A 136770-nucleotide genomic window follows, 5' to 3' on the forward strand; every position below is an offset into this window, starting at 1 on the left:
GTGAGACTCTTGATTTCACTCTCTACTTGGTCAAATATCTTTCTCAATACAAAGCCTGGATCCTGTCCTTACCTGAGTCTCGATACTGAGTGGATTTTGTGTTTTGGTGCAGCTGTGCTGTGGGAAGAAAACACTTGATGAAGTCTCCAAGAAATACAGAGAAAAATGACTTAAGAAAAAAATAAGGAGGGGGGCTCCTGGGTGGCTCAGTCGGTTAAGGGTGTGACTTTTGATTTCTGCTCAGGTCATGATATCATGATGAGATCCAGCCAGCCATGGGCCCTGTGCTGACAGCAGGGAGCGTGCTTGGGATTGTCCCTCTGCCTCCTTTCTCTGCCCCTCCCCCACTCATGCCTACGCGAGCATGCACGCTCTCTCTCAAAATAAAGACACATTTTGGGGGGGGTACCTGGGTCGCTCAGCTGGTTGAGCCTCCGACTTCAGCTCAGGTCATGATCTCACAGTTGGTGAGTTCCAGCCCCACGTCAGGCTCTGTGCTGACAGCTGGGAGCCTGGGGCCTGCTTTGGATGCTCTGTCTCCCTCTCTCTGCCCTTCCCCAGCTCGCACTCTCTCTCATTGTCTTTCTTTTTTTTTTTTTTAATTTTTTTTTCAACATTTATTTATTTTTGGGACAGAGAGAGACAGAGCATGAACGGGGGAGGGCCAGAGAGAGAGGGAGACACAGAATCGGAAACAGGCTCCAGGCTCCGAGCCATCAGCCCAGAGCCTGACGCGGGGCTCGAACTCACGGGCCGCGAGATCGTGACCTGGCTGAAGTCGGACGCTTAACCGACTGCGCCACCCAGGCGCCCCATCTCTCTTTGTCTTTCAAAAGTCAATAAACATTAAAAAATTTTAAAAACAAATAACAATTTTGAAAAAAAATCAATGAAAGAGTCTTGCTCTTAAACACAATGGCAATAATTTTTGAATTATGAAGATAAAAAAATTCTGTGTATATACTGACAAACGTGTGGCAGAATTTTATGTATTTATTTAATTTACTTATTTTTAAAAATGGAACGCTTCCCGAATTTGCTCACCATCCTTGCTGCAGGGGCCATGCTAATTTTAGTATATGTGGTTGCCGAAGCGAGCACATGTCACAGAATTTTAAACAGGACTTGTTCTATCATGTGCTAGTGTGGGTGGTCCAAGAAGCTCCAAGATGGGATTAGATGTGGAAAGGATTTGCTGGGGGAACTAAGTGCGAGGGAAAGGTCATGGAGCCAGGGGAGGTGGGTCAGCCTTCGGGCTGTGATGCTGTTGTGACTTTCTCCGTTGGAGGGAGGGAAGAGAAGGGCTGGATAAGAAGCGTCTCAGACTACAGCGCTGGGTTAAGAAAGTTTCTGGCAGACCAATGGGAAGTTTTTCAGCTAAACTTGTCCATCAGCCGAGAGTCCTTCCTAGGGCCTTCATTAACATCTCTGCTAGGCTCAGTCATTCATTGGCCCGGAGGAGCCCAGGTGGCGTGGCCTCAGCATAGACAGGAAATGGTGGAGGGGGGCGGGGTTCACAGCAGCAGCTGGAGCTGTCAGTCAATTGCATTTTCTCTCCAGCCCGAAGGATACACTTTCATGGTCACCGCATGCAATCAGCCAAAATCCTAAACCTGAGAACCATAGATGGTAAATATTGACTCCTTTACAGTTTAGACACATGTAAGCAGGACTTGGTAACTGACAGCGGAAGTAGTCTAGAGACTGGTACCCCAACCAAGCTCTATAAGGAAAGGCTACAATTTGGAATTTCCAAAGAAAATAGTTGAAAGGAAATTTCTCTCTTCCTGGAAGGCTACTATTCTCTCTTCAGTTATCTCTATCCTGCGTTAATATCAGGTATGTGACATATATATCCAGCAAAGGACTCATATCAAAAAAATATGTAGTCAATAAGAAAAAGACCACTGATGGAAGAACATGCAACACCCTTGAATAAGCCCTCCACAAATGAGGAACTCCAAAGACCTAACGATTATGTGAAAAAGTCCTTAGCTTCACTGTAAATCAAAGAGGTGAAAACTGAAACCACAACCAAAGCAGCTAAAAATCACAAGACGGGTAATATTACATTATTAGCAAAGTTATGGAAGACTGGGAACTCTCCCACACAGCTGTTGAGAGTGTGCCTTAGTACCACAAGTAGCTTTGCAACCTCTACTTAAGTTGAAGGTACACACATATTGTATAGTTTAATAATTTCATGCCTAGATATATACTCAACAAAAATACATACCAGAATACATATATACAAGAGTACTTATAGCATCATTTTTCATAATAGGTCCTTATTAAAAATAACTCAAATATCTATCAACAGTAGAATGGACAAATCATGGAATATACATGCAATGGAATACTGTAAACTCCATTAAAAATTAAGAATAAATCAAAAGTTGGGGCACCTGGGTGGCTCAGTCAGTTAAGCACCAAACTTCAGCTCAGGTCATGATCTCACGGTCTGTGGGTTGGAGTGCCACAGAGGGCTCTGTGCTGACAGCTCAAAGCCTGGAGTCTGCTTCAGATTCTGTGTCTCCCTCTCTCTCTGTCCCTCCCTTTCTTGCACTCTGTCTCTCTCTCCCAAAAATGAATAAACACTAAAAAAAAAAAAAGAGTAACTCAAAAGTTAAATGCATTATCATGCATAAATCTGACAAACATAATGTTGAACCAAAAAAGCCAGACACCAAAGAGTAATATTAATGTTCTTTTCTATATAAAGTCTAAAAATAGTAAAAACTAATATATAAGGATTAGAGATGCACATATAGATGGTAAGATGACACAGAAAACAAAGTGAATATTGTAAAACTAAGAAGACAGGAGTTTTAGGGGGAAGGGGGATTTACCATCAGGAGGGAATTGTAACAAGGTTTCTAGGGGATGCTGGTAATGTTTTCTTTCTTTTTTCTTTTTTTTAAAAAACTTTTTAATGTTTATTTAATTTTGAGAGAGAGAGAGTGCGAGTGGGGAAAGAGCAGGGAGACACAGAATCTGAAGCAGGCTCTAGTCTCTCAGCTGTTAGCACAGAACCTGATGTGGGGCTCAAACTCACAGACTGCGAGATCATGATCTGAGCTGAAGTTGGACGCTTAACCAACTGAGCCACCCAGGTGCCCCACTTTCTTTTTTCTTATTTCTTCTGGTTTTTTTTTTTTAAATTATTTATTTTGAGAGAGAGAGAGAGGGAACGCAACTGGAGGAGGGGCAGAGAGAGAGGGAGACAGAGAATCCCAAGCAGGCTCTGCACTGTCAGAGGCCATGTGGGGTTCAGTCTCACAAACCATGAGATCATGACCTGAGCCACAATCATTTGGGCAGCCTGGGTGGCTCAGTCGGTTAACTATCCAACTTCAGCTCAGGTCATGATCTCACAATTCGGTTCATGCTTGGGTTCAAGCCCTGCATTGGTCTTTGTACTGACAGCTCAGAGCCTGGAGCCTGCTTCAGATTCTGTGTCTTCTTCTCTCTCTGCCCCTCTCCTGCTTGCTCTCTCTCTCTTTGTCTCTCAAAAATAAATAAGCATTAAAAGAAAACCTTAAAAAAAAAAAAAGAGTTGGATGGCTAACCAACTGAGCTACCCAGGTGCCCCTGGTCCTTTTTTTTTTTTTTTAATTTTTTTTTTTTTTTTTGAGAGAGAGAGAGAGAGAGAGAGAGAGACACTGAGTGGGGGAGGGGGCAGAGGGAAAGAGAGAGAATCTTAAGCAGGCTACACGCTCAACTCAGAGCCTGACTTGGGGCTTGATCCTATGACCCTAGGATCATGACCTGAGCCAATATCAAGAATTGGGCCCTCAACCGACTGAGCCACTCAGGTACCCCTCTTCTAATCTTTTATTCCAACATAGTATTTATTTTTTCCAAAAAGATTCTTATTTTTTCCCATAGAAGCTCAACTGTTACATTTCCAAAGCAACACATACAATTGTAAACAATCATTCATGGACTAAAACACCCAGACAGTGACAACAACTCTTAACCTAATGCTGTCTGCATATTCCTGAATTTTATTGAGTAATCGATCTTGATCACTATTAATAATAAAATCTTACTATTATGCTTAGATTTACAGTCTGTTTTTAATGGTGTATATATATAATGTATATATATCATATATATGTGTGTACATGATGTATATATCATATATACCTATCTCTCTATATATATATCATAAGCTTTACCATTTTAACCATTTCTCAGTGTATAATTCAATGGCATTAAATACATTCACACTGTTGTGTAAACATTACCACTATCTATACCTGAAGCTTTTTCATCAATCCCAACAAAAACTTTTTACCCATTAAACAATAATTTTCCCTTTCCCCTCCCCCCAGGCCCTGGTAACCTCTAACCTGCCTTCTGTCTCTGTGTGTTTGCCTCTTCCAGGTAACGCCATATAACCTCACACGATCACACAATATTTACTTTTCTGTGTCAGCTTACTTTCCTAAGCATGCTTTCAAATCCCATCCATGTAGCATAAATCAACATTTCAATCCTTTTCATGGCAGAATAATATTCCATTGTATGTATATACCACATTGTGTTTATACACTCATCTGTTGCTGGACATTTGGGTTTCTACCTTTTGGGTGTGGTGAGAAATGTTGCTATGAACGTTGGTATACAAATGTCTTTTTGATTCCCTGTTTTCAATTATTATGGATATATATACATAGGAGTAGGATATGCTTGGTCATATGGAAGTTCTGTGTTTAATCTTTTGAGAAACCACCAAACCGTTTTCCACAGAGGCTGCATCATTTTACGTTCCCACCAGCAATGCATGATAGTTTTTCCACATCCTTGCCAACACTTAGTTTACTTTTTTTTTTAATTGTAGCAATCCTAATGGGTATGAAATTGTATCTCATTTTGGTTTTAATTTGCATTCCCTAATAAGTAATGATGTCAGGCATCTTTTTATGTGCTTATTTGACTGCTTGCCTGTCTTCTTTGGAGAATTGTCGATTCAAGTCATTTTCCCATTTTTGAATTGGGTTGTTTGTTTTTTGTTGTTGAATTGTAGGACTTCTTTTTATATTAATAAAATAACATATTAGTATTATTGTAGTATATCAATATTATATTAATTAATAATTACATTATAATATAACTATTAATATATAACATAATTATATTAACATTAATTACTATGCTCATATTCATAAATATAATTATTAATATATACTATATTATATTACATATAAGGTATGTTAATACCTTATCAGATATATAATATAAAAATATTCTCATTCTTTAGGTTCTTTTGTTTTCTTGACAGTATCTTTTGAAGCACAAAAGTACTTAATTTTGATAATGTCCAACTTAAGTTTCTTTTACTCTCTGTGTCTTTGATGTCACATTCATGAAGTCATCACCAAATCCCATGTCATAAATACTTTCTCCAAAGTTTTCTTCTACAAGTTTTAGGTTTTTAGCTTTTATGTTTAGGTCTTTGATCCACTTTGAGTTTATTATTTTTAGATGGTGTGAAGTAAGGTTCCAGTTTCATTCTTTTGTGTATGGATATCCAGTTTTCCTAGCACCATCTGTTGAAAAGACTGTCCTTCCCCCATTGAACAGTCTCAGCATACTTGTGGAAAGTCAACTGACCAGGAGCATGTGGGTAGCTCAGTTGGTTAAGCATCTGACTCTTGATTTCGGCTCAGGTCATGATCTCACGGTTGTGAGATGGAGCCCCACGTCAGGTTCTGCTCTGGGTGTGGAGCCTGCTTAAGAATCTCTCTCTTCCTCTACTTATGCCCCTCCCCAATGTTCTCTATCTCTCTCTAAAGAAATACAATTATAATCAACTGACCACATACAAAACTTTATTTCTGGGCTCTCTATTTTATTCTGTTGATCTATATATTTATCCCCATGCCAGTGCCACACTGTTTTAATTACTTAAGCTTTATATTGAATTTCAAAGTCAAGAAGTGTTTGTCCATCGACTTTCTAAAGATTACATTGGCTATTTGGGGCCATTGTAAATCATATGAATTTGAGTACCGGCTTTTCTATTTCTGTGAAATAGGCTGTTGGGATTTTGATAGGGATTGTGTTGAATCTGTATGTCATTTTGTGTGACATGAGCATCTTAACAATGTTAAGTTTTCCTATTGATGAATATGGGATATCTTTCCATTTATTTAGATTTTCTTTAAATCATTTCAGCAATGTTTTATCATTTTCGTCATATAAGTCTTTCACGTTCTTGTTTCGATTTATTCCTAAGTATTTGATTCTTTTAGGTGCTATTTTAAACACAATTGCTTTCCCAATTTCCCTTTCAGACTGTTCATTGCTGGCATATAGAAACAGAACCGATTTTTGTGTGTTGATCTTATATCCTGCAACTTTGCTGAGTTCATTTTTTAGCTACAATACCTTTCATGTGAATTCTTTGGGATTTTCTGTACATAGGATCATGTCTTCTGCAAAGAGATAATTTTATCTCTTTCTTTCCAATTTGGGTTGCTTTTATTTATTTATTTTTTTCTTGTCTAATAGCTCTGGCTAGAACTTGCAGTACAATGTTGAATAGCAGCAATAAAGGCAAACACGCTTGTCTTGTTCCTGATCTTTGGGCAGGGGGGAGTATTCAGTCTTTCACTGTTGAATATGTTATCAGTTGTGGGCTTTTCATAAATATTCTTTATCATGTTGAGTAACTTTCCTTCTATTCCTAGTGTCTGAGAAGTTTTATCAATATAAGTTTTTATAAATAAAAGGTTGTATTCTGTGAAATGCTTTTTTTCTGTATCAATTGAGATGATCATGCTCTATTAATGTGTTGATGCATTTTCTTGTGTTGAACCACCCCTCCATTTGGGGTAGAAATTCCACTTGGTCATGATGAATAATCCTTTTAACTCTCCTGGATTTTATTTGCTAATATTTTCTGGAGAATTTTGCAACTATATTCATAAAGATTTTTCTTTAATGTTTATGTATTTATTTTGAAAGAGAGGACAGAGTATGAGCAGGAGAGGGGCAGAGAGAGAGGGAGACACAGAATCTGAAGCAGGCTCCAGTCTCTGAGCTGTCAGCATAGATGCAGGGCTTGAACTCACGGACCATGAGATCATGTCCTGAACCAAAGTCGGAAGCTTAACTGACTGAGCCACCCAGGAGCCCCTCAATTTCTTTACTTGTTGTAGTCTGTTGAGATTTTCTATCTCTTTTTGAGTCAGCTTAAGTAATTTGTGTATTTCAGAAAATTTGTCCATTTCTTTGAGTTAACTAATTTGCTGGCATATAATTGCTTATATTTTCTGTTATATTCCTCTTGATCTCTGTAAAGCTGATAGTAATGTCTCCACCTTAATTTCTGATTTCATTTTTTTATGTCTTCTCTCTTTTTTTTCTGTCAGTCTAACCAATGGTTTGTCAATTTTGTTGATCTTCTCCGGGAACCATATTTATTTCCATTGATTTTCTCTATTATTTTTCTATTCTCTATTTTCTTTGTCTCCACTCTAATCTTTATTATTTCCTATTTTCAACTTTAGTTTGCTAAATTTAGGTTACTGATTTGAGATCTTTATTCTTTTTTAATGTAGACATTTATACATTTATAGCTATCAACTTCCCTCTGAGCATTGACCCATTAGTTGTTTGAGATTTGTGTTGTTTAATTTCCACATATTTGTGAATTTTTCAATTTTCTTTCTGTTATTTATTTCTGACTTCATCTTGCTATGTTCAGAAAAGATGCTTTGAATAATGTCTTTCTTTTAAATTAATTGAGAATTGTTTTCTGGCCTAACATATGGCCTATCCATGGAGAAATCTCAGGTGTGCTTGAAAAGAATGGGTATTCTGCTGTTGTTTGGGTGGAATGTTGTGTATAGACTGTTAGGCCTAGGTGGTTTCTTGTATTGTTCAAGTCTTCTAATTCCTTACTTATTACCCAGCTGATTGATCTATCCATTACTGAAAGTGGGATGCTGAAGTCTCCAACTATTATTGTAGAATATTATTGTGGAACTGTCTAGTTCTCCCTTAGACTTTGTTAATTTTTGCTTTATGTATTTTGAGGATATGTTATAGATGTGTATAAATGTTTATAATTCTTACATCTTACTGTATTGAACCTCTTACTGGTATGTAATATCCTTTTTCTTTTGTAACATTTTTTGATTAAAAGTCTATTTTGTCTGATATTAGTATAGCCAGCTCAGTTCTCTTTCGGTTACTATAAGCATGGAATATTGTTTTCCCTTCTTTCACTTTGAACACATGTCTTTGAAAAAAAAAATTTTTTTTTCAACGTTTATTTATTTTTGCGACAGAGAGAGACAGAGCATGAATGGGGGAGGGGCAGAGAGAGAGGGAGACACAGAATCGGAAACAGGCTCCAGGCTCTGAGCCATCAGCCCAGAGTCTGACGCGGGGCTCGAACTCTCGGACCGCGAGATCGTGACCTGGCTGAGGTCGGACGCTTAACCGACTGCGCCACCCAGGCGTCCCTGAACACATGTCTTTGGATCTAAAATGAGTCTCTTGTAGACAACAGGTAACTAAGTCATGTTTAAAAAAAAATCATTCTGCCAAGCTCTGTCTTTTGGTTGCAGAGTTTAATTCATTTACATTTAAAGAAAATTACTATGAGGAGGGATTTAGTTCTGCCATTTTGCTATACGTTTTCTATATGTCTTGTAATTTTTTTCCATTTCCCCCATTAGTGCCTTCTTTTGTGTTTAGTTGGTATTTGATTGAAATATTTTGATTCCTTTCTCATTTCATTATGTGCATAATCTAAAGATCTTCTTTGTAATTTCCAGGGGGACTATATTTAACATTCTAAAGTCATACCAACCTCATTTGAATTTATACAAACTAACTTCAGTAACATACAAAGACTCTGCTCCCATACAGTTCAATCCCCCCTTCCTGTTAATGATGACACAGATTACATCTTTATACATTGTGTGTTCAGTAACATAAATTAATATTTGTCTTTATGCCTTTGTCTTTTTTTTAAAATGCTTATTTATTTTTGAGAGAGACGGAGTACTAGCGGAGGAGAGGCAGTGAGAAGTGGCCAGAGGATCTGAAGCAGGCTCTGTGCTGACAGCAGCGAGCCCACTGTGGGGCTTGAACTCAAGAACTCTGAGATCATGACCTGAACCGGAGTCAAATGCTCAACTGATTGAGCCACCCAGGCACCTCTATGCCTTGTCTTTTAAATCACATAGAGAATTAAAAAATGGACTTACAAACCAAAAATTACAATACTACTAGCTTTTATAATTGCCCATCTGTTTACCTTTCTCAGAGATCTTTATTTCTTCTTTGAGGTACTGCCCAGTGTCCTTTCATTTTAACCTGGACTCCTCTTAGTATTTCTTGAAGGGTAGGTCTAGTGGTTCCAAACACCTTCAGCTTTTGTTTATCTGGGAATGTCTTATGTCTCCCTCATTTTTGAAGAACAGTTTTGCTGGATATAGAATTATCAGTTGATAGGGATTTTTTTTCTGGCACTTTGAACAGATCAACCTTCTCATCTCCAAGATTTCTGATGAACAGTCAGCTGGTAGTCTTAATGGGAGTCTCTTGTATGTGAAAAATCACATCTGCCTTGCTGCTTGCAGGATTCTCTCTTTGTCCTTGGCTGTCGACAGTTTGAGTATAATGTGTCTTGGTACGCATTTCTTTGAATTTATCCTACTTGCAATTTGTTGAGCTTTGTTAGATTTGTAGATTTGATTCTTGCAAAAAATTGGGGGAATTTTTGGACATTATTTCTTCAAGTCATGTCTCTGCCCCCTTCTCTTGCTATTTTCCTTCTGGAACTTCTACAATCTGTACACTAGTCAGCTTCATGGTATCCCACAGTTCTGTTAAGCCCTCTTCATTTTTCTTTTTTCTTTTTTCCTTTATGTTACTCAGACTGAATAATCTCATTTAGCCTATCTTCAATCTCATTGATTATTTCTCCTTTCCGATAAAAAACAAGCAAACAAACAAACAAAACGAAAAAAACTGCTGTTAAGGCCCTTTAGTGATTTTTAAATTTTCAGTTACTGCACTTTCAGCTCTAGAATTTCTATTTGATTCATTTTTTTTAGGTCTTAATCTTTTTATTGATATTTTGCATTTGATGAGATATTATTCCCCTACTTCCCTTTAGCTCTTTAGACATGGTTTCTTTTGGTTCATTCAACCTTATTTAAAATAACTAATTCAAAGTCTTTGTCTAATAAACCCAATGTTTGAAAGTCCTTAGGGACACTTTCTATTGATGACTTTTCTCTGTGTATGGGCATTCATTTGTGTTTCCTTGTATGTCTCATAATTTTTTGTTGCTGTGGGAAACACAATGTGTTAAATAATATGACAAGTCTAAGATCTCTTGCCCTTTCAGGACTTGTTGCTGATTATGGTTGTAGTTATTTGTATGCTTAGAGGCTTTTCTGAATGAATTCAGTAAAGTCTGTATTCTTTGTTTTGGTGGCTACTTATGTCTTTGCTCATTAGCTTAGAGGTTAGCTAATGGTGAGACAGAGAGTCCCCTGAATACCTGGAACCAGTAAATCTCCCATTTTTTAAGATTTTTAAAAATGTTTTTATTTATTTTTGAGAGAGAGAGAGAGAGAGAGAGAGAGAGAGTGAGCAGGAGGGGCACAGGAGAGTAGGGGACAGAGGATCTGAAGCGGGCTCTGCACTGACAACAGAGAGCCCACTGTGGGGCTTGAACCCATGAACCGTGAAATCATGACCTGAGCTGAAGTCAGACACTCAACCCGCTGAGCCACCCAGGCCCCCTAAATCTCCCAGGTTTTGCCAAGGGGCTCTGTGTAGGTGTTGAGGTATTCCTTCAACATTCAACCAGGCAGTTGACAACTCTGTCTTAGGCTTGACATCCAGTTTGAGCAATGCCTCAAGATAAGCTGGATGTGCTTAGGGCTTTCTTGGGTCTTTTCCAAGCATGTGGGTAGCCTTAGTTGTGTGCATGGCCCATAGCAGGCATATGGCCTTTTAGTTTTTCAGGAATCTGTTGGAGCTTTTCAAAGCCCCCTCTAGTTATATAATTCCTGAACGTTTCCTTTTAAACTTTCTGACAAGCTTAATGTTTGCTTCAATTTTTTGCCCGCCTCAGGCAGTTGCAAAATTAAACAATTGCCAATGGTTATTTTCAACCAGTGCCCCTTAGGAAAGGCTGTTCACACAGACTGAACTGTGAATCAGGTCAAATAAAGATAACCTTGAGAGCAGTCTTCCAGGGAACCCCCCGGTAGTTCAAATATGACAATTCTCTGAGAATGAGGCTTTAAAGGGTCTTTAAAGGGACTATATGCTCCTTCCAGTGGTGGCCAGGCTACTGATTTGCACCATGATAGCAGGCTGTTGATTTTTAAGGCTACTGCAGAGCTGAGAAGAAGGAAATGAGAATAAAGCAAGTTAGAATGTTATAAAGCTCAGGTTTGTTTCTTTTTAACTGAGATTGGGCTGTTTGTTTATTTTTGAACACACACTCTCCAGATTGCTCCAAGATTTTGGCTATTTCCCAGAGTTCTGAAATAGTTAATTCAGACCATTTTTTCCCAGCATTCACCTTGCTTTCACGGAGGAGAGGATTTTCAATGCTCCTTCCTCTGCCTTAATTCTGGTTATTTGGTTTCTGACTCTTGATCAATTTATTATGTGTTGACTCAGGTCTGAAATTCTCCCTGGAGACCCCTAGCGTTAGTTTTGTTACTGGTAGTTTGCAGTTGGATTTATGGGTCTGATATACCTGGCTTGATTATTTAAAAGGGGTTCTCTAAGAGTTTCTCCTTTGAGCTTTCTGTAAACAAGGTTCCTCTCACAGACCTTGGTGGACTGAGCTGGTGACACAGCAGGGACCGTTTATGCAAATAAGGGCCCTTGGGGAGCTGGCACTGGTGATGTCTCTCTGACCTCCTATACTTGTCTGTAATCTCTGTTGCTGCACTGTATCCTTTGCCTTTGTTTTCCAGAGAGAGAGAGAGAGAGAGAGAGAGAGGAGCGTGAGTGGGGAGGGGCAGAGAGACACAGAACCGGAAGCAGGCTCCAGGCTCTGAGCTGTCAGCACAGAGTATGACGCGTTGCTTGAACCCACAGACCGTGAGATCATGACCTAAGCTGAAGTCGGATGCTTAAACGACTGAGCCACCCAGGCGCCCCTCCTGTGCCTTTAAATACAAGCCTATGTGAAGATACTCTGTGGAGTCTGGTGAATCCGTCCAAATAACCAAACTAAGAAAATCTCTGCAATAGTATAGCCATACAATGCAGCTGTAGAAATGAATGTGAAAGATATCTGTGGAGTGATATAGAAAGATCCCCAGAATATAATGTTAAATGAAAATGCAAGGTGCAGAGTGCACTTTACTACACTATTTCTTATGTAAGAAAGGGGAGAGATACAAGAGTATGCAATTGTGTAAGGAAACACAGAGAAGATACACATAAAAACTATGGAAGCAGTGGAAGCAAGATATCTCAACATAACTGTCCATACTGTTTTGATTGTTGAGCCTTATGACTATATTACCCATTCAAAAAAATCAGATTTTCAAAGTAAATGAAGAAAAATGAAAAGAAAAATTGAGTCATATGGCCCAAGGGAAATAATAAAGTATCACAGAAGTTCATAATAAGTACCAAGATATAAAGATGGAAGAATAGGGGCACCCGGTGGCTCAGTCGGTTAAGCATTGGACTCTTGGTTTCAGCTCAGGTCAGGATCTCGCTGTTCATGAGTTTGAGCCCTGCGACAGGCTGATAATGTAGGGCCTGCCTGGGATTCTCTCTCTCTCCCTCTCTCTGTCCCTCCCCCGTGTGTGCTCTCTCAATAAATAAATAAAGCTTTTAAATTTTTTTTTAAAAGATGCAAGAATAATAGACATGTCAAAGCATAAGCATAAACAAAAGTAAATAGGTACAAAGATGCAAAGGTGAAGTCCCATTTGGACAGTATATAAAAGCCTGGACCTCTACCCACTAGATGCCAATAGAACTCGCTCCCCCAGTCCCCCACCCCCGCCAACCCTTCAAAGTTGTGACAATCGAAAGTCTCCAAAAATTGTCAAATGCCCAGGAGAGAGTCAGCAAAAGCACCTCCAGTTGAGAATCACTGCTTTTTTTTTTTTTTATGAAATTTATTGACAAATTGGTTTCCATACAACACCCAGTGGTCATCCCAAAAGGTGTCCTCCTAAATACCCATCACCCACCCTCTCCTCCCTCCCACCCCCCATCAACCCTCAGTTTGTTCTCAGTTTTTAACAGTCTCTTATGCTTTGGCTCTCTCCCACTCTAACCTCTTTTTTTTTTTTTTCCTTCCCCTCCCCCATGGGTTCCTGTTAAGTTTCTCAGGATCCACATAAGAGTGAAACCATATGGTATCTGTCTTTCTCTGTATGGCTTATTTCACTTAGCATCACACTCTCCAGTTCCATCCATGTTGCTACAAAAGGCCATATTTCATTTTTTCTCATTGCCACGTAATATTCCATTGTGTATATAAACCACAATTTCTTTATCCATTCATCAGTTGATGGACATTTAGGCTCTTTCCATAATTTGGCTATTGTTGAGAGTGCTGCTATGAACATTGGGGTACAAGTGGCCCTATGCATCAGTACTCCTGTATCCCTTGGGTAAATTCCTAGCAGTGCTATTGCTGGGTCATAGGGTAGGTCTATTTTTAATTTTCTGAGGAACCTCCACACTGCTTTCCAGAGCGGCTGCACCAATTTGCATTCCCACCAACAGTGCAAGAGGGTTCCCGTTTCTCCACATCCTCTCCAGCATCTATAGTCTCCTGATTTGTTCATTTTGGCTACTCTGACTGGCGTGAGGTGATACCTGAGTGTGGTTTTGATTTGTATTTCCCTGATAAGGAGCGACGCTGAACATCTTTTTGTGTGCCTGTTGGCCATCCGGATGTCTTCTTTAGAGAAGTGTCTATTCATGTTTTCTACCCATTTCTTCACTGGGTTATTTGTTTTTTGGGTGTGGAGTTTGGTGAGCTCTTTATAGATTTTGGATACTAGCCCTTTGTCCGATATGTCATTTGCGAATATCTTTTCCCATTCCGTTGGTTGCCTTTTAGTTTTGTGGGTTGTTTCCTTTGCTGTGCAGAAGCTTTTTATCTTCATAAGGTCCCAGTAATTCACTTTTGCTTTTAATTCCCTTGCCTTTGGGGATGTGTCGAGTAAGAGATTGCTACGGCTGAGGTCAGAGAGGTCTTTTCCTGCTTTCTCCTCTAAGGTTTTGATGGTTTCCTGTCTCACATTCAGGTCCTTTATCCATTTTGAGTTTATTTTTGTGAATGGTGTGAGAAAGTGGTCTAGTTTCAACCTTCTGCATGTTGCTGTCCAGTTCTCCCAACACCATTTGTTAAAGAGGCTGTCTTTTTTCCATTGGATGTTCTTTCCTGCTTTGTCAAAGATGAGTTGGCCATACATTTGTGGGTCTAGTTCTGGGGTTTCTATTCTATTCCATTGGTCTATGTGTCTGTTTTTGTGCCAATACCATGCTGTCTTGATGATGACAGCTTTGTAGTAGAGGCTAAAGTCTGGGATTGTGATTCCTCCTGCTTTGGTCTTCTTCTTCAAAATTCCTTTGGCTATTCGGGGCCTTTTGTGGTTCCATATGAATTTTAGGATTGCTTGTTCTAGTTTCGAGAAGAATGCTGGTGCAATTTTGATTGGGATTGCATTGAATGGAGAATCACTGCTTTTAGCTGGTCTGAGTAGTGAGTGGATTTTCTGAGCATCTCAAGTTTTTTGTTTGTTTTTAGGGGCACGTGGGTGGTTCGGTCTGTTAAGCATGGGTCTCTTAATCTCAGCTCAGGTCCTGATCTCAGGGTCATGAATTCAAGCCCCGCCTTGGGGCTTGGTGCTGGTCGTGAAGCCTACTTGAAAAAAAATTTTTTTTTTTGTTAAAATTTTTAGTGAATGTATTCCTGGAAAATGGTCTATTTCCCAGAACTATTCTTTCCCTGAAGTGTCAGAAATTTCATGTAATAATATTCTCCAGTTTTTAAGTAATTGACATAAGCATGACTCAGCTAGTGTGTTATTTAGCAACTTTTGAGTGACATGAAAGATTTCTCAGAATCATTTGGTGCCATTTTATTACTTTGAGTCTTTGTGTGGTGGCCAATTTCTATTTGTTTAATGACAAACTGAGGGGAGGAACACCTCTAATACGAATTTGAAGTAACTCAGTTACTGACTCCTTTTATCTCTTTAACATTTCCTTGGGAGTCTGGAATCCTTCAAGAAATTGTCCTGTGGGTGGTAAGGACAATTATTAGCTCTACATCTGGGACACCCCACTAGCTCAGTAGCACACAGTTCCAACAGAAGGAGCTGTTTCTCCCTCAGCTCTACCCAGGACCTTCTGGAAGTGATGCAGGTGGCCACCATTATTTTCAAATATGATCGTTTCATTGCTGAAGAAAGCAGGTCAAACCTGTAATCGGGACACGGGTCTGTCGACAGATTACAGCACAACCATCTGTGTGAGCTTGGTGTCGAAGTTTCCTTCTTCCGCCCTGTCCCGTTCCGGAAGTTTATTTTTAACGTGATTAATTTCATTGGGAAGGTCAATTTGCCAGGGGAATCACCTTGGTTTACCCCACCTCTGAACTCAGGTGGAAGGGTTTCCTCCTTGGATGGGACCTAGCAGGAGCGTGAAAACTGTTTTCTGGCAGAGATGGAAATTTTCTCTGAGTTCTGAAAGTCTGAAGATGGGATGCGCTCAAGTAAATCTTCAGCCAGCAAGAGAATTTTTAACCACCCTCTCGCCTCCCCCAGTGCCTCCGGAGTACGCGCAACCCCATTCGCAACGCACGCGAGCGCTTGCTTGCAGACTCGGAGCTCCGCTCCCAGGCCGGGGAACTCTCCCCAGCACGGGCTAAATAGCAAACAGATGCCCGGCAAGCCAAAGATCTCACCGACTGGGGCACCGCCTGGGACACGGGTCCCGCCCCGGCAGTTTCCGAGTGGAAAGGCTGGCCGCACTACTATGGCTTGAAACGGACCGGTTTGGAAATCAGAACGTCCCCTTTCCCAGGGACGACCCCTCTCCACCCCGCAGCCCCGGAGGAACTCCCCTTGCCTTTCGGTCGGCCCCTCCTCCGGCCCCACCTCGCCAGCTCGGAAAGGCTCGGGGACTCCTGCCCTTGTCTCCATCTTCGCACTCTCTTCCTGGGCTGCGTGAGTCCTGAGCTTATTCAGGAGGCGAATGTAGGCCCAACGGTTTGGCTCCGGGAGTTAGTTCTGATGGCGTGGATGTCCTTCTGAGGGTCATTTCAGAGTGCGTCTCCAAAAGTCCCGATCCTTAAGCCCCTCACCCAACCCCTAGCCCTGGCTTCCCCAGCTGATGGCCAGCAGGTGTGCTGTCCGCAGACCGTCCGGCAGTCAAGGAGCAGCGTGGGCCCTGCACTTGTCTCTTTTCCGACAACACCTGAGACCGCACTGGGGCGCATCGAACAAATCCCATAAATCCAAACATCCTCGTCGGAAGTGTCTAAGTTCGAGTGTGGTCCGACCGTCCCCTTAGCGCGTCGTCTCTGGAAGCCTCTTGTGCGAGGTCTTTTCCTTTGGACCCAAAGGGGCGCGCGCTGCGGTGCGCGGGATCCGCCTCTTCCCCAGGCTCCGGCGGGGCGGGGGTGGGTGGGCAGGGACCTGGATCTGATTAGCTGGGAGGGGGAAGCCGTGGTCCCAACCGTTCGCTCCTGTCTCCCCAGCTCCTCGCGGAGGAGGAGGCGGGACGGTACAGAGCAGAAGAGCGAAGGGGGTCCCATCACTGAGCACCCGGGCCACGATTTGAGCCGCCGAGGTCTCCCGGCTGTCGCCCTGCCCTCGCCCCGGCCCCAGCCATGGGGCCCCCTTCCAGCTCTGGCTTCTACGTGAGCCGCGCGGTAGCCCTGATGCTGGCCGCGCTGGCCGCCGCGCTCCTGCTGGCGCTGGCGGTGCTCGCCGCCCTGTACGGCCGCTGCGCGCGCGTCCAGCCGTCCGACCTCCATCACAGCGGGGTCCCGGACGCCGAGTCCTCGCCGCGCGGCACGCAGGAGGAGCAGCTGCCCACCTGGCCGCCCCGCCCCACTCGTGAACCGGCGGGTACGGCCACCCCGGGCCACTGGCGACCCCCGGGCCCCTGGGACCAGCTGCGCCTGCCGCCCTGGCTCATGCCTCTGCACTATGAGCTGGAGCTGTGGCCCCGGCTGCGTCCGAACGAGTTCCAGTCTCCGACGTTGAGCTTCACCGGCCGCGTGAACATCACCGTGCGCTGCACCGCGGCCACCGCGCGGCTGCTGCTGCACAGCCTCTTCCTGGACTGCGAGAGCGCCGAGGTGCGGGGTCCTCTGTCCTCTGGCCCCCGAGACGGCGCGGTGGGTCGCGTGCCCGTGGACGACGTGTGGTTCGCTTTCGACATGCAGTATATGGTGCTGGAGCTCGGCGCGACCCTGCAGCCCGGGAGCCGGTATGAGCTGCAGCTCAGTTTCTCGGGCCTGGTGTACCGGGACCTCAGGGAGGGGCTCTTCTTCAGCATCTACACGGACCAGGGGGAGCGCAGGTAAGGACAGGCCGGCCCCGGTCCCCCGCTCTAGCTGGGAGTCCCGCTGCTACCTGCGTCCCAGGGCGCGTCTCCTGCGCTTCCCCGCAAAGCCCCCACCCCTCGCGACGCTTGCTTGCAGAGCCAAAAGGCGAGCGCCTCCACCCCCCGCTGCCCTGCAGAGACCCTGCTTGTCATAAAGCCTCTCGGACCGTGGTCCTGCCTCTGGCCAGTTTTCAGCCCCGTCCCTGCCCGTCCAGTTTGTTTCTGTCCTTGCTTTTCTAAGGTCGCTACTACCCTAGAGGTTGATCGAAGGCTTCAGAAAGCCCCGCTTCTGCTCTAACCCCGGAGGGCTTGCTTCACCACAGGGGGCAAATCCCTTGCTATTCAGTTTGGTCCGCGGGCCGGCGGTCGCTGTAATATCTGGGAGCTCGTCCGAAATGCAGATCTCCCCCCGCCCCACCTCGATCAAAGGGATCAGACTCTGCGTTTTAACGAGACCACCGGGGGATTTCTGGGGGGTAGAGGTGGAGAAGCCTGGGGCTGCCGCACCCACGCGCTCGCCGAAGTTCCCTCCCCCAGCGCCCCTCCGCGCTCAGCTCCCTGCTCTGCCTTTCCCCTGGGCGCTCCGTAGATGCTACTCTTGCAACAGGCAGACTCACGTCCGTGCTCTTCTCATTTTTTATTTCTTTTGCTGAGGGTTCTCCCAAATTTAAGAATCGCCTTTAATTCATCCCCTCCCACCCCCTGCCTGGGGAAGGCGTCTTGTTTTGGGGGTGAGCAGCAGCACCCCCACCCCTCCCAAGCTTTTTGAACGGCTCTCGGGACGCTGCTTCCGCTGGGGGTGGGGGTGGGGGTGGGGGGAGTACTAACAGCGGTGACAAGAGACCTCCCCTCTGAGTTTGCAAGCTCACGCAGCTTACATGTGTTCTCTTTACACTCATTTGGGATAATGTCTTCCACACGGAATGTTTCCAGCGCAAGAATTGCCTCTTTCCACGCCCTGAACTCTTTTCACGCTACTGAACTCAGGAGAGCTCTGGGGAAATCGTTTCTGCGGAAGACACCAGAAAGGTCTTTCTCCAGGCTGGCGAGCTTCTTCACTCACGCACTGGTGGGGCATTTGCGGTTTACACAACTGCATGTACTTTGCCTTTTATTATTAGAGAAAATGTTCTCAGATGTTCTCTGGGGGAGAGGAACCTAGTAAATTACCCCCTAAATCATCTCCTGCCCTGTTTTCAAAACGCCAGGGGTTTTAAAATAAGTTTAATAAGCTGCCTTAGCGGATGTGTAATCTGTAACTTTTGTTTTTAAGGACTGTATGCTTGGTTTGTTTGTTTGTTTGTTTTCTTTCAAAAATGCACCAGTGCTTGAAAAAGAGTTTTGGAAACTTTCTCATTGGGATGATGTGTCACGGGACTTACCGACACCAGAAACCTTTTAAAGTGACTGTGTATTTCAGAATGCAAGATTTTTAGAGGAAACACACACACACACACACACACACACACACACACACACGACCACTGCACATACACCTGACAGTATTTTCTGCTGTCAGCCAGTAAATCTTCATCTGCTAACCCATCTCTTCCTTTTTCCTAATAAGGCCACGGCCTGGATGAACTGCCCTAGAAATATGGGAAATGAAAGGCCCCTTTCCATTTTTCCATCGTGTGGCCAACTCGAGTGGTAACTAGAAACCATATTTTGAGAACATGAAAATTCAAACAAGCAGAAATCCTAATCAAGTCCCACAGATGTTCATAGACCGATGTAGAGTTCCAAAACTGTGGCATCTTGAAGGGGCTGTTGCTCAGGAGTTGTTCTCCTGGGTCTCTGCTTTGCAAACCGCAAGGAAAGCAAACGGCCAGTGGAGCTGGAAGCCAAGGTCGCAAAGAACTTGGACAAAATGATGACTTATGGTGAAGCAGATTTTGGAAGCCCGGCAGACCCGAGTCTGAGCTGTGTGCCTTGAGTCGGTCTATTCACCTCTCTGAGCTCATTGCCTCATTCACGGAATGGAGCTGAGTGTCAGCTTTTAGGGCGTTGTGAGAATTAACGAGAGAGAGGTCGGTGCCTGGCACACAGTCCATGCAGTGGCAGCTACTGTCGTTAGCTCACAGTGTAACTGTTAGGGGCAGCTTCTTGTCACCTAAGCGAGAAACCTGCCACGTTCTAGGTAGATCTGAGTCGAAGAAGAGGGCCCCCACCTGGGGCACAAACTGCCTAATCCCAGCTGCCAGTGGTTGAACATGTTTGCCTCTCGTTTGGTGACCCCTTATCACAGTCTGGACAGGCTGAAGCCTTTAAATAATTTTACTACTCAACACTAAGGGAAGAGAAAAAGAAAACCCTTCCAGAAAGTGCAAAGAGTATCGCTGTCTCACACTTCTAAGGCTTGGGTGAAGATTTTCTGGCTTAAGAGGTTGCTGGGGAAGCTTCTCTGCCTTTCTGCACGTGGCAGGTGCCATCCCATGTCTGCATGTAGGAGCCATCCACTGAGTGCCTTAGATGTGTGCTTCTGTGTGTGAGTGTGTGGTGCTCTCCTCATTCCATGTGCCAAAAGTTGAGAGCAAACTCCAAATGTTAATGTTCCTTGAAGCAGTGTTTCCCAGACTTGATTCTCTGGCATATTGCTACCCAAGGTTTTGCCCTATTCACACACCTCTGGCCATATTTTTTTGCTTAAAAAAATTGCTCAATTTAAACAAAAATAATAAGTAGATTCATTAAAAGGCAATGCTACGTTATTATCATAAGTCAGAAACCATTTGGAATTTATAGTCATGCAACCACCAATGCAATGAAAAACAATGTCACTGAGTTCTCCCTGCTTTTATTGTCTGCTGAAGAATCCGATGCCTCTGAATCCATGGGCTGCTCTCTCTTTCTTAAAAAGGGAAATTGGAACTAGGTGTTCAAGAGAAATAACACCAAACCAAGGTTTTTCTTTTGATCTTACCAGAATGATTCATAAAATTTGAAAAAGACTGACGTTCTCATGTGTGAGTCAGATCTCTATGATAGTGTGTGAGGGCTACCCCAAATCCTTGCCCATCTACATGTGAGGAAATCCTGAATTAGAGTAGTGGTTCACAAACTTTTAAAGTATATTAGAGGGGCGCCCAGGTGGCTCAGTTGGTTGAGCATCGGACTTTGGCTCAGGTCATGATCTCGAAGTTCGTGAGTTGGAGCCCCGCGTTGGGCTCTGTGCTGACAGCTCAGAGCCTGGAGCCTGCTTCAGATTCTGTGTTTCCCTGTCTCTCTGCCCCATCCCCCTCTTGTACTCTGTCTCTCTCTCAAAATAAACAAACATTAAAAAAATTATAAGAATAAAACATATTTAAAAAATAAATAAAGTATATTAGAGTCACCAGAGGAGTTTATGAAACAGAGTCCTGGGGCACACCTTCAGAAATTCCAGATCCGTACGCATGTTCAGAGCAACATTAGTCAAAACGGCCACCAGGTGGAAGCAATGCATGCCCATCAATGGATGGATGGATGAACAAAAGGCGGTATATACGTAAAAGGGAGTATTCTTCCACCTTAAAGAGGAAGGAGATTCTGACCTATGCTACAGCATAGATGAACCTTGAGGGCATTGTATAAGTGCCTAGAGTAGTTAAATTCAGAGACAGAAAGTAGAATGTAGGTTGCTAGGAGCTGGCAGGGGCAGGGAGAAGTTGTTACATGGGGACATTTTGGTTGTTTCCAGGTTTGCCTATTACAAACAAAGCTTCCATGAGCAATTTTGTATACGTTTTTGGACAAACACAAGTTTTCATCTTTCTGGAATCAACACCCAGATTCCATGATTGGTGGGTCATACGGTTGTTTCACATTTAGTTTTCAAGAAACTGCTAACTTGCTTCCCAAAGTGTACCATTTACATTCCCACCAACAATGTATGAATGATAGTTTCTCTGCCGCTTAGCCACCATTTGCTTTTAGCACTGTTTTTATTTTTTATTTTAGCTGTCATGATGAGTATGTAGTGATACCTCATTGTGGTTCTAATTTGCATTTTTCCAACGGCTCATGATGTTCAGCTTTTTCTCATGCTTACTTGGCATCTGTATATCTCCTTTGATGAAATGTCTCCTCATGTCTTTTGCCCATTTTCTAATTGAATTGTTTGTTTGTTTACTTTTGAGTTCTGAGAGTTCTTTATACATTCTAGATCTGAGTCTGTTGTGAGATATGTGGTTTACAAATGGGTTCTCCTGGTCTGTAGCTTGTTTTTTTCATCTTAATAAGGTCTTCCAGGAACACCTGGCTGACTCAGAAAAGGATGCAACTCTTTGTTTATTCTTGAGAGAGAGAGCACTCGAGCAGAGGAGGAGCAGACAGAGGGGAACACAGGATCCGAAGTAGGCTCTGTGCTGACAGCAGAGAACTCATGAACTGTGAGATCATGACCTGGGCCCAAGTCAAACACTTAGTCAACTGAGCCACCTACGTGCCCCTAAAAAAGGATGCAACTCTTAATCTCGGGGCCGTGAGCCCCATGTTGGATGTAGAGATTACTTAAATAAATAAAACTTTAATAGTAATGATAATCATCTCCAGGGAGCAAAAGTTTTTCATTAAATGAAGTCCGATTTATCAATTATTTCTTTATTATTATTTTTTTCCGATTTATCAATTGTTTAAATAGACCAGGCTTTTGTATCATGGCTAAGGATGCTTTCTTAAAAAGGCTTTTGTTTTAGAGCAATTTTAGGTTTACAACAAAATTGGAGGTATGGAGATTTCCCATGTAGCCCCTGCACCTACACCTACATGGCCTCCCCCATTATCAATACCACCCGCCAGAATGATATATTTTTTTTAACCAAAGGTGAAGCTATATTGGCATACCATAATCACCCAGAGTCCATAGTTTACCATAGGGTTCACTCTTGCTGTTATGCATTCTATCTGTTTGGACAAGTGTATAATGACATATATCATTATAATATCATACAGAGTACTTTAACTGACGTAAAAATTCTCTGTTATCTGCCTGTTCATCCCTTGCCCCCATCACTGATCTTTCTTGTTTTCGTCGTATTGCCTTTTCTAGAATGTCTTATATTTGGAATCATATTATGCAATATGCATTTGAGATTCCTTCATGTCTCTTCATGTCTTGATAGTTCATTTCTTTTCAGCACTGAATAGTATTCTATTGTCTGGGTATACCATTGTTTATTTATGTATTCACCTACTGAAAACTATCTTCGTTGCTTCAGGTTTTGGTGATTCTGAAAAAGTTGCTATCTTTGTGCAGATTCTTGTGTAGACAAAAACTTTCGGGTAATTTTCTTTAGTTAAATACCAACGAGCATAATTGCTGAGTCATATGATAAGACTGTGCTTAGTTGTACAAGAAGCCACGAAACCGTCTTTCAAAGTGGCTGCGCCATTTTATATTCCCACCAACAATGGATGAGAGTGCTTGTTACTCCATATCCTCACCAGCATTTGGTGGTGTCAGCGTTCTGGATTTTGGCCATTCTAATAAGTCGATAGTGGTATCTTGTTGTTGTTTTAATTTGCATTTCCCTGATGACATATGATGTGGAGCACCTTTTAATGTGCTTATTTGTCATGTGTATAATTTCTTCGGTGAGTTGTTTGTTGGGGTTTGGGCCCATTTTTAAATTGAGTTGTTTTCTTATTGTGTGTTTTAAGAGTTCTTTGCATATTTTAGGTAACCATCCTTTATCAGATATGTCTTTTGCAAATATATTCTCCTAGTCTGTGGCTTGTCTTCTCGTTCTCTTTATATGTCTTTTGCAGAGCAGAAGTTTTTAATTAAAAATTTTTATTATGTTTATTTATTTATTTTGAGAGAGAGAGAGAGAGAGAGAGAGAGAGAGAGAGAGAGAGAGAGAGAGAACCCAAGTGGGGGAGGGCTGAGAGAAGGAAAGACAGAATCCCAGGCAGACACGGCACCACCAGTGCAGAGCCCGATGCAGGGCTCAAACCCATAAACCGTGAGATCATGACCTGAGCAGAGATCAAGAGCTTACCTGACTGTGTTACCTGGGCACCCCAGAAGTCTTTAATTTTAAAGAAATCCCCCTTATCAATTATTTCTGTCATGGATCATGTCTTTGGTGTAGTATCTAAAAAGACATCAGTACACTCTCCTGTGTTACCTTGTAGGAGTTTTGTGTTTTTGCATTTACATTTTAAAGTGGCCCATTGTGAGTTAATTTGACCCTTTATGAGCTTAATTTTTGTGAAGGGTGTAAGGTTTTGTGTCTACATTCAATTTTTTTGCATGTGAATGTCTAGTATTCCAGAAACATTTGTTGAAGAGACCGTCACTGCTCCATTGCATTGCCTTTGCTCCTTTGTCAAAGATCAGTTGGCTGTATTTGGGTTTATTTCTGGGCTATTCTGTTCATTGATCCATTTGTCTGTTCTTTCAGCAATATCACACTCTTGATTACCGTAGCTTTCTGGTAAGTCTTAAAGTCAGATAGTGTCAATCTACCAACATTGTTCTTCTCCTTCAATATTGTGTTGGCTATTCCGGGTCTTTTACCTCTCCATATAAATTTTAGAATTGGCTTATTGATATTCACAAGTTTAGCTTGCTAGGATTTTCGTTGTGATTGCATTGAATCTATAGACTAATTTGGTAAGAACTGACATCTTGATAATATGAGTCATCCTATCTATGAACATGGAAACTTTCCCCATTTATTTAGTTCTTTTTAAAATTTCATTCTTCAAAGCTTTCTATTTTTCCTTGTATAGATCTTGCATATATTTTGTTAGATACCTAAGTATTTCATTTTTTGGGGGGAGTACTAATATAAATGGCATTCTGGTTTTAATTTCAAATTTCACTTAATTGTTGGCAGGTAGGAAAGCAATTGGCTTTTGTGTATTAGTCTTGTATACTGCAACCTTGCTATAATTGCTTATGAGTTTCAGGAGTTTCTTTGTCAATTCTTTTGGATTTTCTACGTAGACAGTCATGTCATCTATGACTGGAGACTGTTTTGTTTCTTCCCTCCCAATCTATCTACCATTTATTTCCTTTTCCTGACTTACTGCATTAGTAAGGACTTCCAGCACAATGTTGAAGAATGGTGAGAGGGCACATCCTTGCCTTGTACTTGACCTGAATGGGAAAGCCTTCAGTTCTCACCAGTAAGTGTGAAGTTAGCTGTAGATTTTTTTGCAATCTTTAATTCAGGATGAGTAAGTTCCCTTCTATTCCTATTTTACTGAGAGTGTTTTTTTTTTTAAACCATGAATAGATGTTGGATTTTGGCAAATGCTTGTCCTGCATCTATTAATCAGATCATGTGATTTTTTTCTTATTTACTCTCTTGATATGATGGATTACATTAATTATTTTTCAAATGTTGAACCAGTCTTGTATACCTGAGATAAATCCCACTTGGTTGTGGTATACAATTCTTTTTATACATTGTTGGATTCAATTTGCTAATATTTTGTTGAGAATTTTTGCATCTGTGTTCATGAGAGATGTTGGTCAATAATTTTCATTTTTTGTAATGTGTTTGTTTTGATAGTAGGGTAATGCTGTCCTCACAGGATGTGTTAGGAAGTATTTGCTTCTATCCTCTGAAAGAAATTGTAGAGAATTGTTATCATTTCTTCCTTAAATATTTGGTAGAATTCACCAGTGAACCCATCTGGGCCTGGTGCTTTCTTTTTTGGAAGGTTATTTATTCTTGATTCAATTTTTAAAATAGATATAAGCTTATTCAGATTGTGTCTTCCTATGTGTTTTGGAAGATTATGTCTTTTAGGGAGTTGGTCCATTTCATCTAGGTTACCAAATCTATGAACATAGAGCTGTTCATAGTACTTATTATCCTTTTAATGTTCATGGGATCTGTACTGATGTCTCCCTTTTCATTTCTGATCTTGTTTTTTTTTTTTAATGTTTACTTATTTTTGAGAGAGAGAGAGAGAGACAGAGTGTGAGCAGGGGAGGAGCAGAGAGGGGGGGAGACACAAAATCCAAAGCAAACTCCAGGCTCTGAGGTGTCAGCACAACACAGGGCTCAAACCATGAACCATGAGATCATGGCCTGAGCCAAAGTTGGATGTTTAATGGACTGAGCTACCCAGGCACCACTCTGATTTTGGTATTAATATAGTTGAATTAATATTTATCACATGCATTATTGTTTTTTTTAATTGCCATTGCTCTTTGCTCCTATTTTTGTCTTCTACTCCTATTCTCCCTTTCTTTACTATGTTCAATCTGCCAATCCATGAACATAGTATGTATGTACATTGTTTAGATCTTTGATTTATTTCATAAGCATTTTATTGTTTTCACCATACAAGTCCTATACTCTACCCATGGGTAGAGTGCTTTGGGTTTCCTAATCCAAGGTCAAATTGGGCAATTGAAACTGTATCTAACCCCTAAGCACTTAATTTTATTTGAACAATTGTAAATGGTATTGTATTTTTAATTTGAGTCTTCATATGATTGTTGCTACTCTCTGGAAATACTGAATTTTGTATGTTTGTTTTGATATCCTATGACTTCCTCATCTCACTTACTAGGTCTAGGAATTTTTTTTGTAGATTCCTTGGGCTATTATACACAAAGATTTGAGAAGTATTCATGTATCAGTCTGTGTATGAATTCTTTGTGTGAATTCCTTTTTTTTTTCCAGTAAATAACTAGTGGAGTGGATGACTGGAAAATACAGTAGGTAGGTGTTTAATTTCTTAAAAAATTATAAAATTATTTTCCAAATATTTTTATTATTTTACATTTTCATCAATACTATAGGAGAATTCTAGTTGTTTATCTTCATCAACACTTGGTATTGCCAGCAGGCTTTCTCATTTTAGCCATTCTAATAGGTGACTCTCACTGCAGTTTTAATTTGTATTTCCCTAATGACTAATAATGCGCATCATTTCCTGCACTTGTCATCCATGTATCTTAGCAAAATGTCTGTTAAAATCTTTTGTCCATTTTTGTTGTTTTGTTATTGTTGAATTTTTAAAGGGTCTTTTCTCAAACATATAATTTGCAAATATTTTCTCAGTCTGTGGTTTGTGTTTTTATTTTCTTAATAGCATCTTTGAAAGCAAAAGCTTTCTATCTTGATGAAGTCCAATTTATCATTTTTTTCTTTTATGTATCAGCCTTTTAGCATTGTATCTAAAAAAGCATTGTCTACACAAAGTTCACAAAAAATTTCTCCTATGCCTTTTATTACAAGTTGCATAGTTTTAGGTTTTGTAGTTACACCTATGATCCATTTTGAGGTAATTTTTAAAAAATGTTTATTTTTGAGAGAGAGAAAGAGCACAAGTGGAGGCCAGGAAGAGAGAGGGGAACAGAGGGTCTGAAGTGGACTCTGTGCTGACAGCAAGAGGGCCAATGCAGGGCTTGAACCCACGAGCCATGAGATCATGACCTGAGCCAGAGTTGGACACTTAACTGACTGAGCACTCAGGCACCCCTGAGTTAATTTTGGTATATGATATGAGATATGGATTGAAGGTCATTTTTAAATTTTTTGCATACAGATATTGAATGGTTTTGATACGATTTGCCGAAGAGTCTACTGTTTCTTCTTTGAATTGTCTTTATACCTTGTAAAACATCAATTGTCCATATACAGGAGGGTGTATTTTTGAATTTCCTCTTCTACTTCATTGGTTTATTTGTATATCTTTATGCCAATTCCACAGTGTCTTGATTGCTAAAGCTTTATAATAAATCTCGAAACCTGATAATATTTATCACCAACTTTGTTTTCTTTTTAAAAGTTGTTTAGGCTATTCTAGATCTTTTGTGTTTTCATATGAATTTTAGAATTAGCTTGTCATTTTCTACCAACAAAAACATCTGCTGAAATCTTGGTTAAGATTGTGCTGAATCTATAAAGCAATGGGGGAGAATTCAACTTTTAAAATATTGAGTCTTCTAACCCATGAATATGATATATCTCCCTATTTATTTGTGGTCCTCTTTAATGTCCCTTGGCAAGGTTTTATAGCTTTAACTGTACATATCTCGCACATGCCTTATCAAATTTTCCCTATTTTATATTTTAAACGTATTATACATGGTATTTAAAAAAATTCCAATTTCCAATTGTTTGTTGTTAGTTAATTTTTGTGTATTGAGTTTCTATGCTGTCACCTTACTAAACTCACTTCTTAGCTTTAGCAGCTTTTTTGTTAATTCCTGTTTTGACTTTGTTAAATTAACATGTTACATAGCCTTGGGGTGTTAGATAGTGAGCCAAGGTTCAACAAAAGACCGCAAAGGAATTGAAATGGAGAAGTTTATTATTCCTAGGCTCTGGAGGAAGTACATGGCACACCTTGAGGGGTCACATGGGGAGATCAAGGCAAGGTATAGGTAGAACACCAGGAGCTGGGGCGCCTGCCTTTATTAGGGTTCATGGCCAGAGTGCTTTGGGGTTCTTAGTCCATGGCCAGATTGTGTAATTCAACTGAAAAAGAGTGAGGTTTTGTTAAGCTTTGCAGGGATGGCCCTGCAGGTGGGGAAGGCTTTATCACAAGGTGTATCAGGAGTCACATCAGGAGCTTGTATTTACCTGTGACTCTGCAGGCTGTTGTCTAGAGCATGTACTTGTATGAGGCTAATGTCAGGTTAAGGCCCCTAAAGGCTGCTTGGCCAAACAATATGGATGCCAAAGCAGCAATACCATGGAGTAGCTTAGCTAAACTGAGAATTCCATTAAATTTTCTGTATCAGTGATTATATAGTCTTGAATAAAGAGAGTTTTACTTTTTGGTTACTTTAAGTGCCTTTTATGTCTTTCCCCTGCTTTACTTCCATGGTTAGAGCCTCAATACAATGTTGGATAAAAGTAGTTAAGTACAGATATCCTTGTTTTGTTCCTTATCATAAGCTGAAAGCATTCAGTCTTGCACTGCTAAGTATGATTTTTTCCTGTAGTTTTTCTTCTTTCTCTTCTTCTTCCACCTCCTCTTCCCCTTCTCCTTCTCCTCCTCCTCTTCCTCTTCCTCTTCCTTCTTCATTGTCTTCTCTTTATAGATTCCCTGTATCAGATTGAGGAAGTTCCCTTCTGTTTCTAGTTTTCTGAGAGTTTTTATTGGATTGGGTGCCAGAATTTCTCAAATGCTTTATCTGCATCTATTGAGATGATCATATGGTTCTTCTTTTTTTAACCTGTTAATATGGCAAATTACATTACTTGATTTTCTAATGATAAATTAACATTGCATTTGCAAGATATATACTACTTGGTTTTAATGTATTATCCTTTTTATATTTTGTTGCATTTGATTTACTAAAATTTTGGTTTTAATTTTTGCATCCCTGTTCCTGGGGTTTCTTTTTCTTTGTCTTGTTTTGGTATCAGAGTAACACTGCCTTCAAAGAATACATTTAGAAGTTTCTTTGATTTGGGGGGAAGAATTTATATGGAATTGGCATTGATTATTGCTTAAATTTTTGGTTGAATTTCACTAATGAAGCCACCTGGGCCTCGAGGGTTTTTTTGTTTGTTTGTTTTTGTGGGATGGTTTTAAACTACAAATTAAATTTTTTTAATGAATAGAGGGCTATTCAGGTTATCTATTTCCTCATGAGCAAGCTTTGGTTGTTTGGGTCTTTCAAGGAATTTGCCCATTTAGTCAAAGTTGTCAAATTTAAGTATAATTAATGTTCAAAATATTCCTTTATTATTTTAATATCTGTAGAATCTGTAGTGATGTCACTTCTCTCACCCCTGACATTGGTCATTTGTGTCTTCTCTCTTTTGGGAGCTGAAGCCCTGGTTGTGAAATCACCTCTGCCACTTACTAGTTGTCTAACCAGTGGCATACACTCCGGGGTGTTCAGCTTTTTGTAAGTAAAAGGATGGGGTTCTCCAATGTCTCTTCCACTTCTGACAGACAATAAGTTTGATCAGTGTGCCTTGAGATTTATCTACTTTGTTAATCTGTTTCAATGATTTTCTCTACTGTTTTTTTGTTTTTCACTGCAATGCTTTATGTATTATTCTTTATTATTTCCTTTCTTCTTCTTACTTTGGGCTTCCTTTTCTTTTTCTATTTTCTTAAGGTGGGTGCAAGGTAAGTGATTTAAGGTATTTTTTTCTTCTCTAACATAAATATTTAGTGCTATAAAATTTCCAGTAACTACTGCATTAGTGGCATGCCACCAATATTGTCATGTTGCTTTTAAAATTTTCATCCAGTTCCACATACTTTGTAATTTCCCTTTTGATTTCTTCTTTGAATCATGGGTTATGTAGAACTGTGCTATTTTGTTTCCAAATATTTGGGCATTTTCTCATTTTTTATTGTGTGCCTGACATTTCAAAGTTTATGTTGCTCAATGCCACATTTTGTTACATTGCTTTAATGAATGCTGGTCTTTTTTGGATAGGTGTACAAGTTATTTGGTGACCTTGATCCTTGTTTGATCCCCCATGTCTTGTGTTTAAGTTCTTTGAGAATGGATCTAAAGTCATCTAAAGTCACTAAAGGGGCACATAGGTGGATCAGTTGGTTAAGCATCTGACGCTTGATTTTGGCTCAGGTCATGATCTCATGGCTTGTGGGTTCAAGCCCCGTGTTGGGGTCCATGCTGGCAGTTGGAGCCTGCTTGGGATTCTCTCTCTCCCTCTCTCTCTGCTCCTCCCCGACTTTCACTACCCCCCCAAGATAAATAAATAAATTAAAAAAAAAATTAAAGTTGCTTTTACTCCAAGGCTACTTTAGTTCACTGCTCAGGCATTACCTTCCTGGTCTCTGTTGAAATCCATTTATTCTAGCAATTTCTGTACTCTGGCTTGTGGGAATTGGAACAATTCCTAGCATTGTGTGAGCTCCAGGAATTGTTCACCTTTCCTCTCCATGGTAGCTGTTCTTTCTTTGCTTGACCTCTTAAAGTACAGGTTAATATTTGACCAAAGGCTCGGGGTGAGGAGGGGTTATGTGGATTCTGTGCAGATTTCTGGATTTCTGCCCTGAAGATTCTAGCTATCTAGGTCTCCCTGAGCATCAGTCATAGTCTCCTCAATTCAACGAGACCACTGCACTCTGTTTTTGTTCCCTTTCCTTGTGCTGCAGTTGAGAAATTACATCCAGGTAGGCGAGGTGATTATAGAGTTCACATCTTTTGTTTCTCTTCTCTTGGAAATCACAGTCCAGTGCTTCCTGTTACCTAATGTCTGGAAACAGTTGTTTCATATATTTCATAAGAGTTTTTAGTTGTTTTCAGCAGAAGGCTAATTCTAGCCTGTGGTACTACAGAAGTCTCATCATCTCTAGATTTGGTAATGTTATTAAGTATAAAGTTAATCCTCAGTTCTTCCTCATGATATCTTGGTCTGCTCATAGTTTCTATTACATGATGTTCTACAAAGCACCTAAAAGGATCCCAGGAGAGGGAGCTAGCTGGAAAGGACCCCAGGCTGGGAAGCTGGAGCCTTCGTTCCGGTACTACCCCCAACCCCTGCCACTTCCTAGTTGTCTAACCAGTTATATAAATTCCCGGGGTGCCAGCTTCCACATCTATAAATTGAGATGGGACTCTCCAAGGTCTCTTCCACTTTGGAAATTCAGTGAAAGAAAGAATTTGTAATCCCATTGTTGTTCAAAGTGTCCTTTAAGAATACTTGTTGCATTTCCAATCATGCCATGTCCTGTATAAAATATAAGGTAGAACAGGGAGGTATTCAGGGGAATGAGAGTAGGAAAATTAAGAGATGAGGGCGGCTCACTAGTGTGAAATGGCTGGAGAAAATTAGGATTTTTATCTGGGACCCGTTAAGGGGAGAACCGCGTGTTTAAAATCCATCAGCATGTGCAGGTGTAGAAAGAATGAACAGAGAACTGGAAAAGACGTCCTTCCAGTTGCTGTTTATGCTAGGAAATCTGGCACCAGCCTCAGAGAATGACACACGAGAGAGAAATTTGAGCAATATTAGGAAAGAATTTAGAAGTATCCAAACAAGGTCAGTGAACTCAAATACCGAGCACATGATCTCACTGGTGTCACAGATAAAAGAGGTCATTTCATTATCCTATAGAGGTATTGAGCCCGCATGTCTCACGGGGCCCAGCTGTCTTCTCTGGGAGATGGTTTTGCTCATCAAAGATTCAGATCCTGTATCTTTTGCAAACAAGTGTAACCAGCCTATCGAAAAGGCACACCTCCCAGTTCAGTAAAAATTCGACTGTGTTTCTCCCACTGTGCTTTTACAATTTAGTCTCAGAGATCATCTTTCCTGTTCCTGCTTAAATACTCTAACAGCCCCATAATTTACTGCTCATTCTTAGGTGACAGATGAGCTACATTCCCTAAGTCACAAACACTGTCCAGATGCAAAAAATTTGAGCATCCAGTCCTGTGTCAAAGCTTTTAAAAGCTTTGAACTGAGTTAGCTATTAAATCTCCCTTTCTCTCCCTCCACCCTCACTCCCCCAAGCTTGGGTGGGCTTTCAGGTTAGAAGCCTGCAGTCAGTCAGGGGTAGTGGTGCTTCCTTCCCTTTCTCCACCTCAGGGTTCTAGCCGCCCCCCCCCCCCCCCCGCCCTTTATCTTGAGAGCTGCTTCTACACCCCGACCAGGTCCGGTGGGTCTGGGGGAGACATGGAGAGGTGACACGTAGGGCAGTTCTCACCTGAGCCAGCACTCTTGCTGTTTGGCCTGACTCTGGCCTAGCACATACCTTTTTTCCATTGAGATGTCATTTTCTCACTGTTTCCCTTTCTACTACAATGTTCTTTGCCCTGCAGAATGCTGCCTCTAGTTCTCCATTCTGGTGGTCATTAGTGACTCCTTCCTCAGCCCTTAGACATGGAGGAGTGCATCTCCAAGCTCTTCTAGTTTCATGCAGGTGGGCCCTGTTGGACAGAACCCAAGTCAGTCCCCGTCCTGGCTCAGTCCGCGTCTCAGGGCCCACAGCTGTTCCAAGGAACACTCCTAATCCCTGGCCTGGGGCTCACGTGGGTCCCAAGGCAAGAGTATTCTTCTGGTTCCGCCTCCAACGCCTTTCCTTTTGCCTTTTACATTCCCACTGGTGGGAGTTCAACTCCGACCAGGGTCAATTTAGGCTTTCCCAGCAGTAAGCTGGGTACCAGGCTCTGAGTCTCTCTGCTTCTGCTCTCTGAGGGATCTTCTCCCTCATGGCTCACCCCAGTTCGGGGGTTTCCCTCCTCCCAGCACGCTGAGATCAAGAAGCTTGGCTAACCTGCACCACCTCCTCCCCCCCACCTAGAAATCTCTCCTCTCATCTCTGGCCTCTGTTGCCTGACCTTCCTTCCATATGTTTTTGGTGGAGCCCAGAGGCCCCAGAAGGGCCCCAGGTTCTCAAGGCCATCTACTCCGAAAACTTTCATAAGGTGGTTTGGCACCTCTCTCTGGGATTTCACGTCTATTGTGTTTTGTTGCCTGGTGGAAACTTCAACTTTAAGATCCTATGATACAAGTAATAAACAAACATGATTCATGGGCCAATCCTTGAACCACAGTCCAGTGGTGTAATATCCGTCTTTACTAAAACATTTTTATTTCTGAGGGTGTTGTTGTGTAAAAACAACTTGGGGAGAGAGGCTTTCCGGTCTTATTTAACCCTTGACCAGTTATGTCATGTAGCACTTGTTAGCTAGAGCTGTAGGCAGAGTTCATACAATGATTTGGAATGAATGAGTGGATATTTTTTATATGGCAGTAGATGGATCCCAAAGGATATCATGTGGTCTTGACCCCTAAGCCCTCTTCTAGCACAAGAAAGTGGTGAGCCCATGATTCCCTGGCCACACAAGAGGGCAGGAGAGTGGCTTTGCAATACTGAGCCGCTACGGGACAAATTGTCCCAAATTAACTCCCTCACCAACTGACCGCGCTAAACCCAGACTTGTCAGGCACCATAATAGCATGTTTCGGCGAGGTTTGAAGGGAACAGAGGGTGGATGGTTCTATTTTCTGAGGTCAAGATATCTTTACAGGGTTGCTTGAATCCAAAGCAGAGAGAGAGAGAGAGAGAGAGAGAGAGAGAGAGAGAGAGAAAGAGAGAGAGAGAGAGAGAGAAGGGAAATAAATACCAGTGTTGAGTTCCCAGATGTGGCATAACCAGATCGTGTGTGTTGCTGGCTGGCCCTGACCTTTGTAGTTAGGACTGTGAGCCAGAAGGGCTGTGTGTTGTAGGGACTTTTTTCCCTTTTTGTTTGTTTGTATAAAACCAGGGAGGGAAATAGTTGAGTAAAATCCAAGAGTTTCTTCTATTTCACCTCTCAAGAGGCCTGAATCATGGAATAGGGAGGCACTTGCTTGCTATTTGCTTCAAGTGGTGACTCTCTGCGCTGATGTCTCTTAGCCTTTTTGAACCTGTAGCCCCCTTTGAGAAGGTTAAAACTCCCACTTCCTTGAAGAGTCTGATTTTCTCTCCTGACCTTGTAGACTCCTTGAGAGGCCTATGCTTTGTGAGGTCATGGTAGTGGAGATGTTACCAAGCTTTATGTTTTATAGTTTCTATTACAAAAACAATAGGCATGTGGTGGCTTTCCAGATGGATAAGCACGTTTTATAAAATTGGCTGTGCTTTTTCACTCTACATTATACTTTTTCAGGCTAATTTATTACCATTAGTACAAAATGACCTACAATTCCAGGGAGCTCACAGGCCTCATGGAGGCCAGGCATGAACTTCCAAGGGGGCTGTTTCTCCCAACCCTAGATGACTCAGTCATGGTCACCTCAGGGGCTCCTTTTTCAATTCTGTTGGATGTCTTTATCCCTGTTAGAATCCATTTTGGGGGGCACCTTGGTAGCTTAGTTTGTTAGGTGTCCCAGCTCTTGGTTTCTGCTCAGGTCATGATCTCATGGTTCGTGAGATCAAGCACCGTAGCAGGCTCTGCACTGACAGCGTGGATTCTCTCTCTCTGACCCTACACCACTCATATTCTCTCTCTCTCTCTCTCTCTCTCTCTCTCTCTCAAAATAATATTAAAATTTTTTTAATGTTTATTTTTGAGAGCGAGCTCAAGTGAGAGAAGGGCAGAGAGAGAGGGAAACACAGAATCTGAAGCAGGCTCCAGGCTCTGAGCTGTCAGCACAGAGCCCCATGGGGAGCCCGAATTCATGAACCACAAGATCATAACCTGAGCTGAAGTCAGACGCTTAACCGACTGAGCCACCCAGGCGCCCCGTCTCCTTGAATTCTATAGTTCATCTACGTGGAGAGCAGTTTGTGAGGTTGCAAGGAATATAGCAGAATTCAGAGGTGGTTTGTTGATACATTCAGCTACTAATAATGTGAAAGCTCAAACAGCAATAAAAGGTTGGTAGTGCCATTGCTTTCTGGATGGGGAAACTGAGGCTTGGCAGGAATGTGGGACCTGTCCAGGATTACTCAGCTAGCAGGAGATGGAACAGAGTCCTGCAGACAAAGTGGCTGGTATCAGAGTTCACAGGCCACCTTCCAGTCCATGCAAGCAAGAGCAACGTACAGTGGGAAGCTGCAAGTAGGGAAGGCTTGTTGAAAATTACACTTTTGTCACGGTGAGGTGATGAACACATCCAGTTAGCTGACTGTGGCTGGCTTTTGAACGTGCTGATGGTTGCCTGTGAATTTTCATGTGAGTAGAGGCCTTATCGTGGTAGAGGAGGGATCCCAGGGGTGGGTGGTGGTGACGGAGGGACCATACTCTCTTGTGGCACCCTGTTGAATTGCCCTGTTACTTATCTAAGAGCTGGGCCTGAAGTAAGAGTAAATGCATCAGGGACACTAAGTCTCAGGGTCTTAGGAGAAAAAAAAGAATTAGCATCCACAGTTGTCCTCCCAAAACAGGTTCCCAGGTCTCTAAGTCTGTCTGTCTTTCTTTCAGAAAGATAGAGAGTGAGCTAGGAGGGGAGGGGCAGGGAGAGAGGGGGACAGAGGATCTGAAGAGGGCTCCATGCTGACAGCAGAGAGCCCAATGTGGGTCTCGAACTAGTGCACTGTGAGATCATGACCTAAGCCAAAGGCAGATGCTTAATTGAATGAGCCGCTCAGGAACCCCCCCACCCCAGGTGACTGAGTCTTAGTGATTCCACAGGTTTATTCTGAGGAGAGTTGTTAGCTAGGCCCCATGTCCTGTCAGACTTAGGCCCCATTGACACAGAATGAACCTGACCATCTCCTCATTTGCTCAGGACACTCTTGACCCTAAACTATTCCCCATAAATCACCAGTGCACTGTGAGATAATGCCACTTTTAAAAAAATTTTCCATGGAGATGGGGGAAGGAGCAGAAGTGATTTGATAAATCTACCCACCTGGAAACAAAAATTGTCTTTTGCACTTGACACGCACCTGTATTGTTTACCCCCAAGAGGGTGCAAAATGAAACATTTTCTAAGTTTTCAACCCGGAAGAACAGGTGAGAAAAAGATAAAAATGTGGACATTCTTGGGGTGCCTGGGTGGCTCAGTCACTTAAGCATCTGACTTCAGCTCAGGTCATGATCCCACGGTTCGTGAATTTGAGCCCCACATCAGGCTCTGCACTCACAGTGTGGAGCCTGCCTGGGATTCTCTCTCCTTCTCTCTCTCTCTCTCTGCCCTTCCCCAATTCGAGCTTTCTCTCTCTCTCTTAAAATAAATAAATAAACTTTAAGAAAATGTTTAAAAAAATGCATTCTTCAGCAGACACTGCTTACACTTTGGTGGAAGATGAAAGCAATAGTCCGTTCCCCAAAAAGAAATCCTAGTTTAAAAAAATACTTGGTTCTCAAAAGCCTGCCATTGCATATTTGCTATATTTGTTCCTATTTTGTTTGCAGAAGGTTTTAAAGGCATATGATGTAATGAAGTAAATAGTATTTTGTGGTTGAAAATTAAATAGGTCTTTTGTATTTTAGGTCTTACAAGAATTGCAAGGTGCGGTGAGCCTTGGGAGCGTGTGTGTTTTAACTGGAAGGCAGTGCGGAAGATGAGGGGAAATGTTCTAGCTCCTTCCTGAATATAATTACAAGCCATCATCCCTCAATATTTTTGTGTGTGTGTCCACTAACCTGAAATAAAAATAAATAGGATTTTTTCCCCCCCAAATGTGTTACAGGGCCCTGTTAGCATCTCAGATGGAGCCAACATTTGCCAGGAGCGTTTTTCCTTGTTTTGATGAGCCAGCTCTAAAGGCAACCTTTAATATTACAATTATTCATCATCCAAGCTATGGGGCCCTTTCCAATATGCCAAAGCTAGGTAAGTAAGATTTCCTGTCATGGTATGTGTGAATATGTTAATTACAATAGTGTGCATATATATGGACCTACAGATATATGTGTATACTCGCACATACATATGTATTTAACTCTTTAATAGCTTTTATAGCAATGGCTTTTCTAGGCCGTGTGTTGGTAGCGTATTATAATTAGGGAGAGCAGTCACATGGGGTACGTATCAGCACCCACATTTTAGAGATGGCAAGTCCTGATTCTTTTTGCACAGGAATCTGGGGACGCCATTTCGTTCTACTTTGGTAGCCTGTCTGCCCACTAGTTTGGGCTTCAACATTGATCGTTAGTGATAAGCTCGCGGACTTAGGCTGAATCTGGTACACAGATGTGTTTCATTTGGCTCGCGTGATTTTTTTTTTCCTTCTGATTGAACTTTTAAAAATCCAGAGATTTCTCATAAACATCAAGATTTTTACTCCCTTGTAAACTTAGAAGATCTAACAACGCAGGGCCTGCAGCTCCTTTGTGACAGCAATAGTTACAGCTCACGAGAGACTGTCCCCTGCAGACGCCTCCCCCCCAGACTTGCCATGGTCCCCACCACTGCCCTGTTAATGTTTGCCAGGCTAATTCACATCAAATACCTGCCCTCGGCTTTTGAAGGCCCAGCTTGCCTCTACTGAAGATCTCACTGAAACCTAGCAATGGCAAAATTATCCTTCCATGACCTGTCATAGGCTCTAGATTAAGCATCATGAGAGGTGGCCTGTCAATGAAACAGTAGAAGTAGATGGAAAAGATGAGAGATGGGTGGTGGGCGTCACTTGAGGTGCCCATGGATTAGGTCCTCAGTCAAGACCGTGTTATTCAAGATACTGATTCGGAGCAAAGAGGCTGTCCTTAGACCTTCCTAACGCGGTTTGTTTTTAAATGTCTATTTATTTATTTTGAGAGAGAGAGAGATAGAGAGCACAAGTGGGGCAAGGGCAGAGAGAGAAAGAAGAGAATCCCAAGCAGGCTCCACCCTATCAACGCAGAGCCAGATGTAGTGCTCGATCTCACTAACCATGAGATTGTGACTTGAGATGAAATCAAGAGTCAGATGCTTAACCTACTGAGCCACCCAGGTGCCCATTGTTTGTTTTTAATTGAAGTACAGTTGATGTACAAGATTACATTGGTTGCAGGTGTATACCATAGTGATTCAACAATTATGTAATATTATGCAATGCTTACCATACAAAGTTAGGACTTTTATTTTTTTTAATCTTTATTTATTTTTGAGAGAGAGAGAGAGAGAGAGAGAGAGAAACACACATTCGGGGGGGGGGGGGGAGACACAGAATCTAAAGCAGGCTCCAGGCTCTGAGCTGTCAGCACAGAGCCCGACGCAGGGCTTGAACTCACAGACCGCGAGATCATGACCTGAGCCCAAGTCGGATGCTCAACCGACTGAGCCACCCAGGCGCCCTTAAAGTTAGGACTGTTAATGACAGACTTCTCTATGCTGTACATTTTTCCCCATGGAATTGGTTTTATAACCTAGAAGTTTGTAGATCTTAATCTCCTTTACCCATTTTGCTCATCTCCCTAGCCCCCTCCATTGGCAACCACCATTTTATTCTCTGTATTCCTGAGTCTGTGCTTTTTTGTTGTTGTTGTTCATGTGTTTTGCCTTTTAAATTTCACATGTCAGTGAAATTGTATGGTGTTTGTCTTTTCCTGACTTATTTCACTTTATTAAGTGGTTTTGACAGGCTTAGGGGTGCAGAAATCCACACTGCTAGACTATGGGTGACAGTCAACTCCACACATTGTTTCAAAGGTAGCTATTACTGCTTAGGTTTAACAGTGATTTGGACTAAAACCAATTTCCGTAGGTCAGTCTGAAAAAAGAGACGTGAATGGAAGCGTGTGGACCATTACCACCTTTTCCACCACTCCCCACATGCCAACTTATTTAGTCGCGTTGGCCATATGTGACTATGACCACGTCAGCAGAACTGAAAGGGGCCAAGAGGTGAGTGAGGAAGATTCTGCAGGTAAGGGTGCCTTCATACTGGCCACAGGTGGTTCATCCATTCTCTCTGCATCCAGGGGTTATGCCTACATTTCCCATCGTCACCTCCTGGTGGCCCCTCTGACTTTTTCCAAGCCCTGTTGAAACCCTTAGGGTGGCTTTGCAGATGGGACGCCACCATTCTCCCTTTTGGCTCTGTGGAAAGGCTGCACTCAAGGTAGGTTCTGGGCCCCCTCTTCCCGGGCTGTTGGCACCTTTCAGAAGACCGGGGAGCTGCCAAACTAGCACCTCGAAGCTCAGGTTTACCTGTTGTGTAGCCGATGCCATTCATGAAGCGGGGGTGATAATCCAAGTGTCCGGCAGTCTGGGCCCCAACTGACCAGAAGGGACACCAGCTGGGAACAACTGTAATGGCAGACGGAGTGCCTGCAGGACGGATGCCTGTAGGTAGGTATCGCCCCATCGAGAAGGAGCCCCGCTGGATTCCTCAACTCTGAGACACCTGGCGCCTCCCCACGGTTGTACGATGTGGGCGCTCTGTCCTGAAATACCCAGTTTTCACCCAGTTACAGCCTCATCACATAATAATCCTCTCGGAATGGGGCGCCTGTGTGGCTCAGTCGGGTACACGTCTGACTCTTGATCTCAGCCCAGGTCGCGATCTCACGGTTCGCGTGTTTGAGCCCCACGCTGGGATCCGTGCTGGCAGCGTGGAGCCTGCTTGGGATCCCCTCTCTTCCCCCCCCCCACTGCCTCTCTCTGCCCCCCCTTCAACATAAATAAATAAATAAACTTCAAAAAATAATAATTCTTTAGGAAAATGTCAGGGCTGCTGTGACAAGTGCTTTACATGCTGGTTCACTGCCTCTTCTGCAGTGTGGAGGGAAGGCCGATTCCGTAGGCCAGGATCTTGCTTGCCAGATGGACTCCACAGTCCCATCTGAGACTCTCTCCTGGGCCCGCCCCAGATCTTCCAGGCTTGTCCCACTGACTTGTGGAGATAACAAAGCTGTGCATGAGCCAAGTCTGTCGCCAGGGGGAGAATCACCCAGAGCTGCTCCTCTGGAGGATGCATTAATAACACCGTGTTAGACGGAGACCACAGCTTCTCTTCCTCAACTGTTGGCTCGAGCCTGAAGAATCACTGGTAGACCATTGATATCCACAGATGGAACACAGGCCACGTCAAGCACAGCCAGAAATTTTGGGCACGATTCAGTGTTTTAATCTTTCTTAATGTTTATTTATTTTTGAGAGAGAGAGAGAGAGAGAGAGAGAGACAGACAGACAGACAGACAGACAGACAGTGTGAGCAGGGGAGGAGTAGAGAGAGACAGAGACACAGAATCTGAAACAGGCTCCAGGCTCTGAGCTGTCAGCACAGAGCCCGACACAAGGCTCGAACTCACAAACTGTGAGATCATGACCTGAGCCCAAGTCGGATGCCTAACCAACGGAACCACCCAGGCGCCCCCTTGGGCACTATTTACAAGCGCGTGCTTTGTGCCTGGCATGAAGGAGCTGAGCCCCGGAGCTCACGAGCGACCCGAGGTGGTGTGTCAGTATCCACATCTCAAGTGGCTTGCCCATCTCAATGCTGCCATACTGCAACCACGTCTCACAAAAGGGACAGGTCTGTTTCTTGGTGAAGGACAGCCCTGAAAAGAAAACCAGCTGCCGTTGGAAGCAGAGAGGAAATGGAACATGCCTGAGAAGGTCATGTTCTTAGCCAGAAAATTGAAATTTGGGATGAATTTATCAGTGGAATGCTGCATTTGGCGATGGCTCAGCTCTGCAAAGGGAAGGAGTCCACCATAGTCTACAGGGGAGTCAGAATGTACTCTTGGAATAGTGTCCAGAGTATATGAAGAGTTGCTTATTAAGTAAGAGATAAAGATTTAGTAAAATTGAAAATGCGGTTAATCCTTGTTGACATCAAGATAAACGTGGAAATGTAACTAAGGATGGAAATCATATATATATGTATATTATAAATATTGTTTATTTATTTTTGAGAGAGACAGAGAGAGAGAGAGAGAGAGAGGAGGATGAGTGGGGGAGGGACAGAGAGAGAGGGAAACACAGAATCTGAAGCAGGCTCCAGGCTCTGAGCTGTCAGCACACAGCCCCACTCAGGGCTTGAACCCATGAACCATGAGATCATGACCTGAGCTGAAGTCAGATGCCCAACAGACTGAGCCACCTGAAAATCACATACTTTGAACAGAGCTTAACACGCACAGGCATGTGTGAAGGTACTCCTCTCTCAGGCGGTAAGGTCTGCTGTGTTCATGGAGAACCACAAGAATACACTGGTGGACTAGCCGTGGTGTTGAAAGAGCTTTGTGGCCGCATCTCCAAAGTGTTCCTCACTATTTTGTGCTCCTGGCGGCCCTGCTGGGGGCTCCCTGCCCCTTCCCACACAGCTTGAAGTCTCCATCCTTTGCCTCCCCTTTGGCTTATAAAATGGTAGTTTATGAGAGGGGCTTTGGAAACGTTGAGTTAAATATACAAAGGCTTGATTATTTTCCCATAGGTTACAGTGGAAATGCACACATCTTGAATGTGGGGAGTGGGGACTATTCTTTCCACTCGGTAGCTTAGGCTTTGGTTCAGCAATCTTCCCCTTGCCTCTGGAGTTAGAAATGAGGGGGGCGGGGGGAAGGTGGGTAGGTGTAGCACAGGGGCAGGGCTGAATCCTGGGGCCTCCTTCCGAGATAAGGAGGCCTCTGCAGCATGGGGGAGGCCGAGGAGAACGAGGTAGGAGGCCTCAAAAACAGGTGGTTGCATTTTGTGAAAGGGTAACATTCCTGAAGACCTCACGTAATGCAATGTTCACATAATTCAAGACAAGTTTTCCAGCAGAAATAAAAGTGAAGTTAAGGTGGATGTGTTCTTGGGCTGCAGCCATCTGCAAATATCGTCGCTCTGCTTCTCATTTTCCTAGCATTCTCTCTAATGTTTTGCAGAGAACCCTTTCTCAAAGCGACTTGTGTTCACATCAGGACAATTGCCCTCACGCCCTCATTGCTAACTTTTGTAACAAGGTTACTGCATTTCACACACGTTCTGCGGCATGAATGTTAGCGACTCCATTAAAAAGTGCTCCGATGGTGGTGGTGTGGGATAGAAAGTGACTTCATATTAAACTAATAACGAACGGTATAACAAGAGCAAATTAGCCACCGAGTCGCGCAAATAAATTCCCGAGTCCCCAAACAACAGCACAGTTACATTAACCTAACAAAACGTGGCAAGGCTTTCTCTTTACCTGCTACAGAGGAAGGGGTTATAAACAGAATAGAATTCCCTTGTTCAACAACTGTAAAATCATAAGACTTGTGATGCACTTCTTTAAATTAGGGGAATTAACCTTATTGAAAAACTTTGAAAACAAGATCACACACTGTTAATGATCTTAGCATTGAAAACATTAACAAACCGTTTTAAATTTGCACAACTCAGGTGTGTTTCCTAATGTACCGTATTGTGTGAGCCCTGCTAACTGCACAGTTCTGTTTTGGAACATTGGAAACATGTCCTAAAAAGGGAAGCAAGGGTCTGAGATACCCTCTTACTCTAAGATAGAGTCTACATTTTCTGTGGGGGTAGATACCATCCCAGAGATTATTTCTGAATTCCAAAAGTTACACATGTTATTGTGAAAAACAAAACAAAACAAAACAAAACAAAACAAAACAAAACAAAACACGACTGAATAACACCCTTTCCAGAGAATCACAGCTCACATCTTAGTGACTAGCCTTCTGGACTTTCTCCAGAGCATGTACACATTTACAGCTGACCTTGAAGAACACAAATTTGAACTGAGTGGGTCCATGTACACACAGATTTAAAAAAATTTTTTTTTTTTTTAGCACTTATTTATTTTTGACAGAGCGCAAGCGGGGGAGGGGCAGAGAGAAAGACACACAGAGAATCCGAATCAGGCTCCAGGCTCCGAGTTGTCAGCACAGAGCCCAACATGGGCCTTGAACTCACGAACTGTGAGATCATAACCTTAGCCGAAGCTGGATGCTTAACCAACTGAGCCACCCAGGCACCCCAACTTCCTCATGATTTTTTAAAATAACATTTGCTTTTTCTTTTTACTACCTTACTTTATTGTAAGTTTACAATATATGATACATATATAAAATATGCATTAATCTACTGTTTACGTTATCGGTAAAGGCTTCCCGTCAACAGTAGGCTGTTAGCAGTTAGGTTTTTGGGGAGTCACAAGTTACAGTTATATGCAGATTTTTGACTGCACGGGGTCAGCACCCTTAACCTCCATGCTGTTCAGGATTCGTCAACTGTCAATATTTTGTCACGTAGCTTCTTCTGGAAAGGTAAGTCTTTGACTCGAGAGCATCAGAAAATTGGCCCATGCAGGCTGCCTCTTTCCAAAGTTCACTACCGCTTTCCCTAATCACTGCTTAATTTTTTTTGATTTAGATACGCATCTGGGCCCGGAAAGATGCCATCGCAAATGGAAACGCAGCCTTTGCTTTGAACATCACAGGTCCTATCTTCTCTTTTCTGGAAGATTTGTTTAATATTAGTTACCCTCTTCCTAAAACAGGTGAGCCATCTTCTGTTCCAATGCCATTGGTTTCCTATTGTTGGGGCCCTGGGTTAAGGTCAAGGGTACACAGAAGAGCCTCCTTGGACCCATTGTTACCACTTAGCCACTGTCAGAGGCAGCCCTGCGGGCGTCCCATCCGTAAGTTTGACACCTTCCCAAACACAGAGAGGCCTATCGGCTATTTCTCCATACACTGCCCAGTGCCCGCAGGTGTTCTCAGCATTTAGATTCCTCCTGGGTGTTCGATGCCAGGCTCTCCCCCTACAGAGGCTGCTGTCCCTCCTGCATTCTGTCCTTTCCTCTCCTAGTGCATGTGTGTGACCACATAGTTCTGGATCCTTTTAGCAGGCCTACGTGAGTTACTCCATGTCCCATGAATAAGGTTGTTGGTGGTTTATGGGGGGTAGCGTTTGTATGTCTGTTTGTTTTTTAATATTCTTTAGCTGTGAGTCATTGGATTAGGACGTGGGGGTCCTTTCTGTTGTACAAACTTGGAATCACGTGTGAACCCTATACAGTCCTTGAGGAAATATAGAGACATTTTGTTGCTCCTAGATCTGTACAGTATGCCCTTAAGATTGTGTTGAGCCCCTCCGCTCAGAAAGCTGTCCGGCGTTTTCTCTGTCTCTGGTATCGTGTCAATGTATCTTGTTCCTCTGACCTGTTCTGCGAAGTCTTGGAAAAGGTGTGCTCTGCCTTTTTCACCATCAGCTTGGCTGATGGTGGAAGAGGGTAGGAAATAATCGTCCGGGAGCTCAAGCCTCCTGAACACCAGCGAGCCAGGGGTCTAGGCAGCTTGAGCCTTCTGGCTGGGGAGGAACAGGGAGCAAACCAGGCTTGGCCCATTCAGGGATCCCGGAAGTGATACCTCTCCTTCTGGGAGTTGGAGGCATCAGAAGCCTGGGCTTGGAGATATCTGTGACTGGAGGATCTCACGGTGACACTTGTCTAGGCAAGAAAAGTTCCATTTGTCTTTATTTACATAAACAACGGTCCAGAGTCACCCTCCGTTCCCTGTTCCGTAAAGCACCTCCTCCCTCCAATTAGTCTCCTCGTTATTGTCCCCACCCCTTCCCTGCTGGCCCCCTCAAGCCCGTCTTCCAACACTGAGGCACGGGGGATCTTTCCACAGCAAAACCTGACAACCGTGTTACTGTAATATTACATATTACTGTCCTCTTAAAACCTCTCTGTGGCTTCCTGTTGCCCTGAGGATAAAGTCCAAACCCTGTGCCCTGTCTTTACAACAGTGCATCTCTGGCCAAACTCTCAGGCCTTTTGGCAACTCCTCCGAGTTGGAAGGATGCCCTAGCATCCGCTCTGTCCCCTCTCTACCTTCCTCTTCTCCTCTCCCTCATGCTCTTGCACATGGACTTTGTACATCCTGCAATGCAGTCTCTCCAGCTTGTTAATTTGTATGTTTCTCAACCCAGTGCCTCCTCCTCCAGGAAGCTTTCCCTGATTCTCTTTTCCTCATGCTTCCACAGCATCCTATGCACCCCTCCATTTGAGAGCTTGACTTAACTACAACTTAATTGTTTCTCTTATTAGATCAAGAGTAACTTGGGTTCAGGATCCGGCTTGTCTTTTTCTTTGTTTTTTTTAAAAAAAATTTTTTTTTTCAACGTTTATTTATTTTTGGGACAGAGAGAGACAGAGCATGAACGGGGGAGGGGCAGAGAGAGAGGGAGACACAGAATCAGAAACAGGCTCCAGGCTCCGAGCCATCTGCCCAGAGCCTGATGCGGGGCTCGAACTCCCGGACCGCGAGATCGTGACCTGGCTGAAGTCGGACGCTTAACCGACTGCGCCACCCAGGCGCCCCTGTCTTTTTCTTTGTGCACACAGAGCCTATTGAGACTTCTTCTTCTAGAATGGTAGACAGTAACTTTTTTTTCTTTTTTAATGTTTATTTGGGGGGGGGGGGGAGGAGAGAGAGAGAGAGAGAGAGAGAGAGAGAGAGAGAGAGAATCCAAAGCAGGCTCCAGGCTCTGAGCTGTCAGCACGGAGCCCAACGCGGGGCTCAAATCCACAAACCATGAGATCATGACCTGAGCCCAAGTTGGATGCTTAAGCGACTGAGCCACCTAGGCGCCTCTGCGTTGTTAGAAGATTTGAAAGAAGAAGTGGCATGATGCTTTTAAGAATAAATGTGGACATTTAAAGATTTATAGACTTTTAGAATGGCAACTTCTCTTCTAAGTTTTAATTGTGCTTTTATCTTTAAAAAAATTTTTTTTAACGTTTATTCATTTTTGAGACAGAGAGAGACAGAGCACGCATGGGGGAAGGTCAGAGAGAGAGGGAGACACAAAATCTGAAACAGGCTCCAGGCTCCGAGCTGTCAGCACAGAGCCTGACGCGGGGCTCGAACTCACAGACTGCGAGATCATGACCTGAGCCGAAGTCGGACGCCCAACCGACTGAGACACCCAGGCGCCCCTGTGCTTTTAACTTTAAATAACAGAGTCCAAACTATATATACTACACATCCACACGATTTGTATTTTTGGTAGCAATGAAACTCAGGTACAATATAAATCATAAAACAGTGAAATAATGACCATAATCAGTGAGAATCTATGGAGCCAATACTGGTTACCTGTTACTTTTCTAGGTGCTTTTTTTTTAAAAGATTTTTTTTGGAATGTTTTTATTTATTTTTAAGGAGAGAGAGAGAGACAGAGCATGAGTGGGAGAGGAACAGAGAGAGAGAGGGAGACACAGAATTCGAAGCAGGCTCTAGGCTCTAGCTGTCAGCACAGAGCCCGATGTGGGGCTCGAACCCACAAAGTGTGAGATCATGACCTGAGCCGAAGTCGGACGCTTAACTGACTGAGCCACCCTGGCGCCCCTCTAGGTGCTTTTTGAATGCAAAAGAAGTAAGTGGCTGGGGCTCTCTGTTTAAGTAGCTGAGTTGGGGTGATACTTTCAATACGTAGAAACAAAAGCAACAGATCACCAAGTAAGGGATAATGTACTGGCTAAGTAAAAGTCTTAAAAGAAAGAGGGTTAAGAAGTGGTAATGGGAGTAGCCTACATATATAAAGAACACCTACAAATAAATAAGAAAATACAGTAGAAAAAAAATAAAAGATACCTGGATAGATGTTATAAAGAAAAAGGAACACATGTAGCTAATACACTTATGAAGAGATATTGAACCTCATTAGTAACTGAGAAATGAATGTCCAAGGCCATGGTGAGGCCCCATTTTATACCTACTCACTTATCAAAAAGGAGGCATGTGACAAATGCCAAATGTTAGAAAATGGAAGGGAGTATCAATTGCTACAACACCTTTGAAACATATTTATCATCTTGCAATGTTGATCATTAGAATACCTTAAGACCCAGGGGCGCCTGGGTGGCTCAGTCGGTTAAGTGTCCGACTTCAGCTCAGGTGATGATCTTGTGGTTTTTGAGTTCGAGCTCTGCATCAGGCTCTGTGCTGACAGCTCAGTGTCTGGAGCCTGCTTTGGATTCTTTGTCTCCCTCTCTCTGCGCCTCCCCTGCTCACACTCTTTCTCCTCTGTCTCATAAATAAATGTTAAAAAATATTTTTTAATTAAAAAAGAATATCTTAAAACCCAATAATTCCATTTCTAAATAGATCTCCAAGAGGAATTTGATCACTTATGTACCAGAAGACAAGTGCAAGAATGTTCATAGCTACAGTTCTTATAATAGCCCCAGACTGACGGCAACCAAAATGGTCATCGACAGGCAAATGGATAGATAAATTACAGTTCATTCACACAATGAAAAGCTCTATAGCATTGAAAGTGAAACACTTTTTCTTTCTTTCTTTTTTTTTTTTTTATTTTTGAGACAGAGAGAGACAGAGCATGAATGGGTAGGGGCAGAGAGAGAGGGAGACACAGAACCAGAAGCAGGCTCCAGGCTCTGAGCCATCAGCACAGAGCCCGACGCGGGGCTCGAACTCACGGACCGCGAGATCGTGACCCGAGCTGAAGTCGGACGCTTAACCGACTGAGCCACCCAGGCGCCCCGAAACACTTTTTCTAAAGTTAAAAAAAAATGAACTTGCCGATAGTAATTTAACTTCTGGAAGAATACACTGAAGGGTGAGTTGAGAGGCAGCCCAAAGAAAGATGTAAGTCAGCGGTTCTCAAACTTTAGCATGCATTGGAACCACCTGAAAGGCTTGTTAAAACACAGATTGTTGCTGTGTCCCAAGAATTTCTGATTCAGTAGGTCTGCAGTTGGTCCCAGAATTTCCATTTCTAGTAAGTTCCCAGGTGGTGCTGATGATGTTGGTCTGGGGTGGGGGGGGGATCACAGTAGGAGTTATTACTAATATTCTCCATTAGGGGTTGGCAAACTATCAAATATGGCCCACTGCCTTTTTCTCTATGACCCACGAATTAAGAGCGGTCTTTACATTTTTAAATGAGTTTAAAAAATCAAAAGACGACTATTTTGTTGACACATGACAGTTATATGAAATTCCAATTCCAAGGTCTGTAAGTAAAGAGCCAAAGTTGGGTGCGTAACCAACTGAACCGCCAAGGTGCCCCTGCTTGTTTATTTTTAATGGAAATGGAACCATAGTTTGAGACTGTTGACTTTTTTTTTTTTTTTTTTTTTTGGTTTGTTTTAAAAGGTTGTTACTGTATGTAGCAACATGGTCCAGGTAACTATTCTTTTGTATCGTCATTTTTATTTTATTTTGAGAGAGAGAGAGAGAGAGAGAGAGAGAGAGAGTGTGTGTGTGTGTGTGTGTGTGCGCGTGCGCGCCCGTGCGCACATGCACCCGAGTAGGGGAGAGGGACCAAGGGAGAGGGAGAGAGAGAATCTTAAGCAGGCTCCATGCTCAGCACAGAGCCCAAGGTAGGGCTCGAACTCAGGAACTCTGAGATCCTGACCTGAGCCTAGGAGTCAGACACTTAACCTACTGAGCCACCCAGGTGCCCCTCTATTGTCATTTTAAACACAGAATGCTTACACATTGATTTGACAAAATAACTTATTTAATCCTCTGTGGTTGAACATTTGGACTAATTCTACACCTCCCCTCCCCCACCCATTTTGGGCCACTTTAGAAACACTAAAGAGGGGCGCCTGGGTGGCTCAGTTGGTTGAGCATCTGACTTCGGCTCAGGTCATGATCTCACGGTATGTGAGTTCGAGCCCTGGATTGGGCTCTGTGCTGACAGCTCAGAGCCTGGAGCCTGCTTCGGATTCTGTGTCTTCCTGTCTCTCTGCCCCTCCCCCACTCATGCTCTGTCTCTGTCTCAGAAATAGACATTAAAAAAAAATTAAAAAAAAAAACACTAAAGAAAACATAAGGAGTGTGTACAAATATCCATGCTGTTTGCCCTAGTGTAAATTCCAAAAGTTAAATGACTTAGCCAAAGCGTAGGAACATTTTTAAAAATTATAAAGCATTTTGCTGGATTGTCCTGGAAAGATTGTAGCAGTTCACACCCTTATCAACAGGCATTATGCCAGTTCTCCTTTACCTAATTATTACTAATACAGTACTAATTATTAATCTTCTCACACCTTTGAAAGATTAAGTTATATCATTGTTTTAATTTTTGTTTCTGATAATTAATGAAGGTGAATGTTTCAAGTAAGATTTTTGACTATTTTAATTGTTTCTTTAGTGAACTGTTCACATTTTTTTTTTAAGTTTTAATTTGCTAGGGTTTTTTTTTTTTTTTAAATACTGAAAAAAAAACCATTGTCTAGTTGTTTGTGCTATATGCTGCAAATATTTTTTCCAGTTTGTGGCTTGCCTTTCATATTTGTTTATGGCGTCTTTTGGTGAACTAAAATATTTCATTGTAACTAGACTATTTTTTTAGAGCAGTTGCAGGTTTATCGGAAAATTACACACAAAGCGTAGGGTTTTCCCATTTACCTCCTCTCCTCCCCCCGCCCCCAGTTTATCCTACTGTAAATATCTTCCATTAGAGTGGCACATTTGTTACAATTGATGAACCAATATTGATACGATATCATTAATTAAAGCCTGTAGTTTACATTAGGTTTCACTCTTGGTGCTGGACATTCTATGAGTTTTGACAAATGTGTATTGACACGTGTCCAAAATTACAGTATCCTACAGAATAGTTTCACTGTCATAAAAATCCCCTGTGCTCTACATATGCATCCCCGCCTTCTTCCCAGAGTCCTGATAACCACACATCTTTTTCCCGTCTCTCTGGTTTTACCTTTTCTGTAAGTAAAACCTTGGATTGCGAGTAACTTGTTCCAGAGTTCCAGAGGATGAGCAAACATTTCTAATAAATTTTAACTTGATCAACGAGCAGTGTTCTGTAATATGAGTAGTATGTGATGCTGAGCGTCACATGGTCACTACTGAGCCAATGGTTCCTGAAATTCACTTGGATACATGAGTGCTTTGGATTACCAATGTGTTTCTGGAATGAATTATGCTCGCAAACCAAGGTTTTGCCGTGGTTGGAATGGTACCATTGTTTAGCTTTTCCCAGCTAGCGTCTTTTGCTTAGCAATCTGCGTGTAAATTTCCTCTGTGATCTCTCATAGTTGGATAGCTCATTTCTTTTTACTGCTGAATGATGCTCTATGGTTCGCCTTTTGAACTCCATTTTTGTTGCTTCTGATTTTTCCCAGTTACCAATAAATCTGCTGTAAACATTCATTTGCTATTTTTTGTGGACTTAAGTCTTCAACTCACGTGGGTGAAGAACTTTGGAGCTCAATTGCTAGACTATATGGTCAGCGTTTATTTAGTTTTATAAGAAACCACCGAACTGTCTTCCAAAGCGTCTATGCCATTTTGCCTTCCCACCAGCAATGAGGGAGAGTTCCTGCTGTTCCGTATCTTCTCCAGCATTTGTTGGTGTGTTTTGGATTTAAACCATCCTAATAGTTGTGTCACAGTATCCCGTTGTTTTAATTTGCATTTTCTGATGACCTATGATGTTGGGCATCTTTTAATATGCCTATTTCCTTTTTGCCTATCTTATGTCATAAAGTGTCTCTTCAGATGGGTTGTTTGCCAAGTTTGAAAAGTTTATTTTTTGTAGTTATGTTTTAAGAGTTCTCTGTGCAGATTCTTTATCAAAAGTGTGTGATTTTCAGATAATCAAAGCGATTTGTTTTCTGGATTCTGTCTTCGGTATTAGTCTTCTCTCCCCTCAGATTAAAAATACTCACTTGCATTTTCTTTGAGTAATTTTATGATTTCATTTTGACATACTTATATCTGGAAATCTCAAACTTTTTGGAAGAGATGATTTCATTTTTCCCTCCATTTAAATCCACTTAGATATAATTGCCTTGCCTACTTTTGACAACAGTGCAATGGAAAACTGGGGACTATTGATATTTGATGAGTCATTATTGTTGATGCAACCAAATGATCAAGTAACAGACAAAAAGGCTGTGATCTCCTTCATTCTCTCCCACGAGATTGGACATCAGGCATGTGGTAAAATGTTCTTTCTTATTTCACGTGAAGATATTCTCCAGCTGCTCTACCAAGGATAGCAAAAACCAAACCAAAACAAAACAAAAAACTGTATGGTACACCAGATTACTTTCTTTCTTTCATTCATTCATTCATTCATTCATTCATTCATTCATTTAATGTTTATTTATTTTGAGAGGGAGGGAGAGAGAGAAAGCAGGGGAGGGGCAGAGAGAGAGAGGGAGACAGAGAATCCCAAGCAGGCTCCATGCTGTCAGCTCAGAGCCAGATGCAGGGCTGGAACCAATGAACCCTGAGATCATGACCTGAGCTGAAATCAAGAGTTGGATGCTCAACGTACTGAGCCACCAGGTGCCCCTATGGTACACCAGATTTTAAAAAATCGTTCAAAAAGTGGGACAGTGAAGGAAGGATCTGTGTAATCAGATCTTGTGTGGATTTGAACTATTGGTGACGGATCATAGAGATGAGACCTTACAGGCCATTCAGAGGTCAAGTATTCATATCCAAAGGTAGACTTTGCTCCACAGAGCCCTGTTCAAGGAAAGTAAGTCAACCAGAGGGATGATAATTTGTTTTCATTCCATCTTAAAATAAGGGATATTCAAAAAGGTCACTGAAAGATATCCACATTTCTTTCATCAGTATATCATTATAGACTTTGTTTTGTTTTTTTGAAGAGAGGTTAAAGGGGTGTCAGCAATGTTAATGTCAGTGGGATGAGTAGTTATCAATCCTCAAGCTGCATACCCAAAATCAGTGTAAACAAGGAGTTATTTCTTTAGATCTGTGCCTTCACACCGTGATTTTAGAAGCTTTGCTGTGTGTTTAATGGAGGTTCTCACACCTGCTTTTTGACCTTGACTCCATTCATACCAGTTTGTCAAGAAAGAAATGCTCTAAGCTATGAAATTGTTATCTTCTTGCTATGTGGATCTATAAGAAGTTTTGGGAAAGAGTGATTTACTAGGATAGAATAACCCCTTGTTGTGTAGTCAAAACAAACCTTGACAAGTTTTGATCAGTCCCCCCAAAATGTCATTTTTTTATGATTCTCAAGCGACACATTGTTTTGGAAGACAGGCTGATGACTATTAGTATATCACAGCTGTTATAAGAACTTGACTAAATACTAGGGTATGGATTAGTTGGTTTTAGAAATTATTCTGTTTTTCTTTCCTGATTCTATGCATCGTCCATTTGGCACTTTCTTTCTGTTAAGGTCAAATAGACAATAATTACAGCTGGACCACTTTGTAGAACATATGAGTGATTTGTCTATGGCACAGCTCAAAACATGTTCTTGAAACATAATAACTGCTTCCAGAAAAATCCTGATGTAGTCTATTTGTAGGATGCTATAATTAGTAGGTGTTAAGTGAACATTCCAAACTTCTGCTTTATTTAACTTAATGTAACTTTTGGGGAAGTGGACAGTTTAGGAAATGAGACTCTAGCTTACCTCATCTTTGAACATGACAGTTTTTTTTTTAATGTTTATTTACTTTTGAGAGAGAGTGAGTGTGAGCGAGGGAGGGGCTGAGAGAGAGGGAGACACAGAATCCGAGGCAGGTTCCAGGCTCTGAGCTGTCATCACAGAGCCTGACATGGGGCTCGAACTCGGGAAACCGTGAGATCACGACCTGAGCCGCAGTCGAACACTTAACCGACTGAGCCATCTAGGTGCCCCTGAACTTGACAGTTTTAAAACAAATTGCTTTCAGTCATTTGGATGTGAAATAATTATTTCAGAGAAATGCACGACTGCTATCTCTTCATGTTAAAGCAACAACCTGCTTTTTGGAGTCCTATTTTCAAGTTTGATTATTGAAGGCAAATAAAGTTTAATTGTGTCTTTGACCTTACATTTATTTAACATGCAATTACAGTAAATATTACTTAAGTTAAATTTAAGAAAGCTCTTTTTTCTCCCATCTCCAAAAGTGGTTTGGAAATCTGGTTACCATGAATTGGTGGAATGATATCTGGCTCAAAGAAGGTTTTGCATCTTATTTTGAATTTGGAGTCATTAACTACTTCAATCCTAAATTCCGAAGAGTAAGTGTGTCTGTTAAATTTACTTATATTTTTTTCTCCTAATTATAAAAGTAATGCATTTCATTGTTTCGAGTGTGTGAAATACAGAAAAATATAGGGAATGTTAAATTATCTGTAATACCAGAGATGATCAGTGTTCTCTTTTTCTTGATTTCTTTTTCCAGGATTTTACTCATTATAAATATTCATAAAAGTGGGAATTACTTTTTTTACACAGAAACATGTAATGCCTTCTGTACTACCTATTGTATCAAGAGAGTTTCCACAAATCATTATATCATTTTTGAAAGCAGGAATTTTTTTAATATGAAATTTATTGTCAAATTGGTTTCCATACAGCACCCAGTGCTCATCCCAACAGGTGCCCTCCTCAATGCCCATCACCCACTTTCCCCTCCCTCCCACCCCCATCAACCTTCAGTGAAAACAGGATGTTTAAGGGTTGCCTAATATTTTATTATGTCACCTTATGAGATATATACATATTTTATTCCCCTACTCTCAGATTTTAGGTCATTTTCACTTATTCCTACCTAGACTAAATTCTAAAGCCGCTGTAATTAGTAGTCTCTGACTTTAATGGTAAGTAATATCATTAAATAAAATAGAATAATATGGATAATATAATATTTTATAGTATTTATAAAATATATATGTAATATATAATATGTAATGTTACAATATTTATAATATTATATTGTGAAATTATATATCAGCTATGTTGCTGATAGCATATGGAATAGTATGGATAATATATTTTATGGTATTTATAAAATATAATATATATAATATATAATATGTAATGTTATATTTATAATATGTTATTATATTATTAAATTATATATCAGCTATGTTGCTGATAGCATATATGTTATAGTTGATAGTATTTTGCCATTTTCAATGAATAGTAGTATGAAAATATAACTTCATGAATATGCAAATCTGGTGATTTCAACTATAAGTTGTACTTCTGGTCGTTTAGGTAGATTAATTAGGTACTGCTTTTAGAATGTCATGATAAAGCTGAATTGATTTTACTTGGCTTTGATCTTTAAATGTTTAGATGTAATATCATCCTTTGCCATGTCCCTCATTTTTTTATAGCAGCCTGGGGTCCTTGCTTCCCCTCTGTCCCTGCCTCCCTTTACCTTTGTTTCTTTCTTTTCATTTTTTAAAATGTTTATTTACTTTTGAGAGAGAGTGCGTGGGGGGGGGGGGAGGGGAGGAGCAAAGAGAGAGGGGGACAGAGGATCCCAACGGGGCTCTATGGGGACAGCAGCAAACGTGATGTGGGGCTCAAACTCATGAACCCATAAGATCATGACCTGAGCCAAAGTCTGCTGCTCAACCAACTGAACCACCCAGGCACCCCTGCCTTTACCTTTCAGATGCTCAGGTTGCTTATCCTGCTGCTCTTTGTTGGCCTGTCCCTCATCCCTTCCCCCCAGTGTTTCCAAGCTTGGTTCTTGGCCTCTTTCCTTCTTTCCCCATCCTCACTCAGTATACTGATATTTGAAAGGCTGATTAATCTCCACTGGCCAGGTCATTATTACAGGCTAAATGTACTCACTTCGAAGGAGATTCTAAGCTTATGTTTTTCCTATTACATTGGCAATAAAATTTCTCTGTTTTTAATGAGAGGATGGAGACGGTAGGTAGATGATATTCTGGTTTTTTTTGCTGATAATTTGGCAGAATAAAACATTGGCAAACCTAACTCGGCCCCATGGAAACTTTATTTAACCCCCCCCTTTTTTTTTTAACCTATTCATGAATTCAGTTTGTGGGAAGCACTGATGTAGCAGCCTCTTTTTTTTTTTTTAAGTTTATTTATTTATTTTGAGAGGGAGAGAGTGAGCGTGGGGGAGGGGCAGGCGGAGATGGAGAGAGAGAATCCCAAGCAGGCTTCACGCCATCAGCACAGAGCCCAACGCGGGGTTCCATCCCACGAACCGTGAGACAATGACCCGAGACGAAATCAAGAGTTGGATGCCCAACTGACTGAGCCGCCCAGGCACCCCACAATACCCTGGTTCCATGCAACCCACCGTATACTTTGTGGACTTCCTATAAATCGCCCACCACCCCGCAGTCCAGCTGCCCTGGGAGGTACCCCTGCCCTCCTTCCCCTGGGTTGGACATCATTACGTAGATAAGGAAACTAAAGTACTGGATGGTCAAGTGACTTGCCCAAGTCATTTGCATGATTGAGGCAGAAGTGTGATTATAACCCAGTTGTCTGGGTCTGGTCTGATGACGAAGGTGATGACAATAATAATGGCAATAATACTGCCTTTCCTATACACCAAGTGCTTAGGACTTACGTCCCAGGTAGTGTGAGTTTCGTACATGCCTCATCTTACTCAGTTCTCAAAACGATCATAGGAGTCTAGTTGTCATTTTGTCCATTTTCCGGTAGAGGAAAGTGGCTTAGGAGCATTAAGTAAGTTGTTCAAGGTCTCATGGCTACTAGATGTCAGAGATGAGGTTCGGTCCCAGGTTTCTCTGACTCCGAGCCCATGCCTTCACCCCACTGTGCTCTGCAGAGAAAATTCACAGGAGTGTTCTTGTCCTCTAAGAGCTAATGGGATGTGTGTGTGTGTGTGAGAGAGAGAGAGTTCATTATATGACTCTTTCCATTTAGATAAACTTTATATATGTAAACATCAGTTGTCTTCAAAAGTCCTTTCAATATACTCTATACTTACAAAATTGTTTATATCTCTCTTTGAGAAGCTAGAATCTATGCATGGTTTATGTCATCCATAACCGTTTGTGAAAGCATTTGGTTGTATCCCAAATTAACCCTGCTTGGATTGAATAAGAAAAGAAGTTCCATTCCTGCGAAACAATTAGATTCATCCTTTATTTTCTTATCTGAATGGAATATATCATTGCCATCGATCAATTACCCCTTAATGCAATTGAAATGGCTAAGGTATTATCATATCTGGGAAAATTTGATGAAAATATATTACTGGTGTTCTTGAAGCAAATATAAGATTAGCCTCTTTTTGTAGCATTTAGTTACTTGTTTTAATCGTTGCTTAAAAAAATTTGTTTTATACCTAAAAAAATTTTTTTAGTGTTTATTTATTTTTGAGAGAGACAGAGACAGAGTGTGAGTGGGGGAGGGACAGAGAGAAAGGGAGACAGAATCCGGAGCAGGCTCCAGGCTCTGAGCAAGCTGTCAGCACAGAGCCCGACACAGGGCCTGAACCAACAAACTGCGAGATCATGACCTGAGCCAAAGTCAGGCACTAAACCAACTGAGCCACCTAGGTGCCTCAGAAAAATTTTTGAATGTTTACTTATTTTTGAAGGAGAGAGTGAGCATGAGTGGGGGAGGGACAGAGAGAGAGGGAAACATAGACTCTGAAGCAGGCTCTAGGCTCCGAGCTGTCAGCACAGAGCCTGATCGCAGGGCTCGAACTCAAGAGCTGTGAGACCATGACCTGAGCTGAAGTCAGACACTCAACCAACTGAGCCACCCAGGCGCCCCATAAGCCTTGCTTTCTTAATACCTCTTTTCTGAATCTACATTTCTCAGTGTTTGTGAAGCTGACTGAATATAACTCTGGGCAAAAGAGCGTGAGATCCTGGCGCTTGAGGAATCTCCCGTGAGCTTTGTGTTTTAAAAGCTTAAAGCCTTATTTCAGTGATCTTTGAGAGATCAAGAACTTTGGCTTCCTTTTAATCTGGTCATTACATTGACATTGGGGAAGAGAATCACAGAACCATATGCCGAATCAGATTCCCGTTTTTTTTCTTTCTTGGTCTCATTTCAGCTGAAAGTCATTAAAACATGTTATGAATGGGTCATGGTCCCAGATTCAGAAAACATCAGGCACCAGTTGGTTTCTTGGTCCCTGAAGCCCCAGCTCTGATGCTGCCGCCCACTGACTTTTCTGTCTCTCTTTCTCTGGCTTAAGGAAGCAACAGACTTGGCGGAGGGAAAGGAACATAGGAGCCTTGCAGACAGTCACGTCTTAACTCTGTTTTTACAATCATTGTAAGCTGCCCACCTCTAAGCTTTAGTTCCTCATTGGTAAAGTAAGTTTCATGCAGTCACACAACAAATTATTGAGGATCTATGAGGCAGCATCATGACAACTACCGTTTATAGAGTGTCGTATCCATTATCTGACTCAGTCCTCAGCGAACTCTACAGAAATCATAGTAGTGACAATTTTGATAAGTAATTGTGAGTGAGTAACCCTCACTGAGCATGTTCTGTTCGCCAGGCACTGTGCTACGAACTTTATGTAAATTGATTTAGTCCTGATAATAATCCCATGAGGACAGTTTTCTTCCCTCCATTTCTAGATGGAGAAACCAGAGTTTCAGAGAGATAAAGTTGGTTGCCTTTTATGAGTAACACAGTTCCAAAGAGGGTAAGGTAGGATTCACACCCAGGCAGCTCAATTCCAAATCCTGTTTTTCTTTTTTTTCAGTTTATTTATGTATTTTGAGAGACACAGAGAGAGAATGAATGGGAAGGGGCAAAGAGAGGTGGGGGAGAGAGAGAATCCCAAGAAACTCTGTGCTGCCAGCACAGAGCCCGACTCAGGGCTCGAACCCACCAACCATGAGATCATGACCTGAGCTGAAATCAAGAGTTGGATGCTTAACCGACTGAGCTATCCAGGTGCCCCCAAAGCCTGTGCTTTTAACCACAGTGATAGTCCATGCAAATTGATTGTAATAAATACTGTTGTGTTTCTTAGGATAAAAATAGATTTAATAGGAGTAGATCTTTTTCTCTATAATCTCACAGCTACCGGAAGAAAGTAATGGTGAGTATACAGACTCCCTGTCTCTAGTCACTGTATGTAGTGGCTAGATAACAAATTTCTAAAAGTCTAACATCACTTTTTGTGAAGTGTTTTTCTCCAGCAGACTGGAACAGGCTGGAACAAGCATTAATTTATGGGAGGCCCAGAGGAGAATCGACCTCAAGGATATTGAGGAAGAGGTGTTTGCCCCATTCATCACAGCTAACTTGTATGATTATAATGACACCTAGAAGATGATATAAGATCTTACACCAGGCAGGCAGAAGAGATAATCCATTCAGGGGGCAAGGGTGGGGTTCACAAAATCTGGAAAAGTCTATGTATAAAGGTGTTGTTAAAACATTGTTCATAACAACAGAAAGCTGGAAGCAACTTCAATGCCTAACTAATAGGAAAATGATGAAGTCAGTTATGGTTCATTCATTGACTCAACAATGGGCCATTCTGCAACTCTGCATTTATTTATTTGTTTTTATTTATTTTTTTTAGTGTTTAGTTTTGAGAGAGAGAGAGAGACAGAGCATGAGCAGGGGAGGGCAGAGAGAAAGGGAGACACAGAATCTGAAGCAGGCTCCAGGCTCCGAGCTGTCAGCACAGAGCTCGATGTGGGGCTGAAACCCACAAACCCTGAAATCATGACCTGAGCCAAAGTTGGACGCTTAACCGACTGAGCCACCCAGGTGCCCCTGAATTCACACATGTTTGATTGTGATCAGATCCACAAGGCATCCTTATTCACATTAAAGTTTGAGATGCACTGGTCTAGATGACAGGCTTTCTCATTTCTAGAAGAGCAGAGTTTGATAACCACAGAATCAATGGTGTTAGTAAATGAAAAAGGAGAGAGTTGGTTAGAACATTGGCTAATGGAAGCAGGCAGAAATTGAAGGAGTCAGCTTGGGGACCCCAGAGATAGCCGCTGGGGAGTTGAGGCTTCTTGTGGATTATTAGGGGGCTCGCCCAGCTCTGTGGGGTCTGAGCCAGCTGTCTCTGTCTCTTCTTAACCACTATCCTTTCTTCAGCTTTGCCGTCCCACGCACCTCTCTGGCTGTACCTTGGTTTTCCTTTTATCTTTCCTTCCAAAAAGAAATGCCCTTTGTCGTGTGTCTGAGAGAAGTCTATTTTTTTAAATAAAATTATTTAAGTTTATTTATTTTAAGAGAAAGAGAGTGTAGAGGAAGGGCAGAGAGAGAGGCAGAGAGAGAGTCCCAGGCAGGCTCCATGTTATTAGCACGGAGCGTGATGTGGGGCTCGAACAAACGAACTGCAAGATCATGACCTGAGCTGAAACCAAGAGTCGGACACTTAACTGACTGAACCACTCAGGCGCCCCTATTTTTTTTTTTTTTTGCAGAGTTCTGTTATTATCATTAAAATATAATAAGTTGTCATCTCATAATGCATGATCTGTAAGCTGTACTCTCCAGTCTGTGGATTTATTTCCAATTACAAATTCTGACATCATCATTGGATTTGTAAATCTGGCCTGGTTTTGGTTTGCAAATGTTCATATAAGAGAGGTTGATCCATTTTAAGGGGTTACTAATAAAATAACCAATAAAATTCTAGAGGATTAAAACCACCTAAAGATGCTATTCTCTGGTAGGTCCTGTCTGTATGGCCAGGGATCTGCTTTGGGGGAATGTAGATAAGCTCTCTTGGAAAACACATCAACTTTGTAATGGGTTTGGTGTTTGTTTGTTTGTTTGTTTTCATTGAAATAAAAAGGGCTATTAAAGGGGAAGGAAAGTAGCTTAGAATTTTGTTATTCAAGGATTCCTAACTTATTTGGCATACGACAGCCCATAGAGCACATCGGAATGATTTTTGTCCCCTCTTCTGTGTCAGTTTTTGAAAGTATTTTTTGTAAGCATTTTGAAAGCATTTGGATTTTGTGTTTCTGTGAAACCTGAGAAGTTAATGCTGCTCACTCTTTTCCTTTTAGAATGAGGTCTTTTTTTCTAACATTTTACATCATGTCCTCAGTGAAGATCACGCCCTGGTGTCTAGAGCTGTGTCCTTGAAGGTGGAAAATTTCACAGAAACCAGTGAAATAAATGAACTCTTTGACTTATTTACTTACAACAAGGTAAAATTAGTTACATATTTTCTTTTGTTTTGCACTCCCGCATGAGGGTGCATAAAGTGGATTCTAAGAATAATAGATTAATAATAGGATACTAGAAAACTTTTGATACAGAAAACTGTGATTTTATTGAGTGGGTGCATTTCAGAAGAGGTGTATAAATCAATTCTCATCTAGCAAACATTAATCAAGCCTATTTTAGGTACTCAGTACCATCCATCATTATAAAAACACTGAGACAACTTGCTGCTTTTAAGGAGAACCCTTCTGTTTGGTGGAAATTTATTCTTACCATGTAAATATCTCAGCTTAAAACATGTTGTGTATCCTGAATTCTTTTTTTTTTAAATTTTTTTAATCTTTATTTATTTTTGAGAGAGAGAGAGAGAAAGAGGGAATGAACAGGGGAGGGGCAGAGAGGGAGGGAGACACAGGATCCAAAGCAGGCTCCAGGCTCCAAGCTGTCAGCACAGAGCCCGCCATGAGGCTCGAACTCACAAACCGTAGATCATGACCTGAACCGATGTCGGGTGCTTAACCAACTGAGCCACCCAGATGCCCCCTGAATTCCTTATATGTAGGACATTTGTTCACTTTTTACCTAGTAATTAGTGACAGTCTACTATTTTATCAGCAATTTGGGCATAACCCAAACATTCAACTCAAGTCCACAAAGCAATGAGGAGAAAAGCCCAGAATATTGCTCATCAGAATGGAATGTGTTGGTATTTATATGTTGAATTTGTTCAAATGATGGACTGTTTCTTATGTCTTAGGGAGCATCTTTGGCCCGAATGCTTTCTAGCTTTCTGAATGAGAATGTATTTATCAGTGCACTCAAGGTGAGTTTGCAAAATTGTTGTTACTTGGCAGGAAGTAGACCTACATGGTTTTGGCATGTTATTTATTTTAACCTTGGCTTTTCCATTCTTCTATTTTTTACAGTCATATTTGAAGACATTTTCTTACTCAAATGCTGAGCAAGATGATTTATGGAGGCATTTTCAAATGGTAATTGTCCTACTTCCTGACTTGTGTTGAATGAATGAATGAATGAATGAATGAATGAATACACTAAGGATTCATTCACATATAGAGTTCAATAGGGTTCTGAATTTGGCCCCGAAGATCACCCACTGGGAATCACTGCATAGATGAGGAACAGAATAGCCAGGTAGTTTCTTTTAGGCAGAAGATTTTGATGGTAAATATCTGCTCTTGTGATGATTTTCTAAAACAGGTCATAGACGACCAGAGTAAAATTCTTTTGCCAGCGCCAGTAAAAAGCATAATGGACCGTTGGACACACCAGAGTGGTTTTCCAGTCATCACCTTAAATGTATCTACTGGTGCCATGAAACAGGAACCATTTTATCTTGGAAAGGTTCAAAATCAGACTCTCCTAACCCACAAGTAGGTACATTTGCTTCTCTGTACTCACCTTCCTTGGGGATAGAGCTCTCTGATCAAATGGAACGCAGCCTGCGGGTGAGGAAGCATGTAATTCCAGCTGGGTACACACTCTTCTGCAGAGAGGCTCTGGGATGGCAACTTCATGGTCCATGCAGGGTGTTGTTCCTGGGGTGCTGGGTTGAGGCAGAGCCCCTGATGTCCTGAGCAAGGCCAGACACCTGCACTGAAGGGTTCAAGGCAGTGCCCCTCCCCTGGCATTTAGGATGACACCAGCAGCCAGTGCTTTGGGGGTTATGTATTTTATTCATCCTTCAGACAGAAGGAATGCATTTACTCAGGATTCTGGGTGAGAGACAAGAAAGTAGAACCATGCATGGCCTCATGTTAGTTGAGAGAAAAGGGGATCCTGCAGCACAGCTGTCTTCTTTTCCCTAGAAACAGAATCGAACGGTCACTGCATCCTTGAGAAATCATTCTGTGCGTGTCCGCACGTACACGTACGTGTGTATTTATCGCCATGCCTATAATATTAGAATGAGGGCCTTTAGATCCCCTGATACCTGGGTTTAAATATCAACTTCCCCGAAATTCAAACCTTAGGTAAGTCTAATTTGAAAAATCTCTTGAGTTTCGGTTGCCTTAGCTATAAAGTAAATGTGACAGCGTATATCCCAGGGGACTGTTGTTAAAATGAAATGAAAAAATGAGTATAAGGCAGCCTAGCGCCCATCTCTTCCCCTATTTCCCTTCCCTTCCCTCTCTTAACTTGTTGGAGAATGTTCCAGGGTGTTTGATAAAGTTCTGATATTCACTTCTCACTGTGGTGAGTTAGGGGTACACACGAGGGAGTAATTTTCAAACAGCATCACTGTGGTATGCAGGCCATCGTCTTCTTCCTCTAAAACCCCAGGAGAAAGAAAGAGGAGAACTGAAGTTCCCTCACCACGCTGCTATTCTGTGACTTGCTTTTTTTTTTTTAAGCTCTTATTTTAATTCCACTTCGTTAACGTCCCGTGTTGTATTAGTTGCGAACCTACAATACAGTGATTTCAACACTCCCATCCATCACCCTGTGCTCATCAAGGCTCCGTGACTTTTGAGAAGATGTGTGCCTTAGCAATTAGATCAACACACCCTCGTTCAAAGTCTTTTGAGAAACCAGGCTTGTGAGCGTTTGAGCCAGATGGCAAGTCTTGCCCAAACTCCGAGGAGTGTGACTCTTCAGATGACTAATGTCCTCCTCGTGGTCATCAGCTTCCTCCAGGTCACGTCTACCAATGTGGGAAGAATGTCGGCATTCAGTAAATATGAATAATCTGGCTGATCCGTGCTGAACACTTTTCAGATGGGGAGAAAGCTTGAGGCAGAAAAGCATTTTGAAATGTTTGTCAAGCTTTTTCTTCTTAAATTACTCTTGGCCTCTCTTGGCACGGATGGATTTGGGTCTGTCTACAGCATTTGGACAACCCCCCAGTGAGGCCAAGTAGCTGTAATTTAATATAAACAGGCCTTGAGAGTTTCAGATGCAAAAAAAAGAAAGTTTCAGATACAAGATAGTCTTAGTAGCTACTTTAAGTTGTAAGAAAAAGTAAAGAAGAAATAAAAGAGTAAACAGATGGTCAAAGCAAAACTGGCTTATAAAAACAACATTGAATGGGATCACCTGGGTAGCCTCGTCGTTTAAGCGTCCAGCTTCGGCTCAGGTCATGATCTCACAGTTCAGGGGTTCCAACCCCGAGTCGGGCTCTGTGCTGACAGCTGGGAGCCTGGAGCCTGCTTGGGATTCTATGTCTCCTCTCTCTGCCCCTCCCCTGCTCGTGTGCTCGCGTTGTCTCTCTCTCTCTCTCTCTCTCTCTCTCTCTCTCTCTCTCTCTCTCTCACAGAAATAAATGAGCATTGAAACAAAAAATAAATAAATTAATCTAATTAAATAAAAACCACATTGAATAATCCTAAGAGCAAACCCTTGCAGATCCAGAGAAAGTGACCAAAGAATTCGGGTTCTGTCTTTTATTTTATCACCTCATTTAATATTGGCTCAGAGTTTATATCTTATCTGTGAGAATAAACTGAATTTTTTTTTTTTTCCAAATAAGCGACACATGGATTGTACCTATTCTCTGGATAAAAAATGGAATCACACAGTCTCTAGTTTGGCTAGATAAAAGCAGCAGTAAGTAACACATTTTTAAAATATTTTCACATACATGCATGAATATATATTACCCACACACACATATATCAAGGAAGGAAATAAAATTTTGAAGCATATAGCTTTTGAAAAGCTGTCTTGCTTTAAAGTAAAATGTTATATCATTCTGGTTGAACACAGAGCCATAAAGAAAAGTTTTAAATCAAAGCCATTACTTCTGAAAAAATATATATGGTAAGATCAGTATATATTTTAGAATTCCTTTCTCTTTTTTTTGTTGGATTTACTGGGTTTACTATTTAGGATTAAGAGGATATAGTATAAACAATTACTGGAATATTTTTTAGATGGACCATTTCATACTTTTCCCATATTCCTTTGTAGAAATATTCCCTGAAATGCAAGTTTCAGATTCTGATCACGACTGGGTGATTCTAAATTTGAATATGACTGGATATTACAGAGTTAACTATGATAAAGTAGGTTGGAAAAAGCTAAAACAACAGCTTGAAAAAGATCCTAAGGTAAGATTATTTTATGCCTGTTATTAAATAACATTAATATTGCACTCTGGAGTCTTTTTTTTTTTTTTTTAAGTTATCTATTTTGAGAGACAGAGAGAAAGCATGGGAAGGGCAGAGAGACAGGGAGAGAGAGAGAATCTCTCTGCAGTGACAGTACAGAGCCTGACCTGGGGCTCAAACTCACAAACCATGAGATCGTGACCTGAGCTGAAATCAAGAGTCAGAGGCTTAACCGACTGAGCCCCTCGGACGCCCCTAGAGTTAAGCGTTCATAAACCTGTCTGGTGGGAGGAACTCTACCCTTGCTGCCACCTCTCACACCATGCCATACAGGACTTTTTCTCCCTCATTCTTAGAAAGGGGAGGTTTGGGTTGAACGTATTATTTTTGAACATTAATATCATTTTTCTACAACAATTTTACGTTTCTAGGTGAAAATCAGAATACGTTTTCCTATTAACTATTAGTTTTGTGATCTTAGACAAGTTACTTAAATGCTCCGTTTCCATATCTTCACTTTAAAATAGGAATAACAGGGGTACCTGGCTGGCTCCAGAGACTCCTTAAAAAAAAAATTGAAAAAAATAAAATGGGAACAATATATTTCTGTTATTTATCACAAGGATTAGAGACAACGTAGGTGAACATACGTTTAAAAATTTTAAGCCCTTAATGGGTACTCAGTATATGCTAGAAAGTGTTAATTCTTAAAAAATTATATTCCTGGGGTGCCTGGATGGCCCAGCCGGTTAAGCATCTGACTCTTGGTTTCAACTCAGGTCATGATCTCATGGTTCATGAGATTCATGGGCTCTGCGCTGACAGCACGGAGCCTGCTTGGGATTCTCTCTCTCTTTCTCTCTCTCTCTGCCCCTCCCCTGCTTTCTCTCTCTCTCTCTCTCTCTCTCTCTCTCAAAACAAATAAACTTAAAAAAATGTGTGTATACATATACACACACACACACACACACACACACACACATATATATATATATATATATATATATGTATACACACATATATATATATATTCCTACTCTCCCTCAGGGAAGTTAATTCACAAAATATCAATAGAATCTAACACCACTTTATCACAAAATATAAGTCATTATGGAATATATAAATATTAAAATGTTGGCTAGGTCTAATCAGTCAGATTTTAATTGGTTCCATGAAACCAAATCTCCATTGGTGCAGATGGATGCTGCCATAGGGGTCTTCGGAGTTGGCTCTGCTGTGAAACCATGGGCGGTTTGTTGAGATGGCCTTGTTCAAGCTAGAGTGTTGACTGGAAGATATCTTTGGTGTCTCTGTCTTCGAAAGTTCTCTGAGACACAGAGCGGAAGACAAAGTACAGTATATTGGTGGGGGTTCTGCATCAGGTAGACTGTGTTCATCGATCACCAGATGTGCAACCTTGGGCTTTCTTATCTGGCGAGTCATGCCTCAGTTTTCCCATCTGTATTATGACGTTTGAATAGACCAACCTTAAAGTGTTGGGAAGATCAGATAAGGTGATACATGCATTATGTTTAACAGAGGCCAGACACAAGCCAGGCCTTCAGAACATAGTAAGTTTTAAAAATTATTATAGGGCTTTTGAATAAGACCACACAATCCACTCGTAAGAAAATTCTACTTTTTTAAAATTTGTTTTAACATTTATTTATTTTTGAGAGAGAGAAAGAATGATTGCGAGCGGGGTGGACGAGCAGAGAGAGAGGGAGACACAGAATCCGAAGCAGGCTCCAGGTTCCGAGCTGTCAGCACAGAGCTGGATGTTGGGCTCGAACTCACAACCACGAGATCATGATCTGAGCCGACGTTGGAGGCTTAACCAACTGAGCCACCCAGGCGCCCCATAAAATTTTATTTTTAAATCGTTTTCAAGGGTGCCTAGCTAGCTCCATGGGCTATGTGTCTGATTCTTGATTTCAGCTCAGGTCATGATCTCTCAGGCGTGGGATCGAGCCCCATGTCGGGTTCCATGATGGATGTGGAACCTGCTTAAGATTCTCATTCTCTCTCCCTCTCTCCCTCCCTCCGCCCCTCCCCCCGCTAATTCTCTCTCCCCCCCCCCACTCAAAAAAAAAATCTTCCAGAGTAGCTACATCCTTATTGATTTCTAAGGGCACTGTAAGCTACAGAGACAAGGTTATCCCAGTCTAGCAATGATTTCTTGAAACCATTGTAGGCTTACTTTTTGAAAAACTGAGGTCAGTTATTTCTACTCTGTAATTGGGGAGCAAATGAAACAGCATGTCTGCCATTAATATTAATTTAGAAAACCCAAGTGTTGTTACTGCCAGGAAAGAAATGAGAGTGCTACCAGGGAAAGATTGAAGTCTGGCTTGCTAAGAAGTTCAAAGAGATGTTGTAAAGATTGATTTTTCTGGGACCAAACTTGTGAAAATGTGCGAGGTGTGGAAGGAATTCTATAGGAGGCTTTGGGCCCCCTCAGGCCACTCAAGCTGTGACAGAGTCCTGTGGCCGGGCAATGCCACGGAGCTCAAACAGAAGCCTAAGCAGTTAGGTTGGCAGTCGACCCCTGCCTTTTCTGTGATTCAAAGGGCTCTGTTGGTGGATTGGGTCAAATTAGGAAAATCTTGAGAAGACAGAATCCTGCTTACCAGATACTGTATTCGATACTGTATTATCAACATGATGCTAAATAATATTTGCATAAGGCTTCCTGTGCCTAAATCTTCCTGACAACAACTTGGACATTATAATACAATTTAATGTACACTTTCTGTTTTGGAGAGCCTTTTAAACATGGCCTCCTGTTTAATTTTCTAACATGCCGTTTTTCGGGGAGTATTTTGGCAAAACGCTCGACCAGCTGAAAGCCTGATGATTGATGTCCAGAGGGATCATTTAGCAAAAACAGATGCATAATAAATAAATCATGGGGACTATCCTTAGTAATTAGCATTTCTCGGCACACGAGCCAATTCACGTGAAAGTGCTTTGTAAGCAGCGCTGATTCTGAAATGCTGTTACTATTTTTGAAATTATTTTGGTACTAAAAACATGTTCTCATCTCTTTCTGCACATATTTGGGTCTCATTTGCAGGCCATCCCTGTTATTCACAGACTGCAGATGATTGATGATGCCTTTTCCTTGTCGAAGTGAGTATATTCTCTTCACTCATGGTTTTGTTTTGTTTTAACATTTATTTATTGTTGAGAGATGGAGAGAGAGACAGAGCACAAGCAGGGGAGGGGCAGAGAGAGAGGGAGACACAGAATCCGAAGCAGACTCCAGGCTCTGAGCTGTCAGCACAGAGCCCGACACAGGGCTCAAACTCGTGAACCACGGGATCATGACCTGAGCTGAAGTCGGACGCTTAACCCACTGAGCCACTCAGGCGCCCCTCTTTACTTATGGTTTTAAAAGTGTACCTTGAGAACTTTATAAAAATAAACAAATAACCAGATCAGTATGAAATGAAATTGGTTCTTCACTGTATACAGGGCCTAACTTACTAGGATTAGGATCAAATTCCATGGATACAGTGGAATTTTATAACATAAAAGTTGCTGGGGTATGCAACAGCGTGGATGTACTTTGAGGCCATCGTGCTAATGAAATAAGCCAGTCACAAAGGCAAGCAGCTTGTGATTCCATTTATAGGAGCTACTTAAAGTAGTTAGAAGCATAGAGACAGAAAAGGGGAGGGTAGTTTCCCCGGGGGCCACGGGTTGGAAGAATGAGGAGTTGGTGTTTAATGGGGAAGGAGTTTCATTTCTACGAGATGAAGTGCAATTTGACATTAAAAAAAAATTTTTTTTTAGTGTTTGAGAGAGGGAGTGAGAGAGAAAGAAAGATAATGAGGGAGGGGCAGAGAGAAAGGAAAACACAGCATCTGAAGCAGGCTCCAGGCTATGAGCTGTCGGCACAGACCTGGACATGGGGCTCGAACTCACAAGCCATGAGATCATGACCTGAGCCGAAGTTGGATGCCTAATTGACTGGACTACCCAGGCGCCCATAATTCAACATTTTATAATGAACACCTTAAAGGAGAAATTTTAGAAGGATGCAGTAGAGAAGATGTAAATTGAAAAGGTCACAGAATTTAAATATTTATCATAAATATTTATAGGATTATCACAAAAAGTGTAAGGACCATTATTTTTTAAATTTCCAGTAAGAATAAAATCTCAGGTAAAAATACAAGTGATTCGGGCTTAGCACTTGTAAAGGCCATTAAATATTAAAATGGATAAATGTAGGAAGAGTGTAGATGCATGGGTATTTTTCTGTGATACTGTAAATTAAGGAAATAGCTAACATACCCCCCCCCAAAAAAAGAATTGCCTGAAATAAATACACAATCAACTGAGATTTTGAAATGAGTTTTGTTACCCTAGGCTGATGGCCGTAGGTATAATTTTAATGAGATATGGCCTATATTTTAGTATCCTACAGAATTACATTTTATCTTTATCGCACTTATTCAATATAAGATGTGCTAAGTATTTCAACAGGTAGATTAATATGTGCTCAGAATTTAAATTTTCAGACAATACAATTGAGGAGTATACATGATAAGTTATCCAGTGTGTTCTCTCTTTCTTTGGCCTGTCCTATTTCTTAAATGGATATCTATTTATTTTGTCCTTCATGCCTTTACCACTTTCCCCTCTGACCTATGGCACATGCCCTTGCCCGCTGCCTCGCTGACACCTCTCTCTGGGACATCCGTGACTTTGAGACTTTTGACCACATCCTCTGGGAAACTTCTCTTTTGTCTTCCCGAGACTGGGATATGCCAACCCGGTTCTCCTCCTATAGCTCACGTTTCTCCTGCTGCCGTGAGCATCCTTAAGATCAATCACAGTTATGGGACACCTGGGTGGCTCAGTCGGTTAAGCATCCGACTCTTGATTTTGGCTCAGGTCATGATCTCAGGTTTGTGAGTTTGAGCCCCGCATCAGGCTCTGTGCTGACAGCACGAAGCCTGCTTGGGATTCTCTCTCTCCTTCTCTCTCTGCCCCTCCCCCGCTCTCTCCCTCTCTTCTCTCCCTCTCTTCCTCTCTCTCTTTCTCTCTCAATCAATAAACTTAAAAAAAAAAAAAAAAGAACAATCATGGTTCTTTTCTCTCACCTTTCTCTTCTGGTTTCCATGATCGTTTTTATTCTGTGCACGTACAGTGCCCAGCAGATACAAGGTGATCAGGAAAGCCTTGTGAAAGGATCACGACTCCGCCTGTCCCCTCCTGTCTTCTGTTTATCCTGTGGTCATTTACACTCAGGATTTCAGCTGCTGCACTTTATTTCTGTCTCTGAGTTGCTCCTGTTATCAATTTCTCTCTGTCTGTCGAAGTACCACTCTACTTCCCATGGCCCAAACTTGAAGAATCAGAGATATCCCAGACTCCTCTCTCTCTCTCCATCTGCCATCTAGCCACCCTGTCTTATCTGTTTGTTCCTGAGGATGTCTTCTGGATTCTCCCCTGACTTACCAGCTCCTCTGCTTCCATGCTAAGCCAAGTACACGTCTTCTTTCACTTAGCCGGTTACGTGAGCCTTAGCCTTCATTCAGTTCCTTTCAATACCATTCTGTCTCCTTCGGCACCGTAGCAATGAAGTTTGTCGGCAACAACTTCCTGATGTTACCCCAATTGTTGAAACACCTTCTCGCCACACGTAAATTCTTGGTCCTGACATTCGAGGTTCCCCGCAGCTTTCATCCACCTGGTCTACTAGCCCTCCCCCTCTTGACTCCCCACAAAAGAAATTCTGTGCCTCAGTTGTGTGGTCTGCCCATCACACCAATTCCTGCTTTATCTTCTTTGTCATATGCTACCTTCCTCTTTCTCTCCCACCATTTCCATCCTATCCATCCTTCATTGCCCGTCTCAAGTTCCTCCTCCAGGAAGCCTTCCCTGACTTTTCCATCACATGCCTGTGTTTTCCTCCTCTACTTGATTCTGGGACTCATTAACAGCTTCTTCTGCAAAAGTCTCAGCTAGCTCTTGACTGAAATAGTAAGTTCCCCACTGGTAGACAGTTGTGTCCTACATACCAGTTTGTGTTCCCACAAGTAGCTGGCAGAGCATTAGAGAATGACTTCTAATTAATACTTGCTGAATGAAAATTATACTCTCGTAAGAACGCATACTAAATGCACAAGTATTCTTTTGCCCGATGAGCTGTCCAACATTTGGCCTGGATTTTCCCATAGCCTCCTAGAATTTGGGCACTTGAATGTACCAAATTGCAGTGGAGGGCCTGTCGGCATGGGTTGGCTTCCATTTATCAGTGAGATGGACCCTCGACCCTCTAACTTCTTCATTTCACGTACCTTGTTGAAATCAGGCATCGAAGCATGGAACAAATATGGAAAGTGTGCACATTATTTAGCAAGTGGAGGTTTTTTTGAGCGTGTATCTTTTTGAACCAAACAGAAACAATTATGTTGAGATTGAAACAGCCCTTGATTTAACCAAGTACCTTGCTGAAGAAGATGAAATCATAGTATGGTATGCAGTCTTGGTGAACCTGGTTACCAAGGATCTTGTTTTTGATGTGAACAACTATGATATGTACCCATTATTAAAGGTAATTTCCTTCTTTGTTATGGGGTTTGGACAAAAATCCTCTCTTCCTCTTTCTGTATCTAGACAGCATCTGTGAAACACATCTTTCCGGAAGTAATAGTCTATTCGTTCCATATATACATTGGTTTTCTTAGGGACGGCTGGTTATTCTTAGAAGAAAACACTTTAGTCATAGACCTGATCTAGGAGTTGAGTGTGAGAGAACTTTGGAAAGGCCTTTAATTCTTGGTGAAGTAAAAGGTGCCCTAAGAATCCAGGAATGGATGGATATGGTATGCCTTTTCTCTTATAACAACTATTTTCCCAAAAGATTGTTAGTCAAGCAGAAAGGCTTTTTCTTTAATGTTTATTTTTGAGAGAGAGAGAGCACATGCATGTGAGTGGGGGAGGGGCAGAGGCAGAGGGGGACAGAGGATCCAAAGTAGGCTCCCCACTGACAGCAGAGAGCCCAATGCAGGGCTCAAACTCGCCAACCAAACTCACGAACCATGAGGTCATGGCCTAAGCCAAGGTTAGAAGCTCCACTGACTGAGCCATCCATGCACCCCTAAACAGAAAGACTTTAAAAACCCCATACTCATAATTAAAATACTCTGATTTACAGGACTAGCACTTAACCAGAGAGGTATGTTCCAGAAAAAAAAAAAAAGTGCAGGTTTTGAAGCTGCTTTTGATGTTGGCAAGCGAGAGAGGGAAATTGGAATTAATGAGGCAATGACACACCATCATAACTGAAACAATATAAAAGGAGGAAAGTTCCATTATTAGATCTTAAACAGTGATCAGAAGAAAGATGGCCCAGGGAAGACCAAAGCAACAGTTGGGGAGCAACCATTTGGAGAGGTAGGGACCAGAAACAAACCAGAAAGTTGCCACGTGATAATGCCAAGTGAGCTTCTGGGGGAGGCTGAGGGCAAGATCACAAATACCTCAGGGGCCCAGGCTTTGCTTCTTCTGCTGTCCAAAGTGCTGGTGGAAAGGTCCTTGAATGTGGGCGTGGTGACCAAGGAAAGAAGTCACTTAACTGTTCATGGCATCAAAGTGGCTTGTTGATAATATCTGATGCCTGGTTCTGGGTAAAGAAGTAAAAACTAGTATTTGTTTTTAAAAAATTTCAGTGAATAACATCTACTTTGTTCTTAGGGATGTCTTATAAATGGGTAACTTTTTTTTAATGTTTATTTTATTTTTTGAGAGAGAGAGAGAGAGAGAAACTGAGCATGAGCAGGGGAGGGGCAGAGAGAGAGGGAGACACAGAATCCGAAGCAGGCTCCAGGCTCTGAGCTGTCAGCACAGAGCCCAACATGGGGCTCAAACTCACATGTGAGATAATGACCTGAGCCAAAGTCGGATACTTAACTGACTGAGCCACCCAGGCTCCCCTCAATGGATAACTTTTATAATCTTATTATTCATTAGCTGATAGAGCAGTTGAAGAAACTTTATTTCAGACTCAGGGCTTAAAATGGTCCAAAGCATAAATCCGTTTTTATTTTCTTGGAGGTGTGAATACTAAGCATGGAGATGTTAAGGTAGAAAGTTTAGCAGTTTAATATTTTTTACATTTCTTTCTCTGTGTTCCAGGTGATATTAAGTGGTAATAATACCTAATATTTATTGAGTTCCTACGTGCCAGGCAATGCATTCACATACGTAATATTGTTTTGTCGTCCCAAAACTGTGCTATTGGTATTCTTGTCCATTCCATTTTCCCAATCAGGAAACTGATGTAGAGAGGTTACAAAATAAACCAGTTATACGTTTAGTAACAAATAAAGATAACTTCTGAAGACATATCTGTCACTTCTCTACTAATATCTTTTCGGACAAAGAGAAATATGATGCAAATCCAGTGTTGCAAGCCAAAATTAACAGTAGGTTTTTCCTTATTGTTTATAGAAGTATCTGTTAAAGAGACTTATCTCAATATGGAATATGTATTCAACTGTAATTCGTGAAAACGTGGCAGCATTACAAGATGACTATTTAGCCCTGTAAGTATTTTTGGAGCAGTGATAATTCAATAACAAGATTTGTATGAATAGATAGGCTCCCAGATTCATATTAAGAAGATCTGGACACCTGTGATTTCACTGAGAGATTGTGTATGCAATTTGAGAACAGTAGCTCTGGGACTGGTGAGCTACATGTAGCCTAATAGGAAATAATAGTTTGGGATCTTAATTTATTTGCAAAGCACACGCGTGTAGACACAGAAATTTATAGCTCTAGACTCTCAACTCTGAGGCTGCTGAAATATCCGAGCCATTTACTTGTGAGCATGCGTAAGTATTGCAAATGGTTTTCCTATCATTGGTGTGGTGAGAGGAGTAAGCAGGTTGTCCTGATGGTCTGAGAAGGAGGAGTGAAAGACAAAATAGGGCTGCGGTACCCCCGGCCTCCCTGTGACCCAAGGTTTGTAGGGGAGTTAGGGGCTTCTAGATTTAGAGAGGGAATTTGTTATCTACAGTGGTACAGGAATTATGTTTACAGCTCTGGTCAACATCAAGCTGAAATCAATGAGGCCAAGCAAGTAATACAAAATACATAAAATGTGGTTACTCACTCTCAGGAGTATCCTTCTGAGAGGGGAGACATTTCAGTGCTAGGGCATGTGACATGGGGTTGACCAAACACGTAAAGGGAAGATGGCGAGGACTAGCTGGGATAGTTAAGTGGGCAGGCCAGTTGGGTGAATGAAGAGGAAGGCAAAAGTGTGTTCACACAGGCAGCACAGACCTTAACCCGCCATAACCCTGGCTCTCCTCAACTAGACAGAAGTGACCATCCAGGGCCAGTTGTCTTCAGAGTGACTTTGGGGAGTTGGTGTACTTGTAGGGAATTCTGTCTTTTGGCAGCCTACTTGGGATGGGTAGGGAGATGGTGTGAGTGTGTAAACGAATGCTCAGAACCATCACTCCGAGGTCCTCCAGCCTTGGACATTCTTCTTGTCAGAAAGTCAGGCCAGGCTGGGTTGAAACAGGAGGGTGAAGCAAGCAGATTTGGCTCTTGCATTTTCTGGAAATTTATGGCCACTTGGTGTTCCGTTACCTCTGACTCCAAGTCAGAGAGTAGGGAGTATAGAGAAACGTACCTCAAAGGAATCGCTTATCTGGATTTATGATTACCCTTCAGCATATTATTTTGAACTGTTTTTGTTTTGAACCGTAATGTGTGGTCCTGCTCAGCTATCAAAACAAAACAAAACAAAACAAAACTCTCTGGTCTTTTTCTGGACGCGAGCATAATAGCCAAACAGAGTAGAGGACGAAACAGAAATTCAAGCAAGGGAAAGCATATTGTCCAAAGGGAGAAAGAAACCATTCCCTCTCCTTTCCGTGTAGAGAGAAAAAATACTTTATTTTTAAGGTATTAGATCAAATACTACAAAACCTTCTTTTTTTTTCTATCCATAAGGCAAATTATTGTAAAAGGGAGGAAAAAATAAATTGATAACAGATGTGGAGTGTGTACTCCCACGTATGTTTGCGGGAGGTGAGAGATGGCAATAATTTATTCCCAACTTTCAAAAAATACCAATCTTGGGAGTTTATTTGGTGCCTGAAAGCCTCTCAGCAAATATTTCTCTGAGCCCTAAATAAGTTTGCCATCCACAAAAGCTATTTTTTTTTTTTAACAAACCTGGTATTATTGGAAGGATATTTTAAAATACCCATCCTTTTATGAAACACACATAGTTGGAGGCAGGGAGAAAAAATGAATATAGTAAACGGAGCAAAATAAAATGTTTTTCTTTGTGCTCTCTTTTAAGCGTGGCCCTGGAAAAACTTTTTGAGACTGCGTGTTGGTTGGGACTGGAAGACTGTCTTCAGCTGTCAAGAGAACTCTTCAAAAACTGGACAAACCATCCAGAGAATGAGTAAGAGTAGTATCAGATTGCCCTTGTTTTCGTCCTGTTTCAACACCAATAATGCCTCTCCCTTTTTGATGTTTTCTTTCTGGGAATGATTGTTTTATTTTTGTTTGGGTAGTCTGTGTCTCCTATTTTCTTCAAGTATCTTTTGTTTTTGTTTTTGTTTTTTTTCCCCCTGTCGATTTGCCTTAGGGTTATGAGTTCGAGCCCCACGTTGGGTGTGGAGATTACTAAAAAAAAAAAAAAAAGATATGAGCCCAAGCTCAATTATCAGCATATGTTGATTGAACTATTATAATTTCCTTCTTTCTTAAACCTCTTTAGTTTCTAAGCTAATCTGATGATTTCTTCTCAGTTAACTTTCTAGATCCCTGCTTTTGATCTTTATATCTGAGATCTCCATGTTTTTTTCTAGGTACATCCTTCTAAATATACAACAGCATAGATTCCACATATGGATGAAATCATATGATATTTGTCTTTCTCTGACTTATTTTGCTTAGCGTAATACCCTCTAGCTCCATCCACATTGTTGCAAAGGGCTAGATTTCATTCTTTCTGATCGCTCAGTAATATTCCATTGTATATATATACCACAACGTCTCTATCCATTCATCAGTCGATGGGCACTGACTTCTCTCCATAATTTGGCTATTGTTGATAGTGCTGCTATACACATTGGGGTGCATATGCCCCTTCAGGTCAGCATTTTTGTGTCCTTTGGATACATTGGCTATTGTTGATAAAGGAACAAAACAGATGAATGTAGGAGAAGGGAAGGAAAAATAAAGTAAGAAAAAACAGGGAGGCAAGCTATAAGAGACTCCTTTTTTATGTTTATTTATTTTTGAGAGAGCAAGTGAGTGGGGGAGGGTCAGAGAGAGAGAAAGACAGAGGATCTGAAGCGGGCTCCACGCTGACAGCAGCGAGCCCAATGTGGGGCTTGAACTTACGAACCATGAGATCATGACCTGAACTGAAGTCAGACACCCAACCTACTGAGCCACCCAGGCGCTCCTAAGAGACTCTTAGCAACAGAGAACAAACTGAGGGCTGCTGGAGGAGAGGTGGGTGGAAGATGGGCCAGACGGATGATGGGCATTAAGGAGGACACTTGTTGGGATGAGCACGGGGTGTCGTATGGAAGTGATGAGTCACTGAATTCTACTCCTGAAACCAATACTACACTACATATTAACTAACTTGAATTAAAAAATTTTTTTAACGTTTATTTATTTTTGAAACAGAGAGAGACAGAGCATAAATGGGGGAGGGTCAGAGAGAGAGGGAGACACAGAATCTGAAACAGGCTCCAGGCTCTGAGCTGTCAGCACAGAGCCCAACGTGGGGCTCGAACTCACAGACTGCAAGACCATGACCTGAGCCGAAGTTGAACACTCAACTGACTGAGCCACCCAGGCACCCTGCTAACTAACTTGAATTTAAAGTGAAACATACGTGTGTGTGTGTGTGTGTGTGTGTGTGTGTGTGTGTGTGTGTGTGTATTTAACAACCTAAATAAACATATAAATTGACTACTATGAGAAATAGCATTGCACCTTCTACCTTACAGAATACCTTATCCGATTAAAAGTGTAGTTTTATGTTATGGCATTGCCTTCGGAAGTGATGAAGAATGGGACTTTTTGTTAAATATGTACTCTAATAAAACAAAGGAAGAAGAAAGGATTCAACTCACTTATGCGATGAGCTGCAGTAAAGACCCATGGATACTTCACAGGTAATCTGGCCAAAGTTCTCGGCAGAGAGGGCGGGGTGGGTGGCTGGGTGGCCACTGGGTGGCTCAGTCAGTTAAGCATCTCACTTCGGCTCAGGTCATGATCTCGTGGCTCATGAGCTCGAGGCCTGCATCGGGCTTTCTGTTGTCAGCATGGAGCCTGCTTCGGATCCTCTGTCCTCTTCTCTCGGCCCCTCCCCTGTTCTCTCTCTGTCTCAAAAATAAATAAACATTAAAAATATTTAAAAAATAAAAAGGTCCTAGCAGAAGAATGCAATTCATAAACCAAGGGGAGAGAAATAGACCACGTGCTCATATAGGAGTTAAAATAATACCTATTTGTGCGCTGACTCAGAACCCTAAGGGATCTTATGTCCATTTGTTGAAATCCACTCTTTATATTGGATAATGTTTGCATATTTCTTTTCTGCACATGCATTTTTGCAGATATCTGGAGTATGCCGTCACGGCAGCTCCGTTCACTTTTAACGAAACAAATATAATGGAAGTTGTGGCGGAATCTGAAGTAGGCCGGTACATTGTGAAGGACTTTTTAATCAACAATTGGCAAGCTGTGAGTGAAAGGTAAGGAGCTAACAGGCAACCTCTCTTTCATACAGGTCACTGGTTTGGGGCTAGAAGCTCAGCTTTAGCCCGTCGAGGTCCCAAAAGTCCTTTGCCTGGATCAGGAAAGTGACGATTTTGCTTGCATTCAGTCTCATTTGTGGAAGAGAAGGTCGCTTATCCCCAGTGTTGGCTTTCTATGTGAAAATGGATTTGCATGGGATACTTACCTACCTCAGTTTCCCCACTGTGCCCACTAAGAAGATTGTCATCAGACACACACAGTAGAGCAGGTCATGTGCTTTGGTTTGAGTGCACACCACCCATTTATTTATTTTGTGAAGCAGACCGCTACATTTCAAGAAACACCAACGTTCATCGCTTCCTCACGTCTTATTTGTTATAATATTCCCTTTACATATCTGGGTTCCATATTCTTGAATTTTTCATATTTCTCACCTTTTGAGATGAAATCTGCTTGCTTCATAGCCCCCTCTTGGGTGAAGTAAATGCTGACGGGCAAAAATAAGACAGCATGCTGGGGTACCTGGGTGGCTCAGTCGGTTGAGTATCTGACTTTGGCTCAGGTCATGATCTCATGGTTTGTGGGTTTGAGCCCCACATGGGGATCTGTGCTGACAATTTGGAGCCTGCTTCAGATTCTCCCCCTCTCTCTCTCTGCCCCTCCCCTGCTCACTCTCTGTCTCTCTCTTTCAAAAATAAATAAACGTCAAAAAATTAAAAAAAGAAATCAGCATGCCCTTGACGGCTGGTCTTTCTAGAATATTACTTAATCATATCTGATTAATCACATCACTGAAAGCCTAGAATAATGTCTTACAAGTGCTCACATACTCTAGAGTTAGCAAATACAAAGTGGCCAACAGTTCAGGTCCAAACACCTGTAAAGGTGGAAGATGCTTTTTTGCAAATAAATTTATCCTTGTGGGACAGAAAGTATATTTAGAATATAAATGTTTAAAGAATGTGAATATAGCTCTCTTAAGGAACAAAATCATGGAATGTTTTTTTTTTTGTAAACACTTATTGAATTCCTTTACAACACCAAAATATTGTGCTTTTAAATTGGAAATTTGCAACACACAGGGGCGGCTGGGTGGCCCAGTCGGTTGAGTATCCGACTTTGGGTTCGTGGGTTCAAGCCTCACGTTGGGCTCTGTGCTGACAGTGTGGAGCCTACTTCAGATCTTCTGTCTCCCTCTCTCTCTGCACCCCCCCCCCCAAATAAATAAACATTAAAAAACAGAAATTTACAACATGGAGGTAGAGACTTATTTGCACAGTACCATTTTTCTGGTCATCAGTGGAACACATTTAGCATAGTCACATACTAAGAAAATTGACCTTACATCCAGTTTTATATTTTCTAAGTTCATTGCTTTGGAGGGTCTTTGGAATTCCTTAAATTTTCTCATATTCCTAAGACTTTGGCAGTAAAGGGTATCCTTCCCTTCTTGCTTCAGTCATTAAAAATAATACCCCCCTTCCTAGGCCCTACTGGGAATTTGGGAGTTGAGATATAAATCAGAATTATTGACATTGGTCCCCTTGTTCCCTGAGATTTCAGAGATCCCAGCCTCACAGGGGTGTCTCTTCGTTTCTCTTCTCTCTCCCTGGAGTTTGTAACAACAGTGCTGTCTCCACTTGGCTTTGCCTGGCCTGGGAGGTCACCTGTCCTCTTGCTGCTGTGGGGCACTCGCTTCGGCTACAGCCCTTGACTGTTTTCTTTCCACGCTTCCTACCAAACAGTCTAGTAGCAGTTTGGGCATGAAAATGTTGAGAGAGCAGCTCCTTTAAGAAATATGTTTTGATTCACCAGAGGTCCCAACTTGTCATCACCACCGGCTGTTGATTCCTCTGATCCTTCCCATGCACTTTTGGGTCCCGAGGAAGACAGAGGTTCACAGTTATGAACCAGGCTTAGTATTTAGCCATGCCTGGCACCTAGTATGTCCTTTCAAGTGCTGAGGATTGAATTTATTATCATTGTGGCTCATAGTGACATGGTGCCTGGTGTTCAGGCAGGTGATCCCAGCCACAAGGTTGGAAATCGCCTATAGTAGCTAAGAAACCTAAAGACCTCAAGCCCACCCACCCATCCCCCCTTCAAAATCAAAATCTTCCCGGCGCCTGAGTGGTTCAGTCGGTTAAGTGTCTGACTTTGGCTCAGGTCATGATGTCATGGTTCATGAGTTCGAGCCCTGTGTCGTGCTCTCTGCTGTCAGCACGGAGCCTAGAGCCCACTTCAGATCCTCTGTCCCCCTCTCTCCCTGCTCCTTGCCCCCTGTCAAAAATAAACATTAAAAAAAATAAAAATGAAAATAAATAAGTAAAATCAGAATCTGCCAAAACAGGGCAGAAATCTGCACCTTTCACTAGCTCCCCGGGCAACTCTGGTATAGTTTAACCTGGAACCATTTGGCACCTGAGTAAAATATTATCTGAGGCTGCATTGCTCAATATGATAGCCACTAGCTAACATATAGATATTTGAATTTACATTTGAACTGATAAGTAATGAAGTAAAATTTGAAATTCGGTTCCGCAGTTGCACTGGCCCTGTTCTAAGAGTGTGATATGGCCAAGCAGCCGTCACGTTGGACAGCTCCGATGTAGAACATTGTCATCACCACAGAGAGTTCAGCTGGATAGCACTGCTCCTGGGGGTAATGAGCCCCTCAATTCATTTTTTCCTCTCTTCTTCTTCATGCAGGGCACATGTGCCAACCAAGCCCCCAAAATGCCTTTGACTAACCCATGGGGAAGACTCCTCTCAATTTAAGTGACTTGAAGTGTATTTTAACTTTTATTCCTCAGAAGAACCCTTTTTCTGTGGTTAGAGAATGAGAACATGTTGGTAACACTCTCTGAAAAGTCCACCGTGTAGCAATTTATTTAAGTGATGTGCATAACAATATTAAATGGAGAGAATGCCTCCCCTTTCTTTTTAACTCTAAATGGGTCTTATTAACCTCAAGGAGCTCCTAGAATTATAAATGTATAAACTTTTTTTTTAAGTTTATTTATCTTTTGAGGGAGAGAGAGAGAGAGAGAGAGAGCGTGCATGCATGAGTGGGGTAAGGGCAGAAAGAGGGAGAGAGAATCCCAAGCAGGCTCCACACTGTCAGCACAGAGCCCCATGCGGCACTCGAACTCATGGCCGTTAAGATCATGACCTGAGCTGAGATCAAGAGTCGGACGCTTAACTAACTGAGCCACCCAGGTGCCCGTAAATGTATGAACTTTTAATCCATGGCTTGAATATTTTTATCTCTTATCGACAAAATGTCATGCCCATAAAAAAGATACCTATTTACAGCAAATTCATCTCAGCCCCCTCCTCTCATAGAGTCTGCTACACAATGTCTTTCAGACTCAAATAAGTTTGCTTTCTACATCAAGTACATTTATTTTTATTTATTTTTTATTTATTTCAAATTAATTGTAATGTTCATCAGTCTTGCTGGATTTTGCCAATAATTTGGTTTCAATAAACAGTGATAACATTTATGGATTTGTAGAAGGAAGTAAAGTTCAAATTAATAATTAAACTATCATATACACTAAACATGAAACAAGAATGCTTAGTCAATTCTTTGTACATCAGAGCAATTAATCATCATGTATTTCAACAGTTACATTTCAAGGGCGTCTGGGTCGCTCAGTCGGTTAAGCGGCCGACTTCAGCTCGGGTCATGATCGCACGGTTTGTGCGTTCAAGCCCCGCATCGGGCTCTGTGCTGACAGCTCTGAGCCTGGAGCCTGCTTCGGATTCTGTGTCTCCCTCTCTCTCTCTGCCCTTCCCCTGCTCACACTCTGGCTCTCTCTCTCTCTCTCTCTCAAAAATAAATAAACGTTTAAAAAAATATTAAGAGTTATATTTGACAAGAAGACTAGCATGTTACCTGTCTCCATACAATGATAAAGACAGCATGAAAGGATAAATAAAAAAATGCCTCTGACAAATTAAATTTTACCTTAATTATGTGAGAAAGACTTATTCTGAGTTTGCTGAAACGTGACTGATGACGAGCAAGTTAGCTTTGAAATTAGTGTTTCTCCAGTACGTTCCACTGAGCATTGTTCATGGAAGACGTTGCTCAGACTTCTGTGAGCAAGAAAGACCGTCAGTTTGGGAACTGACTGTTTGAATCTCTGCTTTTTGCAAATTCACAGTCTATGCTAGCATCATAAAGACCCCAAGAAGCCCCACGGAAGGAAATCTAGAGTTTTCCACACCCCTTTTCCTGCATCTTATAGCCATAACTGTATATGTGATGTTCATAGAGTGTCATTTTGCCAGGAGAGAAGTTCTGGGAGAGAAACAGATAACAACAAACTGAGTGCTCTGACCCTCTCCTCTGGAGCTGTAACTAAAGCAACAACTGTTTATTGTTTACTTGTTAACATTTCAGCCTTGGTTTCCTCTTACATAGAATGAAAGGTATTCTCTTTGATCGATTCCAAGGTTCCTTCTCGTAGTAAAAAAGTTCTAGTTTCTCCATGCCAGGGCACAGTTAGTTTAAGCTCTTGTCAGGAATACGAGGTGACGAGGACATGGTATCTGACAAATGCTGGAGAGGAGAGCTGGGGAAGGTTTGGGGGAACCCAAAGAGAAGAATGGCATTTGTGTGGGATTTGAACAAGCAGTTGGGAAAAATTACCTTTTTCACGGAGGAGAGGACACCAGAAAATGCCTCAGGGCAGGACTGAGTGTCTGACTTGGGACCTGTCACAGTAAGTGGGCCAGGAAGCCTCCTCTGAAACTATATTTTGGAATATTTGTTCGAAGGAAAAGAGCTTTGGTTTGGTCCTGCCCCTCCCTCCCATGTTTAGGGCACTGGTCTGGTTGCTGCAGGGTATTTGAGTTCATTGTTGGGCCGGAGATGATCTTTTGAGTCCTGATGGCAATGAGGGAGCCTCCACTGACCACAAAGACATCTTGCAGGCTGCAGAAAAATGCTCTCGGGCCATTAGCTACAGATAGATCTTATGGAAGAACTTGTGGATATAGACATGAGGCAGTAGTGTTTGTAGGCATTATTCCTGGAGGCGGTAGAAACCCTCTCTGTGCCCTGGCATCCTGGTCAAGTGCTTCTGGCTTTCTTACAACAATGTAGACCCTGCAGCCTGTGGGAAAACCCTAGCTTTGCGTGAATACAGAATGCAGGGTGTGATCAGTTTCAAATTCAACTGATCCCAAAGGAAATCTTACTCCGTTCTTCACCTAGCGCCCGATTTCTTCTTCAAATACTGTTGTTACATGGGCTGAAGTCCTCAGCGTGAAAGCTGGTACACGTTCCTACTCTGTCTCTGTTGTGTTTCATCATGGGGAGTACGGAGCTGAAGAGAGAAATGGAGAACAAGCAAATGGAGAGAAGTTAGGCGTTATGGAGTGGGGCACCCGAGCTCTGAACAGCCTATTCCCACTGCCAGTCTTTGGATCAGGCTGGATGCCTTGGTGCCCCCATGCTTGTCCAGTGGCCACGCTTGCCTCAGGAAATCAGACATGGCAGGGGAAGGTTGAGGAGGGAGAATTCGAAAGGAGAGAGACAGGAGGTGATCCAGACGAGAGGGGCCCAAATCCCTGTGCACACCCTACCACAGAATGTTACCAATTTTTTTATTTTTCAGTTTATTTATTTTTGAGGGGGGGGGGGCAGACAGAGAGAGAGGAAGGGAGAGAGAATCCCAAGCAGGCTCAGTGCTGTCAGCGCAGAGCCCCTAACATGGGGCTCAAACACACAAACTGTGAGATGGTGACCTGAGCTGAAATCAAGGGTCAGATGCTCAGCTCAACAGACAGAGCCACCCAGGCTCCCTTGAATGTTACCAGTTTTTTAAAACGGTAACTAAACTGACACACATAGGCTCTGGTCGTTCAGTTCATGAGCACGTTCCGTTCATGAGCACGTATCGGACCACTGGCAGGATAAACTATTTGTAATGTATATAGTTTTGCTCAGTAAGGTTTCAGAGATGGCTCTCTCAACAAGAGGGACAGATCATCTGTGGCAGAAAGACCTCCTCTTGGAATTTGCAAGAATAGTAAGGGATAAAACGTGCCGGGTACTCTGATGGTTGCTTCAATACACAGCATCTCATTTCATCTCTAGAACAATGCTTCGAACTATATGTTAGTCCCCATCTTTTATAAGTTATAAACTGCTCAAGATAATTTCAAACCCAGCCCTGCCTCTCAGGGTAGTCTTCTTCCTCTGGTAGAAAATCACACTGGTAGGGCCCTAGGTAGCTTTCCACATTTTTTTTTTTTAAGTTTGGAACTCAGTTTGTTTTGGCTTTTTTTGTTTGTTTGCTTTGTTGTTGTTTTTGCAAATATTGCCAAATTTCTTGAGTTGTTTTACAAGCTTTTAATACTTGGCCAATAAAAATGGAGAACTAAGGGGGCACCTGAGTGGCTTAGTCGGTTGAGCATCTGACTTCGGCTCAGGCCGTGATCTCATAGTTGGTGAGTTCAAGACCCGCGTCGGGCTCTGTGCTGACAGGTAGGAGCCCAGAGCCTGCTTCGGATTCTGTGTCTCCCTCTCTCTCTGCCCCTTCCTGACTGGTGCTCTGCCTCTCGTTCTCTCTCAAAAATAAATAAACATTTAAAAAATTAAAAAAAAAAAAGGAAAACTAAGAAGTGTGTCCTCTTTTCCTATAGAAACAAATTTGTTTTTATGTAGACTATGTCTCCTTCGCTTTCGTCAGGAACACACAGCTTAAGTTACAGCTGAAAACTTAAAAAAGAATGAAAGCATTGTTTTCTCTCTCCATTGTTTGTTATTATGCCAACGTGAAGTCTTGCAATTTTTAGTGTCAAGTATACATTTTTGAAGTAAGTCAGTCGTGTGTATTAACCGTCAACTATCAAAAAAACAGTGTCGCTGCAACCCTTTTTTGTTCGGTCCAAAGCATTAACCCTATTTTAATTTTCTTTCTTCTTTAATGCATCCAAAAGTCTTTATTTACCTTTTTAACTTCAGCAAGGCTTTGGGCAGGTATGTATCTGCTGTATTTCCGTAACAATGTTTCCTGGGGTTTTATTGCAGAAGATCCCTGTTGGCTACTCAAGGACACTAAACTAGAGGGGAAGTTACAGTCACTATGCCTCTTTGAGGGAACAGAAGTACTTAGCCCTTCTGCGATCACCAGCATCTTGAGAATCTCCAAAGACATGGATCATTTCTCCAAAAACAATATACAAATTCAAAATTTTAAATAAGCTTTCAGGGTAGTTTAGCCAGAGTTTCCGAAAGTGATCCCATATTAATAACTGTTTGTTAAGGGGCATAATTTTGCATATTTACTTACCCCCTTATAGAGTATGTTAATTTGAGGTGTGTGACCACTATTCTGACCACTTCATTTAAAAAGATAAAAACAGTTGTTGTTTTTAGGAGCTTTTTATATGTAACTAAAAGTTTTAGAACTACATGTACAGAAATCGATATTTAACTGTAAATGTTTCCTTAGTGCTGATAAAATTCTCTATATAATAGATTCCCTCTTAAATGATGACCCTAACCTTATTCATACATGATTTTGCTTAGATTCAGGAGATAGGAGTCAATAGGGGCTGTACGCTTAGCCATTTACCTGCTATATAAAGTATAGCTTTATATTGCAAAACATTTTCCACGTCTGATTAGCATCTTGTTGCTTTGTAGGTATGGAACACAATCGCTGGTTAACCTAATGTACATAATAGGGAGAACCATAAGCACAGATTTACAGATCACAGAGGTAAGTACTTTAGATATTGTGAATTGTAACGATAATTCAGGAGCCATTTTTAACGTAATTTGGAATTGCTAAAAATAAAAAAACAACAGGCTTGGGGCTCCTGAGGGGCTCAGTGGGTTAAACATCCGACTTCAGCTCAGGTGGTGCTCACGGTTTGTGAGTTTAAGACCTGCATCAGGTTCTGTGCTGACAGCTCAGAGCCCGGGGCCTGCTTTGGATTCTGTATCCCCTTCTCTCTCTGCCCCTCCCCTGCTCACAGTCTGTCTGTCTCTTTCAAAAGAATAAATAAACATTAAAAATAGATTAAAAACAACAGGCTTATTTGAATGATTATATTCCCTGCTCCTACTGGTGTTATTTTCACTGTATGCAGGAAATTACTTTTAATTCTCTCTCGCTGCTGAAATAGAGACCATTCTTGTTCGCAGAGGACTGGACTCCGTCCTTCCTCACCTAACTTACTGCAGGGGACTCTGGCCAGGGCCCTGTACCCCAGGCTGGTCTTCCGTGCCTCCCAGCCCTCACGCTGCTGCCACACCTTGCCCAGTTGTCAAAGCTTCAGTAGCTCATTGCAGCTTTAGAAGAGATTTTTTTTCATCTTTTAATTAGCATCCTTTATAACCTGGCCCCCATCTGCCTCTCTGGCTTCATTTTTGCCCACCTCACCGCCGAGCATTGGGGAGCAAGAGAGACAGACACTCCCAAATATTTTCCCTCTAGTTGGACTGTACCACATACAGGTTTTCTTAAATTTGCATGTTGTCCCACATTTTCTAGATTTTGGAAACACTCTGCCTTCTGATCTGGGTGACTTCCCCATGCCTGGCCTTGGGTGGATAAGTCTCGTTACCCTTTAAGACCCTGCTCCAAACACCTGTTCCAGGAATTTTTCCATGAACTGATTTATACCTTCTCCTCAATCATCCTATGAATATCTGTACCCTGGTCATGACTACATTATACTGTAATTGGGATGTAAATATGTCTACTCCCTGAGGCTATAATGAGCTCCCTGAGGACAGAGACACATTTTAGTCCTATCTGTATTCTAGAAACTAACAATGGGGCTTGTCATTTCCAGGCTTTGCTTTCTCCTGGGCTAATTTTCTTCTTAGGCAGGCTTTCTCTACGTGGAGGCAAACATAGCTCCAGGCTTATGTCAGCCTTAACACTGTCACTTGCAGGAAAAGAGGTCCTTTCTCACCTAATGTCAAGTTCCAGTCCCATAGAATGACCCTGGTTGGTCCTACATGGGTCACATGCACCAATCACTGTGTCCAGTGGGGCGGGGGGGGGGGGGGGCAGTGAAATACTCCAATGGCCTCACCTGGGTCATGTGCCCACCTTTGGAGCCAGCCCCACTCAAACCACAGGCCCTGGGATAGGAGAGGAATAGTTCTAGAAAGAAAATGGGATCCTTTAACCAGAAAGTAAACTAAGGGGCCGAAGCAAATAACTATTAAAAAAGAAATCACACACACACACACACACACACACACACACACACACACACACACACAGTAAAACAAGGGTAATATATAAATACAACCTCCACACACCCAGTAGCATGGATAAAATTAGAAAGATTTATAATACCACACACTGACAGAGAAGTGAAGCAACCAGAGCTCTCTTTTTCTGCTGGTGAGAATGGAACATGGTACAACTATTTTGGGAAATAGGCAGTATTTTATTTTATTAAAAAAATTTTTAATGTTTACTCATTTTTGAGAGACAGTGTGTGTGTGTGTGTGTGTGTGTGTGTGTGTGTGTGTGTGTGTGTGTGTGAGAGAGAGAGAGAGTAGGGGAGGGGCAGAGAGAGAGGGAGACACAGAAATAGAAGCAGGCTCCAGGCTCCGAGCTGTCACCACAGAGCCCGACGCTGGGTTTGAACCCACAGCCGTAAGATCATGACCTGAGCTGAAGTTGGACGCTTCACCCAGGCGGCCCAAGGCAGTATTTTAAAATGTCACTAGACACATAGTGACCTATTAATTCCACTTTTAGGTTTTTTTACTCAAGAGACATTAAAGCCTACATCCACACAGTTTTCTACATGAATATTCATAGCAGCTTCATTCTCGTTAGCTGAAAAATGGAAACCATCCAAACATCCATCGATAGGTGAATTGATAAAGAAAATGTAATATATCCACACCAGGGAATACTACCCTGCAATTAAAAAAAAATAGGTTTGTGTCATGGCCTGGATAGATCTCAAGATGATGGTGCTGAGTTTGAAACACACATGCACATTCTAAAAAATGCAAATATAATCTCTAGTGATAAAAGGCAGATCAATGGCTGCCTGGGACAGAGGGAGGGTTGCAAAGTGCCTGAAGGAATTTGTGGGTAGTGGAAATGTACTGTGTTTTGAACGTGTCTATGTGTTTCATGGATGTATATAGTCATCACAACTCATTTGTATGCTTTAGCAAGTATAATTTATTGTCCATTGATTTCATTTCAATAGACTTAATTTTTTTTTTTTTTAATGCCTGAGTACAAATTAAACACTGTGGCCTGGGACCATATTCCTAAGAACAGAAGGGGCCTGTGTAAATAAGAAAGGAAACTCAATCGCCTCTTGGCCTTTTGGCTCAGATCAAGCGTCGTGTCTGTTCTTACCAGTTTTATAACTGATACATCCTCTCCCCGAGGGCAATATATTAAATGGATTTGGGGCGCAGGGAGATGGCCTAGGAGCTTGCTCCGTCCCCTCCATGCATCGAGCTGGTTAAAAAAAACGAGAAGAAAGATAAAATCACCCTCTCTGCCCCAGCAAATACACCAATACACATGTAAGTCATAAAGGCCTGAGGTTTGATCGTGAGCCAAAAAAAGAAAAAAAAAAAGAGAGAGAAGAGAGAGAGAGAAGCAGTGAGCTGTGTAGTTGTTGTTAAGAGAGAGGAAGAACCGCTAATTCCTGAAGGCATGATCTCTGTTTGCATTTGGGCCTGCCTGAGACTGAGCTGTCAGGACGTGATTTACCAGGGACTCCCTGGACAAGAGAGTGAAGGGCACACCCAGAAATGCTGGAAGGAGTGCTCCCACAGGGATGGCGAGTTTGTGCGAGTATCTTCCCTTTTTTTTTTTTTTTTTAAATGTTTGTTTATTTCTGAGAGAGAGAGTGCAAACGCAAGCAGGGGAGGGGCAGACAGAGAGGAAGACCCAGAATCCGAAGCAGGCTCCAGGCTGGGAGCTGTCAGCACAGAGCCCGACTCGGGGCTGGACCCTGTCCATGAGACATAGTTAGACACTCAACCGGCTGAGCCACCCAGGAGCTCCAGTGTGCTGGTGTCGTCTAAAGGGCATCAGTTCATCTTTGTGTCTACAGAACCCAGCAAAGATTTTTTGTTGTTTAATGAATGAAGTGTGTATAAATTTAGCTGTCCTCAAAGTTCCGAAACTGTACTCACTGATAGTTGGTTTTTATTAATGCAAAAGTATGTTTCGCAGGGGTTCAATTCTTGCAGTTTTGAAAGCAAGTTAAATTAGCTACTACGAATAGCCTTGCCAAAAAGTAGTCATCTCCAAGGGTCCTGCCGTAATCTATGTGTTCACAGGATCATATGGAGAATAATGACAAGAATAAAAATGAAAAGCCGCACGAGTCTCTTCTCCCTCTAGCGTAGCACAGGTTCTATACGCTCTCCACTATTTCTTGCTCGGGGCTTCATACTGCACCCACCAGAGCCTGGCCTCACGCTCTCCAGCACACATGAAGCCCACCTGCAGTCCCACAGACCCCTCTCCCCTCCCCTCCCCCCACGCACTACAGGTGCATCGGGGCTGTGGCCTGTCGCTCCCACGGCAGGCAGGTGTGGGAGAGGCTGGGAGGTCTGTTCCCGGTTCCTTCACCTGCTCTTTCCTCCAAACTGACTTTTCTTTGACATTGTAATTAGGCTTGGTGGCCTATTTCTGCTCAATTTCAAGTACATTGGTGTTTAAGTGACATTTTGTGAGCGGGGGATGGGTATACAGTCATCTGGGATGTTCTAAATTCTAATCCAGTGACACAGAAATAGACTTTTGGAATATAACTTATTAGTTCATTGGGGTGTGGCTGATGCAGAATATTGAGGTAGATGTTCCCATAAATAAATGCCCCAGCTGACCCAGTGAAGGAATCTAGCCAGTGGACAAAGCTACTATCTCAATATATTTTTTTAATGTTTGTTTATTTTTGAGAGACAGTGCAAGTGGGGGAAGGATAGAGATAGGGGGACAGAGGATTTGAAGCAGGCTCTGTGCTGACAGCAATGAGCCTGATGTGGCACTCGAACTCACGAACTGTGGGATCATGACCTGAGCCAAAGTTGGACGCTCAACCAACTGAACCACCCAGGTGGCCCATTTCAATATTCTTTTTTAAAATAACTTAAAAAGTTTTTTTTAAGTATTTATTTATTTTTGAGAGAGAGAGGGTGAGTAGGGAGGGGCAGAGAGAGAGAGAGAGAGAGAGAGAGAGAGAATCCAAAGCAGGCTCCAGGCTCTAAGCTGTCTGCCTAGAGCCTGATGTGGGACTCAAATTCAGGAACCATGAAATCATGACCTGAGCTGAAGTTGGACGCCTAGCCTACTGAGCCACCCAGGCCCCGCCCCCCCCCCCGCCCCCGCCACCATCTCAGTATTCTTAAATAAAGGATACACTTGTAAAGGCACAGATGTTAGGTGCCAGCTTTGAGCTTGAGGAGTTGCAAAGTTTCTTTTGAGGTAAGAGAAGATCTCACTGTATCTCTGCCCACACATCTTGTATAATCCCCAATATGCATTCAGTAGGTCATTATCAAGCACCTACTGTGTGCCCTCGGGGGAATAGAGCAGTGATCAAAATAGACGAAGTTCCCCTTCCACAGATGGAATCCGCACCTGATTCTTCAAGGGCAGGTGTGCGGTCTCCCCAGGAGCACGCCATCTAGAGGCCGGCCTTCCCACCCGCCCCTGCCCACACGGGCCATTTGCAAGCCTGTTGTTACTGAGCATGAACTTGGCCTTCTTCTGGCTAAACGAGACCTGAGTTTGCACTGACCGGCCTTCCCTTTGTCCTTCAAGCTGCAGCAGTTTTTCGGCAACATGTTGGAAGAGCACCAGAAGCTCACAGTTCGTGCCAAATTACAGACAATAAAGAACAAAAATCTGGAAAACAAAAAGCGCAACGCCAGGATGACAGCGTGGCTACGGAAAAACACGTAACTGAGCGGCGGCCACTTCCGGCACCCCTCAGGCCCGTCATAATGTACTTTGTGCAGAGTTTTGTCCTCCAATACTTTGTGAGTCTGGAAAACCTCATGTTCTGTCATTCGTGTGTCCGTCACATTTGCTCCTGGGAGTCCTTCCCGTCCTTCCCATATTGTTTTGTTTTTTTTTTTTTAATTTTTTTTTTCAACGTTTATTTATTTTTGGGACAGAGAGAGACAGAGCATGAATGGGGGAGGGGCAGAGAGAGAGGGAGACACAGAATCGGAAACAGGCTCCAGGCTCTGAGCCATCAGCCCAGAGCCCGACGTGGGGCTCGAACTCGCGGACCGCGAGATCGTGACCTGAGCCGAAGTCGGACGCTTAACCGACTGAGCCACCCAGGCGCCCCCCGTCCTTCCCATATTGTCACGTTCGGCCCTCAGGCTCAGTGATGGCTGAGGGTTTTGCCAGTGCTGCTCCGTTCCGGGGGGAGATTTCATGTTGGGCTACAAAACCACAGAATTTACTTTAACTGCCTTGTGAAAACAAATTCACCTTAGAAGAGTCTTGCTTGTTCTGTTGTGAAAGTCAGGGGGATGTTAAATCCTTGGCCAAAAGCGCACATTCTTTTCTGAGGGAAATACGGATTTGCAATACTCTGGGGTTTATTTAGTGCAGTATTTAAAAGTGTAATGAGCAAATAACACAGCAGTGTAAAGGAACAGAAACCAGAAAAACTAATAGTCCCTAGCACACAGAAAAGCCAAGGAAAGCAAATTTTAAAAAGAAGAAATAGGTCATTTTATGAGCCATGTTAAGTGCCCTAAAGGCAAGCGATGTGTCTGCCTGTTTCTCTCTCCCCACAGTGCCCATTGCCTGTGTCACGGTTTACAGGCTACCAAGCCTTTATTGTGTCACGAAAAGAGCCAGGATCGAAGGATCCACAAAGTGCCCTTGGGATTGCTGTCGTGGAGGCCGGAATGAGAGGAAGGCTTTGCTCTGAAGCTGGAGACTGCGTACCCACCTGTGGGCCAGACGCTCATTTGGCCAAAGTCTCTGTGCAAAAATAATGCTGTCAACAGACAGTAGCAATTAGGGGCAGATCTTCAGCCCCAGGGAAGTGGCCAAATACAGAGAAATAGAGCTAAAAGGCCAACATGCTAACCAGAGCATAATCTTTACAGCCAAGCCCTCAGGGGACCAAGTTTGAAACGCGGTTTCATCTGGCCAAATCGAACCTGCTTGTAGTTTGGAGAACTTTAAAGGCGTTCATCAGTTACGATGTATGGAATTAGCTTAGTTTCGTTACACAGGATTAAATCGGGACCGCTAAAGCAAGGCATCCTGCTCTAGACTTTGTGTGATTTAATTCTGTGTTTTCACGCTGATTTTGTTTTTGTTGAATGGGGGTAAAACCACAGATCTCTGATCTACCTCAGAGTGATGTAAACATTAAGAAATATGCCAGTTAAATGCCTTAAAGATGTTGTATAAACTCAAGGCAACGTGATCTCAAGTTTTTCCCTCTTGCTGGAGTAAGTCAATGTAGTCGCAAGTGAAGAAGCAGAACCAAAGTTTCGTTTTGTATTTGTCTCACGCAAAGAGGCTCCTGAGTGAGTGTATGTGGCCATGAAAACCAACCAAAGCACCACCCACCCCCCAGACTTGACCATGGGTCATAGGTCAGAGTCTTCTTCTCCAAATTTACAAATTTAAAACGGGGGCACCTGGGTGGCTCAGTTGGTTAAGTGTCCGACTTTGCCTTGGGTCGTGATCTCACGGTTCCTGGTTTCGAGCCCTGTATTGGGCTCTGTGCTGACAGCTCAGAGCCTGGAGCCTGCTTCAGATCCGGTGTCTCCCCCTCTCTCTGCCCCTTCTCCACTCATGCTCTGTCTCTGTCTCTCAAAAATAAACATGAAAAAAATTAAAAGAAAAAGAAATTTTAAATGTAAGCAATAGAATATCACCGTGCATCCAAGTCATTATGTGTGAGATATCTCCCGGTATTTTCTAGACCATCCGTTCTCTATTTCCTATATTTCCTCTGATGACAGTCCCCATTTCCAATAACCATGTCACCTGTGTCTTTTCTTCCACGTTTCTCTTCTTCCTCTTCCTCTCCCTCCTTATCCCTCTTGGGCTCCCTTCTCCCTTTCCAGCAACCTCTGGTTGTCTTCTGCCTGGCTGTCTGCCCCTCCTGCGACCTTGGTGTTGCTACCCCGCTGTGCTCTCCATCCAAGTGTGCTGGGAGGCTCTGACACTGGTCACCAGGTGCGGGTGACACTGCCGAGGACTGCCTGATCCCACCAGAGGAGTGCCCAAGTGCCACTCTCCAGCTATCTGTTGAAAATCAAAATCCAGTTACATATTAGCTTCTGTAGTAAATAAAAAGCACTTAAAGAGCTTATGGGGCACCTGGGTGGCTCAGTCGGTTAAGTGTGCAACTTCGGCTCAGGTCATGATCTCACTCACGGTTTGTGGGTTTGAGCCCTGCATCAGGGTCTGTGCTGACAGCTCAGAGCTTGGAACCTGCTTCAGATTCTGTGTCTCCCTCTGTCTCTGCCCCTCCCCTGCTCACACTCTGTCTCTCTCAAAAATAAACACTAAAAAAATTTTTTTTAAAGAGCTTATCAAATGCCCACCTGATTGGTTAATAGTCCTTCCTCTGAATATGAAAAAGAATTCTGAGTAATATACATTTGTCTTACCTGGATGAAGACAGTTATTCCAGATAGGCATTGCATTTTATTATATTGTACTTACCCTTGCTATAAAGTGAAGTAATTATTGTGTCACTACTGAGATAGCAAGAAGTCAGGGAGGGATACTGATGTAGATTTGTGTAAAGGGCATAAATACTCCATTCACCAATAACCCAGCTTACCTATTAGTTAGTGCCCCACCTATAAAACCACTTCTCCAAGCCATCCAGTTTACCCAGTTTGCTCTGTACTGTTCACCTTATAAAAAAAAAAAAAAGTTTATAAGATGTACAATGTGGTCGTGACTGTTTTCCATTTGGTAACTAGAAATGAAAAGTTTTCCTTACAATCTTCTCCTTTCCTGATCAAACTCACTCAGTGACTTCCCATCGCTGACTTTAAAGGAAAGAACAGATGCCTTGGTCTTGAGGACTGGAGATCGTCTGTAATTTAGAGCTCTGGGGTCAAGCTGCACTGCAGTTCATTCTGAGGAATGAATGAAGGAGAGAAACGAGCTTCATTTTGTTTTTAATTTTTTTAGTGTTTATTTATTTTTGAGAGAGAGAGACAGAGCGTGAGTAGGGGAGGAGCAGAGAGAGGCAGACACAGAATCTGAAGCAGGCTCCTGGCTCCGAGCTGTCAGCACAGAGCCGGATGCGTGGCTCAAATTCACAAACTGCAGGATCATGACCTGAGCCAAAGTCAGAGGCTTAACCAACTGAGCCACCCAGGCTCCCTGAGATGAGCTTTAAAAGGGAAGCCTGCTCAATTGCTTTTTCTGTTTGCTTCAACAAATGCTATCTTTTTTCCATCCAAACTCTAGCAGGATTAACATGGCGAGAGCAAAGCCTTAATGGGTTCACAGTAAATAGAACTGCCTCCCTCACGCGGAGGAGCAGGAATCAGCATTTGAGACCATGTAAATATTGCTTTTGGCCCGCTCTTCTCTGGAATCCAACAACATTCAGCAAAGATATTCCTTACAACACACATATCTAAGAGTCATGTGGACTTTTCCTCTTCTCCTCCTTCATAAACAGGTTGGTCCTTAAGGTGAGGCAGAGCAAGGCAGGCCTCTTTATGAGGGGAGTCAGGGGTGAGGCCGGGGAGACCCATGACCCGGAGTGGGTGGGGGAGTTTGGGTGGGCGATGGGGGAGTCTGTACAGTGGGGAGCAGCTTGGTACAGGATGGCAGAGCCCAGGAAGGTGAGTAGGACATGCACACGGGGCAGGGAGGGGGCTTACAACATGGAGAGTCAGAGCCAAACAGGGTAAGGTGGACATCTAGCAGGGGTCCACCTAGCATGGGCAGTCGGAGCCCAAACAGGGTGAGAATGGGGAGTCCAAGCCCTAGTGGGGTAAAGGGGACTTTCAGAGCCAGGGCAGTGACCCAGCATGAGGTAAGGGAGCCTGAGGATGGTGAGGAGGGCATCACGTGGGGTGGGGGGAGGACAGTGATGGGAGCTTGGTGACCACAGATGAATGAATCATATCCAAAGATACATAAATGGTAATAGGACCCAGGTTTCTCACTGTTGGAGAAGAGCATAGCAAACATTCAAAAAGGGAAACCTAGAAGGGACCTCTTGTCTTTGGATTGGAGTCGGAGGTATGGATGTGAACAGTCCTCACAGTTTTCAGTATATGGATAGAGTCCTGCATAGACATGTAAATGTGTGTAGATGCATCTTGCCCCTTCTGTAGACGAACAGATGTGTAGGTACAGATATGTATACAGATACGGATATAGATATACATGTCAACATCAATCCTACCTTCTCAGCAGAGAGGGCCTGGGAGCAGCCACACCCTACCAACAACGAACACAGCTAGTGCCCAGATCTTGGCTTCTAAACACCATGGTCTACTATGCAAACCAGGGCTCCACAGAGAAATGGCTGATTTCAGGGCTTTCATGGGAAAGGGACAATTCGAGACGGAATGTCTTTTTGTACCGAAAGACAAGGAAGTGTTCAAGGAATGATGGGAACATTGATACTTAAGCCAGCTTGAAGCACCCCCCTTTTAGTCCAATCTGGGGAAATTTGAGCATCATAATAAAGACATCAAGTTATCAAATAGGGACTCATGAATCTATAGTTTTCTGTCTAATGAACAATTGAAATGTTGATGAAGAAAAGGATATATACACAATTTCAAGGCGACTTACCATAAAACACGAATAAATTACAAAGGGAAAGTGAGTAATTTACAATTGTCACCTGGCAGACATCCCCTCACTCCACCCATGAATGTGAACATCATCCCAGTGGAATTAATTAAAAAAAAAATTGCTCCATTTAAAAAGGCGAGATGACACTTTTGTTATATCCTTGACAAACCTCCATGACATGAATCTAACCATGAGGAAACATCGGACAAACCCAAATTAAGGTACATGCCAGAAAGCAGTCTTCAAAAGCCTCAAGGTCACAGAAGTAAAGGAAAGATAGAGGATAGAAGACCATCTTAGACTGAAGGGAATTAAAGATACATGACAACAAAGTGTAATGTGATTCTGAACTGGATCCTTTTGCTATGAAGAACATTACTGGGACAACTGGAAATATTCCAATGGAGTCTGAGGATTAGATACTAGAAATGTATCGACATTAATTTTCTGACTCTGACAGGTGTGTTGTATTAGGTAGAAAATATCCCTGGTTGTAGGAAGTACACATCAGGGGTGAATGGGGCATCCAGTGACAACTTACTCTTAATGATTCAGGAAAAAATATTTTTGTATTGTAATTCCAATTTTTCTATAAATGTGTGATTAAATAAATTTAAAAATAAATGTTATTTTTTAGTAAAACTGTAATATATTTTTCTTTCAAACCATTTTTTCCTTTCAGGCGTGGTAACAGCCACTCACAGTCCTAAAGTTTATCTGTTAAACATTTCAGTTAACACAAAGTAAAAACTTAGGTTGTCCCAAGAAACCTAATGTCTTGTTTCAGCCAATATTTTCCTAGAGGAAATTTTAGTCCTAGAGGGACTAAAAACTTAAAAAATTATTGGGCACCAGTGTGACTCAGTTGGTTGGGTGTCTGACTCTTAGTTTCAGGTCAGTATGATTCCAGGGTCTTGGGATCAAGCCCTGTGTCGGGCTCGGTGATGAGCATGGAGCCTGCTTGGATTCATATTCTCTCTCTCTCTCCTTCTCTCTGTCTCTCTCCCCCTCCCTCTCTCTGAAAAAGTGTTATTCAAGGGGTGCCTGGGTCATTCAGTTGGTTAAGCATCTGACTTTGGCTCAGGTCATGATCTCATGGTTCATTGAGCCCCGCATCGGGCTAGGTGCTGTCAGCATGGAACCTGCTTCAGATCCTCTGTCCCCTCCTCTCTTTGTCCCTCCCCCCCCCTCAAAAATAAACATTACAAAAAAAAAAAAAAAAAAAGAATGGCCCCTCAACACTAGCATCTCTTACATGGGATCAACACAGTCTGATAATTTCACCAATTAATGCGAACCAGTCCTTAATGAGGCCGTGGGTCTGAGGCCTCATTTAGGAGATTGTCCTAAGAATGCCCCGTGACAGAGGATAGGTATGGTTTCTTTCAGAAGGCGTTTCTTGGACTTCAACAGTGAGCAGAAGGCTTCCGAATCACCAGTGCCAGATGGTGGCTTCAGTCTTAGGAGCTTCCGTGAAAGCTAGGCGGGGGAAGGGGACAGATTTCTTCCATGAGGTTGGTGTTCTCCCTGCCCCCGCACCAACACACCCCCTGATTTTACAGAAAATACACTCTTTTTATAAATAGGTACAGAGTGGGGCGCCTGGGTGGCTCAGGCAGTTAAGCATCCGACTTCGGTTCAGGTCATGATCTCGTGGTCTGTGAGTTCGAGACCCGAGTCAGGCTCCGTGCTGACAGCTCAGAGCCTGAGGCCTGCTTCAGATTCTGTGTCTCCCTCTCTTGCCCCTTCCCCATTCATGCTCTGGTTTTCTCTGTCTCTCTGGTTGTCTCTGTTAAAAAATTAAAAAATAAAAACACTTAAAAATATTTTTTATTAAAAAAAAAAAAAGCTTATTTTAGAACTCCCTTTGAAGATCTCTGCTTCAATGACTAGGACTTGAGCTGGTCACTTGCTTCCTGTAAGTGCCCAGCACACTCACAAATGGCCATGTTGTCCCATCTCCTCCCAGTGACAGTGGCTAAACAGCAGCCGCTGGGGCCTTGAAGGTGCTTGTTCGCTAAGTACCCCCTTGTAATTAACCTGATCAATGGGCGGTGTCAGCGCTGTGTCCAAGGCCAGGGGCGTGATCAGAATCCCACCTTGAGAGTCTATTTTCTGGGAGTCTGCTGCCGTCCCTCAGGCCTCAGTCAGGAAAACAGAAACCACATCTGCTTTTTTTTGAACTGAGAGAACTTAACCATTAAAAAAAAAATGGTATAGAGGAGCCTGCGGGGCTCAGTTGGTGAGTGTCTCACTTTTGATTTTGGCTCAGGTCATGGTCCCAGAGTCATGGGATCCGTTCTCTGAAGAGAATTTCTCCCCTTCTCTTTTTCTTTTTTTTTTTTTAACGTTTATTCATTTTTGAAAGAGGGGTGAGCGGGGGAGGGGCAGAGAGAGAGGGAGACACAGAATCCGAAGCAGGCTCCAGGCTCTGAGCTGTCAGCACCGAGCCCATCGTGGGATTTGAACCCATCAACCGAGAGATCATGACCTGAGCAGAAGTGGGACACTTAACCGACTGAGCCACCCAGGTGCCCCTCCGAAGAGAATTTCTTAAGAGATTGTTAAGATTCTCTCTCTCTCTCCCCATGCCCTCTCCCCTTCTCATGCTGTCCCTCTCCCTAAAATAAAAAATAAACTGGTGCATCTGGGTGGCCCAGTCGGTCGGGCGTTTGACTTCAACTCAGGTCGATCTCAAGGTTCGTGAGTTCGAGCCCCACGTGGGGCTGTCTGCTGACAGCGCAGGGCCGGCTTCAGATCCTGTCCCCTCCCCCATTGGTGCATGCGTGTTCACTCTCTCTCAAAAGTAAATCTTTAAAAATAAAATAGTAAATCAATAAATAGTATATAAGGAACTGAAGGGTTAAAAGAGTAACAATGAGATAACCTCAAAGGGGGTGAAAAAAACCTGCAAGAAACGGCTAGCACCTCCCGGGCAGGAGTAACAAGGGGAAGAGGTGAGCTTATGCAGAACCTAGAGGCAGGTGCTGCTGCTGCCTCAGAAGCTCAGAGAAAGGGCGGGCAGGGCGGGGACCCAGACCTTGAGGACGGGGCCCCTGGCACTCTGAGGCGACACACCAGGCTCGGTTTCGGAGACCACGGGGAATATCCCAGGAACTGGAATCCAACAACCACCCTCAGGAGAAAGGGTCATTGCGGGGGTGATGATGGCAGAGCGGGAAGCAAAGAGGAAGGAGCAAGCCCCTTGGCCCACCCCAGCTTTTCCGTGAGCCTCAGCGCCCCCTGCTGGCAGAGCTGGCACAGCCCAGATTTCGGTTTGCAGAGTCGGGTCGTGCCCTCGCTACAGCAGAGAACAAGGTGGATTTGGGACTGAGAGACGGTGGCCTCCTAACCAACTCAGGTCAGTGTAATTGTTCCGATTTCAACACACGGGGCAACAGACGCAGAAGCCAGAATTTAACACACACGCTGTGTACTGCCAAACCTCATTTACTGTGGCATTTTCTTTTACCTATCAGTTCAGGACACGGTGAAGATGCTCTTATAGGAAAGCTGTTAATCCATACACACTTACTATGGGCCAGAACTAGAGAGTGGGCAAGCTTTTTTTTTTTTCAAGTTTATTTATTTATTTTGAGAGAGACACAGACAGCACAGTGGGGGAGGGGCAGAGAGAGAGAGAGGGAGACAGAGAATCCCAAGCAGGCTCCAGGCTCTGAGCTGTCAGCGCAGAGCCGATGTGGGGCTCGGACTTACCAACAGCAAGATCATGCATGACCCGAGCTGAAACCAGGAGTCAGATGCTTAACCGAGGCATCCAGCTGCCCCTCAAGTAAGCAGCTCTTGGAAAAACAGGCAATGCTTCATGCAGGCACAGCCTTCAGAACAAAAGAAAACTTTCTAAGAATGATTTGTATAAGAACATTAGATTTGGACCTGTATTGAAAAGAAACTTTAGGTAAATGCATTTAAAGAGGTTATTGGATCTACTTTGCAAACACTATTTACATAGATTTTTAGGGAATGGCCCAAGTTCTAAAATAACTAGCTTCACGTTGTCAAATCATTAATTGCTATGGTTTATAATTACATTTAAAACCTATGGATTATACAGAAAGTATAGCCTAAGGATACTTTATTGATAGAAATAAACTTTATTCATGTAAATATGACTCACAGATATGCTTATGTTACTCCTGAAAGCTAGCTTTAGTGGTAACACTCCATTCCTACAGGTTTCATAAACCACATATGGCCATGAAAAGGATTTAAGTGAGGGGCGCCTGGGTGGCTCAGTCGGTTAAGCGTCTGACTTCGGCTCAGGTCATGATGCTCAGGTCATGATCTCACGGCTTGTGGGTTCGAGCCCCGCGTCGGGCTCTGTGCTGACAGCTCGGAGCCTGGAGCCTGCTTCAGATTCTGTGTCTGCCTCTCCCCTGCTTGCACTCTCTCTCTCAAAAATAAATAAATGTTAAAAAAAAATTTTTTAAAGGCTCTAAGTGACTCCAAAGTTAAAAATCCCAGAAATTTAATTTAATATGAATTCCAAATGCAGATGTCAAATTTGTGAAAAAGTGCTGAATTTATTGGTGCATTTTGACTGTCCTTAGTGAGTTTTTCCTTTGAAAGCAATTAATGATGTTCATCTTTTTATGTATTTTTTTCCATTTGAAATTGGAAACTCTCTTCCTCTGAGCAATCCTTTTCCTTGGTAACTTGAAAGTAATGCAAAATGCATTAGTGATTTTCTCTAGCGTTTCTTGGAAGTATGCTATGGATTCTATAGATGTTGATTAAGCACCGCCAATTCCTTGATTATGTCGGCCACCAATGGGGGGCAGGGGAGGACTCAGGCAAAGGGAAGCCCAAAAGGGTTCTTGTTCCCAAACTCCATTTCACTTGAAATGGCTCTGGTTTTGTGGGTTTCACGCGTTGGGGTTGATTTAGAGGAAAATCTAAAAAATGACGTTTGAAAACTGATGGACTCCGTGATCTCCAAAGCCCTTTCCAGGCGCGACATCACAAAGACATCTAGCTTGTTTGCTCCTCAAGAACCTTCTAGACAAATCATGTTATTCTGCAGCTCTGTAGGTCCCACACATGCCCTCCTCAGACGCCCATCGCTTACCTCTGACATGACTCACCGGGGGCTGTAGAAGAGGTCAAACAAATGGTATTTGGTGGGCATGAAAATTCTGGAGCCGCGTCCATTTACTGATGCTTGGCCGGTAAGAAACGTGCCCTCCACAGGGCGTTCTTGAAGATTTTCTCTCTGGATTGAGGTTTTGCGCCATCTGCTGGGCATATTTATTTTGCACATACTCTGAGAAACTGCGTTTATTCTCAGACCTAGGTTTCAAAATATTTATTACTAATCTTAAAAAGTGTAAAATAGATGGTTAGTCTAGGAAACGTGTAAGTGTAGGGGATAATGAAGGGTAAAACAAAAATACAAAGATACCTACTATTCTTAATGACAGTTCCTTGTACATGCACACAGGAATATGTTGTCTTTTGGTTTGGGCTTGTGTTTTTTAAATTTAAATTTTATTTTAATTTTTTTTCAACGTTTTTTATTTATTTTTGGGACAGAGATAGACAGAGCATGAACGGGGGAGGGGCAGAGAGGGAGACACAGAATCAGAAACAGGCTCCAGGCTCCGAGCCATCAGCCCAGAGCCCGACGTGGGGCTCGAACTCACGGACCGCGAGATCGTGACCTGGCTGACGTCGCACGCTTAACCGACTGCGCCACCCAGGCGCCCCAATTTTAATTTTATTTTTATTTTAGAGAGGGAGAGAGAAAGAAAGAGAGAGAGAGAGACCAGGGTGAAGGGGCAGAGGAGGAGAGTGAGAGAATCCCAAGGAGGAATCCCACAGCCCTGGGATCGTGACCTGAGTCGAAGTCGAGAGTGGGACCCTCAACTGACTGAGCCACCCAGGCGCCCCTTGTGGTTTTTTTTAAACACAAATTTGAGATCAACACTGTATTAGTTTAGGTTGCGTCAGTAGTACAAGGAGAAGACACATCGCAGATCTAAGATTCATGGGGAGGGACGGTTGTGTGATTTACTTTTGCTACGCAAGGCAGGAATCTTATGTTCCAATTTAACAGGCAGGCAGGATAGAGGTAGGGTTAGGGGACTGAGTGAGACCCTAGAAGAGTGCCCTACAGTGCTCAGAATCACAGGAAACAGATCCCCAAGTTACTATTTCCAGTGGTAAATGTGGCATCCCACTTTTCTCTTAGTGGATATGTTGTGAGCCCCAATGTGCTAGTCACTGAGACACGTGTTCTAGAACCAGGAGGCCTTACAGATGCTGCTTTGAAGTGAGAGAAGGCCAGGAGGGGACGTTAAGTGTGTATAGAAGCAACTATAAATACAGACTTGGAAACACAGAAGGAGGGAGCTTATCCTAATTGGGCAAAGGGACTGTGTGGAACACATAAGTGGGTCCTGAAGGTGGGAACGTTCCTTGCATTTAGGAATGGCTAATGGAAGTCAGGTTGAGGGAAGGCTGCGGTGACAGTGAGCTGGGAAAGTAGATGTAGGTCATGTCACGGATGGCCTGAAATACGGGCCAAGGATCACACAGCATCACCAAGGTGTTGGAAGGGGAAAACGACACAATGGAATCCATTTTAGGAGGATGTCACTGTGGTCGTGATGTGTGAGGACGTGAAGGACTGAAGGCAGAGACACCAGGTTCGAGTCAGAAGGTGGCTTTGTAGGTATGGGAGGTATTAAACAGACATGAAAAATCACTATTCGGCAGACCTAGGAACAGAGCGCGGTCAGAAAACCACAGTCCATGAATAATGACTGCTAAATAAAACAAAATTTGGACCCAGTTGTGAAAGAAATCGGACAGCAAACATGGCCCTGTGGATCTTTAACGATATGCAGCCTTCCAATTTACATCATGCACGCTGACGGAAACCGGACATCCTTGAAACTGCAAGCCTCAGGCTTCCAGAGCAAGCCTGGGGCCTGAGAGACATCCTGGAAAGACAGAAAATGGAACAGAATGGGGACATGCACAGACAAGCCACCTTGCTACTGGAGTGGTAGGGGGTGGGGGTGGGGCAGCCAGCCCTGCACGTCCTGGCCTTCATCAGTGAAAGGACCAGAGGACCTTCCAGGCTTGATTGTAAGCCAAGAGCACATGTGGAGGCTTACACCCAGAGCAGGGGGTTGGTGGGAAACTTTCCAAGTCAACATCTCTCTGCTCTCCCCGGTTCACCTCCCCAGTCCCTTTTCCCATTATCTGTCATCAAATAGCTGTCCCAGAAAGCCTGGCCTCCATGCATGCTCTCCAGACAATCAGAGAAAATCAGCCTGGAACCTTTCCAAAGGCACTGGGGTAAACACCACAAATAACTGATAAAGAATACATAAGACAACAAATATACCAGAAAGCAGAGGAAAATACAAAGAAACTTCTCCATGGAATAAAATATTAGGAAAATATTTCTTCTTTGAAACAAGAGTTCAAATTGTAGATAGGAGTCAAATATGGTAAAAGGATACAAGTAAATCGAGCAGACAGAAGCAGACCTAATGAGATTTATATCCACAAATGCTCATATTAGGAGAAAAAAAGGAATAGGGGTGTCTGGGTGGCTTAGTCATCTAAGTGTCCAACTTCAGCTCAGGTCATGATCCCACAGTTCACGGGTTCAAGCCCCACGTTGGGCTCTGTGCTGATGGGTCAGAGCCTTGAGCCTGTTTCAGATTTTGTGTCTTCCTTTCTCTCTGCCCACCCCCTCAAAAATAAATAAACATTAAAAAATGTTTTTTAAAAGGAAAAAAAAAGGAATAAAAACCAATGAGCTGAGCATGCATCTTAAGACAAAAGAAAAATAACACGAAAAGAGACCCAAAGATATGAAATAGAAAAAAATATATATATATAAGAATGAATGAATGAATGGAAGGAAGAGAAAGAAAGAAAGAAAAAGAAAGGAAGAAAGAAGTAATGAAAGAAAGAAAGAGAGAAAGAAAGAAAGAAGGAAAGAAAGAAAAAGAGCTTTTTTTGATAGGATGAGAAATGTCTAAGAGAGAAGGCACAGATAGCATTAGGAATAAAAAGGGAAACATAACTACAGATACTTCTGACAGAAAACATAATGATATTTTGAACAAATTTATGTCAATAACACTGAAAACTTGGAAAAAATGGTTAAGCTCCTAGAAAAATGTGATTTACCAAAATACCTCTAGGGGAAAAAAATACACCCTGTAGATTCTCGTCTGAAATCTTTCTTTCTTTCTTTCTTTCTTTCTTTCTTTCTTTCTTTCTTTCTTTCTTTCTTTCTTTCTTTCTTTCTTTCTTTCTCTCTTTCTTTCTCTCTTTCTTTCTCTCTTTCTTTTTCTTTCTTTCTTTCTTTCTTTCTTTCTTTCTTTCTCTTTCTGTCTTTCTGTCTTTCTTTTTAATGTTTATTTATTTATTTTGAAAGAGAGAGAGAGACAGTGTGTGTGCACGGGAGTCGGGAAGGGCAGAGGAAGAGAAATAGAATCTTAAGCAGGCTTCATGTGCAGTGTGGAGCCGGACGCAGGGCTCCATCCCATGACTGTCAGATTATGTGAGATCGTGAATTGATCCGAAATCAAGAGTCAGCCGCTAACCCCCTAAGTCACCCAGGCGCCCCTGGAATGTGCTTTCTTAACATTCAAGTATGTATATCTTTCTTCCTGTTAACAAATACATTTCCACAGCATCATTTTAAGGGCTACATTGTATTACATAAGTTTGTTTAATAAAGAAGTCGTTAAATTTTTGCTCTCCCAACCTAGCAACTCTATAATCTAGCAATTAAAACAAGATGCTAAATTTTTGCAAAGAGCTTTATCTTTCCTTAGAAGAAGTCCCTCAGAGTTAATTGCTGGGTCAAAGATGCCTCTCTAAAGATTTTTTACACACCACCTGTCTATAGTTTTTTAAGGCATGATGGGAAGTCACTTCTAGAAGACAGAACAACAGAAACAAATTGAGGTACAGCAAATACAAAACGTGTCCTGAGATTGGGAAGTAGTTCATGAAGAAACAAATGTTACTATGACATTAGTAAATGAAAATAGCACAGCAATATTTACTTAATAGTTATGCTAATAGCAATAGTAAATATACAGTAATAGTAGTCAGTGTCATAGCAATAATAGTAAAACAATTCAATCTTTTTTAAAAAAAATTTTAACGTTTATTTATTTTTGAGAGACAGCAACAGAGCACGAGTTGGGGAGGGGCAGAGAGAGAGAGAGACACGCACACACAGAATCCGAAGCAGGCTCCAGGCTCTGAGCTGTCAGCACAGAGCTTGACACGGGGCTCGAACCCACAAACCAGGAGATCGTGGGCTGAGTAGAAGTCAGATGCTGAACTAAGCCACCCAGGCGCCCCAAACAATTCGGTCTTTTTCAAAAGAAAGCAGTTTGCCTGCACACCATAGAAACTTCTACTGATCTTTGTTCAGGTTAGAAATTGTGTGAAATCAGTTTGACTAGTTTTCCAGAACAGAGATGCTGGAGCTCTCAAAACTACATACCTCTGCTGACGCTCTTCTCCCTTGCCTCATTCATGTCATCTGCCAGCAGCCACTCTATTGTTGTCTGGGAAAGGCATTTAGTAGAGTCTATAAATACACAGATGCTATCTCCATGCACTTGTGGCTCAGCCTTACCGTAGCCTGGACAACGCCTCCACCTGCCAGCAGACCCTTCTGAAAGATGTAGACTCCCCCTACCTATAGCTCTTGCTTAGAGCAGCTCCATCCGCCTGGAATGCCCTTCCCACTGTCTCTCTACCTAGTTTCTCCGTTCTTTTTTCAAAATGAACTCTGGGGCGCCTGGGCGGCGCAGTCAGTTAAGCGTCCGACTTCAGCCAGGTCACGATCTCGCAGTCCGTGAGTTCGAGCCCCGCGTCGGCTCTGGGCTGATGGCTCGGAGCCTGGAGCCTGTTTCTGATTCTGTGTCTCCGTCTCTCTCTGCCCCTCCCCCGTTCATGCTCTCTCTCTCTGTCCCAAAAATAAATAAAAAACGTTGAAAAAAAAATTAAAAAAAAAAATGAACTCAATTGGCACCTCTTCTCTGAAGCCCTCCTTGATATCCCTTTCCAGGGAAAGCCACTAGTCTCTCTACCCCATCCCCTGGCCCTGGCAGTGTCCTGAGCAATTATGATGCATATGTTGTATCTGTTTATGTATCTCCTTCTAGACTTAGGAGCTCTTTAGAGAGAGAACCATGTGTTACTTGTCTTGTTATCTTTCACACAGTTCCTGGAAGGTAACAGGTATGTAATCAATGCCTGCTGAGTGAATGGTTGGAAAACCAGATGCCCCGGGACGCCTCTGGAGCTGGAGCCACGGCTCCTGGCTCGGGTTATCAGCTCCATGCACCACCGGACTTGCATGGAGATTCCCCGCTAGGAAGTCTGCCTTTTCAAAAGTACAACTCATTACAGTTTCATAGTGTAAAAGCACCTTAATCAAACACTAGCCACAGTGAACCCACAGCAACAGTGCCCAGACAGTGAAGATTATTCTCAGTTGGATTCTTTCATTACACTGTTAATAAGCCCAGCTTGTCCAGTAGCCGACGAGGACGCTAACACATTTAGGAAGATAAAACTAGAAACTTACCTACCGCAGATTTCCTCCCTAGATGCTTACCGCTCTCGGAGCCAGTGACTTTTTGATTATTTCATAAGCAACACCTTACACCATACTGAATTTATTGAAATTGTTTGGCTACAAGTAACAGATTGTCTCAGATCTCTGTCTTCCTTTTTTTTTTTATTGTTTATTTATTTATTTTGAGAGAGAGAAAGAGGGTGGGGGGGGGGCGGTGGGCAGAGAGAAAAAGGAAGAGAGAATCCCAAGCAGGTACAGTGCTGTCAGCACAGAACCCAACACAGGGCTCGAACTCATGAAACCGTGAGATCATGACCTGAGCTGAAATCAAGAGCCAGTCACCCAGGCACCCAGAGATCCCTTTCTTTCCTACATGAAGGGTAGTATACTTCCTTACCTGGAGAGTAGATATTCTATCACACTGTTATTTTCATTAAATAATACAGTCTACAGATCACTCTATATTGCATCATAGAGATCTTTCCTACTCTCTTCTCATGTTTATGGTACACATGGATATACCATACTTTATTCAGCCACTTGCCCATATATGGGCATTCCAATATTTTGCAATAATAAGTGTTATCATGATAAATAAGCTTATAGAACCATGTTCCCTGTATAGTCCAGTGTATATTACACATTAATATTCAACTAGCTACAAACTGATAAAATAAGTTAACACAGCTCTCCAACGCAAAGATTTTTACTCTCCAGGAATTAGTAAGTGAACCGAAGAGTGTTTTAGTACGTGAATCCTTCATTTGAAAAAGCAACCAATTTTAAATATTGTCCAGAAAACCTGAAGACATCTGAAGATGAAAGAAATCATAGTTTCTTAGCAAAAGCTATGTAGAAAATGCAATACATTCAGGAATAGCAAATTTAGTGAGGTATTATTAATTTTTATTCCATCTTTTAAGATTAAATTTTAATCTTTGTGAAAACATGATGTAAAACTCTTCTGAAGGTTTGCCAGTTAAACCATGAGTTTGAACAGCTAATAGATTTTGCTTGAGAAAATTGGAAATAGTACAGGATAATTATTTTGTATGATTTATTTTCTTTTTTCAATTGAAGCAATAAGAGGAAGTAATAATTTTCAATCCCCTGGCGCACTGTTCTTTCTTAGCACTTTAATTTTTTTTTTTTTTTTTTTAAGTTTTCAGTTGGAACTTTTGGTTGGTGAAAATCCTCATTCTTTAGACGGCTTTCGTCCATCTGGTTTTAAGAGGATTCCTGTCCTTGCATTTGGCCCTTGATGTGATCATACCTTCTGTGTTCATCTTGTGTGGTAAAATCAGGGACGAGTACCTTTTCCTGTGGAATGTGTAAGAACAGAGCCAAATGCTGGCCAAAGAATGTATATTTGTAAAATGTGATTGTGGGAAAGCCTGGTGGGATTTTTAGCTGCTTTGAGGTTTTTGGATCTTTCATCAGCGAGACGGGATTGGCAATCCTTAAATGGCAAGATGGTAACATTTTTATATGCAAAATTTCCTGTGTGATCTCAAAAATATAGCAGTTGCTTAGCGGATATAAAGTTTAGATCAAATATACTTAATTCTGGCACCACCATAAAGTATTGTATCATTGCCAGATGGAGTGCAAGCTCTCATAACTGAAGATTTTGTTTCTTTTCCCTTGTTCTTTGTAGCAAAAGTAATTAGGAGTAAAATGGTGGTTTTTTACCCTCTAATTCACAAATGAACGGGGCGGGTATGAACCTGCCAGTGAAGCGGTTTTAATGACTCACAGCACAATATCAGAGTCCTGGTGGCAGAGGACAATCGTTAGAGGGCTGTAATTTAGAGATTAATATATACCTTAGGCACGACTTGTAAACATGACCTGGCTTTCTCTTGGGACCACACAATTTTTTCCCTAAATGGTTTTTAGCTTAAATGTATATACATTTAAATTTTGATATGCAAGGTTTACTGTGTAATCTGAAAGATACAGCAGTTTGCTTAAAGGATGTAAAGTTTAAATCAAATATACTTAATCCTGGCACAACCTTAAGGTTTTGTAGCATTGCCAGATGGGTTATAAGCTTTTCTAAGTGAAGATTTTGTTTCCTCTCCTTGTTCTTTTTAATAACACTATATATATACTTTATATATATATACTGTACTATGTATACTGTAATATATACTATATAAATAACAATGTATAGATAATATATAATATATACAAATTATACATAATATGAATAATATATAAAATATGATTATCATATTATATTACAAGATATTATAATACATGAATATATGAATCATAATATATCACATAATGTAAATGATGCAAATAATAAAAATAAGAATATATAAATAATATATAATTTTACAGTGGTAATATAATACTATAATATTAATGTAGTTATACATTACATAATATAATTATAAATTGTATGATAAAATAATTACAAATTATATAATAATATAGTTATAAATTACATAATAATACAATATAAACTATACTTTATAGATACTATATATGTGTGTGTGTGTATACAAAGTATCTCTACTTTAGAGATACTATGTGGGGGTGTGTATGCTGTTTACACTGAAATATAAATACAGCCTGGGAGCAACTGGGGTTAACATTTGTTGAACATTTGCAGTCAACATAGGAGACTCAATAGTAAAGTCAAAACTTAAGCTTGAGACTCACTGCTTCGGGGCGATGGGAGATGGTGAGCAGATGTACCTTCATTCCCTGATGTCGTATGATTTTAGAACAGGGTCTCGGTGGAAGAGAAAGTCAAGGATCACTCTCCACCCCTGACACCCACCCCCCTTCCCATTTGCCACCTCTGCTCCTCTCCACCATTATTAAAAAAGCGTTCAACTGTAGGAGGACCTTAGAGGCCTTGTGTCTTTTTCCCTGGAGGGCTCTACGGTTTCTCAGCAAAACAAAGGAAACAAGGAAGAACATTTTCTCTTGTTTCCACTATTCCTTCCTTCTTTTTCATCCAACTGAAAGGTATGTGCTCTTTCTCTTTACCCCCCATCGCTGGGCTTGATGAGTCGACTCTCCTTAGGAAGGAGAGAGTGAGGGAGAGTGGGAGGTCAGTCATTTCAAGGATGCTTCTTTTCTGAGGATGCACGTAAACTTGATTCCCTCTGAGGCTGGTAGAGAGAGACAAGGCTAAAGCAGGCCACCAGATATTGACTCTGAATAAATATTGCGATACTAATGTGTTGTCGTTCAGAGTGGAAGAAAATTGGGGTCCTGTTGTTACAGTGTGGACTGAAATAAAAACGGCAGCAAAGAAATGCATAGAAAAGAAATTTACGGGGTCTGGAGCAAAGAACCTCCATCCCTAAAAGGTGGGATGAGTAGTTGGAAGTATATCTATCAGGGCAATGCTGTGGCAGGGAGGAAGAATTTCCTCTGCCCTTCAAGATTTTTCTCGCTGGACTTAGAATCAAATTGACAGGAGACAGATTAACAGGAGAAAATCAGATTGAATAGTGTACATATGGGGAATCTACACAGACGTGGGCATTTCAAAGACAGTAAGGCAACAGGACACTTACACGAACTAAGAAGGGGCTGGGGGTCTGAAGATAGGAACAGGAGGAAAACTCAGCAGGAAGGTGAAAGGGGATGTTTGAAAAACAGAGGTGCCCTCTTATGTAGATACGTTTCTTAGGTAAAGGGGAGTCTCTGTTACTGGCTCTCATCCTGGTGCAAGCAGGCAGTTGAGGGGGGAGTGTGTGTAAAGAGCTTTTCCTGAGTCTGCTGGGTTTTGATTGCGTTTCACTTGCAGTAATGTTCATGCCAAAGGTCCCCCTACAGCGGAAAATGGCCTAATCTTCTGGCCTCATTAAAGAGTTGTCTTCCTTCTTTCCTTTCCATCGGTGGGGCAGGCTAAACACACAGCTTTCTGGTTTTTGTAGTCTTTGAAATTGCAAGGAAGAATGAAAATGTGTAATTCAGGAGATCCAGTTATAACTAAGGTGTGACTGGAGAGGCCCTTGTGGCTGCGGATCTTTAAGTGACCCAGATATGCTTGTCAGGAGGTTTAGTTACAGAGTGATGCCCAGTTACCACATTCTGGCAATGGCATTAACACCCCTGTGGTCACATTGTCAATTTCCGGTGACCGTCCCTTCAAATTACTTTAAAAGCATGATGTTTGGGGGCGCCTGGGTGGCGCAGTCGGTTAAGCGTCTGACTTCAGCCAGGTCACGATCTCATGGTCCGTGAGTTCGAGCCCCGCGTCAGGCTCTGGGCTGATGGCTCAGAGCCTGGAGCCTGCTTCCAATTCTGTGTCTCCCTCTCTCTCTGCCCCTCCCCCATTCATGCTCTGTCTCTCTCTGTCCCAAAAATAAATAAACGTTGAAAAAAAAAATTTAAAAGCATGATGTTTGTTTTCACAATATTTTATATTGAGCCACAGAAGGGTGTGTGTATGTGTGTGTGATGTATATTTTATATTATTTATATATCTTTATAAAATACATATATAGTATATATATATATACTTGTATACTATATGTTTATAAAAATATATATATTTACAGCAATATATATATAAGATATATATAACTAGGATACATACTTATATTTTGTAAATAAAGTTGTTTCTAAAGTGTCCACATTGTTTATCTAAAAAACACCCCCAAAGGCTTGGATCCAAGTTACTATGAATACTTTTGGACAAATGGCAGTCGAGGTTTTGTTAGAGGTTATTGTGCAGTTTTGTGGCTTTGAAACCAGCTGACTCAGCTGGGAGGGAGCAGCAGGGGAATGGCTTAATTGATCACCAGCACAGTGTTTCTCTTTACCAGGGTGTCCCTGGTGGGATCTGCATCACCTGTCAATTACCTCAGTGACTTATCATTTTTAGCAGGTATGGGAAACTAAGGCTGGAGACAGAATGAGGTCAAAATAGCTCGAATCTCTACTGTGAGTCGCAGCTTTTAATGAAAACCTTTCGATCCATTCACTACCACACTATGCAATTGAATGTTCTCTATGGATGTCTATGTGTGTGTCTTTTCTAAATATTTTCTGAGGAGTGTCTTCCAGATAGTTCTCAGATTACACAGCTTTATCAGCTCCTGAATAAAAGCAGAGGTCAACTTTTGGGCTAGAGTATAAACTGAACATTTTTCTTGCTTTGATAATTTGCTAGTGTCATTCGGGATAAAAAGTAGAAAAAATAGGGGCGCCTGAGTAGCTTAGTTGGTTGAGCATCTGACTTCAGCTCAGGTCATGATGTCGCAGTTTGTGAGTTCGAGCCCCACATGGGATTGTCTGCGGTCAGCGTAGAGTGTGTTTCAGATCCTCTGTTCCCCTCCCTCTGCCCCTTCCCCCACACTCAAAAATAAATAAACATTGAATAAAAAAAAAGAAAAAAATGTACTTATTCCACCTTATGCAAGATACAATCAGCCCTTGGGGCACCTGAGTGGCTCAGTCAGTAACGACCTGACTCTTGATCTCAGCTCAGGTCTTGATCTTACGGTCGTGAGTTCAAGCCCTGTGTTAGCCTCCTCGCTAGGCACGAGGCCTATTTAAAAAACAAAACACAAAAGGATATAATAAGCCCTCAAAAATTCAACTCTATGGTGCTGGGGGCATCCTAGAAATAAGTGTGAACGATTCAAGTGTGAGCCATTTTCCTGCATTCCCCTCCATGACCAGTGCCCCAGAGCGACCAGGAAGATGATCTGGACCTGGGCTGCTTCTAGGGTGACATAGTTCCCAAGGCCTCCATAGAGCCAGCAACTTGCCAGGCGATGTGATTCTGAGGTTTCAAGGTAAACAATTTATCCATGGTGGCTCCTACCCTAAGCCAACTACTTCATTTGATGTTCAATCGAAGAAACAATGATTTATCCTGATGTTGGTGAAATGTCTGGCTGTATAGAGCTATTCTCTATGCAGCATTTTCTGAAGGCGTTTTCAAGGTAACTTTACCTACACGTGACTTTTTTCTTTTTTCTAAGTAATCTGTGCCCCCAACATGGGGCTTGAACCCACGACCCTGAGACCAAGAGTTATAGGCTCTACTATCTAAGCCAGCCTGGCACCCCACTGGCTTTCTTCTTTTATGCTGACTTCTGAATCCCATGCTGAAATCAGATGTGGCTCATGTGCCTCAGGTGGAAGTCTTTTCCCAGCACACCCTTTGAGATGTGAGGGCAAACTTGAGGTTATCTAAAGTGCATCCTCCCTCAGCCCTTCTCCATACCTTCTTTTGAAAAAGATAACAACATCCCCTCCCTCTGCAATGTCCTGTGTAGAAATGGTGGTCATCATTAAAACAAATACATATTTTTAAGTTTATTTATTTTGAGAGAGAGAGAGAGAAAGTGTGCATGAGTAGAGGAGGGGCAGAGAAAGAGCATCCCAAGCAGGTTCCACGCTGTCAGCATGGAACCCAACAAGAGGCTTGATCTTGAGGTTCTTGAGATCATGCCCCAAGCCGAAATCAAGAATCAGAGGCTTGACCAACGGAGCCACCCAGGTGCCCATAAAACAAATCTTAAAGCTGTGTAACATCCTGAGAAAAGCTTAGTTTTGGGGGCCAAAGAGATCTGGGTTTCAGACTCATGTAGCCTACTTGTACCTGTGGGGCCAAAAGGATCTTTCTGGGCCTCAGTTTGGTCATCTGAAAGATAGACATAACATCTAGTTCACAGTCGTGGAATTGAATGAAGTAGTCTAAGTGCCTGGCGCTTAGTAGGTCTCTAATAATTGGCATCCACTAGCCTAATATTCAGGGGGTACGTATCGAGCAGTAGGCACTAGGTAAAGAAAGGTGTAAGACCACTTCCAGAGCTGAAGACCCAGTAGAACTCCAGTTTTCTCAAGGTCCTCGACCACAGTGAATTAGAGCTTATGCCAGCATGTCTATCAGTGAACTGCCTTCTCCAGGAAGACCATCTTGCTATGAAGAAAAATGTCTGCTAAACCACCCAGTGTCCTGGGGGCGCGCCTGGGTGGCTCGGTCGGTTCAGCATCCAACTCTTGATTTTAGCTCGGGTCATGATCTCACAGTTTGTGAGTTTGATCCCTGCATCGGATTCTGCACTCGTGGACCGTGCAGAGCCTGCTTGGGATTCTCTGTCTCCCTCTCTCTCTCATTTAAAAATAAATTGAGTCAGTTGATTTTCATTCGGGCTCAAAGCCCCATCCTTGGCCTCACCTGGAGGACCCCTGCTCTGGTAGTCTCTGCTCCCTTGGGAGCCTCTTCTTTTTGGGCTAGATCATATTTTGGGTCTTTCATATGCAATCTGATGTAATGTGAGGACTGAACACAGAGTTTGTTAAATCGATGTTCTCTTTGCGTTCCATTCAGTGCGATAGCCTAGGACATACCACATTGCTTCCAGCCCTATGAGCCTCTTCTACAGCCTGGAGCTGTTGTTTTTCAACTCCAGGATCAGCAGAGGTGGTGGCAGTGGGTCTTCCCGCCTCTGTGCAAGGGTTTTAAATCTGACTTTTGTGTCCTGGACCCCTTTTGGCCAACAGGGTTAGATCTATGGACAATTTCCCAGAATGTTCGTTTGTTTAGGATGAATTTTTATGTTTTTTTTAAATTATATTTAAAAATTTTGTTGTTGTTGTTATTTACGTAATCTCAACATCCAGCGTGGTGCTCGAACTCACAACCCCAAGATCAAGAGTACCATGTTCCTCTGACTGAGCCAGCCAGGTGCCCCTAGAATGATGTTTTTAATCATATGAAATAAGATCTGTGAGGTTACAAAGGAAAGCAATTACACTGAAAGACACTTATCCAAATGTTAAAAACAATTTGTGATAGCAGTATATGTGTTTCATTATTCACCTATCAAATACATTCTAGCAGTGGGCCAAGAACTACCATCATTTTAAAGAAGGGGTAAGTGTAAATAACATTTTGACGGGTCGACAGCAATTTTAACGGGTGATGAAAACATCTGTGTTTTCAGTGGCAAGAAAGTCACAGTACTGCTAACACTATTATTTGTTGGTTGCGTTGTAATAGAAGGAAATGCCAGAATTTCAGTTAGAGGTTAGTGGGAATAAATATGTACTGTATTCTTTACTTATGCAAGGTCAAGAGCCCCTGCCTTGGGAAAAACCAAGCAGGGGGGAAAAAAAGGGAATTCTGAACACTTTTATTACTTTTCCTGGGACAGATATTTTGGGCTTATAATAGAATCCAATTAAACTTCAGTCCCCAGGGATATTGTACCATAATTTCCTTTTGCTTTATTTGTAATATGAAGAAGCAAGTCCCCCTATCCCCACCCCCAATCTATTTGTGGAAAAGTGTATTTCACAAAGCACTTAAATAAAAGGCTCTCAGGCAGAGGATTTACATAAGACATTCATTTCTCTCATTGCAGTTACACGGATGCCTTTTCAGGAAAAATTCTAGCTTGCAAGGATAATCATGAGCTCGTATTTATTCCCATGAGGAGGAAAACTTGTTACATGAAGAGGGTAGAGGGTTTAGGGTCCCTTGGTGGGGGACCTCCCTTTTGGGGAGGAGAGATTTTCTTCAGGAAGCACCAAAGAGATCCCAAGCCTGCAGGGACTAGAGAGGTCAGGGGAGGTTTCTGGAGCCTTTTTGGAGCAGAGACCAGAGTTCAAAGGTCAAGTGCCGAGTTAGGGGGAGGTGAGAGGTGTGTTTGTTACTGGGAATGGTGAGATCAGGCAGGCTCAGCCCTGAATGGGGGTGTGCAGGGAGTCGAGTGTAGACATGGGTGAGTTGGGGGTAGTTGGGACCGACCTTCTCTGCTATGGTGGGCTTGTGGGGTGTTATTGTGGGAACTCATCAAAGTCTTATAATAGGAATGAGATAAAGAAATATCGGATTTAGGAAAATATTATCACAACCACAATGGTTTGGATGAATTGAGGGTGGGTAGAAAATAGACAGTAGTTTTAGGATCAGATGGCAAGACTGGTTGGAGAAAACTAACACCTACTTCTTGTTGTTGTTTAAGGGGAGTTTAAGGGGATGATTCACCTGCAGGGCTCATTAATTATACAGATTACCAGGATTCTGCTTTGCAAATTGCAAGCCCAGTAGGTCTGGAATTTGAAAGTGTAACTGGGGGCCAGGGGTGCAAGAGCCAAACAGATGAGGTTCTGCTGCTCATGGCTCACAAAATTCAAAGGCAGAGAGAGGAGGGACGGTGAAACAGGAATTTATTTCAGCAAGGCCAACACCAGAAAGATCTCAAAGATTGTCTCCAAAGTGCTAGAAATACTTGTAGGTTTATATAAGGGAAATGTGGGACAGAGGTGGGTGGGTCTCCACAGGTGGGCAGTGCAGGTCAGGTGTATCTTTGTCTTGGGATCAGTCACTTGGGGTCTTGCTGGCTCAGGCCAGACCTAATTGCTTGAGCCGGTAGTTGGGTTCCCGTAGGGGCTGCTTTGCTCTCAGGGTCTTTTGCCAGAGTTAAGAGGTAAGCTGGAGATTTCACTCACATGTGGAATTTAAGAAATAAAACAGATGAACATAAGGGAGGGAAAAAAGAAGAGAGAGAGAGAGAGAGAGAGAGAGAGAAGCAAACCCTAAGAGAGTCTTAACTATACAGAACAAACTGAGGGTTGATGGAGGAATGGGGGGGGATGGGCTAAATGGGTGACGGCCACTAAGGACGATACTTGTTGGGATGAGCACCGGGTGTTATATGTAAGTGATGAATCACTAAATTCTACTCCTGAAACCAATACTACACTATATGTTAACGAACTGGAGTTTAAACAAAAATTTGAGAGGTGCCTGGTGGCTTCGTTGGCTAAGGGTCCAACTTCGGCTCAGGGCATGATCTCACAGTTCGTGAGTTCAAGCCTGGTGTCGGGCCCTGTGCTAACAGCTCGGAGCCTGGAGCCTGCTTCAGATGCTGTGACTCCCTGTCTCCTCTGTCTCTCCCTTGTTTGTGCACTCTCTCTCTCTCTCTCAAAAATAAATACACATTAAAACAATTTTTTAAATAAACAAAACTTTGCGAAAAAAGATAAGCTGGAAAGATCTTAATTAGGAAGTAGACATGGAGGTCAGAATGGAAGTGGTTCTAAGTCCTCCTTTTTTTTTTCTTTTTTTTTTTAATTTAAAAAAAATTTTTTTTTTTCAACGTTTATCTATCTTTGGGACAGAGAGAGACAGAGCATGAATGGGGGAGGGGCAGAGAGAGAGGGAGACACAGAATCGGAAACAGGCTCCAGGCTCTGAGCCATCAGCCCAGAGCCCGAGCGGGGCTCGAACTCACGGACCGCGAGATCGTGACCTGGCTGAAGTCGGACGCTTAACCGACCGCGCCACCCAGGCGCCCCCTAAGTCCTCCTTCTTCAGGAAATTTACAATTTAAAAAAATTTTTTTTTCAACGTTTATTTATTTTGGGGACAAAGAGAGACAGAGCATGAACGGGGGAGGGGCAGAGAGAGAGGGAGACACAGAATCGGAAACAGGCTCCAGGCTCCGAGCCATCAGCCCAGAGCCTGACACGGGGCTCGAACTCCCGGACCGCGAGATCGTGACCTGGCTGAAGTCGGACGCTTAACCGACTGCGCCACCCAGGCGCCCCTGGAAATTTACAATTTTTAAAATAGCTCTGTGTGATTTTAACTTCAGATGAATTGGAAAATACTCCGCGTGAGTGTTTGGCTGATCACAAGTGACACTGCATGTGAGACTGTCAAAGGAAAAATTGCACGGGACACAGGTAAACAGGCAAGACTTGGTTCAAGACAGTGATGACAGGGGAGAGAAGCCAGAACTCAGTGTGAACTCAGTGTGACCCAAAACGAAGAAGGAAACAACTGGAGGGCTTGACAGAGGCTGATCCAGGAGATGTGTCGAGCACCTTGAGTTTGCAAATGGTTTTCTCCGTGATTAAGCCACCTGTGTTTGCTAATTGGCACCCACCAATTAGCAAGTTAGGCTCTACCTTCCCACAGAGACTGGCAAACGCAAACACAGGTGCCATCTTCCTGGCTGATTGCATTTCAAAGGGATGCCTCCTAATCTTTGAGCAAGACATTCCTGGGTTGTAAAACTGGCTGGAGGCTCCGAGAAGATTTACATGTCAATGGGACAGAGAAAGAATTTATAACGATGAGTTTTCTGAAGTAAAAACTCTGGGGAAAAGGAGGTCAGTTTCAAGAGTCAGGAAGAAGCCTGGGCTGGAGTTTCGTCAAGGTGACGCAAACGTTAAAGCTGTCCCGGTCAAAGGTAAGTACCATTAATACTAAGACCGCTATCTGTAGGGTGGATTCCACCTGATAGAGAATGAAAAGGAAAATCAGGGGCGCCTGGGTGGCTCAGTCGGTTAAGTGTCCGACTTCAGGTCAGGTCACGATCTCTCGGTCCTCGAGTTTGAGCCCCGCGTCGGGCTCTGGGCTGATGGCTCAGAGCCTGGAGCCTGCTTCCGATTCTGTGCCTCCCTCTCTCTCTGCCCCTCCCCGTTCATGCTCTGTCTCTCTCTGTCTCAAAAATAAATAAACGTTAAAAAAAAAAAAAGGAAAGGAAAATCAATTGTTAGGGAAAGAAAACTCAACTTCCTGACCTACTATGGGGAACTGGAGAGTGCGGGATACAGAAGCGTGGATGGTCTATGACTTAGACCTGGGAGAATGCACATATGCTGATAGATCCAGCTGGCAAGCAGCAAGCCTGTGGTGCTAAACGCCCCCAGGGACCTTGGTAAAGCATAAGTCAGGCTTCTTCGGTAGAAACAGCACCCCTGTAGACAGTCCCAGCAGTGGATGAGAGGTAAGACAACCCGCAGGGCTGTGGGAGCCCTGGTCCTTTCTGAGAGAGAACACTGCAGAGCAGCCTGAGATATGCAATTTGCGATTAGCATCCCATGTTGACCTCACCTAAGTCACGCATCCATAAACGGCACCCTGTGTATACAACCAAGTATTTCACAGCAAATTGCAGGCATGTTAGCAGCTGGGTTTTATGGACACCGGATGCCTTCCCTTTTGCCCATATTGTACTAGAAATGTGTCAGAAAACTTGAGTGAGGAAGCCAGGGCTTTTAGAGCACCCTGAGGAACTATCTGTGCAAAGAGGTGACACTGAACCCACAAGAGCGGATGGGATTTTCACAATGTTACTGATGGGATTTTCACAATGTTACTGGGGACATATGACATTCACGTGTCTTACTTTTTGTCAAGGGATTACGTGTAATGGGGGAACAATGGGGGTCTAAGAATGCAGACTCTTAAAGAGAAGTGGGGTGCCTGGGTGGCTCACTGGGTTTAGCATCCGACTCTTGGTTTTGGCTCAGGTCATGATCTCATGGTTCCTGAGTTCGAGCCCCGCATCAGGCTCTGTGCTGACAGCAAGGAGCCTGCTTGAGATTCTCTCTCCCTCTCTCTCTCTCTCTCTCTCTCTCTCTGCCCCTCCTCTGCTCACGCTCTCTTGCTCACTCTCAAAAATAAAATAAACATTTAAAAAGAGAGTGAGAGAGAGAAGTCGATGGTCCCAGGGTGGTCTGCTCCAGCAAAGTCTGTGATGCTAAGAATGGTTAGAAGTTAGGTGTGATTTGTTCATGGAACTCCCGGCAGAGAAAAGCATTGGTCAGGTGGTCTGGGGGGAGGCAGATATGGGATTTTGGAGTGACGGGTAAAAAAAGAAGCCAGGAGAGTGGATGGCTTTTGCAGGAAACCTGGCTTTTTTTTTTTTTTTAATTTTTTTTCAATGTTTTTTATTTATTTTTGGGACAGAGAGAGACAGAGCATGAACGGGGGAGGGGCAGAGAGAGAGGGAGACACAGAATCGGAAACAGGCTCCAGGCTCCGAGCCATCAGCCCAGAGCCTGACACGGGGCTCGAACTCACGGACCACGAGATCGTGACCTGGCTGAAGTCGGGCGCTTAACCGACTGCGCCACCCAGGCGCCCCAACCTGGCTTTGAAAGAAAGAAGGATGTAGAGAGAGAGCCAGAAATTCCCAGGATTAGGTTACCGGGGAGATGTATCAAACTAATGTGTTCTCTTTTGGTCCCAGTTCCTTCGTTTAGTGATTGGAAATGAATGGACAATCAGAGAAGAGTGTCACGCAAGAGGGACACACAGGTCAAAGCTCTCCTGAGAAAGACTGTCAGATCGGACAAAAGCAGCTGGTATGGCAAGGGATATTAGGGTTTCATGGTATTTGGAGAGATCTCAGCTCGGGGATCTCGGAGGTGAGCCTGGTCTTGGGTGGAAGGTGGGTCCCGTCAGGATTTCACAGGAAGGTTCTCTGCTCCTCCATACGGGTGGGGCTTTTCCCCCATTTCTTTCTGCTCTCTGAGGGGCTGGTCTCACTTCACGTACCTCCTCTCTGCCACTCACCTCCCTTGATTTACAACCCAGTGTTCTGTGCAATAAAATCCTGCCCCTTGGAGAAAAATATTTGCAGAGACTATAGTCCAGTGTTTTTATTTAACAAGCCCTAAGGGTTTTTTTGCCCCCTATTACCTGCTGGTCATGATTCTAAAACTTGGTAGATATTAATTCATCAAACTTGTATCACAGGGTACTACCGTGACCCTGTTTTGCAAAGGGAACCAGTGAGGCTTAGAGAAGTGGGAGCTTGTTCAGTGCACACCCCTGACAAGTGGCCAAGGTTTGAACTTGGTCTCGTGTCTGTGTTCTTACACTTTTGTCATGGCACTGACAATGACAGTAGACGATATGAAGTTGTCTTTATTTCACAGCCATACCTAAATACAGAATTGTTTCATACGGTCTAGTTTGTAAAACAAACCCATACACACACACCAAAATGAAAATTTAAAGAAACATGGGGCACCTGGGTGGCTCAGTGGGTTAAGCATCCAACTTTGGCTCAGGTCATGACCTCGTGGTTTGTGTATTCAAGCCCTTTGGCAGGCTGTGCACTTACCATGTTGTGTCTGCTTGGGATTCTCTCTCTCTCTCTCTCTCTCTCTCTCTCTCTCCCTCTCCCTTTCCCTCTCCCTCTCCTTCTCCCTCTCTCTCTGCTCTTCCCCTGCTTGTGCTCTCTCCTTTCTCTCAAACTAGTAAATAAATAAACTTAAAAAATAACCCAGAAAATTTAAAGGAACATATTTATATTATTTTAGACAAACTGGACCATTATTATAAGCTAAATCAACTGCAGACAAGGCTGAAGTTGTTACTGACTTGTTACGTTGAAATTCACACTTTGAAAGTTTCCCTTTTGTTTCCAGGTGTGGTATTTCATCTCTGCATGACAGCCTGTGTGTTTTGGGGCCAATGAGATTATATTCTTCTGAAATCCTTCAGAAGAGCATTCCTTTCCCTGGTGACCTATGTGCCACGTTTTTGAAATAAGGTGTCAGGATTTATCGAAGAAGCATCTTTGTTCCTTGTCTTTCTCAATTGGGCTCCATTTCTTTTCCATCTGTAAATGTCCCCAGATGGAGTCTTTTGAAAATATCCACTAACACTCTAGAAAGCCATACGAGGAAGATTTTCTTCCTCAAATCTGGCTCTTACTGAGAGTGGACCCTTCAGGTGGGTGCACACTGCCTCGAAGTGATCTAACAACATGATTGTTGTAAAACATTCCAGAACACAGAGGGCGGGGGTGGGGGGTGGGGGGGGGGGTGGGGGGGGATGGGGCTGTGTGCACTTTGGGGTCCCATTGTGGTTTGAGACCCTTCACCTTGAGTTTCTGCAGCCAAGAGTTGCAGAAGGGCTCTCTTCCCTTTTTCTTTCCCTCCATAAAAGCTAATTCTGACTTTCATCCCCATCAGATTTGAGAAGCCAACTGGTATTTTCCAGGTGTAAGAGGAATTCTGTTCCTGCTGAGTTGTTTTCTGTGGTTTTCCTTTTTTAATTATATGAGTTTTTTACTGTGGATTTCTTCATTCAGAAAGAATGGCCTAACGTGAGGAAATTTACAAGTGAGGATATTTACATCATCTTTAGAGACTTAATCAAATAAAACTGTTTCTTTCTCTGGGTAAAACATCTGTGCTTTCATGATATTATGGCAGAAGTTTATTTTGATACAACATAAAACAACTCTCAAATTCTTACTAATAATACATTTTATTTGTTTCGTAGCAACAGATAGAGCGGCAGTTAAAATGCTTGGCGTTTCAAAACCCGGGACCACAGGTAGCAGACTTTAATCCTGAAACAAGGCAGCAGAAAAAGAAAGCTCGGATGTCAAAGATGAATGAGTATTTTTCTGTGAAATACAAGTAAGATCATGATTTATTGTATTTGATTTGCGGGATTGTAACATGCCCGAATTCTCCTGGACAAAGCAAAGATTGCCTCTTCTTTATGTTTTAAAAATATCTTTTCTCAAGTGCAGTATTGCCCCGTGTATTTGGAAGTTAGCAACTTCAAGAAATAGACAATAATCCCAGACTAGTAATCAGTTTTTTTAAAGGTACCAGAAACCCTTGGATTAGAGTAATAGCTTTAGTAAGAAAGATGATTAAAAGTAAGAAAGATGTAGGGTCCAGCTTTGGCTCAGGTCATGGTCTCACGGTTGGGGGTTCAAGCCCCACGTCAGGCCTTGTTCTGATGGCTCTGAGCCTGGAACCTGCTTCGGATTCTGTGTCTCCCTCTCCCTCTCTCTCAAAAATAAACATTAAAAATTTTTTGAAAACTTGAAAATTTATGCCCATTAAAATACGCCTTAAAAATAGTGAAAGACAAACCACAGGATAGGAGAAGTTATTTATAATTTGGAAGGTCAGTATCCAGAGTTTAGATAAGTCAATAAGAAAAAGATAAACATCTAAAGAGAGAAATGAACCAAACAATGAAGAAAAGGCTAATGAACATTCAGGATACAGAAGCTCATCAGTACAGCAGAGAGGTTCCAGAGAGAGACAGCATTTAGTCTGACAATACCAATGTTGATGAATTTTGTTTTTTTATGTTAAATCTTTTTTAACATTTATTTATGTTTGAGAGATAGAGCACGAGTGTGGGAGGGGCAGAGAGAGAAGGAAACACGGAATCCTAAGGAGGCTCTAGGCTCTGAGTGCCGGGCTTGAACCCACAAACCGTGAAATCATGACCTGAGCTGAAGTCGGACACTTAATCAACTGAGCCACCCAGGGCCCCTTAATTTTTTTTAATGTTTATTTATTTTTGAGAGAGAGAGAGACAGAGAGTGATCGGGGAAGGGGCAGAAAGAGAGAGAGAGAGAGAGAGAGAGAGAGAGAGAGGGAATCTGAAGCAGGCTCCAGACTCTGAGCTGTCAGCATGGAGCCCAACATGGCAGTCAAACTCACGAGCCATGAGATCAGGACCTGAGCCGAAGTCAGACACCGAAGCGACTGAGCCACCCAGGCGCCCCAGATGCCCAATGTGGGGCTTGAAGTCACGACCCCAAGATCAAGAATTGCATACTGTACTGACTGAGCCAACTCAAGACCCCAAGGGATTGTTATTACTTAAAGCTGTGGTTCCTCTTGGAGGGCGGGGTTGATGGATGCTGTGGGCGGGCCATGGAGAAGACCTCAGTGCCATAATACCCTTTTATCAAGCTGGGCAGTGGGCAAGTGGAGATTTGGTTTATTCTTCTTCTTTACCTGTGCATTTATGTTTTGCACACTTTATTTTTTAAGTTCATTTATTTATTTAAATGTAATCCCATTGGGCACCTGGGTGGCTCAGTCAGTTAAGCATCCGAGTCTTCATTTTAGCTCAGGTCATGATCTCACGGTTCGTGGAATCAAGCCCCACGTCAGACTCTGTGCTGAGTGTGGAGACTTCTTGAGATTCTCTTTCTCCCTGTCTCTCTGTGTCCTGCCCTGGCTCATGCATGTGCTCGCATGCTCTCTCTCAAAAAATAAATATATAAACATTTAAAATAATCTTTGCCACCCAACATGGGGCTCAAACTCATGACACCAAGATTAAGAGCTCTTCTAACTGAGCCAGCCTGGCACCCCTGTTTTGCACACTTTTGTATGTCTGATAGTTGAGAGTTTTATAAAAGAAAGCATCAGATGGACAGGAAACTATAAAATCTGTGTGTTGGTATCAGAGTTAAGGCAAAGGAATATTTTTGGGTTAAGGCAAGGTGACAAGGACAAGATCTGGTATGTGCTCTCTGGTGGCTTCATGACCACGGTTTCCATATTGGATTTTTTTTTATTAATTTATTTTTTAATGTTTAGTTTTGAAAGAGAGAGAGAGAGAGAGAGAGAGAGAGAGAGAGAGCATGAGTAGGGGAGGGGCAAAGAGAGAAGGGAGACACAGAATCTGAAGCAGGCTCCAGGCTCTGAGCTATTAGCACAGAGCTCAATATGGGACTCAAACCCATGGACCGTGAGATCATGACCTGAGCCAAAGTCAGACTCTTAACTGACTGAGCCACCCAGGCGCCCCCATATTAGATTTTAAATCTCCTGGTCTGCTGGCACCTGAATTTCCTGGTGGACATGGGAGAGGTGGTCTGTGCATCCCACAGACAAAGCGCTTCAGATGTAAATCCTCTTTGGAAGGTATTCCCGATAAAGTGAGAAAATCGGGCCGCAAGTTTCCATAGTGATCCCCAGCCTCCCCTGCTTTGTTAGGAGAGGGAGGAAGAAGGAACAGCGTTACTCAGCTGAACCGGAAGAGAGGAGATTCTGTGCCTGTTTGAGGATAAAGGGAGCAGAAAAATGGACAGTCTCACCACACCAGCTTAGGGCCAGCCCTTGTTAATTTTTTACTTCCAATTGTTAATAAGGGATACAAGCTATATAGAGGCACTTTTGTCACACGGAGGCTTTCATGCAGCTCACTTTTGAAGGGTTTATTTCAGAAGGGCTCTGTTTGGAGAGGGTGGCAGAATTCTTATGGAAGCTTTTGCCTCCTGGATGTGTTGCGGGGGCTGATAGAGAAAGTGTGGGCACTTAGAGCGGGGTGTGGGCTCCGCTGCTCGCCTCGGGTGCAGAACTAATTGCCTTCACTTAGCTCACGACGGATCCTACCACCTTGATCACCTGCTTTCTCTCCTTCCACACTGGGTAAGAAACAAAATCAGAAAGGAAGGGAAGCAAGGGTACCTGGAGACTGTTAGGTAGCAAAGGACTGTTACTGCACGTGTGTGACTTTCTTCTAAATGATGATGGCGTAGTAATGCCCAGTTCTAATATTTATCTCGAGTTATTAAAAATATAACTGTATTCACTGTAGTGCTTTAAAAAAAAGTTTATATATTTTGACAGAGAGTGCGTGTGCATGCGCAAGTGGGAGAGGGGCAGGCAGAGAGAGGGGGAGAGAGAGAGAGAATCCCAAGCAGGCTCTATGCTGTCAACCCAGAGCCCGATGCGGGGCTCGAACTCACCAACTGTGAGATCATGGCCTGAGCAGAAACCAAGAGTCAGATGCTCAACCGACTGAGCCACCCAGATGCCCCTCCCTCTAGTGGTTTTTTTTTTTTTTTTTTTGAGAGAGAAAAAAAGAGTGCAATTTTTCAGGGAAAACTTCATCAAGGATGATTACAGTTTTGAAGAAAAATTGGGGGCATTCGTAGGAAGAAGCTTTTATTCAGCTGTTCTTTCTCATTTGCTTCGGTGGAATATTCTGTTCCCTGGCATGCTGGGAAAACGAAGTGACTAGCCTGGCCGTGTTGGGAATCCGTGGCATGTTGGCTGAATTTCCCCAAACACCGCTGCCATATCACATTCTGGAGTGTGGCTGGGTAATCTTGAGGATGACATTTGCTCAGAATAGACGGGCTGTATTTTTGAAGTGAGCTGCATAGTCCTTCATTCTCCGTGCTGAGGAAACCGGGACTGTCGTCTGCTTTCTCGGCAGGGTCAGGAAGAAGTATGACAAAAGTGGCCGGCTGATCTGTAACGACGCCGATCTGTGCGATTGCCTGGAGAAGAATTGTCTGGGCTGCTTCTACCCTTGTCCCAAGTGCAACTCCAACAAGTGTGGGCCCGAGTGCCGGTGCAACCGTCGGTGGGTCTATGATGCCATTGTCACAGAATCTGGGGAGGTGGTCAGCACACTGCCATACCCCGTTCCTGACTAGGAGCTGTTCCCTGGGAACAGCTTTGTTTCTTCTTTCTGTTTCTTCTTGACAGTGAAGCCAACCTCTTTCTCGTGGGTGGATTTTAGGGCTTGGGGGAAATGCTGGGAGAAGATGCTGAAGGTTCATGTTCTCTGAAACTGTAGAACAATGTAGAATGGGCAGTCGCTCCAATGCCTTCACTTGTGACCAAAGGGTGACAGTGCATGGTCTCAGCATTGCCTCACCCGAACACCTCCGTCTCTGCCCTCAAGTCAAAAATGTCTTTCGTCTTTACTGGTACCTGAGAAGACGTAGTTTTAAGATGTTCAGAACTCTGTAGCTGAGTGCTCTCCTTACAGAGAACATACAATCATAACTTTGTAAGAGCTAGCTACCCTTCCAACATTACACACCACAAGTTCCAAGTCCGACTCGCTTCTTGAATTAAAAACACACCCCCACACCCTGTGACTTTGCACTGTATTGTCTTGTTTTTTATTGTTAATATGTTGATAACATTAAAGTTAAATTTGGTAATACCTGGCAGTATTTTTATGAAACATTTGTATTTTTTTTTAATTTTTTTTTTCAACGTTTATTTATTTTTGGGACAGAGAGAGACAGAGCATGAACAGGGGAGGGGCAGAGAGAGAGGGAGACACAGAATCAGAAACAGGCTCCAGGCTCTGAGCCATCAGCCCAGAGCCCGACGCGGGGCTCGAACTCACGGACCGCGAGATCATGACCTGGCTGATGTCGGACGCTTAACAGACTGCGCCACCCAGACGCCCCTGAAAAATTTGTATTTTATTTGCAAAATTGAGAAATTGGGATGACAGTATCCTACACGCCAGTGGTTGACTTTTTCTTTGCAATTCAGGATCAGTATTTCAAGATTATTCAAAAGGAGGAAACAAGTTATGTAAAAGTGTGTTGTTGTAGGTTAGTTGACTAGGTAGACGATGTGATTTTTTTCAATTCTGATACATTGTAGAAGGTTATACAGACCTTTGAGCTGAGCCTTCTTTGGATTTGCTTTTATTTTTTTAATTAATTCCTTTTTATTTGGGAGAAAGAGCATGGGTGGGGGAGGGGCAGAGGGAAAAAGAGAGAAAGAGGAAGAGAGAGAATCTCAAGCAGGTTCCAAGCTCAGCATGGAGCCCAAGGCGGGGCTCCATCCTGTGAACCATGAGATCATGACCTGAACTGAAATCAAGAGTCAGATGCTTAACTGACCCGAGCCACCCAGGTGCCCCTGGGTCTGCTTTTGTAACAGAATCCTGTTTACCCTAAGTCAGGGGTCTCATACTTCAGAGTGCAACAGAACCACCTGGAAGACATTTACATCATTGATTTTGCTGTCCCCCACCAAGAGTTTTGGATGCCTTAGGTCTGGGGCCAAGAATTCGCATTTCCAAGGTGATGCTGCTGGTGTGTGCATTTCACCTGCAGAACCATTAAGTCAAGTTATATGAACTATATATGGAAGCCTTTAAATAGAGTAATGTATAATTTTTTTAAAAAAGATTTAGTATCGGGGTGCCTGGGTGGCTCAGTCGGTTGTGTCCAACTTCAGCTCAGGTCATGATCTCGCGGTCTGTGAGTTTGAGCCCCGCATCGGGCTCTGTGCTGACAGCTCAGAGCCTGGAGCCTGCTTCAGATTCTGTGTCTCCCTCTCTCTCTGCCCCTCTCCCACTCACACTCTGTCTCTATCTCTCAAAAATAAATAAATGTAAAAAAAAAATAGTATTTGATTTTAGAATAAACTTGAAATGTTATAAACAAGAGTTTTCAGGGTTTATTTTTCCTTCTTTATCAGTGTCCCAAGCACATGTGCCAGGGAAGTTTCCTAATGATTCTCGACTTGTTACTTGACAGTATGTTTTGGGACTAAATTAACAAAAATCCTAAAAGTTATGCTATGACTATGGTATTCCTGTGTATGTGGCCTGAGAACTTACTCTGTTTTCCACATAATTTCCTGGGTTTTCCAGATCAACTCCCTTTTACTGAGCCTTTACTTAACATTTGTGAGCCACACATGATGCTAAGTGCATCCACTTCATCACCTTGAACCGTCACCATCCTGTGAAGAAGGCGTGAAACCCAGTGACCCAGGTCTGATCCTTTGAAATGCTCACCAGCCACCTGCCAGTCAAAGGAGTGGGGGGAGCTGTTTTGTCTGTTTGTTTATATTTTGTTTTGTTTTGAGAATATTGTTTTGCAAATGGCTGACCAAATGGATTATTTTATTATTGATTTTAGAATCATATGGTTTTAAATTTGAAAAGGAATCTTCTATGTTGTCCAGCTAGTGAATTGGTCAACAAATAATAACCAAGAGGTTGTCCTGTGCTGGGGAACTGGGCTAGGCAGAGATCCAGCTGTGAGCATAGTCCAGTGGGTTCCTGTCTTCAAGGGGATTTTGGACTAAAACCTGTCTTGGTGTTGTTTTATTTTTACAAGCGAGGAAATTTAGCCCCAATGAGATCAAATGACTCAGTTAAGGACACACAGAAGACCTGGCCACTCTTGGTATTTTTGAACTGCAGTAGTAGGTCAGTCTTCTTCCCATGAAACCAAGCATTTCCCTGGTTTGCCTGATCATGAAATTCCTTCAAATGCTTTTAATAATACTCATTCTGAGCCCTACCCTAAACCTCAGGAATCAGAGCCTCCAAGGAGGGGGCCTGGAAATCCATACTTTTTTTTTTCTCCAGCACCCCAGGTAAGTCTTAATGATCAAGTAAGTTTGAGAAACACTGCCGTATTGCTAGCTGTCCTATTTTCATGTTAATAAATAAATAAATAAATAAGGCAGGGAAGCTGGGTAGCTCAGTTGGTTAAGCATCTTACTTTGGCTCATGTCATGATCTCACGGTTTGTGGGTTCGAGCCCCGCTTTGGGCTCTCTGCTGTCAGCACAGAGCCTGCTTCAGATCCTCTGTCCCTCTCTCTCCCTATGCCCGCCTCGCTGTCTCTCTCTTTCTCCCCCAAAAATAAACATTAAAAATAAAATAAGGCAAATTAACCTGAAAGTATCTTTACCTTTGGTCTCTTCTTATCATTGAGTCTTAAACATTAGATGAGATCATCTGATTTAACTGGTTTGGGGGCGCCTGGGTGGCTCAGTCAGTTGAGCATCCAATTTCTGCTCAGGCCATGATCTGATGGCTCCTGAGTTTGAGCCCCACATCGGGCTCTGTGCTGACAACTCAGAGCCTGGAGCCTGCTTCAGATTCTGTGTCTCCCTCTGTCTCTCTCTGCCATTTGCTGCCTTGTGCTCTCTCTCTCTCTCTCTCTCTCAAAAATAAATAAACATTAAACAAAATTTTTTTAATTAAAATAAAATGTATTGATTTAAAAAGTGTGTTGGTAAATCATGTTGGTAAGTTCTCCAAGTAAAGCAAACAATAAAATAAAGTAAAAAAATTGAATGATTACTAAGCAGACACCTCCTACTGCTTTTATGGAAACCTAGCAAAACATTTGATGAAGTGCTTTTTTAGGAACCACATTATTTCATCTTGATCTAATGCCATTTCTATGCATTTTTTAAAAGGCTCCTGCACTAAATGATTATGGCAAAAATAAATCTAGGGGAATTGTCAGAAATTTATTTTGCAAGTGTCTAATTTTTATCACAAAATGAACAAAGCTCTTTAGTGATCTGAACTAAATTCAGATTAGCCAAGGAATGTAGCTGTCCCGTCTGATGACACGAACCAAGGATATTGTCTCGTCATTGTAACAGGATTTTCCTCTTTCTTGCTTGGCTATCTTTCAATCCTGGCATATGTCTTCATGAATATGTATAGAAGTTGTAGATGTCACAGATTGTTCTTCCATAATGCCTTGGAAACTGAAACGTATGAGTGGGTCTGCGGTGCTTGGCCATAGAGGTTATTTGCCGCATGTGCCCAGGGGATTCCTTTCCCATAGTCTACACTGCCAACCACACCTCCTACAGTTAGTTGTCCAGCAAAGTGGCCCTGTAGGCAGGTGCCATTGGATATGTGGATTTCTCTATCTCTCTTTTTAAAGTTTATTTATTTTGAGAGAGAGACAGAGAGAGAGAGCCCCTGCAGGGGAAGGGCAGAGAGAGGGGGACAGAGGATCTGAAGCAGGCTCTGTACTGTCAGCACAGAGCCCTATGTGGGGCTCAAACTCACAAACTTATGAGATTATGACCTGAGCAGAAGTTGGACACTTAACTGGTTGAGCCATCCAGGCACCCCTGATGTGTGGATTTCTTGATTGCTTGCATTTATTGACACTTTTAATATGTGCCAGGCATTGAGTGCTTTAGCTTACCCCGTAGATAAAATCCTTTTATCTTATTTCTTTTCCTTCCTTCTTCCCGGTGTCTACACCAGCAGAAGTCAGTTTTCAGGAGCATTCGGGAGAGTGGCCCATATTTATGATCCAGGCTAAGCAGTTTTACTCTGTGTTTCTTTTTCAGAATCTCTGTATTTTAATCCTGTATTTGGAATATTCTTTTTCCAGTTGACATATTTCCTAAAATTCTGCTTATTTCTATGGTACTTTTCCTTCATCCTATAGAAAGGAATGGGCTTATCATCACTAGTCATGCCTAACAAACAGTTGATTTTGTGTTTACAGTTTGTAGTTTTAGCTGTTTTACACTTTATATGATTGTGTTCTTGGTTTTTTTTTTTAATGTTTATTTATTTTTAAGAGAGAGACAGAGCACAACCAGGGAAGGGAAGAGAGAGGGGGACACAGGATCTGAAGCAGGCTCCAGGCTCTGAGCTGTCAGCACAGAGCCCGATGCAGGGGTCAAACCCATGAACCGTGAGATTATGACCTGAGCTAAAGTAGAACACCCAACTGACCTAACCACCCAGGCACCCGTCTGTGTTCTTTTTAAATTCGCCAATGTTTAGGTCATATGTAATAAATTCAAAGAGATCGAGGACTGGGTTTAAATGGTTTTCTTCAACAGTGCTTTCAACAGCCCTTCATGCTTAATAGATCCATTCATTCATTCATTTATTTATTTGTTCATTCACCAAGCACCTCTTACTTGCCAGACGCTTTATTAGGTACTAGGGATACGAGGTGTAAGAAAGAAAAAACCCTAGGCTATATGAAGTAAAAAGGAACCCCCACCATCATTCCTCCTGTCTGAGGCCCCTATCCACCTGCCTGCTTATCTCCTGTTTTCAGAGACATCTTATGTTTGTTGTATATGTAATGTCCAGCCTTTTTAGCTGTACTTAGAGGAATAGAAAAAGTGCATCCACCCCAACTTCCTATAAGCGGAAGTTCCTTGTTTGTTTTTTTTTTTTAATTTTTTTTCAACGTTTTTAATTTATTTTTGGGACAGAGAGAGACAGAGCATGAACGGGGGAGGGGCAGAGAGAGGGAGACACAGAATCTGAAACAGGCTCCAGGCTCTGAGCCATCAGCCCAGAGCCCGACGCGGGGCTCGAACCCACGGACCACGAGATCATGACCTGGCTGAAGTCAGACGCTTAACCGACTGCGCCACCCAGGCGCCCCAACCTTGTTTGGGTTTTGATATCAAGGTAATGCTGGCTTCACATAAGAAGTGGGAACTCCTTGGAACACCTGGGTGGCTCAGTCGGTTAAATGTCCCACTTCGGCTCAGGTCATGATCTCACGATTCGTGGGTTTGAGTCCCACATTGGGCTCTGTGCTGACAGCTCAGAGCCTGGAGCCTGCTTCGGATTCTGTGTCTCCCTCTCTCTCTGTCCTTACCTACTCAAGCTCTGTCTCTCTTTGTCTCTCAAAAATAAATAAACATTGAAAAAAATTAAAAAAAAAAAAGAAGTGGGAATTCCTTTCTTCTATGGAAGGCTTTGTTTCAGATAACATTTTTCTTCCTCAAATACTTGCTGGAACTTGGCAGTAAAGCCATTTGGGCCTCAAGGTTTGTTTTTTAACCCATTTTATTTAAATTTTCAACTTTGTGAACATTACGTCACACAAAATAAACTCATCATTTTACCTATAAAATATTTTCCGCTAATTTTAACTGTAAACTACGAAAAGGAGAGTACAAACCAGTATCCTTTTAATAAATTCCTTTCCCCTCTTAAATTAGCCTGAATTGGGTTCTGTTGTTTATAAACCAAACACCCTAACTAGTGTAAGTACCACCCAGAAAATGGAGAGACATTTATAACTGCAGCAAATTCCTTTCCAACAAACTTTTTTTTGAGAATCGTGCTCCTTTTCTTTTTTAAGGTATACCTAAGGCCTGATTTAAGAGGTCTGAGTTAGAGGCTCTCCAGGTTCTTTTCAACACATCTGTTTCCAGTATGAACCGGTATGCTCCTGCAATGGCAATTGAAAATGTGTTGTTATACAACTCACAGAATGTGTCAGCTGAAATAGAATACAAATTACCTACTTTTCAGGAGTTATTGCAAGCAAGTCCCAGAGACAGAAGAGAGAAAGAGAGAGAGGAAGGAAGGAGGGTGGGGGAATGCTTCTCTTTAGAACTGCTTGAGATTCAGAATCTCCTTCCAGCTTTAAAATTTTCTATAGAGCACTTGGCAGCAGAGTAGCATTAAATTATATGATTTCTATGATTTTTGCATATATTTTTGGAAAATGAGGCTCATTTGCATTTTGCAGTTTTTAATAACCCATTTTCCTAAAAGGTTTGCAGAGAAGAAAAAAAAAATTACATGTATGGTTTTGGCTCCCTCTGCTGGCCATTCTTGGGCACTTTAAGTCTACACAAGAGACTCCATCACTGAAATAGATTTGGGATTCTTTTCCCCTGAAAGTTCAATTCAACATTTAGTTTAACATCTCCAAATTTATGACAGCTCTTTAGGTTTGGTAAATATATTTTTATTTTGCTACTCTTTTTTCTTTTTGCTTCAGAACTATCCCTGAAAACAGGAGGCATTTAGCAGAAAAATAGTTTAGAAAATATTTCAGATAAAATGAGTAACTCACATGTCTCTCAAGCTGTCGGTGGTGAAGGTACCCAGTGGACTGATATGTGTTTTGTTTTGTTTTTTTAAGTTTCTTCGTTGTTTTTCCACGATCAGCATGTAGGCATGTTTATGACAGTTGGGGTTTTGCAACTACAAAGAGCTGGGGCTAATTGAAGCCAAAAAAGGGTCCATCCCATGTAAGGAAATGTACAAGAGCTGGCCTTGGGAAGAACAGATGCCCAGGCAGCTCTGTGGGGCTGGGTAGCATTGTCCTCCAGGACCAATTGCCAGGTGAGCTGGGGGAGAGGCAGGTTGTTAGGTGTCCCAGTAGCTAATTAATGCAACAAACAAGCCAAAGAGGAAGACGTAAGGTTGGTTTTTTTTTTTTTAATTTTTTTTAATGTTTATTTCAGAGCATGAGTGGGGGAGGGACAAAGAGAGAGGGAGACACAGAATCAGAAGCAGGCTCCAGGCTCTGAGCCATCAGCACAGAGCTCGATGCGGCGCTTGAGCTCACGAACGGCGAGAGCATGACCTTGAGCTCAGAAACCTGGAGATCATGACCTGAGCCGAAGTCCGATGCTCAACTGACTGAGCCACCCAGGCACCCCGGAAGACGCGAGCTTTTAATCACTGCCTCCCTTTAGAGGGAGACTGAAACCAGACAAAGCATGACTCCCCCTGTTCCATTTTCCTAATGGTTGAGTTCAGGTGGATCTGGGCAATTGCTGCCAACGAGCCCTGAACAAAAGGCTTCTGCAGTTTCACACACCCTGTGTTGGGGTCGTCAAGCGGGGGGGGGGGGGGGTCAGGTCTAGGATAATGGCTACTGTAGTCAGTAATGGCTGGAAAAGTAATGGCTACTGTAGTCAGAGGGGGGAAAGGTGTCTTTCAGATTCCCTCCTCCTCTCTGTAAGGAGCCCCCACCCGAAGTGCCTAAAGAAGACGTGTGTGTACCCAAAGCCTCAGAGATAGAGACCAAGGAGTGAAGACACTTGGCCAGAAATTGAGATGTGCCAAGAGCATGTGCCAAAGGCGTCCAAGTCCTCGACTGCGACTCTCCCAAATTCAATGCACTGGCTGCACACCCTGCTGCCGTGGGGTGGGCAACCTCCCTCCTGAAGTCTGCCAGGGAAAGCTTTTGAAATTGCCTGTGGTCAGGCTGAAAGATCACACATAATTTTTTAAGTAGGAGCCGGATTCCTCCTCATGTTGGGGTGAATAGACTCCTGGGGTCAATCACTGGAGTTCTAGAGTCCCTGGGGAAAGTCGTTGAGTGGTCCTGAGGCAGATCAGAACCTACCCTACACAGACTAAAGATCCCAAGAAGACAGCATGGAGAGGGAGAAGGGGATTTACCCAAATAAGATCAGGAGCTGTTGCAAAACTGAGAAACGAAAAGTTAGGTGGGTCAGCTCACTGCCCATGTACAACCCCTGCTCTGGTCTCTCCATTCTTAGAAAAAGCAAAGCAAAACCAGTTGTAGAAAAGATATCTCTTGAGGCGCCTGGGTGGCTCAGTGGGTTAAGCATCCAACTTCGGCTCAGGTCATGATCTTGAGGTTTGTGGTTTCGGGCCCCGCATCAGGCCCTGTGCTACTGACTCAGAGCCTGGACCCTGCTTTGGATTCTGTGTTTCCCCTTTCTCTGCCCCTCCCCTGCTTGCACTCCGTCTCCCTCTCAACAATAAATAAACATAAAAAAAACAAAATATTAAAATAAAAGGTCTCTCTTTAGGTTGATGTCTATTGCTGACCCCTCCCTTTATCTGAACAGCCAGGCTTCTAGAAATAATATTCAAACATTGCCATATCCATCTTTTTTTTTTTTTATCTTTTAAGTAAATTCTACCCACAACATGGGGCTGGGACCCACAACTCTGAGATCAAGAGCAACATGCTCTACCAACTAAGCCAGCCAGGCGCCCTTCAGTGTATCCACTTCTCTGTCACTTATTTCTTCATTTGTCAACTCGCTATGTTCTTTGCATTGCCCCCCCTGCCCCGCCTCTCCCACTCCAGTCCTCCACCCCATGCAACCCAAACTTCCCTTGCCAAGATCCCCAACGACCCCACTGTGGTTAAAGCCCAAGAACCTTTATATCATTATGTTGGTTGACCTCCTCTTGGTGTTTGATGCTGCTGGCCACACTCTTTGTTTTTGAAACCATCTCAACCCTTGATTGTACCTCTCTCCTCCCTGACGGTTCCTTCTCAGCCTTTCCTGTTATGCATTCATCACAACGTTTCTGTCGTGAGCCCTTGTGAAAGTAAAGCTCCTTGATACCCTCAGCCTTTCTGGATCTCTCAGCAGGACAGTGGCTGAGAGCCAGGTCTTGAGTTAGCACACGGTGTTCAGGTCCTGGCTCTACCCACCACCGACGAGTGAGTGACTGTGGGAAAGTTATGCAAATCCTCTAAGGTTTGTGAATTTCCTTACCCACTCCAGTGGACCTGCCCACAGGACTGTCGTGACGTACAATGAAATAATGTTCTTCAAACAATGCTGGGCACAAGCATAGCTTGATAAAGTGTGGCTCTCATGGTGTATTCTGAGCATCCACAGTGGCCTGTGTTCACCTCAATCACGACACTTTTTTCCGCCTTATATCTTTTTTTTTAATTTCTTTTTTTTTTTTAATTTTTTAATGTTTATTTTTGAGAGAGACAGAGACAAAGTGTGAGCAGGAGAGGGGCAGGGAGAGAGGGAGACACAGAATCCGAAGAAGGCTTGAGGCTCCAAGCTGTCAGCACAGAGCCCGACACGGGGCTCAAACTCAGGAGCTGGGAGATCATGACCTGAGCTGAACTCGAACCCTCAACTGACTGAGCCACCCACGCAGGCGCCCCTTTAATTTCTTATTGGTTTGTAAATTCCTTGAGTGGGTGGACTGTGTTTTTAAAATCTCAGATCTTAATCTGGAGTATTTTTTACAATTACTAAACCTATACTGATACATTACTGTTAACTCAAATACATACTTTATTCAGGTTTATTAGCTTTTGCCGATGTCCTTTTTCTGTTTGAGACTGTATCACAAAGGAGAAACTTCTCCAGTGTAGACACAGAACCAAGGATGGGTTGTTAGAACAATGAGGCTGGGTGACATGTCACACAAATTCTGTGAATGACCTGGGGCTCTCTTGAGACCAGTTAGGACCTCTCTGGCTATTTGACTTGTTAGAAGGACCACTTTATCTTCAGTGATGCGGCGCTGACTGGTTCTGAAGAAAACTAACTATGGCCCTCTCATCAATTTAGGAACATAAACAGACGCTAAAGGGAAAACCTCTTAAAATCCTGTGTAAACAAAAGAAAAGCAGTTATACCGAAGAGAGAAATGATCAGCATTCTTTTTAAAGGCAATAGTATTCATAATTTACTGTGATCTTTCCTTTCCCCATACACACACACACAAATCACCCTTAAGTGAATTTTGATGATGATTAATGAATTAAAATTATTTACAAATTACCCTGAGAAATAATGTTAATATTTGGGTCACTCAAAGTAATGTTAGTGATATGTAACCTCTTTTAGTACCTAATGTACCTAATGTAAAAAAAAAACCTGGGCACACAGTAATTCATTTATTTTCATTATGTTTTGAATCATGACTTTACTGTTACTGTAGAAATAACACATCCTCATTATCAGAAAGTTCAGCAATACAAAGAAGTACACAGTAAATGGTGAAAAATTATAGAAAATATTGTTATCTTTATTTTAAGTTTTTAGCTTTATTTATTTTGAGAGAGAGAGAAAGAGAGAGCACAAGCCAGGGAGGAGCAGAGAATGAAGAAGAGAGAGGATTCCAAGCAGGTTCCGCCCTGTCAGCTCAGAGTCCAGTGCAGGGCTCGAACTCGTGAACCGTGAACTCATGACCTGAGCCGAAATCAGATGTCAGATGCTTAACCGACTGCGCCACCCATGCGCCCCCCAAATTATAGAAAATCTTACCCACCAGAAATATTGTGAACATTTGCCAAACTGAATTCCAGTAATCTCTGTATGCATATTTATATCTAAATCTCAGTTTATATAGGATACATGCAATCTACATATAGACAAATAGAAATGATTTTATTCAAGTGGATAAGAGAAGGAAAAGAAACTGAAGAAATTATTTTAGGTAGTTGTTTCTTCAACAAAGAAAGGTTTGTGTGTTCCTAAAATACTCCTCTAAAGCAGGGGTCTCAAACTCAAGTGGCTTTGGGCATAGACTATAAGTCACAAAGCAAGCTGTAAATGTTAAGTTGCTTAGGATTGTTTCCAGAATAAAAATCTCTCGGATTACATTGCCTATGTCCTCACTGAGTCGGTCACACAAATTGAGCAAAACACCTCCACAGTCCGTGGCCCAGTATCTAGATTGTTACCCTTGCGACAATTAAGAATAGACTAAGAAGTCCTAGTCAATTTATTGCCTGAGTGATGTATTTCACCCCATTTCATATGGGGTGTCTGGGTGGCTCAGTCCACTGAGCGTGTGACTTTGGCTCAGGTCATGATCTCACGGCGCTTGTGAGTTCAAGCCCCACGTCGGACTCTCTGCTGATGGCTCAGAGCCTGGAGCCTGCTTCAGATTGTGTCTCCCTCTCTCTCTGCCCCTCCCCCACCCATGCTCTGTCTCTCATTGTCTCTCGAAAATGAATAAACGTCAAAAAAATTTTTTTAAGATAGGGTGAAGTATGTAGAGAGTTTAATTAAACCTTAGTTCTACAATGGATTTAACATTCACTACATGCCAAGGACCCCCATTCCTGACTTGTTTGTTTTCATTAATCTCTTGGTTGGCTTGTTTTTAACTCTCGGTTTCCCCAGAAGGAACATGTAAAAATTACAAATGCAATCCCGTTTGAGCATATGGGAACTTTGGTTAATAATTGCATAGCATATTGGCTGGATTTAGGCATTTTTCTCAAAACTTTGCTGCCAGTGAAGAAGTCTGAGGCTGGTTGATTCTTTTTCCTCTATTTTTTTTTCATTTGGATGCCCAAAGAATTGTCTCTTTATCCTTGGAGGTTGAGAACTTGACCAGAATTTGCCCCAGCCTCACCATTTTATATCAGGCTCTTCAGAACACAATATGTTCTTCCATCAAATGGCACATACAGGGTTTCCAATGTTATAGAGAAAGTGTCTTCTGGTGTATGTGTGTTGTAATCTTCCCATAGGCATGAGGCAGCCTCACCCACCCCCAGCTGGAACTGGGTTTGGTGCAGAGCCTGATGAAGGTACACGGATGCCAAGAAGGTGTGAAACGGTTAATTACTCACATAAAGAGGCTTTCTTTAATATGTATATGTATATTTTTAAATGTTTTATTTATTTATTTTTGAGAGACGGGGCTGGGTAGGGACAGAGAGAGAGGGAGACAGAGGCTCAGAAGCAGGCTCCAGGCTCTGAGCTGTCAGCACAGAGCCTGATGCAGGGCTGGAGCTCATGAACTGTGAGATCCTGACCTGAGTTGAAGTCGGATGCTTAACCGGCTGAGCCACCCACTGACAGTGAGGAGCCTGAGTGGGATGTCTCCCCCTCTCTACTGTCCCAACTCACTCTCATTCTCTCTCTCAAAATAAAAATAAATAAATAAATAAAACTTAAAAAAATATGGGGCACCTGGGTGGCTCAGTCGGTTAAGCATCTGACTTCGGCTCAGGTCATAATCTTGTGGTCCATGAGCTCAAGCTCTGTGTTGGGCTCTGTGCTGACAGCTCAGAGCCTAGAGTCTGCTTCAGATTCTGTGTCTCCCTCTCTCTCTGCCCCTCCCCTACTCACACTCTGTCTCTCTCTCTCTCTCTTAAAAATAAATGAACATTAAAAAAAAAAAAACAAAAGAAAACTTAAAAAAATAAAAGAAATTGAATTTGCAATTGTGTTTAGTCTGTTTGTCTCAGTGTCTAATTTACGTATTAG

At 42.6% G+C, this 136770-nt stretch overlaps 2 protein-coding genes and 1 non-coding gene across 3 annotated transcripts; all 3 read left to right on the forward strand.

The window, feature by feature from the left end:
* The first annotated feature begins 16710 nt into the window (after positions 1 to 16710).
* LVRN (laeverin) lies at positions 16711 to 90851 on the forward strand. Its single transcript, XM_043568057.1, has 21 exons — positions 16711 to 17568; positions 36613 to 36755; positions 38611 to 38750; positions 43212 to 43338; positions 50627 to 50781; positions 52733 to 52846; positions 59588 to 59731; positions 60505 to 60570; positions 60674 to 60739; positions 60969 to 61141; positions 63238 to 63314; positions 63678 to 63817; positions 66894 to 66949; positions 70235 to 70388; positions 72287 to 72381; positions 74160 to 74267; positions 75835 to 76002; positions 76447 to 76584; positions 84255 to 84330; positions 89386 to 89603; positions 90378 to 90851. Exons 1-20 carry the CDS (start codon positions 16871 to 16873, stop codon positions 89524 to 89526), a joined length of 2979 nt encoding a protein of 992 aa, XP_043423992.1. The 5' UTR covers positions 16711 to 16870; the 3' UTR covers positions 89527 to 89603; positions 90378 to 90851.
* Positions 86910 to 87103, forward strand: LOC122496874. The gene has a single exon (XR_006300978.1). It is a non-coding gene; the product is annotated as a U2 spliceosomal RNA (small nuclear RNA).
* A 27094-nt stretch (positions 90852 to 117945) lies between the features above and the next one.
* ARL14EPL (ADP ribosylation factor like GTPase 14 effector protein like) lies at positions 117946 to 124464 on the forward strand. Its single transcript, XM_043569274.1, has 3 exons — positions 117946 to 118072; positions 120006 to 120145; positions 123714 to 124464. The coding sequence occupies exons 1-3, from the start codon at positions 117980 to 117982 to the stop codon at positions 123934 to 123936; spliced, it is 456 nt and encodes a 151-aa protein (XP_043425209.1). The 5' UTR covers positions 117946 to 117979; the 3' UTR covers positions 123937 to 124464.
* Positions 124465 to 136770: the final 12306 nt, after the last annotated feature.

This window comes from Prionailurus bengalensis, chromosome A1, assembly GCF_016509475.1.
Source record: "Prionailurus bengalensis isolate Pbe53 chromosome A1, Fcat_Pben_1.1_paternal_pri, whole genome shotgun sequence".
Lineage (NCBI taxonomy): Eukaryota > Metazoa > Chordata > Mammalia > Carnivora > Felidae > Prionailurus > Prionailurus bengalensis.

Bases quoted from the DNA above. Each gene is read 5' to 3' on its own strand.
- LVRN (XM_043568057.1), top strand. From the start codon at position 16,871: ATGGGGCCCCCTTCCAGCTCTGGCTTCTACGTGAGCCGCGCGGTAGCC. The intron at 36,756-38,610 runs GTAAGTAAGATT...CAATTTCCGTAG, and splicing joins TTCCAATATGCCAAAGCTAG to GTCAGTCTGAAAAAAGAGAC. The intron at 76,003-76,446 runs GTAATCTGGCCA...GCATTTTTGCAG, and splicing joins GACCCATGGATACTTCACAG to ATATCTGGAGTATGCCGTCA.
- ARL14EPL (XM_043569274.1), top strand. From the start codon at position 117,980: ATGAATGGACAATCAGAGAAGAGTGTCACGCAAGAGGGACACACAGGT. The intron at 118,073-120,005 runs GTATGGCAAGGG...TTTGTTTCGTAG, and splicing joins AGATCGGACAAAAGCAGCTG to CAACAGATAGAGCGGCAGTT. The intron at 120,146-123,713 runs GTAAGATCATGA...CTTTCTCGGCAG, and splicing joins TATTTTTCTGTGAAATACAA to GGTCAGGAAGAAGTATGACA.